This window comes from Microcaecilia unicolor, chromosome 1 (assembly GCF_901765095.1).
Source record: "Microcaecilia unicolor chromosome 1, aMicUni1.1, whole genome shotgun sequence".
Lineage (NCBI taxonomy): Eukaryota > Metazoa > Chordata > Amphibia > Gymnophiona > Siphonopidae > Microcaecilia > Microcaecilia unicolor.
In genome coordinates, this window is record NC_044031.1 from 4,610,193 (window position 1) to 4,754,371 (window position 144,179).

Consider the following 144,179-nt stretch of genomic DNA (forward strand, 5'->3'; position numbering starts at 1 on the left):
TGGTGGAGATGAAAACAGTACCTGAATCCAAAATAGCATGGGACAAGTACATAGGATCTCTTAGGGAAGGATAGGGAGGGTAGATGGTATGAATGGACAGACTGGATGGGCCATATGGTCTTTATCTGCCTACGTTTTTTAAATCTATATAATCCTCTTCCTCCTGGAAAAGCCAAATAAGCTGGACAGAACCTAGGTGACAGCAGAATCCCTCATCTCACTCACACGTAACAGTTGCCCTACTGGGTCAGATCAAATATCATATTGTAAAGAGTATGTAGGCAGCCCTGGGGAACAGAAAGAAAAGAGGAGAGAAAGAGACTACAAGTTTCAGCATGTCCCAAAGGAACCCTGGGGTAAGCAAGAATACCCCAGGTACAGGCAGGCATTCCCCAGGGAAGAACCCGAAATAGGAAACTACAACTCCCAGCATGCCCCAAGGGAACCTGGGGATAAGAGAAACTATGTGCATTCCCGGGAGTCACCAGATGAGGGCCGCAGGGGAAGGAGTAAGGCTGAGTCTCCAACCTGGTGGAAGAGGTGGTGGAACAGGTGGGTGGAGAAAGAAGAGAGAGCAAAGAACTTTAATGAAGGAAAGGGTGAGCAGCTGGAGGAGGGGCGGGGCGAAGAAAATATGGATTGGGCCCCTGAGGAGAGAGAGGGAGAGAGAGAGCCTTGCCCTATGGAGCTGACGGAACCGGAGAACGCCCAGGAATAGGGTTACCATACGTCCGGATTTCCCCGGACATGTCCTCTTTTTGAGGGCATGTCCGGGGCGTCCGGCGGATTTTGCCCGCGCCCACGTTTGTCCGGATTTCTGGACAAACGTGGGCGCGGGTGCGGGCAGGCGCGTGCGTGCGGTGGGCGCGCGATCGGCGCCGTGGGTCGTGACCTGGTCTCCCATCCCCTCCCCTTCCTTACCATGTTCCCTGGTGGTCTAGTGACGTCTTCGGGGCAGGAAAGAGCCCCCCCCCGTCACATAGTCCCCTCCCCCCCTCACTTACTATCTAGCCCTGGTGGTCTAGTAGCGTCTTCTCTTCGGGGCAGGAAACAGCCCCCTCTTTCCTGCCCGGAGCGCTGCCTCCCCTGTCTATCATCCTTCTCGGTCTGGCTGGGGATTCAAAATGGCCGCCGAGATTTGAACTCTCGCGAGGCCGCTTCAACTCTCGGTGGCCATTTTGAATCCCCAGCCATACCGAGGAGGATGCAGGGGGCTCTTTCCTGCCCCGAAGAGAAGACGCTACTAGACCACCAGGGCTAGATAGTAAGTGAGGGGGGGGGGGGGGGACTATGTGACGGGGGGGGGCGTGGCGGAACCCGACCTGAAGGGGGCGTGGCATGAGGCGTGGCGGGGCGGGGTAGGGGGCGTGACATGTGTCCTCTTTTTCAGAGGACACAAAATGGTAACCCTACCCAGGAAGAGCCGATGGATTTTTCAGCTCTGGCTCAGAGGAGGCCCGAAAAGGAGCGGGGCCAAGCCAGGTCGAGCGGGAGGAGGTCAGGTAAGAGTGTGACTGACCAAGAGGGTGGGACCCTAGGCTTTGAGCCCGCGCAGAGCCATATTGTGTTGTAAAGCTTGAATGGAAAGTGAACTGTGTTTTGAAAGCCTGGCTAACCTGAATTGTGTTTTGAAAGCCTGGCTAACTTGAACTGTGTTTTGAAAGCCTGGCTGTGTTTTGAAAGCCTGGCTAACCTGAACTGTGTTTTGAAAGCCTGGCTAACCTGAACTGTGTTTTGAAAGCCGGGCTGGGGTTTGAAAGCCTGGCTAAACTGAACTGTAGGTTGTAAGCCTAGCCAAACTGAACCGGGTGTTTTTTTTTTCTTTTTTGGCTGCTACTCTCCAGGAGAGGGAGAGGGAGGAAGCAGCTGCTGAAGCCTGGCCTGTGTACCCAGCCGGCTTGAGTAAAGTGAACGGTAACAGGGATTTGTTTTGTGTTTTGGTATCTGTACTTGAGAGAAGGAGGGACGCCTTCCTATTCAATAAAGAGCTTTATTTTCAGTTGGAGGTGAGCACGGCTGGAGAGTGTTCTGTTGTTTGAGGAGCTGCAACCTCGGAGAAAAGGGGAGCAACTTCACAATTGGTGTCAGAAGTGGGATCCCGTGGCGGACCTGTCGCTCGAGGAGGCCAAGACCAGCAAAGCCGAAAAGCCCGACGGAGGGGCCAACGCTGAGAAAGGCGCAGACCCGTCTAGGGTTCCGGTAAGCGGGGCCTAGATTGGGGGGGGGAATAAAAGGGATCTTAGTAAAAGGGAAACAGAAGTCGGGAAGTCGCACTTGGAGTTTGTCCTCTGTTTTTTTCCCCCAGGAGTCGCGGAGCCGGACCCAGGATGGACCCCAAGGAGATCTTCGCGTGGATGACGATGCAGTTCCAGAAACAGCAGGAACTGACCTCGAAGATGGTGGAGGACTCCTTGACTGCTGCACGAGAGCAGCAACAACCGGTGCTGAATATGCTCCAGGACTTTTTTCAGAGGGGGATCAATGCTCCAAGGGACGTGGGAGTCGGAGTAACCGGACAGGGGCCAGGAGGAAGCGGTGTGGTAGGACCTTTATCCTTGAACTCACTTACTTGGGGAAAGTTGTCTGAGCAGGATAATGTGGATGATTTCCTGACTGCATTCGAGAGGGTGGCGGTGGCCGCAGGATGGCCCCAAGAGCAGTGGGCCATGCGGTTAGTGCCTTCATTATCTTGGGAGGCTCTTGCAGCCTTTAGAGACTTGGCTCCTGGGAATGCTGCCAACTATGGGAGGTTAAGAGAGGCCATTAAGGACCGTTACGGACTAAGTACCCAGGCTTATAGGCGTAAGTTTCGGTCTACTAAATGGGAAAAGGGAGAAACCCCTAAAGCTGTGGCCACTAAATTGATGGACTTGGTAAAAAAATGGTTGGAACCTGATCGCCACTCCACCGGAGAGATTCTTCAAGAATTGGTAGTGGAACAATTCCTGCAGGGCCTTCCCAGGGAGATTAGGGCAGGATTGGTCCAAAGGGGTTGTAAGACAGTGGAGGCCGTGACGGCAGGGTTGGAGTGTTACTTGGAAGCCCAACATTGGGGAGGACCCGACCTAGAGGGGGGGAAGCCCCGACCTCAAGGAGGCTGGGATCCCAAAAGTGCCTTCTTTAAGACCGATCCCCAGGGAGGAAAAAACGAGTACAGCTAGGGGGGTAAAAAGCCAGCAGTGCCCGCAGGCCCTGGGAAAAAGGCTACCTCGTATGAAGGAAAATTGTGTTATAAGTGTGGGAAAACGGGGCACTTCCAGAAGGATTGCCCAGGTCGGGAGGGATGGACCTCGCAGGTGGCCCAAGGGTTTAGGCCACGGTATACTGCCAAGGTGGAGGTGGAGGGTTTACCAATTGTAGCCATGTTAGACTCCGGGGCAGACCAGTCCATGGTCTCTAGGAGGTTATGGGAACAAATAAGGAAAAAGAGAACACAATGTCAGGATACCTATGAGGGAGCAGTGGCTATTCAATGTATACATGGGGCCAGTACTCGTTATACCCTCCATAGAGTTCACTTGAAGGGGCCCACAGGTGAGATTGAGATAGCCATGGCAGTTCTGCCCAGGTTGCCACAGGAGATGATTTTAGGAAGGAACTGGCCCCCGTTTACCGAATGTATTAGTGAGAAAAGAGTGTGGGTAACTACCTGCGCTCAGGCTCGGCGGGACCCGGAGGTGGAGGAGGAGGAAATAGGAGGGATTTTTCCTTTTCAGGGGGAGGTCCTAGGGGAGCCGGGAAAAGAGAGAAAGGGGAAAGCTTTGAAGAAAAAGGAGCAGAGGGGTAGACGGGAGGCATTGGAGCAGGCGCAAAAAGAAAGTTATCTGCCAGTAGCCCCGAAAGAATTGAGGGAACAGTTTCCCCAGTTTCATAGGGAGCAGGCCAATGACCCTACTTTAGAATATGCTTGGGAAAGGGCACGACAAGGTGAAGGCAGGGAGGCTCCTGGGTTCCTGGTAGAAGGGGACATACTATATCGCAGGGTACCCAACTGGGAGAACTCTGAGTCGGGGAGACAGCTAGTAGTCCCCCAAGCTTTTCGCCCCCTGGTAGTAACGCTAGCTCATGATCACCCTTTGGGTGGGCATAAGGGCTCCCAAGCTACCCTGACTCAGATATTGGGGCGCTTTTATTGGCCCGGGGTTTATGGGGAGGTGGAGAAGTATTGCAAGTCCTGTCCCAACTGTCAGAAGGTGGCCGACCGGCTGCCACCTAGGGCTCCTTTAAAGCCCCTGCCTAGGGTGGAACAACCAGGGAGGAGAATAGCCATGGATATTATTGGTCCGGTAACAAAATCTCAGAGAGGCTTCCTCTATGTGTTAGTGATTATGGATATGGCCACTAGGTACCCATGGGCCCTACCTTTGAGAAGCCTATCAGCAAAGGGCATTGCCAGGGAACTGATAAAAATCTTTTGTGAGGTTGGCTTCCCCCAAGAAGTTTTGACAGACCGGGGGTCCAACTTTATGTCAAGTACCTTAAGGCAAGTGTGGGAGGCTTTTGGGATAAAGCATATCCGTACAGCGGCCTACCATCCTCAAACCAATGGGATGGTGGAACGTTTTAATAGAACTTTAAAGGGTATGTTAAAAAAAGCGTTAGGCGAGGATAGGACAGGGTGGGACCAACTGTTGCCCTTTGTGCTATATGCCTACAGGGAAAAGGTGCAAGACTCATTAGGGGTTTCGCCTTATGAACTAATGTTTGGCAGGAGGCCCAGGGGGATTTTAGATATATTGCAGGAACATTGGGTACCCCCGGAAGCATCTGATCAGTCAGTGGTCGAATATTTACAGGATCTGAGGGCCAGTGGACAAGTTACAGGAATATTCCCAGGATAGGCTAGAACAGAGCCAGAACCAACAAAAGGAATATTATGATAAAGGTACTCGGGAAAGGGAGTTTATAGTAGGAGATAGGGTCCTTATCCTAATCTCGGAAGACCCTCATAAGTTTGCCTCTAGGTGGAAGGGACCCTGGGTTGTAAGGAGGAGATTAGGGCCTCTCACGTATGAGGTGGCGAACGAGAAGGGCCGGGTCCAAACCTTCCATGTTAACCTGATGAAACCCTGGGTAGCAAGGGTAGGCTTCCAGACCCGGGGGGAGGAAAAGGATGGAGAGGAGTTGGGACCACAAATAAGAGATATTTTCAAGCCCGGGGAGCCAGGGGTTAATTCCCGGCTGACACTGGTACAAAAGAAGGAGATAGGAAGGCTCCTGAAAGGGTTTGATGATGTGTTGACGGCCTGCCCTAGGAATACTCACCTAGTGGAGCACGACATTATAACAGAAAGGGGTAAAGTAGTTCGGCAAAAGCCATACAGGCTTTCCCCCATGAAAAGGAGGGAGGTTATAAAACAGGTACAGGAAATGTTAGACTTCGGGGTGATTGAGGAGTCCAATAGCCCCTGGTCAAGTCCAGTGGTGTTAGTGCCAAAACCCGAGGGGGAGTGGAGATTTTGCATAGATTTCCGCCAGCTTAATAATATCTCTCAAGCAGACGCATATCCTATGCCCTATATTGAAGAGCTGGTGGATCGGCTAGCATCCGCCCAATATCTCACTACCCTGGATTTGACAAAAGGGTACTGGCAGATTCCACTTACTCCCGGGGCCCAAGCTAAGACGGCCTTTAGTACGCCCATAGGCCTGTACCAGTTTAAGAGATTACCCTTTGGCCTTAATTCCGCGGCGGCGAGCTGCCAGAGGTTGCTGGACAGGGTGCTCCGACCACATCAGACATACGCCGCTGCGTATATGGATGATGTGGTAATACATAGTGAAGACTGGAACACCCATTTAAAACAGGTAGAGGCAGTGCTGCAGGCTTTTAGGGAGGCAGGACTCACCCTGAACCCCAAAAAATGTTATTTTGCGCAGTACCGGGTGAAGTATTTGGGCTATACGGTGGGAAGGGGAGAGGTGCGCCCCTTATTAAATAAGGTTAAAAGCATCCAAGAGTTTCCCAGACCCAACACCAAGAAACAATTGCGTAGATTCCTGGGGATGGTAGGGTATTACCGCAGGTTCATCCCTCATTTTTCCTCAATGGCCACTCCTTTAACGGACATGCTGAGAGGGAAGAATCCGGACCACTTGAGGTGGGGAGGGGAGGAGGCGAGGGCATTTGAACAGATGCAGAGGGCCCTGTGCCAGGAACCTGTGTTGAAGGCAGTTGATTTTGAGAAGCCCTTTGTCCTTCAAACAGATGCTTCGGGTAGGGGGTTAGGAGCAGTACTGTCCCAGGAGCATGAAGGGGAGGAACACCCGGTGCTCTACTTAAGTCGGAAGCTCCTACCTCATGAGGAGCATTACGCTACCATAGAAAAGGAGTGTTTGGCCATACGATGGGCAGTGCAAGAATGTAGTGTCTATTTAGAAGGGAGAAAATTTAAGTTGGTAACGGACCATGCTCCCTTGAAATGGCTGAATATGATGAAGAATAATAATGGGAGACTAATGCGATGGTACCTAGCGCTGCAGCCTTTCCAATATTCAGTGGAGCATCGCCCAGGGCGTTGTTTAGGAAATGTTGATGCCCTGTCCCGAGTAGGGGAGGAGAATAAGAAAGAATGGGGTGATGGAAATTTAAGGGGGGGGGGGTATGTAAAGAGTATGTAGGCAGCCCTGGGGAACAGAAAGAAAAGAGGAGAGAAAGAGACTACAAGTTTCAGCATGTCCCAAAGGAACCCTGGGGTAAGCAAGAATACCCCAGGTACAGGCAGGCATTCCCCAGGGAAGAACCCGAAATAGGAAACTACAACTCCCAGCATGCCCCAAGGGAACCTGGGGATAAGAGAAACTATGTGCATTCCCGGGAGTCACCAGATGAGGGCCGCAGGGGAAGGAGTAAGGCTGAGTCTCCAACCTGGTGGAAGAGGTGGTGGAACAGGTGGGTGGAGAAAGAAGAGAGAGCAAAGAACTTTAATGAAGGAAAGGGTGAGCAGCTGGAGGAGGGGCGGGGCGAAGAAAATATGGATTGGGCCCCTGAGGAGAGAGAGGGAGAGAGAGAGCCTTTCCCTATGGAGCTGACGGAACCGGAGAACGCCCAGGAAGAGCCGATGGATTTTTCAGCTCTGGCTCAGAGGAGGCCCGAAAAGGAGCGGGGCCAAGCCGGGTCGAGCGGGAGGAGGTCAGGTAAGAGTGTGACTGACCAAGAGGGTGGGACCCTAGGCTTTGAGCCCGCGCAGAGCCATATTGTGTTGTAAAGCTTGAATGGAAAGTGAACTGTGTTTTGAAAGCCTGGCTAACTTGAACTGTGTTTTGAAAGCCTGGCTAACCTGAATTGTGTTTTGAAAGCCTGGCTGTGTTTTGAAAGCCTGGCTAACCTGAACTGTGTTTTGAAAGCCGGGCTGGGGTTTGAAAGCCTGGCTAAACTGAACTGTAGGTTGTAAGCCTAGCCAAACTGAACCGGGTGTTTTTTTTTTCTTTTTTGGCTGCTACTCTCCAGGAGAGGGAGAGGGAGGAAGCAGCTGCTGAAGCCTGGCCTGTGTACCCAGCCGGCTTGAGTAAAGTGAACGGTAACAGGGATTTGTTTTGTGTTTTGGTATCTGTACTTGAGAGAAGGAGGGACGCCTTCCTATTCAATAAAGAGCTTTATTTTTAGTTGGAAGTGAGCACGGCTGGAGAGTGTTCTGTTGTTTGAGGAGCTGCAACCTCAGAGAAAAGGGGAGCAACTTCACAATATTTCAGGCTGCCCATACTACAGCAGGACATGTTAATCCACTCCTACCCTAGCTGAGATAACACTTAACTATTTCTCTGGCCTCATGTGCAACTTTCTTTAAATCGATCACCTTACTTTCTAACTCTTCCTACTTTCTTACCCTTCTGTATGTTACATCTTTGCTTCACCCTTCGCTATCTCTTATAATGTTCTATTACGTATTGTGTTGACTTTGTAAATAGTATACTATACCATACTTTATATTGTTTTTGAATATTTTTACTGCTGTAATTCTCTGTTTGATCTATTCTTACTGTACACCGCCTTGAGAGAATTCCTTTAAAAAGGCAGTAAATTAATCCTAATAAATAAAATAAATAAATAAATATTTCGAATAGTACCTAATTAGGTCACAAGCAGAATCCCAAAAAGTACAGTATATCCTTGGATAAATGGATATTTGGAATGGTAGAAGAAAGAGCCCCCCCATAGAACCTCTCTCCCAAACATATCCCCCCTCAACGGCATCTGGGCCCCCTTCTGATAATCTCCCAACACCCTGGGAGGTTTAAATCTTTTATTTACCTCAGTCACAGCAGCCGCACCAGTGGAAGCCCTGCCTGTCTCTAGCCTTCCCTTCATTCCCTGTCAATGTCCCGCCTTCTTCTGATGTCATTTCCTCTTTCCGCGAGGGCGGGACACTAACAGGAAACGAAGAGAAGGCTAGGGTGGCAGGAACAAAAAGAGGGATGTTGGGGGGAGAAGACGGCGGGCAGGTGGACATGGGAGCGGGAGGGCAGGGGAGAGAGGAGAATCACTGGACATGGAGGGGAGGGGAGAGAGAGGAGAAATCGCTGGACATGGAGGGGAGGGGAGGGGAGGGCAGAGAAGTGTTAATATGGGACATGCTGGACATGGACCACAGAACAGGCTTTCATATAAAGTCTGAATAGTTGTGCTGAGTTAGGCCTCAATAAAAGGTCAAAAGAAACGTCACTGAGCTGCCAGATAACCAAGTGTGACAAATATTCCCTTAAGTGCTTGCAAAGCAAGCAGAGAGAGGAGCTTCATGCAGTTTGCCTAGCAACGGAAATATGATTTATAGCTTTGCTTATAGTAAGGGGAATTTGTATTGTACGCAATTTGGTAACTAAACAGGTGGTAAGAGAAAAACTATAGCTATAGTTACTGGAAAAGAGTGTTTGCAAGTTTGAATAACCTAGGAATTGTCACGTAATATTAGGCAAGATTACTGCAAATATCAAATTTAGTACGTTTCCAGTAAATAAGTGCTGATAATTACTGATGATAAGGAAAATCACTAATTGCACAGGAAATCAGATGAGAAAGCATGTGATTAGTATATATACATAAGTACATAAGCATCGCCAATGCTGGGACAGACCAAGGGTCAAAAGAACAAGCAATTTGTCGCGTCCATCCTAGAAATACTGTATTATTCCCTCGTCCATTCAATAACATTCTATGGCTTTTTCCTCCAGGAAGCCGTCCAACCTTTTTTTGAAGCCCGCTAAGTTAACCGCCTTAACCACTTTTTCTGGCAGCGAATTCCAGAGTTTAACTACCCGTTGAATGAAGACAACTTTCCTCCGATTCATTTTAAATTTACCACACTGCAGCTTCTTCGCATTCCCCCTTGTCCTAGTATTTTTGGAACGTGTAAACAGACGCTCCACATCAACCCATTCCATTCCACTCATTATCTTATAGACCTCTATCATATCTCCCCTCAGCCGCCTTTTCTCCAAGCTGAATAGCCCCAGCCTCTTCAGCCTATCCTGATAGGGAAGTCATCCCATCTCCTGTATCATCTTTGTTGCCCTTCTCTGCACCTTTTCTAATTCCACTATACCTTTTTTGAGGTGCGGCGACCAGAATTGCACACAATACTTGAGGTGCGGTCGCACCATGGAGCGATACAATGGCAGAATAATATCCTCGTTTTTGTTTTCCATTCCTTTCCTAATAATGCCCAACATTCTATTTGCTTTCCTAGCTGCAGCAGCACATTGAGCAGAAGTTTTCAACATAGCATCAACGATGACACCTAGATCCCTTTCTCGGTCCATGACTCCCAACACTGAACCATGCATGACGTAGTTATAGTTCGGGTTCCTCTTTCCCACATGCTTCACTTTGCACTTGTCCACATTAAACGTCATCTGCCATTTAGGCGCCCAGTCTCCCAGTCTCGTAAGGTCCTTTTGTAGTTTTTCACAATCTTCCCGTGATTTGACTACTTTGAATAACTTTGTGTCATCAGCAAATTTTATTACCTCACTAGTTACCCCCATCTCTAGGTCATTTATGAATATGTTAAAAAGCAGAGGTCCCAGCACAGATCCCTGAGGGACCCCACTAACTACCCTTCTCCATTGCGAATATTGACCTTTTAACCCTACTCTCTGTTTCCTATCTTTCAACCAGTTTTTAATCCACAGTAAGACACTACCTCCGATCCCATGTCCCTCTAATTTCCTCTGTAGTCTTTCATGAGGGACTTTATCAAACGCCTTCTGAAAATCTAGATGCACAATATCAACCGACTCACCTTTGTCCACATGTTTGTTTACCCCTTCAAAGAAATGCAGCAGATTGGTAAGGCAAGACTTCCGTTCACTAAATCTATGTTGACTTTGTCCCATTAGTCCATGCTTTTGAATGTGCTCTGAATTTTGTTCTTGATTATAGTCTCTACCATTTTGCCCGACATCGACGTCAGACTCACCGGTCTATAATTTCCCAGGTCTCCTCTGGAACCTTTTAAAAATATCGGCGTTATATTGGCCACCCTCCAATCTTCGGGTACCATGCTCGATTTTAAGGATAAATTACAAAGTAGCTCTGCCAGCTCATTTTTTAGTTCTATCAGTATCCTAGGGTGAATACCATCCGGTCCAGGAGATTTGCTACTCTTCAGTTTGCAGAGTTGCTCCATTACGTCTTCTAGATTTACAGTTATTTCAATAAGTTTTTCCGACTCTTCAGCTTCGAATACCCTGTCCGGCACCGGTATCCCACCCAAATCTTCCTTGGTGAAGACCGAAGCAAAGAACTCATTTAGTTTTTCTGCTATTTCTTTGTCTTCCTTGATCGCCCCTTTTACACCCCGGTCATCCAGCGGGCCAACCGATTCTTTTGCTGGTTTCCTGCTTTTAATGTATCTAAAAAAAATTTTACTATCAGTTTTTGCCTCTATCACTATCTTTCTTTCAAAATCCCTCTTTGCCTTTCTTATCAGCGTTTTGCATCTGACTTGACATTCCTTATGCCACTTCTTACTACTACTACTACTTAGCATTTCTATAGCACTGCCAGGGTTACGCAGCGCTGTACAAGTTTCACAAGGGGAAGGACAGTCCCTGCTCTGGAGAGCTTACAATCTAAAGGTTACAAACTATGTAGTCAGTGCAGGTAGCTTACAATCAAAAGGTTATAACTAAATAGCTTACAATCTAGGGGTTACAAACTATGTAGTTAGTGTAGGTAACATGAATGGGGAAGGTGGTTAGGCGCCAAAGGCAAGGGAGAAGAGATGGGCTTTGAGTAAGGACTTGAAGATGGGCAGGGAGGGCACATAGCATATGGGCTCGGGAAGTCTGTTCCAGGCATGAGGTGATGCAAGGCAGAAGGGGCGGAGTCTGGAGTTAGCGGTGGTAGAGAAGGGTACAGATAGGAGTGATTTGTCCTGAGAGCGGAGGTTACGAGTGGGAACATACGGGGAGAGGAGGGCAGAGAGGTAGTGGGGGGCTGCAGATTGAGTGCACTTGAAGGTCAATAGGAGAAGCTTGAACTGTATACGGTAGCGGATTGGGAGCCAGTGAAGCGACTTGAGGAGAGGGGTGATGTGAGAGTATCGGTTCACGCGGTAGATAAGACGTGCGGCGGAATTTTGGACAGATTGAAGGGGGGATAGGTGGCTGAGCGGGAGGCCAGCGAGAAGAAGGTTGCAGTAGTCAAGGCGAGAGGTAACGAGCGAGTGGACGAGGGTTCGGGTGGTCTGTTCAGAGAGGAAAGGGCGGATTTTGCTAATATTATAGAGGAAGAAGCGACAGGTCTTAGCTGTCTGCTGGATATGGGCAGAAAAGGAAAGGGAGGAGTCGAAGATGACTCCGAGATTGCGGGCTGAAGAGACAGGGAGGATGAGGGCGTTGTCCACAGAGACGGAAAGTGGGGGAAGAGGAGATGAGGGTTTGGGTGGAAAAACAAGGAGCTCAGTCTTTGCCATGTTCAGTTTCAGATGCTGGTTGGACATCCAGGCAGCGATGTCTGAGAGGCAGGCCGAAACTTTGGCCTGGGTTTCGACAGTGATGTCGGGAGTGGAGAGATAAAGCTGGGTGTCATCAGCATAGAGGTGGTACTGGAAACCATGTGATGAGATCAGCGAGCCCAGGGAAGAGGTGTAGATCGAGAAAAGAAGTGGTCCAAGGACAGATCCTTGAGGAACCCCAACAGAGAGCGGGATGGGGGTGGAAGAAGTGCCATTAGAAAATACTCTGAAGGTGCGTTGGGAAAGGTACGACGAGAACCAGGAGAGGACGGAGCCCTGGAACCCGAATGAGGACAGTGTGGCAAGAAGTAAATTGTGATTGACGGTGTCAAAGGCGGCCGATAGGTCGAGGAGGATGAGGATGGAATAGTGACCCTTGGATTTGGCAAGGAACAGGTCATTGCAGACTTTGGAGAGTGCTGTTTCTGTTGAGTGTAGTGGGCGAAACCCTGATTGAAGCGGATCGAGGACGGCCTGAGAGGAGAGGAAATCAAGGCAGCGGCTGTGGACAGCGCGTTCAAGTATTTTGGAGAGGAAGGGTAGAAGAGAGATGGGGCGGTAGATGGAGGGACAGGTGGGGTCAAGTGAAGGTTTTTTGAGAAGTGGTGTGACTACAGCGTGCTTGAAGGTGTCAGGGACAGTAGCAGTGGAGAGAGAGAGGTTGAGGATGTGACAGATAGAGGGGTTAACTGTAGGAGAGATGTTGGTAAGCAGATTGGTGGGAATGGGATCAGAGGAACAGGTGGTGCACTTAGAGGAAGAAAGAAGGCGAGCAGTTTCCTCTTCGGTGATCTCAGGGAAGGAGGAGAAGGAGGCGTTAGGTTGGTTGAGGGAGTGGGTTAAGAAGTTACAGGGAGGAGAAGGCTTGGAAGTGAATTCAAGGTTTATCTTTTGCACTTTATCATGGAAGTAATCAGCTAGTGTTTGAGGAGAGAGTGAAGGGGGGGAGGGGCGGAGGGCACTTTAAGTAGGGAGTTGAGGGTGGCAAAGAGGCGACGAGGGTTGGAGCCAAGAGAATTGGTTAATTGAGAGTAATATTCCTGTTTGGCAAGGAATAGGGAGGACTGGAAGGAGGAAAGCATGAATTTGTAATGGGTGAAATCTGACAGGGTGCGAGATTTCCTCCAGAGTCGTTCCGCGGAACGGGTGCAGGAGCGAAGGTAACGGATGCAAGGGGTTAACCAGGGCTGAGGATTAATGCGTTTAGTGGGGTGAGAGACAGATGGTGCTAGGGTATTTAGAGCTGTGGAGAGAATTTCATTGTAGGTAGAGACAGCCTTGTCGACGGATTCAGAAGATAAGATGGAAGGGAAGAGATTGGAGATGTGAGATGATAGGGTGGCGGGGTCGACGGCTTGGAGATTCCTGAAGGCAGTGGTTATAGTTGGGCGAGGTTGAGGGGGGGGGGGGGTGGTGAAGTGTGAGGGTGATTAGGTGATGATCTGAGATTGGAAGGACTGAGGTGCCGAAGTTGGAAAGTGAGCAGGAAGAGAAGAGAACGAGGTCGAGACAATGGCCATTACGGTGAGTAGGGGTGGTAGAGCATAGTTGGAGGTTAAAGGAGGATGTCAGAGTGAGGAATTTAGAAGTGTAGGAGTTGGATGGGTCATCAACGTGAATATTAAAATCACCAAGAATGAGGGATGGAGATGAGGGATCAAGAAAGACGGTGAGCCAAGTGTCGAAGTCAGTAAGGAAGGAAGAGAGGGGCTTATCAGGGGGGCGGTAGATGACTGCAACTCTGAGTGGTGTCGGGTAGAATAGCCGGATGGCATGAGTTTCGAAGGATGAGAAGCAGTGAGACTGTGGCAGGAGGAGGGGTTGGAAACTACAAGAGGGTGAGAGAAGAAACCCAACGCCTCCACCGCGTGCATCTGGGCGGGGAGTGTGGGAGAAAAGATATCCTCCATGGCATAGGGCTGCGATTGAGGCAGTGTCGCTAGGGGTTATCCAAGTTTCAGTTAAAGCGAGCAGTTGAAGGGAACGGGAGATGAATAAATCGTGGGTGAAGGAGAGTTTGTTGCATACTGAGTGGGCATTCCATAGGGCACACGAGAAGGGGAGGGAAGCAGGGGGGAGAGTGGGGATAGGGATGAGATTGGAGGCATTCTGGGATCGGTGGCGGGGATATGGAGAGGAAAGGTGAGGGGGACCTGGATTGGGGTTGATGTCACCTGCGGAAAGTAGGAGAAGGAGTAAGAGAGTGCGGAGGAGGGTGGGGGAGGAGGGTCGACGAAGAAGACGAAGACGGGATGTGTTAAGTAGGAATGGGGATGGGTTAATGGTGGGGAGGAAGTGTAGAAGGTTGAGAGCTAGGAATGATGAGGGGGGCATGAGAGCTGGGGAGGTGGTGGGGGTGGGGGGAGGTAGGGTAGGGGAGTGATCAGTAGGACGGGAGGGGACGAGGGTGGGGAATGAGTTCTTGAGGTAGACAGTGGAGGGGGAGGGGGGAAGATGTTAGGAAGGGACAGGGCGATGAAGAGAATGTGTATAGGGGCCATATATGGGGCTAAGGTGGATGCGGATAAATGTGAAGAGGCTAACGTGATGGGAGTAGAGGAGGAAGGCGGGAAGGCTAGGACTGGGGCAGTAGGCAACAGCTAGGGTATAGGGAGTGAGAGTGTCTAGAGGAATTCAGTCAGCGGTTGAGATAGAGTAGAGGAATGCAGTCAATAGTTAAAATAGGTAATCAATATGCATCAGAAGTCGAGGTAACAGCTTGAGGTTTTAAACATTAGCATTAAAGCAGATCAATCAGTGATTAAAATGGGTAACAGTGAGATGCAGCTGAGATGCAGCTAAGCCTAAATGCTAGCAATAATGCAGATTGTCAAGTGAGTAGGATTTTGGTAGCGACTTGAGTCAGTGAAACAGATGACTGGGGCAGGCAGGGATAAGCTGGATCCGACAGGCAGGGACAGGCCGGAGCAGGTAGCTGGAACAGGCTGGAGTAGGTAGCAGGAACGAGCTGGAACAGGCTGGAACAAACCGGAGCAGGTAGCAGGAGTAAGCTGGAACAGCAGGTAGAGGCTGGATCAGGTGGACAGGAATAAGTTGGATCAGGCGGGCTGGTACTGCTGAAGTAGAGGACTGGAGCAATAGGGGGAAGCTGAGCAGGCGGGATGCAATAAGCTGGATCAGGCGGGCTGGAGGAAGCTGGAATAGATGTCAGGCACAACAGGGAGAGCCTTGAATCAAATAGATTGAAAATTCTGCAGGAAACTAAAGACCTCTTGGAATCATTGTGGATCGAAATTCCATGTGTAAAGAGGAAAAGGACGGTGATAGGGGTGTACTTCTTATTTTCCTCATTCGGTTCCTTCTTCCAATTCCTGAAGGATTCCTTTTTAGCTCCAATAGCCTCCTTTACCTCACTTTTTAACCACGCCGGCTGTCGTTTGGTTTTCCGTCCTCCCTTCTGATACGTGGAATATGTTTAGCCTGGGCCTCCAGGACGGTGTTTTTGAACAGAATCCATACCTGTTGTAGGATTCGTACCCTCTCAGTCGCTCATCTAAGTTTTTTTTTTACCGTTCTTCTCATTTTTATCATAGCTTCCTTTTTTTAAAGTTAAACGCTAACATATTTGACTTCCTATGCTTACCTTTTTGAAAGCAAATTTCAAAGGCGATCATGTTGTCATCACTGTTGTCAAGCGGCCCCCGAACCGCTACCTCCCGTACCAGATCATGTGCTCCACAAATTACTAAGTCTAGAATTTTTTCTTCTCTCGTTGGCTCCTGTACCAGCTGCTCCATAAAGCTGTCCTTTATTTCATCGAGGAAGTTTACCTCCCTAGCGTGCCCTGATGTTACATTAACCCAGTCAATATGGGGGTAATTAAAATCACTCAAAATCTTGAGAATCCATAGTCACCCTTGAACACTTAACCAACTATAGAATCTTAAAGACAGAGGTAATTAAAATCACCCATTATTATTGCGTTGCCTAATTTCCTTTAACATGAGTGCGTTCGTCTGCTCATCCTGGTCGGGCGGACGGTAGTACACCCCTATCACCGTCCTTTTCCCCTTTACACATGGAATTTCGATCCACAATGATTCCACGAGGTCTTTAGTTTCCTGCAGAATTTTCAATCTATTTGATTCAAGCCTCTCGTTAACATACAATTCTACTCCTCCCCCGTTACGGTCCACCCTATCACTACGATATACTTTGTACCCCGGTATGACAGTGTCCCACTGCTTATCCTCCTTCCGCCAGGTCTCAGAGATGCCTATTATGTCTAATTCTTCATTCAGTGCAATATATTCCAATTCTCCCATCTTATGTCTTAGGCTCCTAACATTTGCATATAGACACTTCAAGCTAGACTTGTTATTCATTATCACATCATGTTGATTACTTGAAAGTACTATTTTACTAACTTTTGTCTGGTTTTTATTATTTTTATTTAAGGATATTGAATCTACTACAGTATCTTTTGCAACCTCACTATCAAGAAACCCTGTCTTCCCTGTTTGGGCGATATCTTTGCAAGATACCTTATTCCGAACCATACGGCCTTCCCCCCGTTCCTAGTTTAAAAGCTGCTCTATCTCTTCTTTAAATGATGGTGCCAGCAGCCCGGTCTCATCCCGGTTAAGGTGGAGGCCATCCTTTCAGAATAGGTTCCTCCTTCCCCAGAATGTTGCCCAGTTCCTGACAAAACTAAAACCCTCCTCCCTGCACCGTCTCATCCACGCATTGAGACTCCGGAGCTCTGCCTGTCTCTTGGGCCCTGCGCGTGGAACGGGTAGTATTTCAGAAAATGCCACCCTAGAGGATCTGGATTTGAGCTTTCTTCCTAAGAGCCTAAATTTGGCTTCCAGAACCTCTCTCCCACATTTTCCTACGTCATTGGTACCCACATGTACCAAGACAGCCGGCTCCTCCCCAGCACTATCTAAAACCCCACTTCTTCCTCTATAACATTAGTAAAATTCGCTCTTTCCTCTCTGAGCACACCACCCGAACTCTCATCCACTCTCTCATTACCTCTCACCTTGACTACTGCAACCTACTCCTCACTGGCCTCCCACTTAGCCATCTATCCCCCCTTCAGTCCATTCAGAACTCGGCTGCTCGTCTTATCTTCCGCCTGGACCGATACACTCACATCACCCCTCTCCTCAAGTCACTTCCGATCAGGTACCGCATTCAATTCAAGCTTCACCTACTAACCTACAAATGCACTCGATCTGCAGCCCCTCCTTACCTCTCTACCCTCATCTCCCCTTACGTTTCTACCCGTAACCTCCGCTCTCAAGACAAATCCCTCCTTTCGGTACCCTTCTCCACCACCACCAACTCCATGCTCCGCCCTTTCTGCCTCGCCTCACCACATGCTTGGAATAAACTCCCTGAGCCCATACGCCAGGCCCCCTCCCTGCCCATCTTGAAATCCTAGCTCAAAGCCTACCTCTTCAATGTCGCCTTCGGCACCTAACCACTATACATCTATTCAGGAAATCTAGACTGCCCCAACTTGACATTTCGTCCTTTAGATTGTAAGCTCCTTTGAGCAGGGGCTGTCCTTTTTGTTAAACTGTACAGTGCTGCGTAACCCTAGTAGCGCTCTAGAAATGTTAAGTAGTAGTAGTAGACTGCACTGTGACATTCATGCAGTAATCCCTCCTAGGAAGGACTACAGCTCCCAGAGTGCAGTGATACACAGTAATCCTTGCTAAGGACTATAGTTCCCAGAGTGCACTGTGACATTGTCATACAGTAATCCCTCCTAGGAATGACTACAGCTCTCAGAGTAGTAATGCATCCTAGAAAGGACTACAACTTCCAGAATGCACTTTGACACTCTCACACAGTAATCCTTCCTAGGAAGGACTACAGCTCCCAGATTGCAGTCTGATACATAGTGATCCTTGCTAAGGACTACAGATCCCAGAGTGCACTGTGACACTCCCACAGAGTAATTCCTGCTAGGAAAGACTACAGCTCCCAGCGTGCACTGACACAACCTCACAGTAATCCCTCCAAGGAAGGACTACAGCTCCCAGAATGCACTATGACACTCCCGCTCAATGAGGACTACAGCTCCCAGTGCACTGTGATACACAGTAATACTTGCTAAGGACTACAGCTCCCAGAGTGCACTGTGGCACTCCCACTCAATGAGGGCTACAGCTCCCAGTGCACTGTGATACACAGTAATACTTGCTAAGGACTACAGCTCCCAGAGTGCACTGTGGCACTCCCACTCAATGAGGGCTACAGCTCCCAGTGCACTGTGATACACAGTAATACTTGCTAAGGATTACAGCTTCCAGAGTGCACTGTGACACTCCCACACAGTAATCCCTCCTAGGAAGGACTACTGCTCCCAGAGTGCACTGTGACACTCCCACACAGTAATCCCAACTAGGAAGGACTACAGCTCCCAGAGTGCACTGTGATATACAGTAATCCTTGCTAAGGACTACAGGTCCCAGAGTGCACTGTGATACAACCTCACAGTAATCCCTCCAAGGACTACAGCTACCAGAGTGCACTGTGATCTGTCACAGAGTAATCGCTTCTAGGATGGACTACAGCTCCCAGAGTGCACTGTGATCTGTCACAGAGTAATCGCTTCTAGGATGGACTACAGCTTCCAGATTGCACTGTGACACTCCCACACAGTAATCCCAACTAGGAAGGACTACAGCTCCCAGAGTGCACTGTGACATTCATGCAGTAATCCCTCCAAGGAAGGACTACAGCTTCCAGATTGCACTGTGACACTCCCAAACAGTAATCCCTTCTAGGAAGGACTACAACTCACAGAATGTACTCTTGACACTCTCACACAGTAATCCCTCCTAGGAAGGACTACAGCTCCCAGAGTGCATAGTGACACTCCCAAACAGTAATCCCTCCTAGACAGGACTACAACTCCCAGGATGCACTCTGACACTCCCACACAGTAATCCCAACTAGGAAGGACTACAGCTCCCAGAGTGCACTGTGGCACTCCCACACAGTAATTCCTCCAAGGAAGGACTACAGCTCCCAGAGTGCAATGTGACACTCCTACACAGTAATCCCAACTAGGAAGGACTACAGCTCCCAGAGTGCACTGTGACATTCATGCAGTAATCCCTCCAAGGAAGGACTACAGCTCCCAGAGTGCACAGTGACACTCCCAAACAGTAATCCCTTCTAGGAAGGACTACAGATACCAGAGTGCTCTGTGACATTCATGTAGTAATCTCTCCTAGACAGGACTACAACTCCCAGAATGCACTCTGACACTCTCACACAGTAATCCTTCCTAGGAAGGAATATAGCTCCCAAAGTGCAGTGTGACACTCCCACACAGTAATTCCTCCAAGGACTTCAGCTCCCAGAGTGCACTGTGGCACTCCCACTCAATGAGGACTACAGCTCCCAGTGCACTGTGATACACAGTAATACTTGCTAAGGACTACAGCTTCCAGAGTGCACTGTGACACTCCCACACAGTAATCCCAACTAGGAAGGACTACAGCTCCCAGAGTGCACTGTGACATTCATGCAGTAATCTCTCCTAGAAAGGACTACAACTCCCAGAATGCACTCTGACACTCTCACACAGTAATCCTTCCTAGGAAGGAATATAGCTCCCAAAGTGCAGTGTGACACACTCACTCTGTCCTACTCAAACTGACGTTTTCTTCTTTTTTTAAATTATGGGGACACTGGGCCACTCAGAGGTGAAAATGTGCAGCTCAGTTCAATGGCCTCTTCTATTTCTATGCCAGGATCTTACTGGCTGCCTCTGTAAATGAATCATGAAATAACACAACATTAGCCCAGCCCCAGTCTCATATTGCAAACCCTGCACAGGTCTGGAGGGAGGTCTCAGTCTCAGTCTCAGTCTCTCTTCCTTTGCTTCATGCACAGACTTCCTGTTTCAGAAGCAAGTGGTAAAGAAGCTCATCACTGGCATCCAGAGAAACCAGGAGACATTCACAGAGGAGCCTGGACTGGAGCTGGACAAGGGCAGGAGGATGGAGCAGGTAGGAGACTGGCAGGAGGTGGGCAGCAGGGGATGCAGTGCCAGGCAATGCCACACACACACAAGAAGAAATGAGCCTGGCACTGCTCAATCCATTCCCTGCTGTAGCCCCTCAGACTCTTCTTCCTGATTCTCCTCCCCTCACATACACAGCAGCTGCTCCTTCTGCTTTACCAGAGTCTCACTTTCAACTTCCTGACATCTCTTTACATTTTCCTTCCTCTCTCCCTCTTAGAAGTGTTGGATTATTTGTAGTAAATAATTAGCAGATTTTAGTACACACAGCTTCAGCTTTAGAAATGTTAATTTCTTTCTTCATCTCTCTCTCATTCACCCCTGAATAATTCACTGCTGAGTCACTTTAAAGTTGAAGTAACAAAACATCTGTTTACTCACAGTTTGTAGTTAGATTATAATCAGACAGGCTTATATATACATATTATTATACATTTGTATTATCAGCTCCTTCCATGTGCTTAGATGGTAATGGATGCTCACACCACCATAGATCCTCTCAGGTTAGGAGAGATCATGAGCTCCATGTGCTCCATGTGCTGCATGTGCTGTGTCTATCCCCCACAGGAAGTTGCATAGCTGTGTGACCTCTCTAAGTAATTCACATCAGAGGTCACAGAGTAATCACAGAGAAATAATAGGTGACAGGCAATGCATGTAAAATACAATTACATTCCAACAAACCCCTTCTCATGCATAACTGTCATGCAATTATTTATTCATACAAAGTCCAAGCTTTATACGCAGATTCACAAAATGTTCTCTGGGTAACGGTTTGGTCATGATGTCAGCTGTCATCTCACTGGTGTGACAATAGTGTAGACTGATTGAACTTTATTAATGCACTGGACCTTTTGTGCCTTACATATAATGAGCCTAGACTAAGACCAAAACCTGTGCAGTTTAGACTTTTACTAGTAGTATGTATTTGTTAACCAGCAGCTAGATAACAAATTGTAGTAGTCAGCAATTTAGGGCAGCTGGCTCTGCCAGCGCAGTCTCGTGATCCCTGCATAGAGGCTGTATTGTGTAAATGGGCTGGAACACTGAAATAAGTTACTGTTTTGCTGCAGTTTATACTAGAAGTTAGATTTTGCAGAAACCAGCTGGAACTTGTGCTGCTTATCAGTATATTGCCTTATATGGTATATGCAATGCCAAATAACTGTGGATAGACTAGAGACCAGTGTTGGAAATAGAGGGTTGTGTGCAAAGCCAAAGATAAGTTTCGTTTCCTGGGTTCTGTGTAAGATCCTCTGTCTGTAACTGCGCATGACTACTGATAAGAGTGTATAAGAACGAGTGTCAGGTGACGCTCAGGGAGCAGTATCCTGAGATTACTCAGTACTGTTCAATTGCTAGCAATAAAAGCTGTCCTGCCTTTGGAACCAAATTTGTCTTTTGTTTTCTGATTTTCGGACCCGTTTCATGATGACCCCTTCTTTCGCCAACTCTCGCACGTTGTGGTATTTCGTTGCGATGTGCTTGGTACGTGACTGAACCTTGTCATTCTGTGACAGTCGGATGCAGCTCTGATTATCTTCCATTATCTGGATTGGTCTCTGTTCAGCTATTCCAAAATCCAGCAAAAGTTTTTCAATCCACATCAGTTCTCTGCACGCTTCCGATACGGCCACGTATTCAGCTTCTGTAGAAGACAGACTCACAATACTTTGTTTATGACTGGCCCATGAAATTTGTACATTTCCATACATAAACACATATCCACTTGTGGATTTATAGTCAGAATGATCCCCTGCCCAATCTGAATCACAGTAACATATTAGTTTTGGATTACTATTGGCTGAAATCTTTAATTTACAATCAATGGTACCCTTTAAATACCTTACCATCCTTTTAACTGCAGTCCAATCTGATTTGGTAGGTGAGCTGACCCTTCTGCTCAAAGTTCCTACTGCTTTTGCTATATCAGCCCTGTATGTGGTAGCTAGATATAAAAGCTTACCTATGGCTGATCTATATTGGATGTTATCTGGTAAAGGTTCTCTTACTGTTTCATCCTTCAGAAAATCAGTGATCATGGGAATGCTTACAACTTGGGCATCTTGCATACCTAAACTTTCAATAAGCTCATTTATTTTCTGCTTCTGGCTTAGAAGATAAGAACCATCATTTTGTTTCTCAATTTCTATACCAAGATAGTATGACACATTACCAAGTTCTTTTATCTCAACATTCTGGTTTAAACACTTTACAATGTCCTTGTACTCTTGCTCACTTTTGCTTGCAATGAGCAGATCATCAACAAAAGCTAAAATGTATGCATATTGTCCATTTGTGCACCTAGTGTACAAACATTTATCTGCTTCACCTTGCTTAAATCCTAAATTTGTCAATATTTCATGCAATTTTTCATTCCAACATTTTGCACTTTGCTTTAATCCATAAAGACCTTTGTTTAATTTACACACTAGCTGTCTTTGTTTTGTATTTATGAAACCTGTTGGTTGTTCCATGTACAAGTCTTCAGTTATATCTCCGTGAAGAAATGCTGTTTTCACATCAATGTGTTTGACTTGCATGCCTTTTGAGACTGCAATGCTCAGAAGTGTTCTGATTGTCGTGTGTTTCACTACAGGTGCAAACACTTCATCAAAATCTTCTCCATATTTTTGAAGATATCCCTTTGCGACTAATCTGGCTTTATACCTTTCCACTTTTCCTTGTGCATTCCTTTTTAACTTGAATACCCATTTGCATCCTATAGCTTTCTTGCCAGGAGGTAATTTTGTAAGAATCCAAGTATTATTTTTATCCAATGCATCAATTTCTTCTTGTGCAGCTTTATGCCATTCAGCAGCTTCTTCTGCTGGCATTTTCTCAATCTCATCCCATGTTAAGGGCTCTTGAGCTTCTGCTGACTTTGTTAAGTAAGACAGTCTTGGGGGTGGAACACCTTTGTTTTCCCTGGATGAGCGTCTGACTACAGGTTGGTCTGACCTTTCCGCATCCTCTAAATCTGAGAGTTCTTCTCCAATTGATTCCCCTTCTCCAACTGTACTGTCTTCTTCAATGATCCTTTCTGTGTCTGCTTCCTCTGCCTGTTCCTCGTTAGATACAGATGAGTTGCTTTCAGACATATGCCTTGGTATGGCATTTATATACACTGGCATGTCTATTATGGTTCTAGTTTCATATTCTGGATGATAAGGCTCATCTGGGATAATCCAGCCTTTATCAACCCTTTTGTTTTCATCAAAATATGTAACATGTCTTATGCCAACAATGCCAGTTTTCAGATTCAAAATTCTATATCCTTTGTGTCCTGGAGCATAGCCAACTAAAATGCCCCTTTCTGTTGTGGAATCCAGCTTATGCCTTCTTTGCTTTGGTATATGAGCATATGCTGTACTTCCAAATGTTCTTATGTGTGACAGGTTTGGCTTCCTACCATGCCATGTCTCATGTGGTGTGCGCTCAGCGCCTTTAGTTGGCATTCTGTTTTGTAGGTACACTGCTGTGAGAATGGCTTCCCCCCATAGTCTTTTAGGGAGATTGCTATCTGACAGCATACATCTGGTCATTTCCACAAGTGACCTAAATTTTCTCTCTGCAACAGAATTTTGTTCTGGTGTATAAGCTACTGTTGTGATATGTTGAATGCCTTCTTGTTCTAGAAATGTGCGCATGCTTTGCGAAGTGAACTCACCACCATTGTCGGTCTGAAGAACCTTTGGTTTTCTTTCAAATTTATTGCTCACCATGGCTACGTATTTCTTCAGCATGTCTGTGACTTGACTTTTTTTTTTCAGCAAATAGGCCACACAATATCTAGAAAAATCATCCAAGAATATTAGCACAAATCTGTTATTTCCCAATGATGGGATATTAAACGGTCCACATAAGTCACTGTGTATTAAGTCCAGTACTTTATTACTCCTATTTCCTGTGTATGCAGGAAATGAGGGTCTCACACCTTTTTGAGTAACACAGTCTATGCATTTCTCCATTTTACCAGTATCTGCACTTATCTGAATGCCGGTGGCCAGTTGCTTACTGTAAAGATCCTGGATCACCTTAAAATCACGATGTCCCAGGCGGCGGTGCCAGATTTCCAGACTACATTTACCATCATTCTTCCTTACTTGCGCCATATGTGAGGCTTCACCTGAAATGCTCAGTTTATAAACATCATTATGCATAAAAGCTTCAGCATACACTTCATCATTTTTAGAGATTGTGCACTTACTGTTTTCAAAATGAATCACAAATCCCTTCTTATCTAATGTAGATACACTAAGCATATTGCAAACTGCTTGGGGAATATACAAGACATCACTTACAGGAATTTCTTTAACTTCATTAGACACTTTGCATTTTAAGAATCCAATACCTTTTGCTTGGATCTTAGCAGTCCCTGCGTTTGCAGTTTTAAGAATACCTTCCTCTGGACACATTTCCTGAAAGAAATCCTTAGAATTGGTTAAATGGCATGTGCTCCCCGAATCCAAAATCCAAGTACTTTCATTTGAATTATTATTTACCATAGTCAAAGATTTTTCTGCCATTAGAAAGCCCTTGTGTTTATCTTTGTCCTTCATACATTTCCTGGTTTGAAAATTCTTTAGTTCCATTGGCTTAGGTGAGCTAGAGGGAGTGTTTTGTGTTTCCTTACACCATTTAGATACATGTCCCTCCTTTCCACATGAGTAGCAAATCAGCTTGCCCTTGGGTGGAGTTTTCCCATAGCTCCGCCTTCCTCTGTTCTTTGCCAAGAAATTTGTTTCATTTCTCTCTGACTTGCTTTGAGAACACATCTCCTCAGAATCATTTATTATGCATTCCTGCCTTAGTTTTGATGTTGCCTGTTCAAAAGATTGCCCTTCAATGGCCTCATTTACAGACCTAAAAACATCAAACTGCTTTGATAGTGAGGTAAAAAGAAATGCTCTTTTCAATGCATCACACATGGGAATTCCAGAAAGTTCTAACTTTTGAAATGAAGACATAAGATGCATAATGTGATCATTACATTTACTTTTATCCCTTAATTTGGTTTCATTCAACTCTGCCAACCAAATTGGTTGCTGCTTTGCATATGTAGTTGCATACATAGTTCTCAGTTTATATAAAATGTCCTTTGGTGTATCTTTTCCCTCCACTAATATGGCTTGTTTCTCTGAGAGAGCTTCCAAAAGCATGCACTTCACATAATAGTTTGCATTGTCCCATTCAGCCATATTTTCAGCTGTTCTGTCTTGGTCTAAGCATATATTTAATCTTTTTGCTCGAAGGAGACATATGAATCTTAGTTCCCACTGCCGATAATTAAACTCAGTTAATCTAGGCACCTTGAGAGAATAGAACAATGGTGAATTTCTTCCCTCAGCCATTTTCTTAGCCTTCTGTCTGCTGTGTGGGGGGAGAGAGAGACAGACTGAATCTTTCCTTTAAAACTTAAGAGAAAAATGTGGCCTTTTTTTCTGCCTGGTAATATTTCTCTTCTTTTTTCAATTCCTGGCCCTGGGCCCATAACCCTTTTGTTGGATTATTTGTAGTAAATAATTAGCAGATTTTAGTACACACAGCTTCAGCTTTAGAAATGTTAATTTCTTTCTTCATCTCTCTCTCATTCACCCCTGAATAATTCACTGCTGAGTCACTTTAAAGTTGAAGTAACAAAACATCTGTTTACTCACAGTTTGTAGTTAGATTATAATCAGACAGGCTTATATATACATATTATTATACATTTGTATTATCAGCTCCTTCCATGTGCTTAGATGGTAATGGATGCTCACACCACCATAGATCCTCTCAGGTTAGGAGAGATCATGAGCTCCATGTGCTCCATGTGCTGCATGTGCTGTGTCTATCCCCCACAGGAAGTTGCATAGCTGTGTGACCTCTCTAAGTAATTCACATCAGAGGTCACAGAGTAATCACAGAGAAATAATAGGTGACAGGCAATGCATGTAAAATACAATTACATTCCAACAAGAAGAACATAAGTACTGCCATACCGGGACAGACAGAAGGTACGTCAAGCCCAGCATCCTGTTTTCAACAGTGGCCAATTCAGGTCACAAGTACCAGACAAGATCCCAAGACTAAAACAGATTTTATGGTGCTTATCCTAGAAATAAGCAGTGGAGTTTCCCCAAGTCCATCTTAATAATGGCTTATAGACTTTTCTTTTAAGACACTAGCCAAACCTTTTTTAAACCCCGCTATGCTAACTGCTTTTACCACATTGTCTTGCAACGAATTCCAGAGTTTAATTACACATTGAGTGAAGAAAAATGTTCTCTGATTTGTTTAAAATTTACTACTTAGAACCTTCATTGCGTGCCCCCTAGTCCTAGTATTTTTGGAAGGAGTAAACAAGTGATTCACGTCTACCCGTTCCACTCCACTTACTTTCTTTTAATTAATAAGTTCTATTTCTCCCTGTAAAATATCTTTTCAATTCAGTGTTTACATCTTTGTCTGACTTTTCAAGTGATATTTTCTGCAGTTTAAGAGGTCATCTGGTTTCAATTATCCACATTCCTAGCTAGTTCTGTGTATGAAGCTAAAGGTGAAAGAGGTCAGGAAAAGTCAACTCTTTTCCTTGATTGATTATAGCTAAGTGTAGGACTGGCCCCTTAATGAATGCCCCGGGGGGGGGGGGGGGGGGGGTTAGAGCCCGGCTAGCTCAGTCGGTAGAGCATGAGCTAACTGGGAATCTGATTATGTGAATAATAAAACAGAGGATTGAGCTATTGGTAAATTACTATGCAATGTTGTGCCTGTTACAATTACTGATGTCCATAAGTGTGAATTAGAATCAGGGATTGGTAAAATAATAGAATCTGAGAATTTAATAATAATAAAATGCAGGAGATAGGTGCCGCATTGTCTAGTTTGAGAGGCCCCAGGTCGTAGGTCAGTTTAGGAAATATTTGAAACCTGTGTAACTGATATTGTAAGTAATGTGTAGAGATAATTAGTTCAAGACAGGGTAATCAATCTATTCCTTACCATCTGGTGAGAAGGTGGGGGCTAGAGGGGTTTAGAACAATGTATAAATGAGAACAGAAGCAGCTTACGGGAGAGATACGAGAGCCAAGACACAGAGAGACAAGAGAAGGAGAGCCAAGACACAGAGAGACAAGAGAAGGAGAGCCAAGACACAGAGAGCTAAGACACAGAGAGCCAAGACACAGAGAGACAAGAGAAGGAGAGCCAAGACACAGAGAGCCAAGACACAGAGAGCCAAGACACAGAGAGACAAGAGAAGGAGAGCCAAGACACAGAGAGACAAGAGAAGGAGAGCCAAGACACAGAGAGCTAAGACACAGAGAGCCAAGACACAGAGAGACAAGAGAAGGAGAGCCAAGACACAGAGAGCCAAGACACAGAGAGACAAGAGAAGGAGAGCCAAGACACAGAGAGACAAGAGAAGGAGAGCCAAGACACAGAGAGCTAAGACACAGAGAGCCAAGACACAGAGAGACAAGAGAAGGAGAGCCAAGACACAGAGAGACAAGAGAAGGAGAGCCAAGACACAGAGAGCTAAGACACAGAGAGACAAGAGAAGGAGAGCCAAGACACAGAGAGACAAGAGAAGGAGAGCCAAGACACAGAGAGCTAAGACACAGAGAGCCAAGACACAGAGAGACAAGACACAGAGAGCCAAGACACAGAGAGCCAAGACACAGAGAGACAAGAGAAGGAGAGCCAAGACACAGAGAGACAAGAGAAGGAGAGCCAAGACACAGAGAGCTAAGACACAGAGAGACAAGAGAAGAAGAGCCAAGACACAGAGAGACAAGAGAAAGAGAGACAAGACACAGAGAGCCAAGAGAAGGAGAGAGCTAGCGCTGATGTCCTACTTTGGTTGCTGGCAAATAAAGAAGATTTCTCTCTCATTCTGGTGTGTGGTGTTTGACTCCTGAAGTACCACAGATTCTGCTAACAATACTGGTAATTCCTGCATCATAAGTATATTTATTTATGTTATTTATTTGTTGCATTTGTATCCCACATTTTCCCACCTCTTTGCAGGCTCAATGTGGCTTACAATACATCATGAATAGTGGAGGTAGGACGGTATGGACATTTGGTTTTACAGAAAGATTTTGGGTTACGTGCTAATGATAAAGCATAGTAGCGATATAACAAGATAAACATTATAAAACAGTTCTAGATGCATGTGGGGAATTTCACATGTCTTGATCTCTTGTTGAAGAGATGGGTCTTCAATAGTTTGCGGAAGCTGGCTAGTTCATAGATCGTTTTTAGGTTGTGCGGCAGCGCGTTCCAGAATTGTGTGCTCATACAGGAAAAGGTTGATGCGTGCATTAGTTTGTATTTTAAGCCTTTGCAGTTGGGGAAATGAAGATTAAGGAATGTGCGAGATGTTTTTTTGGCATTTCTGGGTGGTAAGTCTATCAGGTTTGACATGTAGACTGGAGCATCGCCATGGATGATTTTGTGAACTAGGGTGCATACCTTGAACGCGATGCGTTCTTTGAGTGGAAGCCAGTGTAGCTTCTCTCGTAAGGGTTTTGCACTTTCATATTTTGGTTTTCCGAAGATGAGTCTGGCTGCTGTATTCTGGGCTGTTTGAAGTTTCCTCAGTATTTGTTCTTTGCAACCTGCGTATAGTGAGTTGCAGTAATCCAGATGGCTTAATACGAGGGATTGCACTAGGCAGCGAAAGACGGATCTTGGGAAGAATGGTCTTATTCTTTTCAGTTTCCACATGCAGTAGAACATCTTTTTGGTTGTATTGTTTGCATGAGTTTCGAGTGTTAAGTGGCAGTCGATAGTGACTCCAATGATTTTTAGCGTTTCTGAGATTGGAAGGTTTAATTTTGGTGTGTTTATGGCGGTGAATTCGTTCGTGTTGTATTGGGAGGTGAGTATCAGGCATTGAGTTTTTTCTGCATTTAATTTCAGACGAAATGCATCTGCCCATGTGTTCATGATGTGTAGACTTTGATTGATTTTGTTATAAATTTCTTTGATGTCCTGTTTGAAAGGGATGTATATTGTTACATCATCGGCGTATATATATGGGTTGAGGTTATGGTTTGATAGGAGTTTTGCCAAAGGGATCATCATTAGGTTGAAAATGGTTGGTGAGAGGGGTGATCCTTGTGGTACTCCACATTCAGGTGTCCATGCATTAGATGTGGTTGAATTTGATGTAACTTGATACGAACGCTGTGTTAGGAACCCCTTGAACCAGTTCAGGACATTTCCTCCAATGTCAAAATATTCAAGTATGTGTAGTAGGATTCCATGGTCGACCATATCGAAGGCACTTGACATGTCAAATTGTAGGAGGAGTATATTGTTTCCGGTTGCTATTGTTTGTTTAAATTTAGTCATAAGGGTGACTAAGACCGTTTCTGTGCTATGATTTGATCGGAATCCTGATTGGGCATCATGTAGTATTGAGTGTTTGTTTAGGTAGTTTGTGAGTTGTTTTGTTACCATTCCTTCAGTTATTTTGGTTATTAGTGGTATGGATGCTACTGGTCTGTAATTGGTTATTTCGCTCGTGCTTTTCTTTGTGTCTTTAGGAATTGGGGTGAGTAAGATTTTTCCTTTTTCTTTTGGGAAAAGTCCGTTTTGTAGCATGAAGTTTACGTGGCTCGTTAGGTCTATTATGAATTGTTGAGGAGCAGATTTCATGAGGTTATTTGGGCAAATGTCTAGTTTGCAGTGGGATTTGGCAAATCTTTTAAGTGTTTCAGAGATGAGGTCTTCTGATAGTAGTTCGAATTCGGTCCAGGTTCTGTCTGCTGGGTATGTTCCTTCTTCTGGATCTAGACAATCTAGAAGTGTGGCGTATTCAATAGGGCTGGCGGGTATTTTAAGTCGTAGTTGTATAATTTTCTCCTTGAAGTATTTCGCAAGGTTGTCAACATCTGGTATGTCTTTGCCGTTGTTTGTAACTGGTGTGTCTAACAGTTTGTTCACAAGGTTGAAGAGTTTATGTGTGTCTTTGTAGTTTGGTCCTATTATTGTTTTGTAATGTAGTCTTTAGTCTGTTTTATGGTATATTTGTATTTTCTCCGAAGCAATTTCCAGGCGTTTAGTGTTTGTTCGTCTCTCTTTTTGTTCCATACGCGTTCTAGTTTTCTGACTTGTGTTTTAAGTTTTTTCAGCTCTTTGGTGAACCATGGATTTGATTTTTTCCTGTGCGATGTTCTGGTTTGGATTGGGGCGATTTTGTCTAGTGTTGTTGTGCACACATCGTCCCATTCTTGGAGGAATTGGATGGTGTCAGCATTTGTTGACCATTCGTTCTGGTAGATCTGTTGCCAGAATGTTGTGGGGTCTATTTTTCTTCTCGTTGTGTATGTTGTTCGTTCATGTTTATTGATTGTGTTTATGTGTGTTTTTCGCCAGCAAAGAGAGACATTTGCTTTATAGTGGTCTGACCATAATGTAGGTGTCCATCTTGTGTCGGTGAGTATGATTGTTGAGTCCGGTTCGAATTTGCTTGTTATGATATCTAGTGTGTGTCCTTTTTCGTGTGTTGGTTGCATGTTGGGTGCTTGCAGATCCCAGAGATGAAGTCCATAAGTTGCGTTTGGGAGTCTTGCCATTTTCCTGGTGGTCTGTAGAATAGGATTGTGTTCAGGTGTCCTATTAGGTTTGGGTGATTAATCCTTGTCGATGCAATTTCAAGTTGTGGTGAGGTGGATTCACCCGTAATTGTGATGGTGAATTCGGGTTTGTAAATTATGGCTATTTCGCCTCCTCTGTTTCCATTTCTTGTCCAGTGGATGATTTTGTATTCTGGTGGGCATTTTTCTAGGATGGCGGGGTCTTTGGGGCTATGGAACCAGGTTTTTGTGATAAATAGAAGGTCTAGGTTATCTGTAGTGATCCAGTCTTGTATGTCTACTGAGTTGCTTACTGCTGATCTTGCATTGATGTATCCTAGTTGGATTGAGTGGTATGGTTCTGTGGGGGGGGGGGTTCGATGTGTTTATGACACTCCCACTCAATGAGGACTACAGCTCCCAGTGCACTGTGATACACAGTAATACTTGCTAAGGACTACAGCTTCCAGAGTGCACTGTGATACAACCTCACAGTAATCCCTCCAAGGACTACAGCTCCCAGAGTGCACTGTGATACAACCTCACAGTAATCCCTCCAAGGACTACAGCTCCCAGAGTGCAGTGTGACATTCTCACACAGTAACCCTTCCTAGGAAGGACTACAGCTCCCAGAGTGCACAGTGGCATTCCCACACAGTAATTCCTCCAAGGAAGGACTACAGCTCCCAGAGTGCACTGTGGCAGTCCCACTCAATGAGGACTACAGCTCTCAGTGCACTGTGATACACAGTAATACTTGCTAAGGACTACAGCTTCCAGAGTGCACTGTGACACTCCCACACAGTAATCCCAACTAGGAAGGACTACAGCTCCCAGAGTGCCCTGTGACATTCATGTAGTAATCTCTCCTAGAAAGGACTATAACTCCCAGAATGCACTCCTTCCTAGGAAGCACTACAGCTCCCAGATGCACTTACACTCTTCACAGTAATCCCTCCTGGACTACAGCTCCCAGAGTGCAGTGTGACATTCTCACACAGTAACCCCTCCTAGGAAGGACTACAGCTCCCAGAGTGCACAGTGGCATTCCCACACAGTAATGCCTCCAAGGAAGGACTACAGCTCCCAGAGTGCACTGTGTTACACAGTAATCCTTGCTAAGGACTACAGCTTCCAGAGTGCACTGTGACACTCCCACACAGTAATCCCAACTAGGAAGGACTACAGCTCCCAGAGTGCACTGTAACACTCCTCCACAGTATTCCCTCCTAGGAAGCACTACAGCTCCCAGAGTGCACTTTGACCCTCTCACACAGTAATCCCTCCTAGGAAAGACTGCAGCTCCCAGCGTGCACTGTGATCTGTCACACAGGAATCCCTTCTAGGATGGACTACAACTCACAGAATGCACTCTGACACTCTCACACAGTAATCCTTCCTAGGAAGGAATATAGCTCCCAAAGTGCAATGTGACACTCCCACACAGTAATTCCTCCAAGGACTTCAGCTCCCAGAGTGCACTGTGGCACTCCCACTCAATGAGGACTACAGCTCCCAGTGCACTGTGATACACAGTAATACTTGCTAAGGACTACAGCTTCCAGAGTGCACTGTGACACTCCCACACAGAAATCCCAACTAGGAAGGACTACAGCTCCCAGAGTGCACTGTGACATTCATGCAGTAATCCCTCCAAGGAAGGACTACAGCTTCCAGATTGCACTGTGACACTCCCACACAGAAATCCCAACTAGGAAGGACTACAGCTCCCAGAGTGCACTGTGACATTCATGCAGTAATCCCTCCAAGGAAGGACTACAGCTTCCAGATTGCACTGTGACACTCCCAAACAGTAATCCCTTCTAGGAAGGACTACAGATACCAGAGTGCTCTGTGACATTCATGTAGTAATCTCTCCTAGACAGGACTACAACTCCCAGGATGCACTCCGACACTCTCACACAGTAATCCCTTCTAGGAAGGACTACAGATACCAGAGTGCACTGTGACACTCATGTAGTAATCTCTCCTAGAAAGGACTACAACTCCCAGAATGCACTCTGACACTCTCACACAGTAATCCTTCCTAGGAAGGAATATAGCTCCCAAAGTGCAGTGTGACACTCCCACACAGTAATTCCTCCAAGGACTTCAGCTCCCAGAGTGCACTGTGGCACTCCCACTCAATGAGGACTACAGCTCCCAGTGCACTGTGATACACAGTAATACTTGCTAAGGACTACAGCTTCCAGATTGCACTGTGACACTCCCAAACAGTTATCCCTTCTAGGAAGGACTACAGATAGCAGAGTGCTCTGTGACATTCATGTAGTAATCTCTCCTAGACAGGACTACAACTCCCAGAATGCACTCTGACACTCTCACACAGTAATCCTTCCAAGGAAGGAATATAGCTCCCAAAGTGCAGTGTGACACACTCACTCTGTCCTACTCAAACTGACGTTTTCTTCTTCTTTTTTTTTTAATTATGGGGACACTGAGCCACTCAGGGGTGAAAATGTGCAGCTCAGTTCAATGGCCTCTTCTATTTCTATGCCAGGATCTTACTGGCTGCCTCTGTAAATGAATTATGAAATAACACAACATTAGCCCAGCCCCAGTCTCATATTGCAAACCCTGCACAGGGCTGGAGGGAGGTCTCTCAGTCTCAGTCTTTCTTCCTTTGTTCAACCCACAGACTTCCTGCTGCAGAAGCAAGTGGTAAAGAAGCTGATCACTGGCATCCAGAGAAACCCATCCCTGCAGCCCAGGAGACATTCACACAGGAGCCTGGACTGGAGCTGGAGAAGGGCAGGAGGATGGAGCAGGTAGGAGACTGGCAATGCCACACACACACAAGAAGAAATGAGCCTGGCACTGCTCAATCCATTCCCTGCTGTAGCCCCTCAGGCTCTTCTTCCTCATTCTCCTCCCCTCACACTGGCAGGAGGTGGGCAGCAGGGGATGCAGTGCCACGCTCTTCTTCCTGATTCTCCTCACCTCACACAACAGCTGCTCCTTCTGCTTTACCAGACTCTCACTTTCAACTTCCTGACATCTCTTTACATTTTCCTTCCTCTCTCCCTCTTAGAAGAACATAAGTACTGCCATACCGGGACAGACAGAAGGTACGTCAAGCCCAGCATCCTGTTTTCAACAGTGGCCAATTCAGGTCACAAGTACCAGACAAGATCCCAAGACTAAAACAGATTTTATGGTGCTTATCCTAGAAATAAGCAGTGGATTTTCCCCAAGTCCATCTTAATAATGGCTTATAGACTTTTCTTTTAAGACACTAGCCAAACCTTTTTTAAACCCCGCTATGCTAACTGCTTTTACCACATTGTCTTGCAACAAATTCCAGAGTTTAATTACACATTGAGTGAAGAAAAATGTTCTCTGATTTGTTTAAAATTTACTACTTAGTACCTTCATTGCGTGCCCCCTAGTCCTAGTATTTTTGGAAAGAGTAAACAAGTGATTCACGTCTACCCGGTCCACTCCACTTACAGGGAGATGCACAAAGGTCCCCGGAATGTACCGCCTGGTATTTCCACCTCTGTAAAAATTACCAAGCTGGAAATACAGAGCGATACATAAAGCAAATCGCATGTAAATGAGCTGCTTGTAAAAAACAGCAAGCAGCCTGGTAGGAGGGAATCCAATCGGTCAGCTGAGCATGTACAGAACAGCCTATTGCTAAGCTACGGTTTTCATACACACATACAAGCTGCGTGTATGAAAGCCATGTGTACATGGACAGCAGTGGTCCTTCTGGGCAGGATGTCACAGGAGCCCGCAGGAGAAAGAGGGAGGAGGGCGGCTGACGGCTCCAGTTTTTCAAAATACTGTTGAAAAGGCTGATTTTATGGGGAGCTTAAATCAGGGGAGGCGCTGACAGACTTCAGGAAGGGCTGCAGTTGATCCCGACATATCAACACAAGAGTGCTTACTGCTGCTCCAGATCTCCTGGTAAATGTTGCTCGTTAAAGGTAGACAGCCCTAGCGGTGCATCACTCGTAAACAGCTGTTCATCTGATGGAATGCACATCTAAATACTAATCAGCTTGTTTGGCATTCATTTGCATGTGATTTCCTTTGGCTGCTCGCAGAACTCTTTTGTGCATCACATGTTGAATCAAAAACACACAGTTCAGGCTCAATGTGGCTTACAGGGTGTTAATTTGGTATGATCATTACATAGTATTAGATACAGTCGGTAATAAATTGGAAGTACAAGAGGAATTGATTAGAAGGTAATGGGTAAGGTCGTGTCGAAGGGTTTTAGAGCGTTTGGGTGATGTACGGAGTAGTATGATTCATCAAGGATTGTTTTTGTAGGCTATGTTGACGAGAAATGTCTTCAAAGATTTGTAGTTTGATTCATCTGCCCTCATTATTTTATAGACCTCTATCATATCTCCCGTCAGCCACCTTTTCTCCAAGCTGAAGAGCCCTAGCCGCTTTAGCCTTTCCCATCCCCTTTATCATTTTCATAGCCCTTCTCTGCACCTTTTCTAATCCCACTATATCTTTTTTGAGATGCGGCAACCAGAATTGAACACAGTATTTGAGGTGCGGTTGCACCATGGACCAATATGAAGGCATAATAACGTCCTCACTTTTGTTTTCCATTCCTTTCCTAATAATACCTAACATTCTATTTGCTTTCTTAGCCGCAGCAGCACACTGAGCAGAAGATTTCAACGTATCATCAACGACGACACCTAGATCCCTTTCTTGGTCCGTGACTCCTAGCGTGGAACCTTGCATGACGTAGCTATAATTCGGGTTCTTTTTTCCCACATGCATCACCTTGCACTTGCTGACATTAAACGTCATCTGCCATTTAGACGCCCAGTCTCCCAGTCTCGTAAGGTCCTCTTGTAATTTTTCACAATCCTCCCGCAATTTAACAACTTTGAATAACTTTGTGTCATCAGCAAATTTAATTACCTCACTAGTTACTCCCATCTCTAGGTCATCTATAAATATGTTAAAAAGCAGCGGTCCCAGCACAGACCCCTGGGGAACCCCACTAACTACCCTTCTCCATTGAGAATACTGACCATTTAACCCTAATCTCTGTTTTCTATCTTTTTTTTTTTTTTTTTTTTTGATATTTTACTTTAAATCTGTTTATTGACGTATTATGTGAGATATACATTCATAGTGTTTCAACAAGTAACATTACTAGTACAACAGACAACTATCGATCCTTCTTCAAACGTCAAATCATTTTCATCTTTTATCCCCGAACAACCTACCCCTACCCTCTCTTCTATATTTAATCCTTTCCCCCCCCCCTCCTCTCCAACCATGTCACTGTAACCAAAATATTTACTTTTTTTGTATTGTTAAATGAGCAGTAAAATAAATGGTGAATTCAACTTATACTCATATTGTGGGGTATTTATTGATATTGTATCTAAATTCCTTCCCTCCCCCCTCTTACTTATGGGTAGACCCATTCTTGTACCTTTGGAAATACAGTGTATTACAACAGCCAATATACCTATATACCCAATTACTACATATGTATTGTTTGGCAACATTCCCAAAAAGTATGAATAGTAAACCAAACACTTTAGGCATTATTTGGTACTACCCTGCTACATTAAGCTCCAACTCCACCCCACCCTGTATTATGATTCAGCAAAGCAACATTTTATTGGCCACCGAGCAGGAGAAGCACATCCATCCCTTTATTACCCCTATTACTATCCTACCCCCACCCCTCTCCCCTTACTATCTACCTCCTCTTCCTTCCCACCCCTACCCTCCCAAACTAAGGAGACCTCCAAAAGTTAACATACAATCTGTTCCCACCTCCCAGAATCAAAGGGAATTGAGCACCATACTTCTACCTCTTGTATGTAGTGACTGAATGTATGGGCCCCAAATGCCCAAAAATGATTTCCTCCTCCTAGAAGAGCCCCTTACACCCCGGCGCTCAAAAAGCATCAGCTCATGGAATCTGTTTCTCCAGTGCCAGAAATCCGGGAGAGAACTACCCACCCACTGACTGAGAAGCAGTCGCTTACCAACCAAGCAGGCTTTACGAACCAAATGCTTCCCAGACGTACCCTGCAAGGCAAAGATCTCATACTTGTCCAGCAGTATTCCTACCGGTGAACATACAATTTTTGAACCTAGCAACAAAGACAAATAACGCAAGACCGCCTTCCAAAAATGCTGTACCTGGTAACACTCCCACAAACAATGGATTAAAGATCCTGGTAGCCTCCCACACTTCTCACACAAAGGATTTTCTACTCCTCCCATCTTAAAAAGCTGAGTTTTTGTAAGGTATGCTCTGTGAAGAATTCGGTACTGGCATTCACGGAGACCCGCATTGCCTGTCATTTCCGGTATCCGAGATGTCATTTTATCAAAGTCTAAGGACAGTCCTGGTCTTGCTAAATCTCGAGCCCAGCGCATTCTTATCAACTCTCTATCCTTCATAAGCGGCAGTTTCCCCAACAGCTGGTACAACCTTGAGACCGAAAGCCGAGCAGTTCCCCCTCCTTCCAAAAACTGTCTCACCTTGTGGCAATGCCTGGATCTTAAAGCCTCCGGATCTAAGGACCTCACATAATGTGTTACCTGACTATAGGCAAATATATTGTTCATAGCATAACCGATACCCAAAGCTCCCAAGCTTAACAACGTCCCCTGCTCATTCAAAAGATGTTCCAAACGGCTAATGCCTAACTGCCCCCAAGTTCGAAATGTCCTATTATCTATCCCAGGCATGAAACATAAATTCCCACCAATTGGCAACATGTCCGACGTTTCTGTCTGCAAACCCCAAATGCCCATCAGATCTTTCCAAAGGGTTCGCAAAGATGCCAGCAACAAGCTATTCCTCAAATGCTCTGGAACGAAAGCTCTAGGTGCCTGTAATAGAAAGTAGAAATGACAAGGGGCAAAGAACTGTCCTTCTATTTCTTTAGGCGTGTAATCTTCTCGGTCAAAAAACCAATCCCCAAAATACCTCAGTAAACATGCCCTATTATAACGTCTCAAATCTGGTAACCCTAGCCCCCCCTCTTTCCAATGACCCATCAACAAGGGTAATGGCAACTTAGCCTTTTCCTTCCCCAGCAATACCGTCTAAACAAACGATATAGTAATTTAAGGTCTCGTTGACGTATGAGGACGGGGAGTAATCTCAAACAATACAGCCATCTGGGGAACTCTACCATCCGAAACAACTGAATGCGGCCATATAATGTGAGGGGCAGGGTCACCCAGCTATTCAAGCGCACCTCCGTTGCACCTATCAGTCTGTTGACATTTAGGCGATATATATCTAATGAATTCATGGACAACCAAATTCCCAAATAGCAAAAAGATTCCTGCGCCCACTTAAGAGGAAAGGTCCGTCCCCATTCCCTTTTCTGCTCCTCTTGAGAGGCCAATGCCAAAGATTTTGTGTAATTAAGCTTAAATCCTGCATAGTCACCAAATTCTTGAAAAAGTTCTAACAGAGCCGGGAGTGACTTTAGGGGCTGTGTCAGGTGTACCAGCAGGTCATCCGCAAAGGCAGACAATAAAAATTGCGAAAGTCCTATCGGTACCCCTTTTATCTCTGGATGGGTTTGTATTGCTCTAACCAGGGGATCTAGGGACAGGACAAATAATAAGGGAGAAAGCGGACAACCTTGCCGTGTACCTCGAAAGATATTAAATGAACGGGAGCGCACCCCATTTACCCAGACATAAGCTGAAGGCTCCAAATATAGCACCCTAATGGCATCTAAAAAGGACCCCTGAATACCATATTGCTTCAACGTCTCAAACAAGAAGGGCCACCTCACCATGTCAAAAGCTTTCTCTGCATCAAAGCTGATTAACAGAGAAGCCAAACGTTGATATTTCACTGTCTCCAGGGAGGCCAATATGGCACGGATATTCCGAACCGCTGTTCTCCCTTTCACGAATCCTACTTGAGCCTCCTCTACCAGATCTGGAAGCACCCTGGCCAACCTATTTGCCAATATTTTAGCGTACAACTTGACATCTGCATTGAGAAGAGAAATTGGCCTATACGATCCAGGGTCTGTTACGTTCTTACCGGCCTTCGGGATAACTACAATCTGGGCTTCTTTCATCGTGTCCGGAATAATTCTCTCCTCCACCATAAAATTGAACAGTGCCAGAAGCGGGTCTTTAATGTTTTCATAAAATTGCTTGTAAAATTCCATTCGATAGCCATCTGGACCCGGCGTTTTATGAGATGCACTTTGTTGCAATGCTAGCATAAGATCGCCTTCCACAATTGGGCCATTCAGCCCTTGCACCTGCCGGGGAGACAGTTTAGGTAACTCTACAGAATCTAAAAACATTTCTGCGCTCAGCCCCTCATCTTCCGGCTTAGCATAAAGAGCCTCATAAAACTGGCCAAAACAGTCCGCTATTTCCTGATCTGTTCTCAGCATCTGCCCGTTTAAGGCCTTCAACTGTAGAACTCTAGAAACTCCACTCCTGCCTCGCACCATATTTGCCAACAACTTCCCGGCCTTATTACCATATTGAAATAATTTATATTTATAATAAAATTGGGTTTTTACTGCCCTCTGGTGTAGTAGTTCATTCAGTTCTTTTTGTGCGCCCAAGAGTAGTGTCCTATTCTCATCAGTAGCATGTCGGCCATATTGCCTCCTATAGTTGCGAATCTGCAAGTCTAGACGCAAAATCGCCTTGTCCCGAATCTTCCTAGCTCGAGCACAGTAGGAAATAATGTCCCCCCGCAATACAGCTTTTTGTGCTTCCCAAAATAAGGGCGGCTGCTGCCTATGTCTATCATTGTGAAATGCATAATCCGCCATCCTCTCCTGTAAGAATGCCTGAAATTTCTGATCCCCCACCAATTCTAAGGGATATCTCCAGAGACGCATACCACCCCCCTTTATGAGCCCCACCCATCTCAGCCAGATCAAAGCATGGTCCGAGACTGCATAAGGACCAATCTCTGCCTGTGCTATCTGTGAAAAAAGAGAGCTCAAGACAAATAAATAATCAATTCGAGACTGTGACGCATGAGCTCTGGAGAGATGGGTGAAATCTTTGTCTGACGGATGTAAGACACGCCACGCATCCACTAAGTCTAGTGCTTCACAAAGCAAAGTCAAGGCCCGGGCACCCCCTCCCGAACTCCCAGCACCAGAACCAGATCTATCAAGCAGGGGATCAACCACGAGGTTGAAATCGCCTCCCACTATAAAGTTTCCCCCTTTAAACTTAGTTAACTGAGTAATTAACCCCTGAAAAAATTTTTTGTCAAACACATTTGGGGCATACACATTACAGAGCACCAGATTTTGACCTTCAACTTCCATTGAGGCCACAATATATCGCCCCTCCGAACTCTTTATTGTAGATATAGTCTTGATTTGTAAACCTTTCCTGAAGAGAATTAACACCCCAGCCTTCCTCCCCACTGCTGGGGCCTCTAACAATGAACCTACCCAGTCTGTCTTAAACTTTATATGTTCCTTTGATGATAGATGCGTCTCCTGCAGCAGGGCAATATCTACTTTCTGCCGCTTCAGCGCCTGGATCACTTTCGTCCTCTTTATGGGGGATGAAACTCCCCCCACGTTCCAAGAGACAATTTTAAGTGACCCCAGTGTACCAAAAGTCAAATATTAACACATAAAAAGTTATATTTGTGAACAAAACGAGAGAATCCCCCCCAGCCCATGGGGCTTCCCTCTTCAATCCCCCATAACTCCGGCCCGGCAAATACACTCTTGTCATAGGCCTCCTACCCTTCCCTATCCCCCTTCCCCCCTTCCCCTCCCTAGAACCGCTCCACAGTTTTACCGTGGTCTAGGATCACGCGAGCTCCCCCCCTCCCGCCCCCTTCCATTCCCTCCCCAAGTATTACCCTTTTATCATGAACCATCTTTACATCTTAGCTCCGCCTTCCTTGTACTTCTATCACACCTAATTAATCCATATTTATATTACAAAATCCCCAGAGACCATTATCATAATAATCTACTTCCTCCCCCAATAAACTCAATAATTAAACATTTACCACATTTCAGCCCTTGGTCCCAATCAAACAAACAATCAACAATTTAAACAGTGGTAACAGGTATAATTAGACCATTTCAGCAACTTCCGGTTCCTGGGTCAGCTACCGCTCTCTGAGCTATCAATTTTCAGACTTCGTCCACGTCCTCCTGATCTGTAAGCTCCACTATTGTCTCCAAGAAGCACCAGTTGCAATGTATCTGCAAAGTCTCTACCCGTGCTCCTTCACGCTGGTTCTTCAGCTACCAGGTCCCTCTTCACAAACTGCATGGCCTCTGCTGCCGAGGTGAATATGAACTGTTTCCCCTTGTGCCAGATCTTTAAACGGGCCGGGTAGAGCAAAGCAAATTGAATTTTTTTGGCAAATAGCTGTTGACACACCTCACGAAATGCTCTCCGTTGCGTGGAAACACCCGCCGAGAAGTCCTGGAAACAGCGCACAGTGTGATTATCATATTGTACAACTCCTGCCCTCCGAAAGGCTCTAAATATCTCCTGCTTATGAGCAAAATTGAGGACCTTGAAAATAACAATTCGGGGGCGTGGATCTTTCGGGTTTCCAGGTCCCAGCCGATGAGCACGTTCCACTCTTAAGGGCCCCGCTAGCGATTGTAATTGCAGAGTTTTTGGTAGCCAGGTCTCCAAGAAATCTTTCAACTCTAAATCTTTAATCGTTTCAGGCAGGCCTACCATTCGGATGTTACTCCTGCGAGCTCTGTTCTCCAGGTCTTCCAGCTTACTCTCCAGCTTGTCCACCTTGCTTTTCAAGTCAGTTTGCATTTTCTCCTGTTGTTGTACCTGGTCCTCTACATCGGAGAGCCGCTGTTTGTAGTGGGAAAACTCTGATTGGATGGTCTCCAGCTTATTATCGATACCTCCTAATTGTTCTGTTATCTTTTGGAGTTTTGTATCTACCGACGATCCCAGCATGGCAGAGACTTCCGCTGCCACCTCCGCCGCCCACGCAGAGCTGACTGACTTCGGGCCGTCTTCTTCTCTGTCCGCCATCTTTGCCTCTGCTGTGCGGGTTCGCGTGCCGTCTTTCTTCACCGGTTTCGCGGTCATCGCGCTCCACTACGACTCCGCTACACTTCTCAGCGAAGCCCCGGTCTTTTAGATCGCCGGCGGTGTATTTTACCGCTGTGTAGAGCGGCGAGGGTAAAGGTTTTAATTGTAAAAACGGCGCGGGAGAGGCAGGAGCTCAGCGCAACGACACCCGCTCTCTAGCCGCGCATCACGTGACCCCTGTTTTCTATCTTTTAACCAGTTTTTAATCCACAATAGGACACAGCAAAAACACACTTCCCTGTGCTTGTCTGTTTCTCTTTTAAACAAATTCTATGGTTCTCTTTTTTTTTTTTAGTGAGGAGGCAGAAACAAACATGGAAGAAAAGGAACAGCAGAGGCCGTGTTGGGGGTGTGATCTGGGCATTCCAAAAACTTGGACCTTTTTCTGCCATAATGGAACAAAGCAAAAACGTCTGGGACTAAAAGTTAGACGTTTTTGTCTAGACCCGTTTCAGTCATACAGAAGAGTAACCATACTGGTCAGTCCAGTGGTCCATCTAGCCCAGTATCCTGCTTCCAACAGTGGCCAATCCAGGTCACAAGTACCTGGCAGAATCCCAAATCATGGCAAGGCGAGGGGCAGCTGGAGGACAGGTCATGCTTCCACTCGGAGGACAAAGAGAGAGAGGGAGGGAGGCACGGGGGCGTGGAACTCGAAGGGGAGGGGATCCTGGAACTCGAAGGGGGGTCCTCAAACGGGGGTGGGGGAGAGGGAGTCCTGGAACTCGGAGGGGGGAGGGGGTCCTGGAATTCGAAGGGAAGGGGGGAGGGGGTCCTGGAACTCGAAGAGGAGGGATGCCTGGAACTCGGAGGACAGGGAGGGAGGTAGGTAGGGGGCATGGAACTCGGAGGGGAGGGGATCCTGGAACTGAAATGGGTGGGTCCTGGAACTCGAAGGGGAGGGGGATCCTGGAACTCGAAGGGGGGTCCTCAAATGGGGGTGGGGGAGAGGGGGTCCTGGAACTCGGAGGGGGGAGGGGGTCCTGGAATTCGAAGGGGAGGGGTGCCTGGAACTCGGAGGACAGGGAGGGAGGGAGGCAGGTAAGGGGGCATGAAACTCAGAGGGAGGGAGGGAGGCATGGAACTTGGAGGGGAGGGGGCCTGGAACTTGGAGGAGAGAGAGAGGGAGGGAGGGGGCCCTGGAATCTTGCTAGCGCCCGTTTTATTTCTGTTCGAAACGGGCCTGTTTTACTAGTGGTTTATAACTTTGCTTATCTAAGGGGAAATTTCTGTTAATCTGTGTTAACCACGGAAGCAGGTGGGTGGAGAAACAGAAATACGCTTACTGGGAAGATGATTTTGCAAACCAGAATGACTTTGCTGATGTTAAGTAAAAATGGTATAATTTGATGAACCTGTAACCCCAATGAAATATGCTATGTGACATGATGATTTTGCATTTCCAATGATAAGTATATTTATTTATTTTATTTATTTGTTGCATTTGTATCCCACATTTTCCCACCTCTTTGCAGGCTCAATGTGGCTTACAATACATCATGAATAGTGGAGGTAGGACGGTATGGACATTTGGTTTTACAGAAAGATTTTGGGTTACGTGCTAATGATAAAGCATAGTAGCGATATAACATTATAAAACAGTTCTAGATGCATGTGGGGAATTTCACATGTCTTGATCTCTTGTTGAAGAGATGGGTCTTCAATAGTTTGCGGAAGCTGGCTAGTTCATAGATCGTTTTTAGGTTGTGCGGCAGCGCGTTCCAGAATTGTGTGCTCATACAGGAAAAGGTTGATGCGTGCATTAGTTTGTATTTTAAGCCTTTGCAGTTGGGGAAATGAAGATTAAGGAATGTGCGAGATGATTTTTTGGCATTTCTGGGTGGTAAGTCTATCAGGTTTGACATGTAGACTGGAGCATCGCCATGGATGATTTTGTGAACTAGGGTGCATACCTTGAACGCGATGCGTTCTTTGAGTGGGAGCTAGTGTAGCTTCTCTCGTAGGGGTTTAGCACTTTCATATTTTGGTTTTTCCGAATATGAGTCTAGCTGCAGTGTTCTGGGCAGTCTGGAGTTTTTTGAGTATTTGCTCTTTGCAGCCGGTGTAAAGTGCATTGCAGTAGTCTAGATGACTGAGTACCAATGATTGTACCAGATTACGGAAGACTGTCCTTGGGAAGAATGGTCTTACCCTTTTTAATTTCCACATTGATTGGAACATCTTTTTGGTTGTGTTTTTCGCGTGATTTTCAAGTGTTAGGTGTCGATCAATGGTAACTCCAAGAATTTTCAGGGTTTCTGAAATTGGTAGGTTCAGTTTTGGTGTGTTGATGGTGGTAAATTTGTTCGTGTTATGTTGAGAGGTGAGTATTAGGCACTGGGTTTTTTTCAGCGTTAAGTTTCAGCTGAAATGCATCTGCCCATGAGTGCATGATATGTAGACTTTGGTTGATGTCATTGGAAATTTCTTTTAAGTCTTGCTTAAATGGGATGTAGATCGTTATGTCATCAGCGTATATGTATGGGTTGAGGTTTTGGTTTGATAGTAGTTTGGCCAAGGGTATCATCATTAGGTTGAATAAGGTCGGTGAAAGGGGGGATCCCTGTGGAACTCCGCATTCAGGTGTCCGTGTGGCTGATGTACTCGAATTTGATGTCACTTGATATGAGCGTGTGGTTAGGAACCCCTTGAACCAATTGAGAACGTTGCCTCCAATACCAAAGTATTCGAGGATATGCAGTAGAATTCCATGATCGACCATGTCAAAGGCGCTAGACATGTCGAATTGTAAAAGTAGTATGTTCTTGCCGGTTGCTATCATTTGTTTGAATTTCGTCATGAGCGTGACTAGTACTGTTTCAGTACTGTGGTTAGAACGAAAACCTGACTGGGAGTCGTGTAGTATTGAGAACTTGTATAGATAGTTTGTGAGTTGTTTGGTCACCATCCCTTCTGTTATTTTGGTTATTAAGGGAATGGATGCTACTGGTCTATAGTTGGTTAGTTCGCTAGCATTTTTCTTTGCATCTTTGGGTATGGGGGTGAGTAGAATGTTTCCTTTCTCCTTTGGGAAGATTCCATTTTGTAGCATAAAGTTCACGTGGTTCTTTAGGTCTGTTATGAATTGTTGAGGTGCCATTGTCATAAGGTTGTTTGGGCATATGTCCAGTTTACAATGAGATTTGGCGAATCTTTTAAGCGTTTGTGTGATGAGATCCTCCGATAGTATCTCAAAGTCAGTCCAAGTTCTATCTACTGGGTATGCTCCAGGGTCTGGGTCTAGACAGTCTAAGAGTATAGCGTATTCGATGGGGTTGACAGGTATTTTGGCTCGCAATTGTATGATTTTCTCCTTGAAGTATTTTGCGAGGTTGTCGGCTCCTGGTATGTCTTTACTATTATTGGTGACTGGTGTGGTGTCTAATAGTTTATTCACTAGTTGGAAGAGTTTATGTGTGTCCTTGGTCCAATTTCAGTTTTGTAATATAGTCTTTTGGTTTGTCTTATGGTGTATTTATATTTTCTTCGAAGTTGTTTCCAAGCATTCAATGTGGAGTCGACTTTCTTTTTGTTCCACGCACGTTCTAATCTTCTAACTTGTGTTTTGAGTTTTTTCAGTTCTTCGTTGAACCATGGTATTGAATTCTTTCTGTGTGAGGTTCTAGTTTGAAGTGCACAGAGTTTCCAGGTGCTTTTTGGCTAGGATCAGGCGACCCTCAGGGGGAGGAATGCTGGCTTCGGCCTAACCCCTGGTAAGCCTTTCCTCAGCTGAGAGGTACCCACCTCTACCACCGGCTGCCTTTCAGGTGCTGTGGAGGACTTGCAGCTCATCTGCATATCCTTACAGCCTTCTCCGGGGTGACACCCAGGCCCACCCCGATCCACTCAGGGCCTCCGCTCTAGGTGCCGCGCGCCTAACGGCGCGTGGGGCATTTTTCTCTTTGTATCTAATCTTTTTCCAGTTGCTAAAGTACCTTAATTGTTTATGGCCCCTATTCACAATCTCTTCCTAGCTCTGTCCCTTCCTAATTTTTTCCCTCACCCCCTACCTCTCCCCGCTACAGGAACTCACTTCCCATCCATTGACTTCATCACCTCACCTTCTCTCCTACCCTCTTCCTCCCTCTTGGCTTTTAATCTCCGTCTCTTTCTTCCCTCCATTTTGCCTTCCCCATTCCACCTAAATACCTCTCGCCTTCGTGGCCACACCACTCCTGCTCTCCTCCGCTCTCTTTTACTCCTTCTCTTACTCTCAGCCGGTGACATCAATCCCAATCCTGGCCCTCCTCACCAACTATTATCCCAACTCTACAGATCTCACCGCGACCTCTCTAACCTCATCTCTATTCCTCTACTCCCCTCCTCTTCTCTGTCCTTCTCTTGCGCCCTATGGAATGCCCGCTCTATCTGTAACAAACTCCCCTATATCCAGGACCTCTTTATCTCGCGTCACCTCCATCTGCTCGCCATAACAGAAACCTGGCTCTGCCCTGATGACTCTGCTTCAGTCGCAGCCCTGTGCCATGGTGGTTATATATTTTCACATACTCCTCGCCCTGCTGGCCGTGGGGGCGGTGTTGGACTACTTCTCTCTCCCTCCTCTAGATTTCAACCCCTTCTTCCACCTCAATCTCACTGTTTTTCCTCCTTTGAAGTCCACTCTATCCGCCTTTTCTCTCCTCTGCCTCTTCGAATAGCGGTCATTTATCGTCCCCCTGATAAGTCCCTTTCATCCTTTCTCAGTGACTTTGACGCCTGGCTTGCCTTCTTCCATGATCCTTCCTCCCCCTCTCTCATCCTTGGTGACTTTAATATTCCTGCTAATGATCCTTCCAACTCTTATATTTCCAAGTTACTCGCTTTAATGTCGTCCTTTAATCTCCAACTATGCTCCACCTCCCCCACTCATCAAAATGGTCACTGTCTTGATCTCATCTTCTCCTCCAACTGTTCACCTTCTAGTTTCCTTGCCTCTGATCATCCCTCCTCTGATCACCATCTTATAACTTTCACACTTAAATCTCCTCCCTCCCAGTCCCGTCCTATCCTATCTAATTTATCTAGGAATCTTCACGATATTGACCCTTCATCTCTATCCTCGCATGTTTCAAACCTCTCTACTGTGGCACCATCCACGTCTGTCAACGAGGCTGTTTCTTCTTACAACAATACTCTATCCTCTGCCTTAGACACTCTTGCACCTTTGATGACCCGCCCTGTAAGGCGTACAAAACCCCAACCTTGGCTGACTTCTAATATCCGCTACCTACGTTCCTGTACCCGCTCCGCCGAACGCCTCTGGCGGAAATCTCGGGCCCTTGCTGATTTCTTACACTTTAAGTTCATGCTGACCTCCTTCCAATCTGCTCTTTTACGTGCCAAACAGGATTATTATATCCAACTGACCAACTCTCTTGGCTCTAATCCTCGACTTCTCTTCACCACATTGAACTCTCTCCTCAAGGTGCCCCCTCCCCCCAACTCCCCCTTCATTATCTCCTCAGACCCTTGCTGAATTCTTTCACAACAAGGTTCAAAGATAAACCTTGCTTTCTCTACCTCACCAGCTCTCCCTCCACTAGTCCGTTCCTCTCTCTCTCCTTCCCCTCATTCCCTTTCCTCCTTTCCTGAAGTTACTATTGAGGAAACTACACTTCTCCTTTCTTCCTCAAAATGTACCACCTGTTCCTCTGATCCCATTCCCACCCACCTTCTTAATGCCATCTCTCCTACTCTTATTCCTTTTATCTGTCACATTCTCAACCTCTCACTTTCCACTGCGACTGTCCCTGCTGCCTTTAAACATGCTGTGGTCACACCTCTCCTTAAGAAGCCTTCACTTGACCCTACTTGTCCCTCTAATTACCGACCCATCTCCCTCCTTCCTTTTCTCTCCAAATTACTTGAGCGTGCTGTTCACCGCCACTGCCTTGATTTTCTCTCCTCACATGCTATTCTTGACCCATTACAATCTGGTTTTCGCCCTCTCCACTCAACCGAAACTGCGCTTACTAAAGTCTCCAATGACCTATTACTGGCTAAATCCAGAGGTCAATATTCCATCCTCATTCTTCTTGATCTTTCCGCTGCTTTTGACACTGTCGATCACAGCATACTTCTCGATACCCTGTCCTCACTTGGATTCCAGGGCTCTGTCCTTTCCTGGTTCTCTTCCTACCTCTCCCTCCGCACCTTTAGTGTTCACTCTGGTGGATCCTCTTCTACTTCTATCCCTCTGCCTGTCGGCGTACCTCAGGGTTCTGTTCTTGGTCCCCTCCTCTTTTCTATCTACACTTCTTCCCTTGGTTCATTAATCTCATCCCATGGCTTTTTCTACCATCTCTATGCTGATGACTCCCAAATCTACCTTTCTACCCCTGATATCTCACCTTGCATCCAAACCAAAGTTTCAGCGTGCTTGTCTGACATTGCTGCCTGGATGTCTCAACGCCACCTGAAATTAAATATGACCAAAACCGAGCTTCTCATTTTCCCCCCCAAACCCACCTCCCCGCTCCCCCCGTTTTCTATTTCTGTTGATGGTTCTCTCATTCTCCCTGTCTCCTCAGCTCGAAACCTTGGGGTCATCTTTGACTCTTCTCTCTCCTTCTCTGCTCATATCCAGCAGACCGCCAAGACCTGTCGTTTCTTTCTTTACAACATCCGTAAAATCCGCCCCTTTCTTTCCGAGCACTCTACCAAAACCCTCATCCACACCCTTGTCACCTCTCGTTTAGACTACTGCAATCTGCTTCTTGCTGGCCTCCCACTTAGTCACCTCTCCCCTCTCCAGTCGGTTCAAAACTCTGCTGCCCGTCTCATCTTCCGCCAGGGTCGCTTTACTCATACTACCTCTCTCCTCAAGACCCTTCACTGGCTCCCTATCCGTTTTCGCATCCTGTTCAAACTTCTTCTACTAACATATAAATGTATTCACTCTGCTGCTCCCCAGTATCTCTCCACACTCGTCCTTCCCTACACCCCTTCCCGTGCACTCCGCTCCATGGATAAATCCTTCTTATCTGTTCCCTTCTCCACTACTGCCAACTCCAGACTTTGCGCCTTCTGTCTCGCTGCACCCTATGCCTGGAATAAACTTCCAGAGCCCCTACGTCTTGCCCCATCCTTGGCCACCTTTAAATCTAGACTGAAAGCCCACCTCTTTAACATTGCCTTTGACTCGTAACCACTTGTAACCACTCGCCTCCACCTACCCTCCTCTCTTCCTTCCCGTTCACATTAATTGATTTGATTTGCTTATTTTTTATTTTTTGTCTATTAGATTGTAAGCTCTTTGAGCAGGGACTGTCTTTCTTCTATGTTTGTGCAGCGCTGCGTATGCCTTGTAGCGCTATAGAAATGCTAAATAGTAGTAGTAGTAGTAGTAGTAGAATTGGGGCAATATTGTCTAATATTGATTTACATCTGTTGTCCCATTCAGAGAGGAATTGGATTGTGTCTGCCTTTATTATCCATCCATTGTGGTAAATCTGTTGCCAGAATATAACCGGGTCTATTTTTCCTCTCGTGGTGTAGGTTTTCTGGCTTTGTTTGTTAAGTGAGTCTTTTTTTCTCTATTGGAGGGAGATGTATGCTTTGTGATGGTCTGACCAAGGTGTAGGTGTCCATTTTGTATCTGTTAATATAAGGTTTGAGTCATGATCGAATTTGTATGTAATCATGTCTAATGTGTGTCCTTTATTGTGGGTTGGTTGCGTGTTTGGTCTGTGAAGATTCCACAGTTGTAGGAACTCCTTGCATTCTTGGGTGCTTGTTGTGGTAAGATCTTCTAGGTGCAGGTTAATATCTCCTATTATGATGAGGTTTGAGGTAGAGACACAAGTGTTCGAGATAAAGTCCATGAAGTGTGATTGGAGTCATGGACCAAAGTAGCCAGAGAACTAATGTCAGTGGTCACGTTTGTGTCCCGGTTAGTCTCTCATATGAGAATTGATCGTATTACTCAGCCTATCTGATTATATCCTTTATCCTTCCTTGGTAAGTGAAATAAATCATTATTCTCATATATCCGTAGCCTTCTGAATCTTTTTGTCTCCTCACCTAGTGGGTGATAAGTACATTATTGTCTGGAGTGGTGGACACTCTAGCCCATGGGTAATTAGTAGTTTATTACTTGGGGAGGGCAAAAAGATAAAACAGGGTCCATACCAGAGAGAGAGAGAAAGAGAGAGAGAATCAGGGTGGGTGAAAATCCTTCTAGTTCTGTTTCTCTCAGTTGCAATTCTCGGTGACAGAAAAGTACAAGGAATACAGTAAGAGAAAATGTGTTTAAACGTCTTCCTGTCTTTCTACATATTTAACTTTTGTACCATAAATTACTTTCTTGTGATTCTCTCTAATTTGATGCTCAGAATAAAGTCATTAAATATTTCAAAGTCAGTTTTTCTTTCTAACACCATCACCTCTTGGGTTAACATAGCCTTAAGCCATAGAGTATATATGCTGTGACATTTATTACAATTCCCGTAACCAGAACTGAACACAAGACTCAAGGTGAGGTCGCATTATAGTATTTTCGGTCTTATGCACCATCCCTTTCCTAATAATTCCTAGCATCCTATTAGCTTTTTTGGCCACCGCCGCACACTGAGCAGGAGATTTCAGCATATTGTCTACAGTTCCACCTAGATCTTTTCTTTCTTGGGTGCTGACTCCTACGGTGGACGTTAGCATCAGGTAACTATGATTTGGGTTGTTCTTCCTAATGTGCATCATATTGCATTTGTCCACATTAAATTTCATCTGTCATTGGATGTCCAGTCTTCCAGTTTCCTAAGGTCTTCCTGCAATATTTCACAGTTCGGACGTGTTTTAACAACCTTGCATACTTTTGTGTCATCTGCAAATTTAATCACCTCACTCGTAGTTCCAATTTCCATTTATAAATATATTAAATAGCACCAGTCCCAGTACAGATCCCTGTGGCACTCCACTTTTCACCCTCCTCCATTGAGAGAAATGACCATTTAACCCTACCCTCTGTTTTCTGTCCAATTCCTAATCCACACCAGAACCTTGCCTCCTATCTCATGGCTCTTCTCAAGAGTCTCTCATCAGGAACTTTATCAAAAGCTTTCTGAAAATCCAGATATACTACAATCAACCGGCTCACCTTTATCCACATGTTTATTCATGCCTTCAATGAAATGAAGCAAATTGATGCAAGATCTCCCTTGGCTGAACCCATGCTGACTCTGTTCCATTAAACCATGTTTGTCTACATGTTCAGTAATTTTATTCTTTATATTAAATTCCACTATTTTCCCCGGCACTGAATTCAGGCTTACTGGTCTGTAATTTTCCCGGATCGCTCAGAAACCATTTTAAAAAATCGGCATTCCACTGACCGCTCTCCAATCTTCAGATACTATGGACAATTTTAATGATAGGTTACAGATCACTAACAGCAGACCAGAAATTTCACGTTTGAGTTCTTTCAGTATCTAAGATTTCAGTTCACCAAGATTTCTTTCAGTTCCTCCACATTGTCACCCTTGAAAACCATTTCTGGTACATCTTCTCCCATAAAGACCAAAGCAAAGAATTCATTCAATATCTCCTCTATGGCTTGGCCTCCCTGAGTGCCCCTTTTGCTCCTTAATGATGTAACAGTCCCACAGATTCCCTCACAGCCTAAATGCTTGACCCTGCATTTTTTTTAGCATTAAATGTAAGCTGCCAAATTCCTAATTGGTCCTCTAGGTCAGTCAGCAGAGCCAACAGGACTTCCCTAAGTTCGTACAGAACCCTCGGATGGATTTCATCTGGCCACGTTGCTTTGTCTAACTTTAGTCAGCTCCTCACAAGCACAGTCCTCTGAAAATCATTTAGGGTCTACCACATCTCCATTCGTACTTGTGTTTCTCTTCTAGGTCCTGCTCTTGGCCCTTCAGCTGTGAACACAGAACAAAAATATTTCTCATTCCACATTATCAGCTTCTACATATTTCACCCCTTCACTTTCGAGTCTCACAATGCCGCTTTGGCATTTCCTTCTATCACTAACATATATAAAAAGTCTTGTCCTCCCATTTTAACGTTTTGGCTATTTTTTTCTTCCATTTGCATCTTTCCTTTCCTGACTACTTTACCGACTTCTCGTAGCTTTTCTAGATATTGTAGCCTTTCTTCCTCTTCCTGTAATCTCTTGTAGTACATTGGCTATCCTTCAATATTCCGGTAACATGCTTGATTTTAAGTAAGATATTACCAAAAACAGCTCTGCAAGTTCATTTTGTGGTTCCATCATACTTGGGGATATATACCATCTGGTCCAGGTTTACTGAGATTTATGTTGTTCTGTTTTAGAAAGGTTTGGACAAATTCCTGGAGGTAAAGTCCATGAACCATTTTTAAGGTTGACCTGTGAAAAGTCACTTCTTATCTCTGGGTTAAGTAACATGGAATCTTTCTACTTTTTGGGATCCTGCCAGGTAAGTTGGAAACAGGATACTGGGCTAGACAGATCTTGAAGGATAATTTTTATGTTTTTATGTAATCTTGTGCTGGTATCATTTTTCAAACAGGAACAAGTCCTGGAGGAGAAGGATCCTGGACTCCCCTCTATATGTTAGGAGAATAAATCCAACTGGAATCTAATTCATTCTGAGCACCTCCCTGAGTGCTTCTGGTTTGTGTTTCAGATGCGGGTGACGTTTGAGGACATCACTGTCTCTTTCTCCCAGGAGGAGTGGGAGTATTTAGATGAAGGGCAGAAGGAGCTTCACATGGACGTGATGAAGGAGAATTATGAGACTCTGATGTCTCTAGGTAAGGATTTCCTGTTATTCCCCCTGTTAAAATCCCTTCTCAAGCACATTAAGGAGTGACTGGCAGTAGGTGAGTCTCAGTGCAGGAAGCCGGCATGACTGATAATGAGTTATGAAGGAGAATTATGAGATCCTGATGTCTCTAGGTAAGGATTTCCTGTTATTCCCCCTGTTAAAATCCCTTCTCAATCACATTAAGGAGTGACTAGCAGTAGGTGAGTCTCAGTGCAGGAAGCCCATGTGACTGATAAAGGGCGATGAAGGAGAATTATGAGATCCTGATGTCTCTAGGTAAGGATTGTATTATCTTCATTTTTAGAAGACAGAGGGGCTGATTTCTTATGGTTCCAAAGTGAGGACACTTCCTGAAAATGAAATCACACAACAGTCTGTATACACATTTAGGTCTAATTAGTTTAGAGGCAGACTGGCAGGCAGCAAAACGTCTGTCCTAACTTTATTTGGTAAGGTTAATCAGGCAGTGGTCTTAAGATTGGCCGGTGCCTGTTTAACTTCTGGGTGATCGCTGATGGCTGGATATTGAATGCCTGGAGCCACACATGCCACGACATTGCATATCTGGTGTCAGTTCAGCCCAGCCCATGACTGTACTTACTTAGTAACATAGTAGATGACGGCAGAGAAAGACCTGTACGGTCCATCCAGTCTGCCCAACAAGATAAACTCATATGTGCTACTTTATGTGTATCTGACCTTGATTTGTATCTGCCATTTTCAGGGCACAGACCGTAGAAGTCTGCTGTCTGCCCAGCACTAGCCCTGCCTCCCACCACCGGCTCTGCCACTCAATCTTGGCTAAGCTTCTAAGGATCCATTCCTTCTGAGCAGGATTCCTTTATGTTTATCTCACTCATTTTTTAATTCCGTTACCGTTTTCATCTCCACGATCTCCCGCGGCAGGGCATTCCAAGTATCCACCACTCTCTCTGTGAAAAAATACTTCCTGACATTTTTCTTGAGTCTGCCCCCCTTCAGTCTCATTTCATCATGTCCTCTAGTTCTTCTGCCGTCCCATCTCCGGAAAAGGTTCCTTTGCGGATTAATACCTTTCAAATATTTGAACGTCTGTATCATATCACCCCTGTTCCTCCTTTCCTCCAGAGTATATATGTTCAGGTCAGCAAGTCTCTCTTCATACGTCTTGTAACACAAATCCCATACCATCCTCGTAGCTTTTCTTTGCACCGCTTCAATTCTTTTTACATCCTTAGCGAGATACGGCCTCCAAAACTGAACACAATACTCCAGATGGAGCCTCACCAATGACTTGTACAGGGGCATCAACACCTCCTTTCTTCTGCTGGTCACACCTCTCTCTATACAGCCCCTGTAAAATCCTCCGGGGATTTTCACCCATTGCCTTGTCACACTGTTTCATCGCCTTCAGATCCTCAGATACTATCACCCCAAGATCCCTCTCCCTGTCTGTACATATCAGACTCTCACCACCTAACACCACAAAGTGAAATCCACCACAAAGAAAATGTTCCAGTCAATGTGGAAACTTAAACGCGTAAAACAATCCTTCCCGAGGGAAACTTTTCGCAACCTGGTGTTACAAGAAATGATTTATTTTGGGGAAAGAGCTCTAGAGCAACTCGCTACTGTTTATAATTTAAGAGCAGATGCTGTATTTATAAGTTTTAGGATATTAATTTCTCCACCAATCACCAAAGGTGATAATTGCAATAAATTAAATAAATTAAGTATATCTAAAAGATACCATATACTCAGAACACAAAGAGACCGTATTTTTAGCTTCAAAAAGGTTGATTTAATATACAATTGCACACGAGAGGTAGGTTTTAAAAGATCTTTACAGGTAATCTGTGCTTAAAATAGAACAAAGTAGCAGGTCTAGATCAAAAGTTATGTTACTTACAAGTCCTTGTTACAAGCATGCTGTGGTCCAGCTGATTGATGAGCACATGTTTCAGGAGCAAGGCATCAGCGGACCCCAAAGAGAGCAGCAGGTTCCAAGAGGAGGCAGGTCCCAAGAGAGCGAGCTGGGCTGTTTCCAGGCCTTTTATAATGTTAGCAGAGAAGCATGGTGTGTGCATGTCCTGGATATTTTGCAAGGCATTATGGTTAATGTAGTCTGTTCACATGACCACATTATAAGTCCTTCCTTTCTGCACATGTCTGAAAGCTGATGGGAGGGGCAGGTATACCTTTGACAAGCAAATGTCCTGTTTATGGTTTCCCCTCTGAAGTCTTTGTCTTCAATGGGCTCTCCAGACTTTCGGTCTCTTGGGTCTTTGGTTTTCAGAGATGTCCTGATGAGCGTCCAGGTACCCACCTTTTGTTCAGTCTTTTTAGGTGGGAGGGCAGAGAGAGTTATATATCTCTCTTTTGTCTTTGTTAAGTGTTTGTAATTAACTATCCCTGCTATCAGAAGTTCCCAGAAAAAGGGATGGAGAGAGAGAGGCTTGAAATGAAACTATTCTCTCTGCTGCAGTGTCAAATATATATATATATTTAAAAGCTGCACAAATATATTGGTGTATATATATGTATCTGATCCAACACCACATCATGCTACACATTTAATTCTGATGATTGGCTTATACCATAACACCTGGTACAATCAATGGTAATAACCCACCTAGACTACTGCAATGGAATCTATGCAGGATGCAAAGAACAAATCTTAAAGAAACCTCAGACCGCTCAAAACATAGTAGCTAGACTTATATTTGGAAAAACAAGATTTGAAAGTGCAAAACCCCTCTGTGAAAAATTACACTGGCTCCCAATCAAAGAACGCATTGCCTTCAAAATCTGCACCCTGGTTCACAAAATTATCTATGGCGAAGCCCCTGGATACATGACAGACTCATTTTGCATTTTTTAGCATTGAATTTTAATTGCCAAACATTAGACCATTCTTCTAGCTTCTGCAGATCCTTTTTCATGTTTTCCACTCCCTCCGGGGTGTCCACTCTGTTATAAATCTTGGTATCTGCAAAAAGGCAAACTTTACCTTCTAACCCTTTGGCAATGTCACTCACAAATATATTGAACAGAATCGGCCCCAGCACCGATCCCTGAGGCATTCCACTACTCACCTTCCCCTCCTCCGAGCGAATTTCATTAACCACCACCCTCTGGCGTCTGTCCGTCAACCAGTTCCTAATCCAGTTCATCATGTTGGGTCCTATCTTCAGCCTGTCAAATTTATTCAAGAGCCTCCTGTGGGGAACCGTGCCAAACGCTTTCCTGAAATCTAAGTAGCACATCCTTGATTCAATTCTCTGGTCACCCAGTCAAAGAATTCAATGAGATTCGTTTGTTTGGCACGATTTACTATTGGTAAAACCGAAGTGAGGCTTACCGGCCTGTAGTTTCCAGCTTCATCCCTATCACCACTTTTGTGAAGAGGGACCACCTCCGCCGTTCTCCAATCCCTCGGAACCTCTCCCGTTTCCAAGGATTTATTAAACAAATCTTTAAGAGGACCCGCCAGAACCTCTCTGAGCTCCCTCAATATCCTAGGGTGGATCCCATCCGGTCCCATGGCTTTATCCACCTTTAGCTTTTCAAGTTGTTGATACACACTCTCTTCCGTGAACGGTGCTCTATCCACTCCATTCTCATATGTACTTTTGCCAGTCCAGGATTTTCTTCTGTGAAAACAGAACAAAAGTATCTATTTAGCAAATTTGCTTTTTCTTCATCATTATCTACATAGCGGTTCGCAGTATCTTTCAGTCTCACAATTCCCTTTTTAGTCATTCTCCTTTCACTTATATACCTGAAGAAATTTTTGTCACCCCTCCTTACATTTCTAGCCATTTGTTCTTCCGCATGCACTTTCGCCAGACGTATCTCTCTCTTGGCTTCTTTCGAAAGCGCAAGTGGAAGAACAAATGACTAGAAATGTAAGGAGGGGCCACTGTGGGCTGTATATAATGAACCCACAGAGCGGAATGGGGGCTGAATGCTGAAGATCTGGCCATGGACCCTTGGGTGCTGGGTTCAAGGTTCCCACAGGAGATTGTTCTACTCCACCCCATCCACACGCAAGTCCTCCTGTTCCCTATCACCTGCCTCTAGGCTGAGCGAGAGTCCTCCACCTAGAGTCCTACCAGTGGGGGCGCTGTTTCACTATCATATTTTCAATAGTGTGGGACAGGCAAGCTCTGCAGAAGTCCAGGGAACCTGCCTGTCCCTAGTAATTGAAAACACAATATTGAAGCACCGCCCCCTACTGGCATCTTAGAGGGAACACTGGTGATAAGAATGCGCATTAAATGCTAATATTGACAGATACGTGTGGAAATGACTTATTTCCAACTACATGCTAAAAGGTACCTGCCAATACTCGATGGCATGTACAGTTTACAATTTATTAACATTTGCTTTGAAACTTAGCTTAAATAGATCACAAAGGTTTACAAAAAAGTCAAGTAAATGAAAAGAACTCCATAAAAATGATAGAAAATCCACAACTAAACAGAACAACTCACCTATCCAGCCAGAACACACTTCCTTAATCACAGAAAACATTCAGGGAACTCCCCCCCCCCCCCCCCAGTCCCTGAGGCCTGAATGACAAACGCCCAGTGCCGGTACTCAAATGCTAAGCCACTCTTCAGGGGTGGGGTGATCACTGATGGGCCCACCCCACAGCAGCCAGACCCCCTGCAACCAGTCACAGAATCTATGATAAGACAGAATTGGTGTGTAGAGCCTGAGCTCTTTCATTAAAACTTGGGGACCATGGGTCAATTTTAGCAGACAATGGAAAAGGTGCCGGTACTCAGTACCCCCAATTACCCCCTGCAAACGTCTGAGTGAAAAAATAATGAGTCAAGATTTAAAGTGATTTAACTGGCCAGAAATCTATGTTTGGGGCTAACTTATCATTTTTAGCATCACTTAATTGGCCAGTCATTGAATTTCTGGGTTTAACGAGCGCTGCCAGCTGCATTTCAGGCCTTATGTTTTTAGTAAAACTTTACATTTTTTTATAGACCCCTCTGCTCTAATAAAATCAAGGAGAAGATTCCACAGAATAGACGCTAACTAAAAAAAAAATGTACTGTTACGAATAGGTCTACCAACAAGTAGGTGAGATATGGAGCGTGACCAAAGTGATGGCTCGTACCTGACTCAACGGTCGACCAGGGACATTAGACAGAGTTTGAACCCATGAACATACAAAGGCATAACATGATCATACTTACTGAAAGAACTCGAACAAGAAATTGCTGATCTGTTGTTGGCGATCTGTAACCTGTCGTTAAAGTCGTCCGTAGTACCTGAAGATTGGAGGGTGGCCAATGTGACGCCAATTTTTAAAAAGGGTTCCAGGGGTGATAGAGAAATTACAGACGGGGAAGTCTGACTTCAGTGCCAGGCAAAATAGTGGAAACTATTATAAAGAATAAAATTACAGAACACATAGACAAATGTGGTTTAATGGGACAGAGTCAGCATGGGCTCAGCCAAGGGAAGTCTTGACTCACCAATTTGCTTCATTTCTTTGAAGACGTGAATAAACATGTGGATAAAGGTGATCCAGTTGATGCAGTGTATCTAGATTTTCAGAAAGCTTTTGATAAAGTTCCTCATGAGAGACTGCTGAGAAAATTAAGAAGTCATGGGATAGGAGGCAAGGTTCTGGTGTGGATTAAGAATTGGCTATTGGACAGGAAAACAGAGGGTAGGGTTAAATGGCCATTTTTCTCAATGGAGGAGGGTGAATAGTAAAGTGCCACAGGGATCTGTACTGAGACCGGTGCTATTTAACATATTTATAAATGATGTGGAAGTCGGAACAACAAGGTGATTAACCCCTTCTTTCATCAAGCTGCGCTAGCGGTCCCTGCTGAGACAATGAGGCCCCAAATTTGCAGATGACACAAAGCTATTCAAAGTTGTTATAATACATACGGATTGTGAAAAGTTGTAGGAAGACCTTAGGAAATTGGAAGACTGGGCATCCAAATGGCAGATAAAATTTAACGTAGACAAATGCAAAGTGATGCACTATGGGAAGAATAATCCAAATCATAGTTATTGAATGCTAGGGTCCACTTTAGGAGTCAGAGCTCAAGAAAAAAGATCTAGGTGTCATTGTAGATAATACGCTGAAATATTTTGCCCAGTGTACAGCAGCGGTCAATAAAGCAAACAGGATGCTAGGCTTCCGGGTCTCTCAGCTGAGTGAAAGACGGCCAGAACGGAAGTTTTTAGTATTGCGGGGTTGAATGATGAAGCCTGCAGCATCGGAGCTTGCAGCAGGCCGTGGAGGGAGTGAGCGGCGCTGAGAAACCTGGAAGCCTCTCAGCGGAGTGAAAGACGGCCAAAAAGGAACTTTTTATTATTGCAGGGGGGGGGGGGGGGGGGTAGGCCACCCATAATGGATGTCCATGACGAGCACTTGGCCGTTTTTTCCCCCCGCAATTTTTTTTAGGTCACATTTTATGAAGTTTTCAATCCCGCGCAGCCCCAACTTGAGGTACAGACCTCTCACTACATTTTTCAACGTTAAGGCAATCGGAAAATGTTAGTGCATCTCATTACAATAGGGTTTCTACACGATTTGCTCATCTGCATTCCGTTTTCGTTAGCTGCTGCCGTCATCGGAAAAGGGCCTTTAGTGCATGCCAGGGTAATGTACTTGCTCGTTAATGGCTCGTTAAGCTTAGTGCATCTGGCCCTCGAGTGGGGATGTGATTGAGGTCTATAAAATCCTGAGGCCCTCATGATCAAAAGCCCCACGCTGTTCCAAACAGCGCTCTAAAATAGCGCTGGAACAGTGCGGGGCTTTACCGCACCGATGATCAGAGATAATGCATGTAAATTTAAGCAGCGCAATTATCTCTGATCATCGGGTACAAGTGCGGGTGAATTGTGCCTGAGCATGCGCTCAGCACAATCCTCCCACACTTGTTTGACAGGTCTGGACTGTCAAAAGCCCAAACCTGTCAAACACCCTGCCCCGTTAACTAACACCCTGCCCCGAGGCCCGAGCAATGGGGGCTGGAGGTCCGGTGGACCTCCGGTCCCCCTGACGATTCCACCCCCCAGGTCCAGGGAGGGCTGGAGATCCGGTGGATCTCCAGCACCCCCAAACCCCCCGAAATTGGTCCCTGGTGGTCTAGTGGCCGCCGGCAAAACCCCCTACCACCCAGTGAGCGACAGGGGGAGCTGGAGGTCTGGTGGACCTCCAGCCCACCACAACTCCCCCCCCCCCCCCCAGCGTTGTCCGAGCGATCCCTGGTGGTCCAGCGTAAGGACAACCCCCTCCCGGCCCCCCTACCTTAGTTGGAGGAGGGACGCAGCCTGCCTCCCTCCTCTTGGTTGACGACACAGCAAAATGGCAGCGCCCAGGCCCACCCAGGGCATCCTGGGATGCGCTGGGCGGGGCTACAGACCATGTAAGGGAATCATGGGGCGGTAGCAAATGCCGGCGCTAATATGGCGCTAACAGCCTCTAACGCCGGCGTTTGCTTTTGATTTTTTACTCATTCCAAAAGTACAAAGACTAGGGGTCACTCAAGGAAGTTACATGGAAATACATTTAAAACAAATAGGAGGAAATATTTTTTCACTCAATGAATAGTTAACCTCTGGAACTCATTGCCAGAGGATGTGGTAACAGCGGTTACATATCTGGGTTTAAAAAAAGGTTTGGACAAGTTCCTGAGTCTATAGTCTGTTATTGAGATGGACATGGGGGAAGCTACTGCTTGCCCTGGGATTGGTAGCATGGAATTTTGCTGGTAATTGGGTTTTTGCTAGGTACTTATGAGCTGGATTGGCCACAGCTGGAAGCAGGATACTGGGCTAGAGAGACCATTGGTCTGACCCAGTATGGGTATTCTTATGTTCTTATCCAAAAGACATATTTATGTATTTATTTGTTACATTTGTATCCCACATTTTCCCACCTATTTGCAGGCTCAATGTGGCTTACATTGTGCCGTAGAGGCGTTCGCCTTCTCCAGTAGAGAAACAAATACACTGAGTTGGTGTGGTCGGATAAGGTTCATGTGTTATAGACACATTGGGAATTATAGAGAGGAAGAGTTATGTGGAGTCTGTTACAAGCTTTGGTTTCATTGTGTTGCGGAGTTTAGGCACTTAAGTTGGGTTGATGGGGTATGCCTTTTTGAACAGGTTGGTTTTTAGAGATTTCCGGAAGTTTAGGTGGTCGTGCGTTGATTTCACGTCTTTTGGTAGTGCATTCCACAGTTGTGTGCTTATGTAGGAGAAATTGGATCCATAAGTTGATTTGTATTTGAGACCTTTGCAGCTTGGGTGGTGGAGATTTAGGTAAGTTCATGTTGATTCGATTGCGTTTCTTGTTGGTAGGTCTATGAGGTCTAAGCTTTGTTTTCATTGTGTTGCGGAGTTTAGGCACTTAAGTTGGGTTGATGGGGTAAGCCTTTTTGAACAGGTTGGTTTTTATTGATTTCCGGAAGTTTAGGTGGTCGTGCGTTGTTTTCACGGCTTTTGGTAGTACGTTTCACAGTTGTGTGCTTATGTAGGAGAAATTGGATCCACAAGTTGATTTGTATTTGTATGGCAACATTCTCCAAGGTCTGCAGCTGTGCAAATAAACCAATGTCATACCCGCTTAAACAACATTGACATAGTCCAATTGAGATACTAAAAGGATATGTATCAATGTATGAAGGATCCCCTCTTTAATAAAGGTATCGCAATGTACCCAAGAAGAAAACAAAAAAAAAAACTCTTTGCAACACCTTAGCCACCTGATCCTCCCAATGAGATTGGAGTTAATGTGAGCTGGGCACAATGTCCAGACACCCAACATGCCATAGTCTTAGTGACATTAAAAACCAACTGATGACTCTGTAGCTAAGCTGTGACTGCATTCAAACATGTTTGCACTTGGGTAAGGTCCAGAGATGGGGGTTTGGTTTTAGCTACCAATACAATGTCATCAGCATATAAATAACTGCTTATCCCGTAGCCCTGAACAATCACTGCTAACAGAGGATGTGGGATGTGTGTCAAAAGAAGAATTTTAAATTTGTTACGGTAGCTGAGTGACATGTTCATCCACTGCTACTCTAGCTGAGATAATATTTAACCATCTCTCTGACCTCATGTGCAACTTTCTTAAAATTAGTCGCCTTATTTTCCAACTCCTCTTACTCTCTTACCTATCTATAGGTTCCATCTTTTCTATACCCTTCACTGTCTGTTCAAATGTTCTATTACGTATTGGGTTGACATAGTAAGTAGCATACTGTGCCATACTTTGTATTGATATTTGACTATTTTTACTGCAGTTTGATCTATTCTTACTGTAATCAGCCTTGAGTGAATTCCTTCAAGAAGGCGGTAAATACAGTGGGGGAAATAAGTATTTGATCCCTTGCTGATTTTGTAAGTTTGCCCACTGACAAAGACATGAGCAGCCCATAATTGAAGGGTAGGTTATTGGTAACAGTGAGAGATAGCACATCACAAATTAAATCCGGAAAATCACATTGTGGAAAGTATATGAATTTATTTGCATTCTGCAGAGGGAAATAAGTATTTAATCCCTCTGGCAAACAAGACCTAATACTTGGTGGCAAAACCCTTGTTGGCAAGCACAGCGGTCAGACGTCTTCTGTAGTTGATGATGAGGTTTGCACACATGTCAGGAGGAATTTTGGTCCACTCCTCTTTGCAGATCATCTCTAAATCATTAAGAGTTCTGGGCTGTCGCTTGGCAACTCGCAGCTTCAGCTCCCTCCATAAGTTTTCAATGGGATTAAGGTCTGGTGACTGGCTAGGCCACTCCATGACCCTAATGTGCTTCTTCCTGAGCCACTCCTTTGTTGCCTTGGCTGTATGTTTTGGGTCATTGTCGGGCTGGAAGACCCAGCCACGACCCATTTTTAAGGCCCTGGCGGAGGGAAGGAGGTTGTCACTCAGAATTGTACGGTACATGGCCCCATCCATTCTCCCATTGATGCGGTGAAGTAGTCCTGTGCCCTTAGCAGAGAAACACCCCCAAAACATAACATTTCCACCTCCATGCTTGACAGTGGGGACGGTGTTCTTTGGGTCATAGGCAGCATTTCTCTTCCTCCAAACACGGCGAGTTGAGTTCATGCCAAAGAGCTCAATTTTTGTCTCATCTGACCACAGCACCTTCTCCCAATCACTCTCGGCATCATCCAGGTTATCACTGGCAAACTTTAGACGGGCCGTCACATGTGCCTTCCGGAGCAGGGGGACCTTGCGGGCACTGCAGGATTGCAATCCGTTATGTCGTAATGTGTTACCAATGGTTTTCGTGGTGACAGTGGTCCCAGCTGCCTTGAGATCATTGACAAGTTCCCCCCTTGTAGTTGTAGGCTGATTTCTAACCTTCCTCATGATCAAGGATACCCCACGAGGTGAGATTTTGCGTGGAGCCCCAGATCTTTGTCGATTGACAGTCATTTTGTACTTCTTCCATTTTCTTACTATGGCACCAACAGTTGTCTCCTTCTCGCCCAGCGTCTTACTGATGGTTTTGTAGCCCATTCCAGCCTTGTGCAGGTGTATGATCTTGTCCCTGACATCCTTAGACAGCTCCTTGCTCTTGGCCATTTTGTAGAGGTTAGAGTCTGACTGATTCACTGAGTCTGTGGACAGGTGTCTTTCATACAGGTGACCATTGCCGACAGCTGTCTGTCATGCAGGTAACGAGTTGATTTGGAGCATCTACCTGGTCTGTAGGGGCCAGATCTCTTACTTGTTGGTGGGGGATCAAATACTTATTTCCCTCTGCAGAATGCAAATAAATTCATATACTTTCCACAATGTGATTTTCCGGATTTAATTTGTGATGTGCTATCTCTCACTGTTACCAATAACCTACCCTTCAATTATGGGCTGCTCATGTCTTTGTCAGTGGGCAAACTTACAAAATCAGCAAGGGATCAAATACTTATTTCCCCCACTGATTCTTACTGTAATCAGCCTTGAGTGAATTCCTTCAAGAAGGCGGTAAATAAATCCAAATAAATAAACAGAAATAAAATTATGCTGTTATGAGAGAAGAAATATGAACTCCCGTAAGCAACTTAATACTGGTATTTTGAATTAATTGTAACTGGGAGAGTCACATTAATCACAGCTGATCCGAAATGTGCGGCTGCATCAGTGTCTGATCATCTCAGAGCAGTGATTATAGGATCAGAAATGCAGAAATATTTTTACAGTCAGGAATATATGATTAATGCCTTTCTCAACCTCCACTAGGTGACGAGATCACACAAGAAAAGGAGACAGAGGAGAAGCGAGAAGAACGTGAGAAATCTTTTACACACGAGGAACACTTATCACAACACCTGAAAACACACACAAAAGAGAGACACTTTCCATGTACTGAGTGTGACAAATGTTTCAATCGTAAGGATCACCTAATACGACACCTGAAAACACACACACAAGAGAGACGCTGTCCATATACTGAGTGTGACAAATGTTTCCATCGTAAGGATCACCTAACACAACATCTGAAAACACACACAGAAGAGAGACGATTTCCATGTACTGAGTGTGACAAATGTTTCAATCGTAAGGATCACCTAATACGACACTTGAAAATACACACACAAGAGAGACGCTTTCCATGTACTGAGTGTGACAGATCTTTCAATCGTAAGGATCACCTAACACAACACCTGAAAACACACACACAAGAGAGACGCTGTCCATGTACTGAGTGTGACAAATGTTTCAATCGTAAGGATCTCCTAACTGAACACCTGAAAACACACACACAAGAGAGACGCTTTCCATGTACTGAGTGTGACAAATGTTTCAATCGTAAGGATCTCCTAACTCAACACCTGAAAACACACACACAAGAGAGACGCTGTCCATGTACTGAGTGTGAGAAACCATTTCAATGCACTGAATGTGAGAAATGTTTTCATTTCAAAGGACAGCTAGAGAATCATTATAGAAGCCACACGGGAGAAAGACCATTTAAATGTGCTGAATGTGGGAAACGTTACAGTTGGAAAAGTAGCCTAAGATTCCATCAGAATATCCACACAGGTGATAGAACATTTCCGTGCAGTGAATGTGGAAAATGTTTTAGTTCAAAGTGTGCACTAACAGGGCACCAGATAATTCACCTGAAAGAAAAACCCTTTCCATGTAGCGAATGCAAGAAAAGCTTCAGATGCAAGGGTTACCTAAAATTACATCAAAGAATCCACACCGGAGAGAGAATCTTTTCGTGTTCAGAATGTGGGAAAGATTTCACACGTTTGAAATCCCTACGGACACATCAGAGAAGCCACAAAAGACTATTTCCCTGCACAGAATGCAAGAAGAGCTTCACACGCCGGTTTTGCCTGATAAATCACCTGCGAACTCACACTGGGGAAAAACCTTTTCTGTGTACCAAATGTGGGAAAAGGTTTAGTCTAAAGAGCAGTTTAAAAAACCATCAATTGTTTCACACTGGATTGGTTGCCTAGACCTGTTAGATGGACTGAACACCCCACCTACCCCCCTTTGGACAGAGCCCACTGCTCCTTGCTGTAGACGTTTGCAGCAGAGCAACAGAAGGAGGAAGGTCCCATAGTCCTCCTAGCTCCTCAAAAGGACTGTCTCTTTTGAGTCCTAGGCGGTGCACCTCGTTGAGTAGAACTGGCTCTCCATGCATCTAGCTGCTGAGCAGGACTTGTCTTCAAGGAGGCTCTGAAGCCCGGACTTTCCCAGGTCCTTGACCGGCTTTTCACGCTCCTTCCCAAACAACAAACCCTGAAAGGGGATCTTGCAGTGCTGAGACTTGCAGGTTGCATCTACTGACCAGTTCTACAGCCACTAGGAGGGAACAGAAGAAAGGCTGTAGGGTATTGTGCAACATGACAGAATGAAACAAGGAAATGAAGACTGCTTTGGTCACCACTAGGAAGGCCACTCCAAGGCATTTAGCACGTCTACTAGGAAGGTCGCTCCTGACTCCAGCCGTGCAGTTTCCAGAAGGTCGCTCTTTGCTACATAACCACCACAAATTGCCAGCTGAACACCTTGCACTGCCTTCTTATCAATGGAATCAGGGCCGTGCCAATGCGGTAAGCCAGGTAAGCAATGCAGGGGGGCGCCTGCCTTTGAGGGGCGCTGCTGCGCTACGGTCCCTGCCTTCCACTCACTAGCTGAAGTTGCGATCGCCCCTGCCCTCCTTTTCATGGCAAACCGGAAGTGAAAGCAACAGCAGTATTCACTGAGGCAGGCAGGCTCTTCAAGTTATTTTAAAGAATGCAACCAAATTGCTATATATGCTGTGGTTTGGGGCTAATTCCTCACTCAGGGTGAGCTTCAGAGCTTGAACCGCATTCAAATTAAAGACAACCTGAAATTTTAAAAGTGTTAAAAATAAGTTTTTAAAGTATTTGTATTAAATCTAATTGCAGAATTCAGGTGCTGGGAGTCTGTACTTGGTTGTCATATGCTCAGATTTGTTTAAATCGTATGCAAATTAGTCCGTTTTTGGGAGGTTCTCATTTGCATATTTATGAATAAAAAATGATGGAAGTGTTTACAGCCTTAATGTTAGGGCATGGCTCTGATCAAAAGTGTGAAGTTTGGTCCAAAAACGAAGGGTTTATCTAGTGTTTTTCACTAAAAATTCCGATTACAGTGTCTGTATGTTAATCTGCATTCAAATAGAGCTCTCTGATTGGATGATCAGCTTTTGTTAGAAACCTGCCGGGAAGGGAACAGAGTGAGACAGCAACTGACTGTCGGTTTGGCCAAGAGAGACATGCAGCTGTGAGTTCCTGTGTGTGTTGACTGAAATTATAAAAGACTGCCAGATTATGTGGTAAATGAGAAAATATGAATGAAAAGAGGTTGGTGGAGATTGAAGTTTGAGATTTCTCTAGTGAAAAAGGATCTGAATATTTCAGGATTACTTGAAGTTTATGAAGAATAGAAAAGGGTGAATTTCAGTTTAAGAGTGTTTAAATCCTATAAACTATATAAAGGCTAGGTAGATTTAAGTGACTGTAAGCAAGGAAACCTTAATATTTAATCTGAAATAAATATTTGATCTGAGATAGTTGATCAGAGACAAATGTTTGATCTGAATTATATCCTTTGGTGCAAAGGAGATTAGAAAAAGAATCTTTGGAAACTAAGAGGACTTTGCTCACATTTTGAATTAGCATTCCTATTTTGAGTTGGAAATCTTTGAAGTGTTATGAAAATACATTTTGCTTTAATGAAATTGCTAAACTTTAGAGTCAGAGATTTATGAATGAGGGATACATACAGTGCTATTTTTTTCCTGAGGTCCAGCTTACTTGCCTGCTCCCTTCTGTTCCTGCTCTGCTAGACGGAGGGGGTGGGGGCGCCAACTGATAGTCTGCAGGGGGGCACCAGAGACCCTAGGCACGGCCCTGAATGGAATCCTTCAGAGCCAAACCTCACCCACTGGAATAGTGGCCTTCTACATCACCATCATCACCAAAAATGAAACCACAACAATGAAAGACCATTTCCCTGCACAGAATGCAAGAAGAGCATCACACGCCGGGATTGCCTAATAAAACACCAGCGAAATCACACTGGGGAAAAGCCTTTTCCGTGTACTGAATGTGGGGAAACATTTAGTCATAAGGATCTCTTGGTATTACATCAAGCGACTCATAAACAGGCATTAAAATCAAGAGAGAGACCATATCCATGTACTGAATGTGACAAATGTTTTACTACAATGTCACAGCTAAAATCCCACCAGAGGACTCATATAAGAGAGAAACCAAGGACCAATTAATGCTGAATAAAGCCATTATGGCCAGTGGTAAGAAAAGCAGAAATTTCAGTATAGAATGCATTGACTGTAGGGTATTGTGCAACATGACAGGATGAAACAAGGAAATGAAGATTGCTATGGTCAGCAGTCTCAGACTAGCTGAAATCAGAGGTGAGGAGAAAATGAACAATGGGAACCAGATGCAGCTGGGAGGATGTAAGATAAGAAATTATAAGGAAAAATCTAAAGGGGGGGAGGAGTTAGGGCTCTGTGCATGTGAAAAAAACAGACGAGTAGGAAAAAGAGACTTAACTATGTAAAACAAAACTTAACATAGGCTGATGCTAAAATGGATATAAAGTGCTTTACCGATGGTATTACACCCCCCCCCCCCCTAGATTAGCAAAAATGTATAACCAGCGATCCGGCTGATGTTGGAGGGGATGTACAGAGGTGGGGGGCATGATCCATATCTGGTGGTATTGTCCCAAGATAGAGACCTACTGTACCAGATAATTGGCACACGATATCCAGCAACAGGGGAATCTTGCCTCCTGCACTTCAGACCCGCGGGGGTTTAACCTGCTATACACCTTTTAGTTTCGCTTCTGTTTGTAGCGGGAAAACTTACGTTGGCATCTGCCTGGAAAAGCTCCTCCCCACCTCCAACGATAAAATCATTCACAAGATGGACCATCTATACCAGATGTCTAAATTGACTGCTATCTGAGCTGGACAAATCATACAATTCCATAAGCAGTGGGAGAAATATACCACGTGGAGATCCCGCTCAGGAATAGATCTTAAAGCTCCACAACTGATTTGTTAGCGGGCTCATAAGCTTTCTGAAGAAGGGGGACAGGCCACCTTCCGGACTAAGGGCTCTGTTTGGGTGGGAGGGGGATGGGATTGAATAGCGTTACTATTGTCTAGCCTATGTTCTGATTGTTTAGCTTTGATTGTATATTATTTTCAAAAAAAGTTTCAATAAAAAAAAGAAAAAAACAGGCTGATGCTAAGCGAAACTGTATAAAAGTTTGTATGAACTATGTCCGTAGTCAGGCTTAAGGTCTTGCAGCTGTCTGCTTTCAACTTCTTCTCACAGGAAAACTAATCATTACCTTTAGTTGGGCTAGAGAGGCACCTTGTTCTATTTTTAATCTCCCAGTAATATGATTTTAATAAAAGCATTTGAAATTCTAAAAAAAAAACTGGAGTGACGTTCGTTATGAGTTTTCCTGTGAAATTGTTGAGAGTTTATCCGGGGAGAAGCACCCCGAAGGTTTAGCCCTTGCAGCCTTCCGAATAAGATCCCTCCCGAGGAATTAAGGGAGGGGGGATTAACGCACCTTCACTCAGGAATTCCCTACCTATTTTCACCTCGTTTTAATTAATGTCTTCTGATATGCTATTTTATGGAATTGTATTTTCATTGGAATGGCTGGTAGGAAAAAGGAGGTTATGATGCCCCTGGATAAGACTCTGGTGAGACCTCATTTAGAATATTGTGTACAAGTCTGGAGACCTTCAGAAAGATCTAAACAGGATGGAGTCAGTCCAGAGGGCAGCTACTAAAATGGTCAGTGGTTTTTGTCATAAAATGCATGGGGACAGACTTAAAGATCACAATATTTATTTATTTATTTGTTACATTTTCCCACCTATTTGCAGGCTCAATGTGGTTTACATTGTACCGTAGAGGCGTTCACCGTCTCCAGTAGAGAAACAAATACAAGGAGTTGATGTATACTTTGGAAGAAAGGTGGGAGAGGGGAGATATGATAGAGATACTTAAATATCTACATGGCATAAATGCACAGGAGGTGAGTCTCTTTCAATTGAAAGGTAGCTCTGGAACGAGGGGCCACAGGTTAAAGGTGAAAGGGGGTAGACTCAGAAGTAAACTTCCTCATGGAAAGGGTGGTGAATTCGTGGAACGACCTCCTGGTTGAAGTGGTGGAGATGAAAACAGTACCTGAATCCAAAATAGCATGGGACAAGTACATAGGATCTCTTAGGGAATGATAGGGAGAGTAGATGTCATGAATGGACAGACTGAATAGGCCATATGGTCTTTATCTGCCTACATTTTTAAAATCTATATAATCCTCTTCCTCCTGGAAAAGCCAAATAAGCTGGACAGAACCTAGGTGACAGCAGAATCCCTCATCTCACTCACACATGTAGAAGAACTTAACAGTTGCCCTACTGGACAGATATCATATTTCGAACAGTAGCTAATTAGGTCACAAGCAGAATCCCAAAAAGTACAGTACATCCTTGGATAAATGGATATTTGGAATGGTATAAGAAACCCCCCCCCCATAGAACCTCTCTCCAAAACATATCCCCCTTCCCAAAAATATCCCCCTCAACAGCATCTGGCCCCCTCCTGATGATCTCCCAAAGCCCTCCCCCCCATAGAATCCCCCTTCCAAAGATATCTCCCTCAACAGCATCTGGCCCCCTCCTGATGATCTCCCAAAGCCCTCCCCCCCATAGAATCCCCCTTCCAAAGATATCCCCCTCAACAGCATCTTGCCCCCTCCTGATGATCTCCCAATGCCCTCCTGTTTTTCTGGCTTATTTATACTACCCTCCCCAAATTGGGATGTACCAGCCACCCACAATCCGGGGGATAAAATAAAGCCAAGGCCATGTATGAGAAAATCAATTTTATTTTATTACTTACCAAAACAGATACAGAGGATAATTTCTCATGGGAGAACAGGCAGTACTGTTACACAAAAGTGTTAGCTGCTTCTGTCTTTCTCCAAAGTAAAGCTTTGACATTACCTCTTATATACTTGTCTTTAGCAATAGTTCAAAGAGTCCAGGGTTCTGGATTCTCTGCCTGGGGGCACCGAGGCATAGCCCCTAGTACTCTTGGCCCTTTTGAGAGCGGAGTCCCGCGGGAGGTGGTGGAGATGAAAACGGTAAAGGAAATCAAACATGCGTGGGATATGCATAAAGGAATCCTGTGCAGAAGGAATGGATCCTCAGAAGCTTAGCTGAAATTGGGTGGCAGGGCAGGTGGGGGGAAGAGGGGTTGGTGGTTGGGAGGCTAGGATAGGGGAGGGCAGACATTCGGTCTGTACCAGAGCCGGAGATGGGAGGCGGGACTGGTGGTTGGGAGGCGGGAAATACTGCTGGGCAGACTTATACGGTCTGTGCCCTGAAAAAGACAGGTACAAATTCAAGGTAAGGTACAAATTCAAGGTAAGGTATACACATGTGAGTTTATCTTGGGCAGACTGGATGGACCATGCAGGTCTTTTTCTGCCGTCATCTACTATGTTACTATGTATCACCATGGAATTGTGAGGTAGCTGAGACTTCATCAATCCAGGTTCCCCGTGGATCCGATATTGGGATTCAGTTCTTTTCGGGATCACAGGGTTAGACAGAGGGAACGACCAGTTTCGCATCAGGACTTCCTTCAGTACATTATGCAAAGGAGCCATTGCAGCCTCTCTAGGTGGAGAAGGATAATCCAGGACCTCGAGCATCTCAGCCCTGGGCTCATCCTCAACCTCCATAGGGAACGGAATAGCCGCAGCCACTTCCTGGACAAATGAGGTAAAGGAAAGACTCTCCGGTGGAGACATCGACCTTTCTCCTTTCTGGTGGAGGGGAAGGTTCAGAAGGAATCCCAAAAGACTCGTCAGAAGAAAAGTACCTGGGATCCTCCTCTTCCTTCCACGAGCGCTCATCTTCAGTATCAGACAAGACATCTCTCGGAGCAGTCCGAAACTGAGCCTGTCTTGACGCTGAGGAACAATGTCCTCGACGGCGGTGCCGAGAAGTCGACGCTCGCCTGGACTCCAGGTGAAGCTTCCTCCACCGACGTTGAAGGGGAGTCGACCTCACCACAGGCAAAGGGCCAGAGACCACTGTAGCCGATGGTACAGAAGGCGCAAGCACCCCTGACACCGAAGCAGCCTGGCGCAGTAACCCTTCCAGAAACTATGGAAGCAGGGCCCTGATGCGCTCATCGAGAGCCGCCGTCGGACAAGGCTGCTGGGTCGGTAAAGGAGCCGGTGGCAGAATCTGCTGAGGCTCAGGAGCAGGTACCGGGCTGCTAGACCGATGCATCGGCACCACCTGAATAGAGGGGGAGCGATCCTCTCGGCGCTGACGCTTCTCGGGTGCCGAATCCCTCAACGCCCCGGAGCTCCTGGCACCGTGTTTTGAAGGAGAACGATGACGGTGCTTCTTCGCCTTCACTCGATACCCGTCATCAAGACTCCTCGGTACTGATGAGGAAGACGTGGAATCCTCACGTCTCCTCGGGGCCGGGTCCGACATCAAAACAGGAGACCTCGAGACGGGTGGAGACTCACTCGATGCCTCACTGCTCCCAGCACGAGTTGGTCGTTCCGCAGCCATTACTTTCGCTCCCGACATCGATGCATCCCTCGATGACGATGCCGCCACTGCTGACCTCAGTACCGATGTCGACGTCGAAGGACTGGACTCAGCCCCAAAAAGCTTCTCTTGTTGGGCCTCTCGAGACGCTTGGGTCCGTTTCTTCATGCGAAGACACAGAGTACAAGCGGCTGGGCTGTGGTCGGGCCCAAGGCACTGGATACAACAAGCGTGGGTATCGGTACCCGAGATAGTCCGGTTGCACCAAGTACAATGTTTGAAGCCGCTGGGTGTCTTCGATGACATGGAAGAAAGACGCGAGCGTGCCTGTTAAAAGAAAAAAGGGCACAGAAAGAAGGGAGCAACTCGACCGCGCGGTCTAAGCCAGCCACAATGAAAAAGAAAGGAAACTTAAAAAGGGGCAAAAAATAAAGAACCCCCCCCCCCATAGAACCTATCTCCCAAACATATCCCCCCTCAATGGCATCTGGGCCCCCTTCTGATAATCTTCTAACCCCCTCCCCTCCCAAAGATATTCCCCTCAACAGCATCTGGCCCCCTCTTGATGATCTCCCAGCGCCCTCCCCCACATAGAATCCCCCTTCCAAAGATATCCCCCTCAACAGCTTCTGGCCCCCTCCTGATGATCTCCCAATGCTCTCCCCCCTGAAGATATCCCCCTGAACAGCATCCGGTCTCTTAGCAGCAATACTTCTCCTCCCAACGTCGATGCCTCCCTTCAGGTACCGAAGTTGACATCAAAGGACTAGACCGAGCTCCAAAAAGATTTCCTTGCTGGGCTTCTCTAGACACTTGAGTCCGTTTCTTCATACGAAGACACAGACTACAAGCGGCTGGGCTATGGTCAGGCTGAAGGCACTGGATACACCACGAGTGAGTATCGGTACCTGAGATGGTACAGTTGCACCGAGTACAATGTTTGAAGCCGCTGGGTGTCTTCGATGACATGGAAGGGAAAACGCTTCAGCGAAATCAAACGACGTGATTGTGTCAAAAAAGGAAAGGGCACAAAAGGGGAGAAACCCGACCGCGCGGCCTAAAAGCCAGCTGCGTCGAAAAAGAAATAAAACTTAAAAATTGGAGAAAAGAAATACTAAACAAAATATAAAGGAACTCTTTTTTTTTAACAAAATGAGTAGAAAACACGAAAACCTTGCGTGTTTTTTACTCATTTTGTCTCGTTGCAGAAAAAAATAAACTGAAGAGACGCGCTCACGCGATGGGCGGGAAAGCAGTCTGCGCATGCACGGTATGCGCTGTACACACGCCAGAAGACTGGCAAAACTTTTTTGTATTTTGCTTTCAAAATGCCCGGGCCGACGCGGACTTCGCCCCACATGTGAGAACAAGCAGCCTGCTTGTCCTCGGAGAATGCACTGGACATATTCACTCAGTAATACCCTCTAGGAAGGACTACAGCTCCCAGAGTGCATTGTGACACTCCCACTCAATAATCCCTCCAAGGAAGGACTACAGCTCCCAGATTGCACCGAGATCTATCACACAGTAATCACTTCTAGGAAGGACTACAGCTCCCAGAGTGCACTGTGATCTGTCACACAGTAATCCCTTCTAGGATGGACTACAGCTCCCACAGTGCACTGGGACACTCCAGCACAGTAATCCCTCCTAGGAAGAAATACACCTTCCAGAGTGCACTGTGAAGTCTCACATAGTAATCCCTCCAAGGAAGGTCTACAGCTCCCAGAATGCACTTTGACACACAGTAATCCTTGATAAGAAGGACTACAGCTCCAAGAGTGCAATCTGACTCTACCACGCAGTAATACCTCCTAGGAAGGACTACAGCTCCCAGAGTGCAATGTGATCTGTCAGACAGTAATCCCTCCTAGGAACGACTACAGCTCCCAGAGTGCAATGTGATCTGTCAGACAGTAATCCCTCCTAGGAATGACTACAGCTCCCAGAGTGCACTGTGACATTCATTCAGTAATACCTCCTAGGAAGGATTACAGCTCCCAGAGTGCAATCTGACTCTACCACGCAGTAATCCCTCCTAGGAAGGACTACAGCTCCCAGATTGCACTGTGACATTCACATTCAGTAATCCATCCTAGGAACAACTACAGTTCCCAGAGTGCACTGTGACTCTACCACACAGTAATCCCTCCTAGGAATGACTACAGCTCCAAGAGTGCACTGTGACATTCATTCATTAATCTCTCCTAGGAAGGACTAGAGTTCCCAGAGTGCTCTGTGACACTCCCACACAGTAATCCCTCCTAGGAAGGACTACAGCTCCCAGAGTGCACTGTGACTTTCACATTCAGTAATCCCTCTTAGGAAGAACTACATCTCCCAGAGTGCTCTGTGACACTCCCACACAGTAATCCCTCCTAGGAAGGACTACAGCTTCCAGAGTGCACTGTGACACTCCCACAAAGTAATCCCTCCTAGGAAAGACTACAGCTCCCAGACTGCACTGTGATCTGTCACACAGTAATCTCTCCTAGGAAGGACTACAGCTCCCAGAGTGCTCTGTGAAACTCCCACACAGTAATCCCTCCTAGGAAGGACTACAGCTCCCAGAGTGCACTGTGACATTCACATTCAGTAATCCCTCTTAGGAAGAACTACAGCTCCCAGAGTGCACTGTGACTCTACCACACAGAAATCCCTCCTAGGAAGGACTACAGCTTCCAGAGTGCACTGTGACACTCCCACAAAGTAATCCCTCCTAGGAAAGACTACAGCTCCCAGACTGCACTGTGATCTGTCACACAGTAATCCCTTCTTGGAAGGACTACAGCTCCCAGAATGCAGTGTGACACACCCACTCTGTCCTACAGAGGTGAAAATGTGCAGCACAGTGCACTAGCCTCTTCTGACTCCTCCTTGATCCTGGAAATGAATCATTAAATAACACAACATCAGCCCAGCCCCAGTCTCATATTGCAAACCCTTCTCAGGGCTGGGGGAGGTCTCTCAGGCTCAGTCTCTCTTCCTTTGCTTCATGCACAGACTTCCTGTTTCAGAAGCAAGTGCTAAAGAAGCTGATCACTGGCTTCCAGAGAAACCCATCCCTGCAGCCCAGGAGACATTCACAGAGGAGCCTGGACTGGAGCTGGAGAAGGGCAGGAGGATGGAGCAGGTAGGAGACTGGCAGGAGGTGGGCAGCAGGGGATGCAGTGCCAGGCAATGCCACACACACACAAGAAGAAATGAGCCTGGCACTGCTCAATCCATTCCCTGGTTTAGCACCTCAGGCTCTTCTTCCTGATTCTCCTCCCCTCACACAGCAGCTGTTCCTCCTGCTTTACCAGACAACTTCCTGACATCTCTTTACATTCTCCTTCCTCTCTCCCTCTTAGAAGAACATAAGCACTGCCATACTGGGACAGACAGAAGGTACGTCAAAGCCCAGCATCCTGTTTTCAACAGTGGCCAATTCAGGTCACAAGTACCAGACAAGATCCCAAGACTAAAACAGATTTTATGGTGCTTATCCTAGAAATAAGCAGTGGATTTCCCCCAGCTCCATCTTAATAATGGCTTATAGACTTTTTTTAAGACACTAGCCCAGTGGCGTAGGAAGGGGGGCAGTGGGGCGGTCCGCCCTGGGTGTCAGGCACCCTCACCAGGGCCGGTCCGACACGGTAAGCAAGGTAAGCATGGCAGGGGGGCGCCAACCTCTGGAGGGCGCCGCTGCGCCATGCTTACCGCCACTTATCTGCCCGCCCTGGCGCCCTCTTCTCCCCCCAGCAACAAGGATCCTTTTATTTTAAATTTACCACCTCCGAGTCCGACCGCAGCATGGGCGTCACTGAAAGCGCTCCCCTCCTGAGTCTCGAGATTTAAAGCCCCCAGGAGAGGAGAAATTGCTGGAAATGGAGGGGAGGGGAGAGCGCAGAATTGCTGGATATGGATGGAGGAGAGAAGGGCAGAGAAGGGACATGAATGGACATGGATGGGAGGACAGGGCCCAGGGAAAGGAGAAATTGCTGGAAATGGAGGGGAGGGGAGAGAGGAGAATATCTGGGTATGGATGGAGGAGGGAAGGGTAGAGAAGGGACATGGATGGACATGGATGGGAGGACAGGGCCCAGGGAGAGGAGAAATTGCTGGAAATGGAGGGGAGGGGAGAATTGCTGGATATGGATGGAGGAGGGAAGGGTAGAGAGGGACAAGGATGGACATGGATGGGAGGACAGGGTGTAGGGAGAGAGGAGAAATTGCTGGACATGAAGGGGAGGGGAGAGAGGAGAATTGTTGGACATGGATGGAGGGGAGGGAAGGGAAGACAGAGGAAGGAGATGTGCATGGATGGAGGGGAAGGGAGAGAGAAGAAATGCTGGGCATGGATGGAGGGGAGGGAAAAGAGAGGAAGGAAATGAGATGAGGGAAAAGGAAGAGAGGAGAAAAACTGCACATGGATGGAGAAAATAGGCAGAAGCTGGATCCACTAGACAGTCAAGTCTGCGGAGGACCCAGCTTTTACTTATGGATATAGAGGAAGAAATGAAGAAGAAAGGAGGAACGTAAAGAAATAAATGGAAAGGAAGCCCTGGAAACGGAGTTAAGAGGACAGATAGCAGCAGAATCAGATACTGGGCCAGCATGATCAGAAAAACAAAGTCACTAGACAACAAAGGTAGAAAAAAATCATTTTATTTTCATTTTAGTGTTTGGAATATGTCCACTGAGAATTTACATCTGATACATCTGCTGTCTTATTTTGCAATGTGTTTCTTTCTGTTTTTCTGGTATTGTGCTGCATGCCGGGTCTAACTTCTTAGGATTTCAGGTTAATTTTTGAAGAATTTGAAGAGGGGCTATCTCTGTTCTACATGTGTGACTGCAAGGCCAAGTGTCTGAATAGGGATCTGTTTGGTTGATTCTGAGATTTTGATAACACATTGTTTTTCAGAGTTGGCAAGACTGTCTGTTCTCCTAATTCCTGGTCTGTGTGCTAAGTTATTTTTCTTCTATACTGGTGTAATATTTTCAATGATGCCATGGCTGGTAAAAAGGGGTGTGTCTACTGTAGGGGCTGAGCCATAGTGATCCCGCCCCTGGATGGGTAGAGGCGCCAACTAATAGGCTGCAGGAGGGCGCCAGAAACCCTAGGACCGGCCCTGACCTTCGCTACGGCACTGCACTAGCCAAACCTTTTTTAAATCCCGCTCAGCGTGTAGTTGGACTCTGGAACTTGTTGCCGGAAAATGTAGTGACAGCAGCTGGCCTTACGGAGTTGAAAGGGGGGTTGGCCAGATTCCTGAGGGAAAAGTCCATTGAACATTATTTAAAAAAAAAAAATATATATATATATATATCTACTATAATAGTGATGACGTCGAGGGCGGGTAATCAGAAGGCAGGACTGAGGGAACGAGCAGCCTAGAGACGGCCAGGGCGAGACGGCCAGGGCTTTCAATAACGCCGCCGCTTCAACGGACCTAATCAGGGGACAGAGGAGAATCGCAGGGTGGCTGGAGGGGGGGCAGGGGAGAGAGGACAATCGCTGGGTGGCTGGAGGGGGAGGCAGGGGAGAGAGGACAATCGCTGGGTGGCTGGAGGGGGGGCAGGGGAGACAGGAGAATAGCCTGGTGGCTGGAGGGGGGGCAGGGGAGACGAGAATTGCTGGGTCGCTGGAGGGGGGCAGGGGACAGAGGACAATTGCTGGGTGGCTGGAGGGGGGTAGGGGACAGAGGACAATCGCTGGGTGGCTGAAGGGGGGCAGGGGAGAGAGGAGAATCGCTGGATGGCTCAAGGGGGGGCAGGGGATAGAGGACAATCGCTGGCTGGCTGGAGGGGGGCAGGGGAGACAGGAGAATAGCTGGGTGGCTGGAGGGGGGGGCAGGGGACACGAGAATCGCTGGGTGGCTGGAGGGGGGGTCAGGGGAGACAGGAGAATCGCTGGGTGGCTGGAGGGGGGCAGGAGAGAGAGGACAATCAAACACACTTTCTCTTTCACAGACACACTCGCACCCAGTCTCACTCTCTCTCTCTCTCACACACACACACACTCGCAGGGTGCTGCCAACCACGCAGAGGGGGGGAGAGGCAGGGGGTCCTGAGACCAGAGGGGAGAGGCAGGGGGTCCTGAGACCAGAGGGGAGGGGAGGGGGTCCTGAGAGGGGGGAGGGGATCCTGAGACCAGAGGAGAGGGGATCCTGACACCAGGGGGGAGGGGGAGGGGGTCCTCATACCAGAGGGGGAGGGGGTCCTGAGACCACAGAGGGAGGGGGGAGGTATCTCTGTCACACACACACTCTCTCTCTCTCACACACACTCTTTCACAGTCAGTGTCTTTCTCTCACTCTCACACAGTCTCTCACACTATCCAGTTTATTTTCGAAAGTGATGGGCGCCCATATTTCAACCCAAATCGGGAGATGGGCCCATCTCACAAAAGCGCCCAAATCGGTATAATCGAAAGCCCATTTTGGGCGCCTGCAACTGCACTCTGTCACGGAAACGGCCAAAGTTGATTGGGGCGTGTCAGAGGCATGGTGAAGGTGGGACTGGGGCATGTTTATCGGCCGAGTAGAGATGGGCGCCTTTGGCCGATAATCGAAAAAAATGGGTGTTTTTAGCGAGAATTTAGGTCACTTTTTTTTTACCCTTTTTTTTCACGAACAAGTCCCCAAAAAGTGCCCTACGAATCCTGGTCCCTCCCAAAATGCCTTTCATTTGTTCGTTTTTGAGCTGGGCGCCTTCGGTTTCCATTATCGCCGAAAACCGATAGCGCCCAGCTCAAAAACGCCCAAATCCTAGGCATTTGCCCCGCACAACCCGTATTATCGAAAAAAAGATGGGCGCCCATCTTTTTTTGAAAATACGGTTTGTCCCACCCCTTCGCATGGGCACCCACTTGTGATTATGCCCCTCCACGTCTCACACTGTATCACATTCAGTCTCTATGTGTCACACAGTCACTCTCACACACTCTCGGTCTCACACACTTGGTCTCATACACTCTCATTCTCACAGAGAGTCTGTGTATTGCACACGTACTCTCTCACACACTCTCTGTCTCAGACACACTCTCTCACACACAGTGTATCTGTGTGAAACACACTCTCACACTCACTGTCTTTTTTTTTTAATGGGTTTTGCCGGGTTCTTGAAGCCTGGATTGGCCGCTGTCGGAGACAGGATACTGGGCTTGCTGGACCCTTGGTCTTTTCCCAGTATGGCAGTGTGTTATGATTCTACCTACCGGTTTGGCAGGGGAAAGGGGTGGAATTCATTCCTGATTGGCTGCCAGGGTTTGTGCTGCTTTGACGTTACTCATGTGGTGACTCGAAAGCCGGGCAGTCCTCTGTCAGAACGTGCTCAGTGCTCTGACTTTGATCTGAGGTGTGTGTGTGTGTCTGTGTGTGTGTGTTCCAGCTGGGCTTTTCTTTGCTGTGTGCTTGTTAGTCAGTGGCTTCGGTCTCAGAACCTCCTCTCCTGTTTGTTTTCTCTAGGATTTCTCTTCCCCGTGTCCCAGCCGGCTGGCTCAGTGAGTTAACCCTTTATGTACTGTGTGTATTGTGTCCCTGCCTCTGACAGTGTGTTTGTTCTGTAGGCTGTGCTCCCCTCATCGGGAGCTTTCTCTCTGATTGTTTGTTGTGTTTAGGAGCTCTGGCTCTCCCTGGTGTGCCTGCTGGCTCTGTCAGCTTAACCCTTTGTGTTCTGTGCCTCTGCCTCTGTCTTCTGTGGTTTGAGGCAAAGGCTTTCTGTCCTCAGTTGGGTCTCGTACCTCTGGCCCCTGGCTGGGGCCTATCTTACCCTTTCCTTTGACTTGCTGTCTTAGTTCCCCTGTCCTGCGCTAGGCCCGGGGAGGGCGTGGCTTCACTCTGGTTCTGTTGTTTCCCCTTCTGCCCTATCGCTGATGTTTAGAGCATATCTGGGGGTCCCGGGGGGGGGGGCCCTCTGGGTTCCTTCACTCCTCCCTGTGTGTGATTGGGTTCCAGTTCGGCCGTGAGGCCCGCACGCATGGCTCTGTGCGCTTGGGTTCCAGATCGGCCGCGAGGCCCGCCGGTATGCCTATTTCCCTGTCTTCCTGAGGTCCGCAAGGGAGGGTAGCTTAAGGGTATTGTGTAGCTGGGGTGCGTGGTGGTGGGTTGGTCTCCTTTTGGCCTGGGTCGGCGCTCTGCTGGCCTCGGCCAGGGCAGTGGTGTAGCCACAGGTGGGCCTGAGTGGGCCGGGGCCCACCCAATTAGGGCTCAGGCCCACCCAACAGCAGCACACGTATTAGCGGTAGCAGGTGGGGATCCCAAGCTCCGCCACCAGAAGACTTCCCCCTGATGGTAATGAAAACACTATTCTCCAGGATACCAGCACCTGCGCATATTCAGTTTTCAGCACGTGCCTGCTGCAGACAGCTAAGGTGGAAAGAAGCGTTTTCCCACCAGCTGAGATTTTCTTTTGGTGGTGGGTGAAGGAGAGAACTCTGGGTGCCCACCCACTTCTTGCCTAGGCCCACCCAAAATCTGTTGTCTGGCTACGCCCCTGGGCCAGGGTCCAAGGGCTCACAACCAACCCAATGGATTACACAGTGCTTATGTGCTTATATGCTGCTTTTACCACATTGTCTTGCAACGAATGCCAGAGTATAGTTACACATCGAGTGAAGAAAATTTTTCTCTGATTTTTTAAAAATTTACTACTTAGAACCTTCATTGCGTGCCCCCTAGTCCTAGTATTTTTGGAAAGAGTAAACAAGTGATTCACGTCTACCCGTTCCACTCCACTCCCCAGAATGTACCGCCTGGTATTTCCACCTCTGTAAAAATTACCAAGCTGGAAATACCGAGCGATACATAAAGCAAATCGCATGTAAATGAGCTGCTTGTAAAAAACAGCAAGCAGCCCGGTAGGAGGGAAGCCAATCGGTCAGTTGAGCATGTACAGAACAGCCTATTGCTAAGCTACGTTTTCATACACACATACAAGCTGCGTGTATGAAAGCCATGTGTACATGGACAGCAGTGGTCCTTCTGGGCAGGATGTCACAGGAGCCTGCAGGAGAAAGAGGGAGGAAGGTGGCCGACAGCTCCAGTTTTTTTAAATACTGTTGAAAGAGTTGAACTCTTTTGTGCATCACATGTTGAATACCATCAAAAAAACACAGTGCTGGCTTAGTAATTTTTGTACATCTGCCTCTCATTATTTTATAGACCTCTATCATATCTCTCCTCAGCCACCTTTTCTCCAAGCTGAAGAGCCCCAGCCTCTTCAGCTTTTCCTCATGGGGAAGTTGTCCCATCCCCTGAATCATCTTTGTCGCCTTTCTCTGCACCTTTTCTAATTCCACTATATCTTTTTTGAGATGTGGCGACCAGAACTGAACACAATATTCAAGGTGCGGTCGCACCATGGACCGATACAAAGGCATTATAACGTCCTCATTTTTGTTTTCCATTCCTTTCCTAATAATACCTAACATTCTATTTGCTTTCTTAGCTGCAGCAGCACACTGAGCAGAAGGTTTCAACGTATCTTCAACGACGACACCTAGATCAAACAGTCCAAAACACGGCAGCAAGACTGATTTTCAAGAAATTGAAATACTGTCAAGTACTAAGCATGATGTAAACAGGAACAACAAACGTGAGCAAGTGCAAAGTGATGCATGTGGAAAAGAGGAACCTGAATTATAGCTACGTCATGCAAGGTTCCACGTTAGGAGTCACCGACCAAGAAAGGGATCTAGGTGTCGTCGTTGATGATACGTTGAAACCTTCTGCTCAGTGTGTTGCTGCAGCCCTGCTTTTTTTTTAGCATTAAATTGTAGAATTTTTTTTATTTTTGTTACATTTGTACCCCACGCTTTCCCACTCATGGCAGGCTCAATGCGGCTTACATGGGGCAATGGAGGGTTAAGTGACTTGTCCAGAGTCACAAGGAGCTGCCTGTGTCTGAGGTGGGAATCGAACTCAGTTCCTCAATTCCCCAGGACCAAAGTCCACCACCCTAACCACTAGGCCACTTCTCCACTGTTGCTACTATTTGAGATTCTACATGGAATGTTGCTATTCCACTAGCAACATTCCATGTAGAGGTCGGCCCTTGCAGATCACCAATGTGGCCGCGCAGGCTTCTGCTTCTGTGAGTCTGACGTCCTGCACGTACGTGCAGGACGTCAGACTCACAGAAACAGAAGCCTGAGCAGCCTTCTACATGGAATGTTGCTAGTGGAATAGCAACATTCCATGTAGAATCTCCAATAGTAGCAACAGAATCTCCAATAGTAGCAACATTCCATGTAGAATCTCAAATAGTAGCAACAGAACCTCAAATAGTAGCAACATTCCATCTGGAATCTCAAAGAGTAGCAACATTCCATGTAGAATCTCAAATAGTAGCAACAGAACCTCAAATAGTAGCAACATTCCATGTAGAATCTCCAATGGTATCTATTTTATTTTTGTTACATTTGTACCCTGCGCTTTCCCACTCATGGCAGGCTCAATGCGGCTTACATGGGGCAATGGAGGGTTAAGTGACTTGCCCAGAGTCACAAGGAGCTGCCTGTGCCTGAAGTGGGAATCCAACTCAGTTCCTCAAGACCAAAGTCCACCACCCTAACCACTAGGCCACTCCTCCACAGCATATGGGCACAGCCATGAGCCTTAAGACCGGGGCCTAAAAGAATAAACAGATAACTAGCCTGTGTAACTTAGAAACTTATGAGATGCTGAAGACACCCTTTGTTCTGGGAAAAGAGAAGTACCAAAAGGGTGCAGGCATTTCAGAGAAAAGAGAAGTCATAAAAACCTCAAAAACAAGATAACGTGGTTTAATAACCTAAAGGGGAATAACATAAGGGAAATAGATCCTGGGAAAAAGAGAACTGTATGGACCTCTGTGGAAAGTACCTAGTAAAAGTGGAAAATAACTTGCAGAAGTAAATGAATTGTTAGCTTGTCAATTTTAGTATATAATAAGCAGCTTGATCAGAGTATTAAGGCTTAGTCTAAACAACATGGTGCAGTGAAAGTATGAAGGCAGAAGCACGTAGCTGCTTTGCAGATGGTATTTGGTGAGCTTCTTGTATTGAGTCAGAGCTTTGCTTGGAGAGGAAAACGGTAACGGAATTCAAACATGTGTGGGATAAACATAAAGGAATCCTGCTCAGAAGGAAGGGATCCCCAGAACTTAGCCGGTGGTGGGAGGCAGGGCTGGCGGTTGGGAGGTGGGGATAGTGCTGGGCAGACTTATATGGTCTGTGCCCTGAAAAAGACAAATCAAGATAAGGTATACACAAAAAATGACACATGTGAGTTTATCTTGTTGGGCAGACTGGGTGGACCGTGCAGGTCTTTTTCTGCCGTCATCTACTATGTTCCCATTACTTTGGAGAAACGAGGGCGGCCAACACTTTTGTGTAGTAGTTCCGTTCTCCCAATGAGAAAATCATTGATTGTATTTGTATTGGGTAAGTAGTAAAAATTGCTTTTCTCAAACGCGGCCTTCCTAGTCTTTTATCACCTCCAATTATGGGTGGCTGGTACATAGGAATTTGGGGTGGTGATAAAAGGAATAGAATAATTAAAAACAAAATCTAAGCTGCCAAATTCCAAATTGGTCCTCTAGGTCAGTCAGCAGAGTCGACGGAACTTCCCTAAGTTCGTACAGAACCCTCGGATGGATGCCATCTGGCCACGTTGATTTGTCTAACTTTAGTCAGCTCCTCACAAGCACAGTCCTCTGAAAATCATTTAGGGTCTACCACATCTCCATTCGTACTTGTGTTACTCTTCTAGGTCCTGCTCCTGGCCCTTCAGCTGTGAACACAGAACAAAAATATTTCTCATTCCACATTATCAGCTTCTACATATTTCACCCCTTCACCTTTGAGTCTCACAATGCCGCTTTGGCACTTCCTTCTATCACTAACATATCTAAAAAGTCTTGTCCCCCCATTTTAACGTTTTGGCTATTTTTTTCTTCCATTTGCATCTTTCCTTTCCTGACTACTTTACCGACTTCTTGTAGCTTTTCTAGATATTGTAGCCTGTCTTCCTCTTCCTGTAATCTCTTGTAGTACATTGGCTATCCATTAATATTCCGGTAACATGTTTGATTTTAAGTAAGATATTACCAATAATAGCTCTGCAAGTTCATTTTGTGGTTCCATCATACTCGGGGATATATACCATCTTGTCCAGGTTTACTGAGATTTATGTTGTTCTGTTTTAGAAAGGTTTGGACAAATTCCTGGAGGTAAAGTCCATGAATCATTTTTAAGGTCGAGCTGTGGAAAGTCACTGCTTATCTCTGGGTTAAGTAACATGGAATCTTTCTACATTTTGGGAACCTGCCAGGTACATTTGACCAGGATTAACCATTGTTGGAAGCAGGATACTGGGCTAGCCGGATCTTGAAGGATAATTTTTATGTTTTTATGTAATCTTCTGCTGGTATCATTTTTCTGACAGGAACAAGTCTGGCAGTTCCTGGAAGAGCGGGATCCTGGTCGCCCCTGTTCTATGATAAGATGTTAGGAGAATAAATCCAGCTGAAATCTAATGCATTCTGAGCACCCTCATGTTTCCCTGTGTTGCTGGTTTGTGTTTCAGATGCGGGTGACGTTTGAGGACATCACTGTCTCTTTCTCCCAGGAGGAGTGGGAGTATTTAGATGACGGGCAGAAGGAGCTTCACAGGGAGGTGATGAAGGAGAATTATGAGATCCTGATGTCTCTAGGTAAGGAATGTATTATCTGCATTTTTAGAAGACAGAGGGGTTGATTTCTTATGGTTTCTATTTTTCCAAGTTCCAAAGATCTGGATACACATTTAGGTCTAATATCCGACCGGTTAGTTTAGAAGCAGGCAGGCAGTAAAAGGTCTGCCCTAACTTTAAGGGTCTTTTACTAAGGCACGCTCATGTTTTTGGCACATGTTAAAATTGTGGGCATTCCTATGGGCGTCTCTTAACGGTTAGTGCGCCCACAATTTTTGCGCACGCTAAAAATGTGAGTGCGCCTTAGTAAAAGACGCCCTTTATTTTCTAAGGTTAACTGGGTGCTGGTCTTAATATTGGCTGGTGCCCGTTTAACTTCTGGGTGATTGCTGATGGTCAGATATTTCATGCCCGGAGCCACGCATACCCTGGCATTGCATATCCGGTGTCAGTTCAGTCCGTGCCTGTGAGCTTCTCAGCCACTGCAGGCTGTATATCAGGCAAAGTATTTATTAATTAATAGTATATGATGAACTCACAGAGCGGAATTGGGCCTAAATGCTGAAGATCTGGCCATGGACCCTTGGGTGCTGGGTTCAAGGTTCCTGCAGGAGATTGTTTTACTTCATCCCATCCACACATGAGTCCTCCTGTTCCCTATCACCTGCCTGTAGGCTGAGCGGGAGTCCTCCACCTAGAGTCCTACCAGTGGGGGCGCTGTTTCACTATCATATTTTCAATAGTGAGGGACAGACAAGCTCCGCAGAAGTCCAGGGCATAAATAGGACCGCATAAAATTCAGTCCTATCTTTATGGGGTAACCCATAGCTGAATATCACACGTAACTGGCTTATGCATTAGCTGGATCCAGAAACCCAGAAATTCAATGCCAAAGCCTGGACGTGGCCAGTCATTGAATTTCCGGGTTTAATGAGCGCTGCCTTACGCTTTTAGTAAAACTTTACATTTTTTTTGAAGACCCCCTCTACGTTAATAAAATCAGGGAGAAGATTCCACAGAGTAGGCGTTAACCAAAATAAAAGAGAAAAAATCCACTGGTGCGAGTAGGTCTACCAACAAGTAATTGAGAGATGGGGCATGACCAGGTGAAGCCTCGCCGCTGACCCAACGGTCGACCAGGGACATAAGGTAGAGTTTGAACAACAAGATATTTAAGAGTCTGCTCACAGTAAGCCTACATGTCCCATTAAAAAAACAGGCAACCCATGAATATACAAAGGTGTAACCGGATCACACATACCAGGCCCTACCCAAAAGACTTATGGGCGACATTCTGCAAGGTCTGCAGCTGATGCAGATAAACCGATGACATAACCACATAAACAATGTTGCCATAGTCCAGTTGAGATACTAAAGTACATAAGTATTGCCACACTGGGACAGAGCAAAGGTTCATGAAGCCCAGCATCCTGTTTCCAACATTTTATGCTGCTTATCCCAGAAATAAGCAGTGGATTTTCCCCAAGTCTATTTTAATAATGGTCTATGGACTTTTCCTTTAGGAAGCCATCCAAACCTTTTTTTAAAACCCCGCTAAGCTAAACCGCCTTTGCCACATTCTCTAAAAGGATATATATCGATGTATGAAAGGTCCCAACTTTAAAAAGGTATCGCCATGTACCCAATCGGTAAAGAACAAATAAAGAACCTCTTTGCAATACCTTAGACACCTGATCCTCAAAGGAAAGACGATAATCTATCAAAGTCGCCATGTACATGTCCCCAATGAGATTGGAGTTAATATGAGCTGGGCACAATGTCCAGACATCCAACATGCCATAGTCTTAGTGACATTAAAATCCAACCGATGACTCTGGAGTTAAGCTGCGACTGCATTCAAACATGTTTGCACTTGGGTAAGGTCCAGAGAAGGTGGCGAGATTTTAGCTACCAATTCCATGTCATCAACATATAAATAACTGCTTTTCCCATAGGCCTGAACAGTCGCTGCTAACGGAGACAAGTGACCGTTTAAAGAATTAGGAGATGTGTGTCAAAAGAAGAATTTTAAATTTGCTACAATAGCTGACTGGCAGCTAATGTTATGCTGTTATGAGAGAAGAAATATGAACTCTCGTAAGCAACTTAATAGTGGTATTTTGAATTAATTGTAACTGGGAGAGTGTCACATTAATCACAGCTGATCCGAGATGTGCGGCTGCATCAGTGTCTGATAATCTCAGAGCAGTGATTATAGGATCAGAAATGCAGAAATATTTTTACAGTCAGGAATATATGATTAATGCCTTTCTCAACCTCCACTAGGTGACGAGATCACACAAGAAAAGGAGAGAGAGGAGAAGCGAGAAGAACGTGAGAAATCTTTTACACACGAGGAACACTTATCACAACACCTGAAAACACACACAAAAGAGAGACGATTTCTATGTACTGAGTGTGACAAATGTTTCAATCGTAAGGATCACCTAACACAACACCTGAAAACACACACACGAGAGAGACGCTTTCCATGTACTGAGTGTGACAAATGTTTCCATCGTAAGGATCACTTAACACAACACTTGAAAACACACACACAAGAGAGACGCTTTCCATGTGCTGAGTGTGACAAATGTTTCAATCGTAAGGATCACCTAACACAACACCTGAAAACACACACAAAAGAGAGACACTTTCCATGTACTGAGTGTGAAAGATCTTTCAATTGTAAGGGTCACCTAATACAACATCTGAAAACACACACAAAAGAGAGACGATTTCCATGTACTGAGTGTGACAAATGTTTCAATCGTAAGGAACGCCTAATACGACACCTGAAAACACACACACAAGAGAGACGCTGTCCATATACTGAGTGTGACAAATGTTTCCATCGTAAGGATCACCTAACACAACACTTGAAAACACACACACAAGAGAGACGCTTTCCATGTGCTGAGTGTGACAAATGTTTCAATCGTAAGGATCACCTAACACGACACTTGAAAAGACACACACAAGAGATGCCGTCTAGATCTTTTCAGTGTGCTGAATGTGGAGAAAAGTTTGATGTTAAGGAATCTCTAACAATACACAAGAAAAGACACAGGGGTGAGAAACCGTTTCAATGCACTGAATGTGGGAAATGTTTTCTTTTGAAAGGACAACTAGAGAATCATCACAGAAGCCACACGGGAGAAAAACCCTTTAAATGTGCTGAATGTGGGAAACGTTTCAGTTGGAAAGGTAGTCTAAAATTGCATCAGAATATCCACACAGGTGAGAGAACATTTCAGTGTGCTGAATGTGGAAAATGTTTAAGTTCAAAGGGTACACTAAGACAGCACCAGATAATTCACCTGAAAGAAAAACACTTCCCATGTAGTGAATGCAATAAAAGCTTCACACGAAGGAGTAGTCTAATATCGCACCAGAGGATCCACACGGGAGAGAGAATCTTTTCGTGCTCCGAATGTGGAAAAACCTTCATATATAAGGATTCTCTAATAACACATCAGAGAAGTCACCAAAAAAAGAAACCCTTTCCATGTAGCGAATGCAAGAAAAGCTTCATACGCAGGAGTTGTCTAATAATACATCAAAGAACCCACACCGGTGAGAGAATCTTTTCGTGCTCAGAATGTGGGAAAGATTTCACACATGCGAAATCCCTACGGACACATCAGAGAAGCCACAAAAACGAAAGACTATTTCCCTGCACAGAATGCAAGAAGAGCTTCACACGCCGGGATTGCCTGATAAAACACCAGCGAACTCACACTGGGGAAAAACCTTTTCCATGTACTGAATGTGGGGAAACGTTTAGTCGCAAGGATCTCTTGGTATTACATCAAGCAAATCACAAACAGGCACTAAAATGAAGGGAGAGACCGTATCCATGTACTGAATGTGACAAATGTTTTACTTCAATGTTACAGCTAAAATCCCACCAGAGGACCCATATAAGAGAGAAACCAAGAACCAATTAATGCAGAATAAAGCCATTATGGTCAGTGGTAAGATCAGCAGAAAATCTCAGTATAGCATGCATTGACTATAAGGAAGCCTTTGGTAGCATTCCTTGAAATTTACAAGATAAGCTTTGGATAAGGGTGTTGCACGGGAACAGAAATTTCACCCATCACCACAATTAATCTCCATCCCCACCCGTACTCACAGGAGTCAATGCTATTATTGACTTGCCCACAGCCCTCTGGTTCCTTCCATCCTCAACAGCCTCCTGTGGGGTTTTGGGTGGTATTCAGTATTCATCCAATGAATGTTCCAAGCCTCGGCGTGGTGGTGCTCCAGCTCCTTCCCTCTGTATGTTCCAAGCTCATTCTCGAGTTGGCATAGATTTTGGCTACGCTCCCACGGGAGTCCCACGGCAACTTCTTCCATCCCCGCGGGAATCCCATGGAACTTTAATTGTTGATTGTATTAGTAAAACACAGTGGTGGGCTTCTCAGAATCTTTTGAAACTCAATGCTACAAAAACTAAATTGTTATATTCAGGAGACTGAGTAAGATTTGAAAGGTTTTTTTTTTTTTTTAGAGTTTTAGGACTTATCCTAAACTTACGAAGGAAACACAAGTAAAAGGATTGAGCAGAAGGACATTTTGTAAACTAAGGCAACTTAGGGCTGTTAGAAAATATTTTTATCCTGATCAATTTAGAAAGTTGGTTCAGGTGACAATTCTGCCAAAACTGGACTACTGTAATTCATTATATTCGGGTGCTTCTCAAGTGTCCTGGTTACGTCTACAGCTTCTGCAAAATTGTGCTTTTAGGCTGATCTTTTGTTGTAAAAAAAATTTGACCATGTGTCTCCATGTTTGGAGGAATTACATTGGTTGCCTGTAAAGGCTGGAGTAGAATTTAAAATTTCATGTCTTATATATAATGTTGTCTCTGGGTATTGCCCACTGGATCACATAGCTTTAATTAATTTTCCAAATATTCGATCATTGACTCAACCAAATTGTCTTTTGGATTTGGGATTTCCTTCTGCCAATGCAAATTGTTTTCAACAATAACATGACAATATGTTTAGCTACTCTGCTGCAAAACTATGGAATAATATTCCAATATATATTAGGTTCATGGGTTCTTATCACCTTTTTAGACATTCTCTTAAGACTCATCTCTTTCTGAAATATTTGTAAATCTGTTTATTAGTTCTGAGCTTAGTGTTTCTGTAACCCGCTTTGATTTCAATTTTGGATTTATCGGGATACAAGAGCTGGAAATAGAGAGTTGCACGGGGACAGAAATGCGACCCATCCCCGCCCATCCCTGCCGGAATCAAACCCGTCCCCACCCGACCCCGTGAGTAATCTCCTCCATCCCCGTGAATGATCTCCTTCATCCCCGCCCGTCCCCATAAAACAGCCAGTTCCCACCATGAGAGAAATAAACTGCCTATACATTGTAAGCCCGCAGGGGTGCTTTCAGGTGTGCAGCAGCTCTCTAGTGGCTCCTCCTTGGCCTTATCAGCCCTTTGCTTCAAGAACAACCTTGAAGCTGAACTTCTCTGTGACTCGGGCCTCTATGTTTGGGCCTCCTCTTTCCCTCAGGGTGACCTCTTCATTAACCTCCAGTCCTGGACCGGCCTCCCCGCTGTATCTCCTGGTAACCGATCCCCTTACCAGTTCTTCTGGTGGGGCCCCCTGGTCACCCTCCTCTGGAAGATAGCACGGATTCCTCTGCTTTCAGAAATATGCAAATTAGCTGAGTAAATGTAAATTCCATTTATTGGAGCTATGCTTCAGTCTTGTGGGAACCTTTCTTTCCAACTATTATTCGTTTACTACAAATTCACTCCCTGAGCCCATTTACTGTGGGACACCTGGGTCTCAGGGTATAACAGCCACCACCCCTGGATAGGACCTTCTTTACTCTCATTAACCTTACGGTCCTATCCTCCACCCCACGGCTGTTAGTTCATCTTAAACACTTCACAGTTCCAACATCAATACTTTGGGGTCTTCCCTTACCCCAGGACTTTCAGCCTGCTTCAGCTTCTCACACACACAGTTCCACCCTCCTCAGTACTTGGGACACACAGTCCAGGCTTCAGGTCTCCAGGTTCCCATCTCTTCTCCTTCGGGCAAAACTCCCTCCTCTACTGAGAGGAAGCTATTTATGAGGTGTCCAATAAACCTCCCCACCTCTTGAGACCTCGCCCCTCTGGTTCCAGAAAGATCTGGGTCTAGCAGTCTCTTCTCACTCCCCCAGCTATCTCCCTGGAGCTCCCTCTACTGGTCCATGTGAGTCAGTACTCAGCTAGATCCCTGGAGCTCCCTCTAGTGACCAGAATGGGCATTTTCCCGGTTTTCAGTGGGAGAGCGCCCTCTGGCGGCCCCTTCTCTTCTGGTCTGGCTCTGGTCACAGTACCACAGCTGCTGAACTTCTGCTGCCTTCCAGTTCTCTCTCCTTCAGTGCCAGTTGCTCCGTCCTGCCCCCTCCCTGTCTCCTCTGTGACACTGCTGATTTGCTTCTGCTACCTCTGAGAGAAGTCCTCCTCCTCCTCCTGCAGTGCTCCTCCTGCTTGCTGCTGTCCTCCTCTCTGTCCTCCTACAGCACTGATGACGAGTCTCTGATTCTAAGCATGGTCAGAGTCTGCCTTTATTCACTGGTAGCGGACCTGGCTGGAGCCTGCTGTTCTCAGCAGTATGACATCATTAACGAAGTCCAGCTGGCTGGCAAAAAAGACGAGAAATTTCATTCTCCTGCTCTCTGACTCCGAGTGGCGCCTAATTGGAGGAGAGCTTGGTGTCTCCGCCCACTAAAAGAAGAAGGGGCGAACCAGCAGCAGACCTTCTTTTTGAACCTTCATGTAACCATGCTTTGTTTGAAATTTGAATCTTCTGCTGCCCCTTTCCGTGACCCGCTGCGGCTTTTTCATACCGGATTTTGGGCGGCTTTTTTTTTTTTGGCCGGCCTTTTTTTTTTGCCGGCCATGGCCTCGATCCCCACGGGAATCCCACATGTAGCATTCCGTCCCCGCGGCACTCCCGCTGACTGGGGGGGAACCCGCAGGATTCCCGCGGAGTCCGCGGGATCCCCACAAACCCCGTTCCCGTGCAGACCTCTAGCTGGAAATGAAATGAAATACCGGCAGGATTCCTGCAGTCCCTTTTCCTCTCTACTCTGGATGAAAGTGTGGCAAACCATACTTCACCTTCGATATGCAGATGGATAGTTTGTCATTTTAACATATGCCAGGCATATTTCAGGGACATTCCCTGTCACCACTTCTGTTTTGTTTGACACTAAATCTGTTGAGTATTTGTATTAATTCTTTAAGCTATGAGTTTGGGCTTTGCTCCTAAACATGCCAGTGATCCAGACGTGATCCAGACATGATGTCACACTTACTGTATGTAGATGACCTGAAGCTCTACAGTCCCAGTGACCAACAATTAGTAGAACTCAAACTTTTTTTTTATTTTATTTTTGTTACATTTGTACCCTGCGCTTTCCCACTCATTGCAGGCTCAATACGGCTTACATGGGGCAATGGAGGGTTAAGTAACTTGCCCAGAGTCACAAGGAGCTGCCTGTGCCTGAAGTGGGAATCGAACTCAGTTCCCCAGGACCAGCGTCCACCACCCTAACCACTAGGCCACTCCTCCACAGTTGCTACTATTTGAGATTCTACATGGAATGTTGCTATTCCACTAGAAGTTGGCCCTTGCAGATCACCAATGTGGCCGCGCAGGACGTCAGACTCACAGAAACAGAAGCCTGCGCAGCCTTCTACATGGAATGTTGCTAGTGGAATAGCAACATTCCATGTAGAATCTCCAATAGTAGCAACATTCCATGTAGAAGTCGGCCCTTGCAGATCACCAATGTGGCCGCGCAGGCTTCTGCTTCTGTGAGTCTGACGTCCTGCACGTACTTGCAGGACGTCAGACTCACAAAAACAGAAGCCTCCGCAGCCTTCTACATGGAATGTTGCTAGTGGAATAGCAACATTCCATGTAGAATCTCCAATAGTAGCAACATTCCATGTAGAATCTCAAATAGTAGCAACAGAACCTCAAATAGTAGCAACATTCCATGTAGAATCTCCAATAGTATCTATTTTATTTTTGTTACATTTGTACCCTGCGCTTTCCCACTCATGGCAAGCTCAATGCGGCTTACATGGGCCAATGGAGGGTTAAGTGACTTGCCCAGAGTCACAAGGAGCTGCCTGTGCCTGAAGTGGGAATCGAACTCAGTTCCCAAGGACTAAAGTCCACCACCCTAACCACTAGGCCACTCCTCCACTGTTGCTACTATTTGAGATTCTACATGGAATGTTGCTATTCCACTAGCAACATTCCATGTAGAAGTCGGCCCTTGCAGATCACCAATGTTGCCGCACAGGCTTCTGCTTCTGTGAGTCTGACGTCCTGCACGTGCAGGACATCAGACTCACAGAAACAGAAGCCTGCGCAGCCTTCTACATGGAATGTTGCTAGTGGAATAGCAACATTCCGTGTAGAATCTCCAATAGTAGCAACAGAATCTCAATAGTAGCAACATTCTATGTAGAATCTCCAATAGTAGAAACAGAACCTCAAATAGTAGCAACATTCCATGTAGAATCTCCAGTAGTAGCAACATTCCATGTAGAATCTCCAGTAGTATCTATTTTATTTTTGTTACATTTGTACCCTGCGCTTTCCCACTCATGGCAGGCTCAATGCGACTTACATGGGGCAATGGAGGGTTAAGTGACTTGCCCAGAGTCACAAGGAGCTGCCTGTGCCTGAAGTGAGAATCAAATAGTGATGTTTGCTCCGAATCTTCCCTCGGGTCTTTGCCTTCTGTCCCTAAGTGAGGCCAAGGAAAGAAGTCATTCATAGACAAATAATGCAGTATCTACAGTAAAAGCTTTTGGGAAGTAGCTCAGGGTATCCACTCAATCAGTGGAATTCACCCAAGTGCTTCAAAGGGTTTGTTCAGCCTTTGCTCTTTTATTAGGGTTATTCTGGTATCTGTTATTTTCAAATTGCAATTCAGCTTTGTTCTGTTAGGACCAGGAAACAGACATTGATTACAAATACAGTTTCCAACTGCTAACAATTTTGGATCAAAATAAACTTGGTTCCGTATTTATACTTTGAACTGTGGTATAGTAATGGAAGATGTAAAGGATTGCTTTTCAACCCTGCTTTGACCGATAATACACTCTGAAATCTTCCGTCTTTGACTGAAAGTAACTTTCCTTGTAAATACAAAAAAACCAAATTGTAATGTGGAAGATAAGGCACGTCTCTGACCAATTCAGTTTGTGCAGGAGGGAAACAGGATATGCTCGGAGTTCAGGAGATAAGCCACCTGGCCAGTGGTTTGTTTACTTGAGCCGGAAGCATGTGACTGCATCCTCATGTACATTCCTGTAATTTTCCTTGGCTCTGAAAAATGAGCTTTAGCTTAATAAAAAGGGGAGCTTGTAACAGCGAAAATCAGAGGCTCATCTATGGGTGGACGCACTGCATAGAAAGACCGTTCCTGATCATAAGGAGACTTCGGGCTTTCGCTGAATTAACGGGCCTCCCAGCTGATGAGACAAGGGCCTGGATGTTGTGATTCCTGACCAGTGATGTTGTATGTGTATATATATATATATATTACTTTCGTATAGCTTTCTTTCAGTTATATAACCTGACTAGTGTGTATATTTCTTAATCATTATGTAGCTGGAACAATAATGACTTATACACTCTCTGTATTAATAAAAAGTTTCATTTACCCAATACGAATCCAAAAGAATCTGTAGCAATTTATTCTTTGAGCAGTCTGTAGTGATTAACGAAGCAGGCTGCACATATGCCTCTTGCAACACCCAGAAGCAGATAACATTTTACATTTTTAATTTACTACATTCTAGCTTCATCGCATGCCCCCTAGTCCTAGTATTTTTGGAGAGCCTCATAAAAATGTATTATACGTACAGAACTACTATTGCAGACCTCCAGGCCTATTTAACAGCATCAACATGTCCAAATGCACTCTCTCCTGAAGATATCCCCTTCATCCGGCCCTTTCCTGATGATCTCCCTCACCGCATCCCCCCCCCCCCCCCAAGTAGATCCCATTGATCTTACCTTAATGATGTCCAGTGAGCTAGGATAGGAGAAGTGGTCCCCCCCCCCCCCCCCTTGTTCCTGCCCGTCCAGCTTCAACCTAGGGACTGTGACTTCTAGTAGCAGATTCCAGAGGTGGGGTTTCACTTTCTTGCTGCAGTCCTAATGTTCAATGCTGCCAGCTAAAATTGGTTGGCTACATCTGGTTAAGCTGGATGGACTGTCCTAAAGATATCCACTAAATATCCACTTAAAGGTTTAGCTTAGATTTATCTGCTGGCCACCTCACTGAATATATAAATCTACTCATAAGAAAATGTATGACTTTATGTGGAATCCTCTCCGTACCCTATTCTGCAACAGTGGCACTCCAAAGAAAGGATGCAACTCCCACGATAACCACCAAGCCCAACACACACAGTAATCCCTCCTAGGAAGGACTACAACTCTCAGAGTGCACTTGACACTTCCGCACAGGAATCCCTCCTAGGAAGGACTACAGATCGCAGAGTGCACTGTGATACTCCCACACAGTAATACTTCCAAGGAAGGACTACAGCTCCCATAGTGCACTGTGACACTTCCACACAGGAATCCCTCCTAGGAAGGACTACAGCTCCCAGAGTGCACTGTGACACTCCCACACAGTAATCCCTCCAAGGAAGGACTACAGATCCCAGAGTGCACTAGACACTTCCACACAGGAATCCCTCCTAGGAAGAACTACAGCTCCCAGAGTGCACTGTGACACTCCCACACAGTAATCCCTCCTAGGAAGGACTACAGCTCCCAGAGTGCACTGACACTCCCACAGAGTAATACATCTTAGGAAGAACTACAGCTCCCAGAGTACATTGTGACAGAGTAATCTGTGCTAAGGACTACAACTCCCAGAGTGCAGTATGACACTCCCACACAGAAATGATAAGTAGTAGTAGTAGTAATCCCTCCTAGGAAGGACTACAGCTCCCAGAGTGCACTGTCACACTCCCACACAGTAATACCTCCAAGGAAGGACTACAGCTCCCAGACTGCACTCTGACACTTCCACACAGGAATCCCTCCTAGGAAGGACTACAGATCCCAGAGTGCACTGTGACACTCCCACACAGGAATCCCTCCTAGGAAGGACTACAGCTCCCAGAGTGCACTTTCACACTCCCACACAGTAAAACCTCCAAGGAAGGACTACAGATCACAGAGTGCACTAAACACTTCCACACAGGAATCCGTCCTAGGAAGAACTACAGCTCCCAGAGTGCACTTGAGACTTCCACACAAGAATCCCTCCTAAGAAGGACTACAGATCCCAGAGTGCACTTTGATCCTCCCACACAGTAAAACCTGCAAGGAAGGACTACAGATCCCAGAGTGCGCTGTAACACACCCACACAGTAATCCCTCCTAGGAAGAACTACAGCTCCCAGAGTGCACTGTAACAAACCCACACAGTAATCCCTCCTAGTAAGAACTACAACTCCCAGAGTGCACTTCAACACTTCCACACAGGAATCCTTCCTAGGAAGGACTACAGATCCCAGAGTGCACTTTGATCCTCCCACACAGTAAAACCTCCAAGGAAGGACTACAGATCCCTGAGTGCACTAGACACTTCCACACAGGAATCTCTTCTAGGAAGGTCTACAGATCCCAGAATGCACTGTGACACTCCCACACAGTAATCCCTCCTAGGAAGAACTACAGCTCCCAGAGTGCACTTGACACTTCCACACAGGAATCCCTCCTAGGAAGGACTACAGTTCCCAGAGTGCACTGTGACACTCCCACACAGTAATACCTCCAAGGAAGGACTACAGATCCCAGAGTGCACTGTAACACACCCACACAGGAATCCCTCCTAGAAAGAACTACAGCTCCCAGAGTGCACTTGACACTTCCACACAGGAATCCCTCCTAGGAAGAACTACAGATCCCAGAGTGCACTGTAAAACACCCACACAGTAATCCCTCCTAGGAAGAACTACCGTTCCCAGAGTGCACTGTGACACTCCCACACAGCAATCCCTCCTAGGAAGGACTACAGTTCCCAGAGTGCACTGTGACACTCCCACAAAGTAAAACCTCCAAGGAAGGACTACAGATCCCAGAGTGCACTGTGACACTCCCACACAGTAATACCTCCAAGGAAGGACTACAGATCCCAGAGTGCACTGTAACACACCCACACAGTAATCCCTCCTAGGAAGAACTACAGCTCCCAGAGTGCACTTGACACTTCCACACAGGAATCCCTCCTAGGAAGAACTACAGCTCCCAGAGTGCACTGTGACACTCCCTCACAGTAATCTCTTCTAGGAAGGACTACAGATCCCAGAGTGCACTTTGATCCTCCCACACAGTAAAACCTCCAAGGAAGGACTACAGATCCCAGAGTGCACTGTAACACACCCACACAGTAATCCCTCCTAGGAAGAACTACAGCTCCCAGAGTGCACTTGACACTTCCACACAGGAATCCCTCCTAGGAAGAACTAGAGCTCCCAGAGTGCACTGTAACACACCCACACAGTAATCCCTCCTAGGAAGAACTACAGCTCTCAGAGTGCACTTGACACTTCCACACAGGAATCCCTCCTAGGAAGAACTAGAGCTCCCAGAGTGCACTGTAACACACCCACACAGTAATCCCTCCTAGGAAGAACTACAGCTCCCAGAGTGCACTTGACACTTCCACACAGGAATCCCTCCTAGGAAGGACTACAGATCCCAGAGTGCACTTTGATCCTCCCACACAGTAAAACCTCCAAGGACTACAGATCCCAGAGTGCACTGTAACACACCCACACAGTAATCCCTCCTAGGAAGGACTACAGTTCCCAGAGTGCACTGTGACACTCCCACAAAGTAAAACCTCCAAGGAAGGACTACAGATCCCAGAGTGCACTGTGACACTCCCACACAGTAATCCCTCCTAGGAAGAACTACAGCTCCCAGAGTGCACTTGACACTTCCACACAGGAATCCCTCCTAGGAAGAACTACAGCTCCCAGAGTGCACTGTGACACTCCCTCACAGTAATCTCTTCTAGGAAGGACTACAGATCCCAGAGTGCACTTTGATCCTCCCACACAGTAAAACCTCCAAGGAAGGACTACAGATCCCAGAGTGCACTGTAACACACCCACACAGTAATCCCTCCTAGGAAGAACTACAGCTCCCAGAGTGCACTTGACACTTCCACACAGGAATCCCTCCTAGGAAGAACTAGAGCTCCCAGAGTGCACTGTAACACACCCACACAGTAATCCCTCCTAGGAAGAACTACAGCTCCCAGAGTGCACTTGACACTTCCACACAGGAATCCCTCCTAGGAAGGACTACAGATCCCAGAGTGCACTTTGATCCTCCCACACAGTAAAACCTCCAAGGACTACAGATCCCAGAGTGCACTGTAACACACCCACACAGTAATCCCTCCTAGGAAGAACTACAGCTCCCAGAGTGCACTTGACACTTCCACACAGGAATCCCTCCTAGGAAGAACTAGAGCTCCCAGAGTGCACTGTAACACACCCACACAGTAATCCCTCCTAGGAAGAACTACAGCTCCCAGAGTGCACTTGACACTTCCACACAGGAATCCCTCCTAGGAAGAACTACAGCTTCCAGAGTGCACTGTAACACCCACACAGTAATCCCTCCTAGGTAGGACTACAGCTCCCAGAGTGCACTGTGACATTCTTACACATTAATCTCTCCTAGGAAAGACTACAGCTCCCAGAGTGCACTCTGATACTCCTCCAGAGTAATCCCTCCTAGGTAGGACTACAGCTCCAGAGTGCACTGTGACATTCTTACACATTAATCTCTCCTAGGAAAGACTACAGCTCCCAGAGTGCACTCTGACACTCCTCCAGAGTAATCCCTCCTAGGAAGGACTACAGCTCCCAGAGTGCATTGTGACATGTCACACAGTAATCCTTCATAGGAAGCACTACAACTCCCAGAGTGCACTGTGACATTCTTACACATTAATGTCTCCTAGGAAAGACTACAGCTCCCAGAGTGCACTCTGATACTCCTCCACAGTAATCCCTCCTAGGAAGGACTACAGATCCCAGAGTGCACTGTAACACACCCACACAGTAATCCCTCCTAGGAAGAACTACAGCTCCCAGAGTGCACTTGACACTTCCACACAGGAATCCCTCCTAGGAAGAACTAGAGCTCCCAGAGTGCACTGTAACACACCCACACAGTAATCCCTCCTAGGAAGAACTACAGCTCCCAGAGTGCACTTGACACTTCCACACAGGAATCCCTCCTAGGAAGGACTACAGATCCCAGAGTGCACTTTGATCCTCCCACACAGTAAAACCTCCAAGGACTACAGATCCCAGAGTGCACTGTAACACACCCACACAGTAATCCCTCCTAGGAAGAACTACAGCTCCCAGAGTGCACTTGACACTTCCACACAGGAATCCCTCCTAGGAAGAACTAGAGCTCCCAGAGTGCACTGTAACACACCCACACAGTAATCCCTCCTAGGAAGAACTACAGCTCCCAGAGTGCACTTGACACTTCCACACAGGAATCCCTCCTAGGAAGAACTACAGCTTCCAGAGTGCACTGTAACACCCACACAGTAATCCCTCCTAGGTAGGACTACAGCTCCCAGAGTGCACTGTGACATTCTTACACATTAATCTCTCCTAGGAAAGACTACAGCTCCCAGAGTGCACTCTGATACTCCTCCAGAGTAATCCCTCCTAGGTAGGACTACAGCTCCCAGAGTGCACTGTGACATTCTTACACATTAATCTCTCCTAGGAAAGACTACAGCTCCCAGAGTGCACTCTGACACTCCTCCAGAGTAATCCCTCCTAGGAAGGACTACAGCTCCCAGAGTGCATTGTGACATGTCACACAGTAATCCTTCATAGGAAGCACTACAACTCCCAGAGTGCACTGTGACATTCTTACACATTAATGTCTCCTAGGAAAGACTACAGCTCCCAGAGTGCACTCTGATACTCCTCCACAGTAATCCCTCCTAGGAAGGACTACAGATCCCAGAGTGCACTGTAACACACCCACACAGTAATCCCTCCTAGGAAGAACTACAGCTCCCAGAGTGCACTTGACACTTCCACACAGGAATCCCTCCTAGGAAGAACTAGAGCTCCCAGAGTGCACTGTAACACACCCACACAGTAATCCCTCCTAGGAAGAACTACAGCTCCCAGAGTGCACTTGACACTTCCACACAGGAATCCCTCCTAGGAAGGACTACAGATCCCAGAGTGCACTTTGATCCTCCCACACAGTAAAACCTCCAAGGACTACAGATCCCAGAGTGCACTGTAACACACCCACACAGTAATCCCTCCTAGGAAGAACTACAGCTCCCAGAGTGCACTTGACACTTCCACACAGGAATCCCTCCTAGGAAGAACTACAGCTCCCAGAGTGCACTGTAACACACCCACACAGTAATCCCTCCTAGGAAGAACTACAGCTCCCAGAGTGCACTTGACACTTCCACACAGGAATCCCTCCTAGGAAGAACTAGAGCTCCCAGAGTGCACTGTAACACACCCACACAGTAATCCCTCCTAGGAAGAACTACAGCTCCCAGAGTGCACTTGACACTTCCACACAGGAATCCCTCCTAGGAAGAACTACAGCTTCCAGAGTGCACTGTAACACCCACACAGTAATCCCTCCTAGGTAGGACTACAGCTCCCAGAGTGCACTGTGACATTCTTACACATTAATCTCTCCTAGGAAAGACTACAGCTCCCAGAGTGCACTCTGATACTCCTCCAGAGTAATCCCTCCTAGGTAGGACTACAGCTCCCAGAGTGCACTGTGACATTCTTACACATTAATCTCTCCTAGGAAAGACTACAGCTCCCAGAGTGCACTCTGATACTCCTCCACAGTAATCCCTCCTAGGAAGGACTACAGATCCCAGAGTGCACTGTAACACACCCACACAGTAATCCCTCCTAGGAAGGACTACAGCTCCCAGAGTGCAATGTGACACACCCACTCTGTCCTGCACAAACTGACCTTTTGTTCTTCTTTTTTTTTTTTTTTTTTTTAATTATGGGACACTGAGCCACTCAGGGGTGAAGATGTGCAGAGCAGTTCACTAGCCTTTTCTGTTTCTCTGCCAGGATCGTACTGACCCCTCCTTGATCCTGTAAATAAATCTTTAAATAACACATCATTAGCCCAACCCACCTAGTTTCATATTGCAAACCCTGCACAGGGCTGGAGGGAGGTCTCTCAGTCTCAGTCTCTCTTCCTTTGTTCAATGCACAGACTTCCTGTTTCAGAAGCAAGTGCTAAAGAAGCTGATCACTGGCTTCCAGAGAAACCAGGAGACATTCACAGAGGAGCCTGGACTGGAGCTGGACAAGGGCAGGAGGATGGAGCAGGTAGGAGACTGGCAGGAGGTGGGCAGCAGGGGATGCAGTGCCAGGCAATGCCACACACACACAAGAAGAAATGAGCCTGGCACTGCTCAATCCATTCCCTGCTGTAGCCCCTCAGGCTCTTCTTCCTCACTCTCCTCCTACTTTACCAGACTCTCACTTTCTTCTTAGCTGGGACAGGACTTGCTTATTTTGTTACTGGTATGTGCTAATAACTTTGAATGATTGCAATATGCCGGTGGGAAGAGGTTAAGTAATGGTCACCTGTCTTCCTTAAAACAAGAACTTTTTGGCTCCTCAGCTGATTGTGGTTAAACTGTGCCTTTGTCCCTGTGTGTGTATAAAGGAGGTAATTCTGTGTCGTAGACGCCTCAGATAGTTCGGGCTGAGGTAGATGCCAGAGATGCAGTTACACAAACCAATGTACTTCCCAAGATTTGATTAGAAGTCTCACACAGTATTTCAAAGCGTGTTAACCTTGTAACCTGAAGGAACCAACCTAACAGTAAACCCCCACCCAGTCTACTACACCAGGACCAAAGACACTTCCACCAGAACTCGCAATCCCATCCCTTCAGCCCAAAAGCCTGTATAAAACAGGCGTGGTTCTCTTTGGTTAAAACCAAAGCCCCCCCAGCCATCCCTGCTGTGAAAATACATAACTCTTCTGCCCAGCGCAGAGACCAGTTAAACATTCCCAGCTACAAGGCGTACGCAGCGCTGCAGAAACATAGATGAAAGACAGTCCCTGCTCAAAGAGCTTACAATCAGACAAAACATTCCCAGTTTTCAGTTACAATAAAGTCTCTGGCAGACACGTTAATGACGCTTTGAGAAAGAAGGGCAGAGACTGATATAAAGCTATAACAGGCCGATATTCATAATATTATTCAGGCCCAAAAGACTGAATAGACCCATTTCGCAGCTGGAATGCTGTCTGCATCCTAGCACTGCTGTAACGCTAGGCATAAAATAAGCTTTTTAGAAGCCCCCTCTCTCCTTCCTCTAAGACACAACAAGGGTTACACACACAGAGATTGGGGTGGGAGGCCAGGCAACTCTCTCCTTTCCTCTAGAGTCGATAAGCTGCAAAAGTAAAGTCCACATGGCGTATCCTGTCTGCTCATCCGTATTGATTACTAAGCTCGAGAATCCCGTCCTCTGCCTCAGAGGTCCTCTGTGGTTGTCCCATGCTTTCTTGATTTCAGATAGCCCAGGTGTCCACCACCTTTCCTGGGGGACCATTCCACTCATCCACCACTCTTTCTGTAAACCAAAATTACTCACCTGTAGCAGGTGTTCTCCTAGGACAGAAGACAAGCACTCTTACACATGGGTGACATCATCCGATGGAACTCCCTTAGGAACAAATGTGAAAGGCAAGAAAAGAACATAAGATTAGCCATACTGGGTCAGACCAATGGTCTATCTAGCCCAGTACCCTGTTTTCCAAATAGTGGCCAAGCCAGGTCACAAGTACCTGGCACAAACCCAAATCGTGGCAACACTCCAAAAAATGAGGATGTTATAATGCCTTTGTATCGCTCCATGGTGCGACTGCACCTCGAATATTGTGTTCAATTCTGGTCGCCGCATCTCAAAAAAGATATAGTGGAATTAGAAAAGGTGCAGAGAAGGGCGACGAAAATGATAAAGGGGATGGGACGACTTCCCTATGAGGAAAGGCTAAAGCGGCTAGGGCTCTTCAGCTTGGAGAAAAGGCGGCTGAGGGGGAGATATGATAGAGGTCTATAAAATAATGAGTGGAGTTGAATGGGTAGATGTGAAGCGTCTGTTCACGCTTTCCAAAAATACTAGGACTAGGGGGCATGCGATGAAACTACAATGTAGTAAATTTAAAACAAATCGGAGAAAATATTTCTTCACTCAACGTGAAATTAAACTCTGGAATTCATTGCCAGAGAATGTGGTAAAGGTGGTTAGCTGAGCAGAGTTTAAAAAAGTTTTGGATGTCTTCCTACAGGAAAAGTCCATAGACCGTTATTAAATGGACTTGGGGAAAATCAACTATTTCTGGGATAAGCAGTATAAAATGTTTTGTACATTTTTGGGATCTTGCCGGGTATTTGTGACCTGGATTGGCCACTGTTGGAAACAGGATAATGGGCTTGATGGACTTTGTTTCTGGTTTGTGTTTCAGATGCGGGTGACGTTTGAAGACATCGCTGTCTCTTTCTCCCAGGAGGAGTGGGAGTATTTAGATGAAGGGCAGAAGGAGCTTTGGAGGGAGGTGATGAAGGAGAATTATGAGACCCTGATGTCTCTAGGTAAGGATTGCATGATCTACATTTTTAGCAGACACAAAGGCTGATTCTTTTGGTTTCCATTTTTCCAAATTCCAAAGACACGACACTTCCAGAAAATGAGATCACACAACAATTTCTGTCCACATTTCTGTCTAATATCCTGCAGAGTGGCAGGGGCCTGAATAGTGAAAATCTGGATCATGGAGTCCCTGGGTGCTGGGTTCAAGGGTCCATAGGAGATTGTTCTACCTTACTCCATCCTCATGTGAGCAGGACCGCCATTAGGGAGGGAGGGGGCAAACAAGGCAGCTGCCTTTGGCCCCACAGGCTCCAGGGGGCCCTGTGGTCCAGGCATCTCTTCTCCTTCTCCCTTCCCGATCTTTAAAAATTTATTGTTTTGCCGCAGTTAAACACCTCTTGTGCATGTAACAGGACAGAAAAGCCCCAGTTATGCTCAGTTGTGTCCTAAATGGTATTTTATAAGGAAGCGTTAATACCAACCAAAGGAAAAACGATTATTACAATCTAATGCTAAGAAAATTCACAGTTAGTAAAAGGAGGAAAAAGCCTGAAAGATCTACTACTACTTATCATTTCTATAGCGCTAGTAGACGTATGCAGCGCTGTACACTTGAAAAAACGTCTATAGAGCTGGTGTTTTCGTCATGCATAAAGCGAAGATACTTACCTGTAGCAGGTATTCTCCGAGGACAGCAGGCTGATTATTCTCACACGTTGGTCAAGTCCGCATTGGCCCGGGAACTGGCATTTTGCCATAGCAAAACCAAGAAAGTTTTGCTAGAGTTTTTTGGTGAGCATGCATGCGCGGACTGATTTTTCGCCCACCGCGCAAGCACGTACCTCAATTAAATAAAAAAGCATAACAAATAACTCCAAAGGGGAGGTGGGAGGGATTGTGAGAACAATCAGTCTGCTGTCCTCAGAGAATACCTGCTACAGGTAAGTATCTTCGCTTTCTCCAAGGACATGCAGGCTGCTTGTTCTCACATGTGGGGTATCCCTAGCATCCAGGCTCACTCAAAACAATGAACATTGGTCAATTGGGCCTTGCAACGACGAGGACATAACATAGGTTAACCTGAAACTATATACAACTAGCTGAGAGTGCAGCCTGGAACAGAATAAAAATGGGCCTAAGAGGGTGGAGTTGGATTCTAAACCCCAAACAGATTCTGCAGCACTGACTGCCCAAACCGACTGTCGCGTCGGGTATCCTGCTGAAGGCAGTAGTGAGATGTGAATGTGTGGACTGATGACCACATTGCAGCCTTGCAAATCTCTTCAATGGAGGCTGACTTTAAGTGAGCCACTGACATAGCCATGGTTCTAACATTATGAGCTGTGACATGGCCCTCCAGAGTCAGCCCAGCTTGTGAAGGAAATGCAGTCTGCTAGCCAATTGGAAATTGTGCGTTTTCCGATTGCGACTCCCCTCCTGTTGGGATTGAAAGAAACAAACAACTGGGCAGACTGTCTGAAGGGCGTCATCCGCTCCACGTAAAATGCCAGTGCTCTCTTGCAGTCCAAATTGTGCAAACTGCTTTCTCCAGGGCGGGCATGAGGACGGGGAAAAATGTTGGCAAGACAATTGACTGGTTCAGATGGAACTCCGAAACCACCTTCGGCAGGAACTTAGGGTGCGTGCGGTTGACTACTCTGTTGTGATGAAACTTAGTATAAGGTGCACCCACTTCTAAGGCCCGAAGCTCACTGACCCTACGAGCTGAAGTAACAGCGACCAAGAAAATGACCTTCCAGGTCAAGTACTTCAGATGGCAGGAATTCAGTGGCTCAAAAGGAGGTTTCATCGGCTGGGTGAGAACGACGTTGAGATCCCATGACACTGGTGGAGGTTTGACAGGGGACTTTGACAAAAGCAAACCTCTCATGAAGCAAACAACTAAAGGCTGTCCAGAGATAGGGTTACGCTCTACACGCCGATGATAAGCACTAATTGCACTGAACTGAACCCTTACAGAGTTGGTCTTGAGACCAGGATTCTGACAAGTGTAGAAGGTATTCAAGCAGGGTCTGTGTAGGACAATAGAGAGGATCTAGGGCCTTGCTGTCACACCAGACAGTAAACCTCCTCCATTTGAAAGAGTAACACCTCTTCGTGGAATCTTTCCTGGAAGCAAGCAAGACTCGGGAGACACCCTCTGAAAGACCCAAGGAGGTGAATTCTAAACTCTCAACATCCAGGCCGTGAGAGCCAAGGACTGGAGGTTGGGATGAAGAAGCGACCCCTCGTTCTGAGTGATGAGGGTTGGAAAACACTCCGGTCTCCATGGTTCCTCGGAGGACAACTCCAGAAGAAGAGGGAACCAAATCTGACGCGGCTAGAAGGGTGCAATCATAAGTACATAAGTACATAAGTAGTGCCATACTGGGAAAGACCAAAGGTCCATCTAGCCCAGCATCCTGTCACCGACAGTGGCCAATCCAGGTCAAGGGCACCTGGCACGCTCCCTAAACGTAAAAACATTCCAGACAAGTTATACCTAAAAATGCGGAATTTTTCTAAGTCCATTTAATAGCGGTCTATGGACTTGTCCTTTAGGAATCTATCTAACCCCTTTTTAAACTCCGTCAAGCTAACCGCCCGTACCACGTTCTCCGGCAACGAATTCCAGAGTCTAATTACACGTTGGGTGAAGAAAAATTTTCTCCGATTCGTTTTAAATTTACCACACTGTAGCTTCAACTCATGCCCTCTAGTCCTAGTATTTTGGATAGCGTGAACAGTCGCTTCACATCCACCCGATCCATTCCACTCATTATTTTATACACTTCTATCATATCTCCCCTCAGCCGTCTCTTCTCCAAGCTGAAAAGCCCTAGCCTTCTCAGCCTCTCTTCATAGGAAAGTCGTCCCATCCCCACTATCATTTTCGTCGCCCTTCGCTGTACCTTTTCCAATTCTACTATATCTTTTTGAGATACGGAGACCAGTATTGAACACAATACTCCAGGTGCGGTCGCACCATGGAGCGATACAACGGCATTATAACATCCGCACACCTGGACTCCATACCCTTCCTAATAACACCCAACATTCTATTCGCTTTCCTAGCCGCAGCAGCACACTGAGCAGAAGGTTTCAGCGTATCATCGACGACGACACCCAGATCCCTTTCTTGATCCGTAACTCCTAACGTGGAACCTTGCAAGACGTAGCTATAATTCGGGTTCCTCTTACCCACATGCATCACTTTGCACTTGTCAACATTGAACTTCATCTGCCACTTGCACGCCCATTCTCCCAGTCTCGCAAGGTCCTCCTGTAATCGTTCACATTCCTCCTGCGACTTGACGACCCTGAATAATTTTGTGTCATCGGTCTTGCTTGAGTTTCAGCAAAGTCTTCCCTACTAGAGGTATGGGAGGATACCCATACAGAAGACCCGTTCCCCAGTGAAGGAGAAAGGTGTCTGATGCTAGTCTGTCATGGGCCTGAAGCCTGGAACAGAACTGAGGGACCTTGTGATTGATTTGAGTGGCAAAAAGATCCACTGAGGGAGTGCCCCACACTCGGAGATCTTTGGGGCTATGCCAATATTCATTAGCCTGCTCAACCTGTCGGCCAGACAAGTGGCTTGGAGATACGTACCCTGATGGCGTGCCCAAAGCTACATCTGAACAGCTTCCTGACACACAGGACGAGATCTGGTGCCCCCCTGCTTGTTGGTGTAATACATCGCAACCTGATTGTCTTTTTGAATCAAGATGATTTGGTTGGACAGCCGATCTCTGAAAGCCTTCAGAGCATTCCAGATCGCTCGTAGTTCCAGGAGGTTTATCTGAAGACCTGTTTCCCGGAAGGACCAGGCTCCTTGAGTGTGAAGCCCATCTACATGAGCTCTCCACCCTAGGAGGGATGCATCCATCGTCAGCACCTTTTGTGGCTGAGGAATTTGGAATGCTCGTCCAATGGTCAAATTGGACCGGATTGTCCACCACTGAAGAGAATTTTGAAAATCGGTGGACCATCCTCTAGATTCCCTGTAGCTTGATACCACTGTGAAGCTAGGGTCTATTGAGCTGATCTCATATGAAGACGTGCCATGGGTGTTACATGTGCTGTAGAGGTCATGTGCCCCAAAAGTCTCAACATCTGCTGAGCTGTGATCTGCCGAGACGCTCGAACTGTGGACACTAGGGACAGGAGGTTGTCTGCCCTTGTCTTGGGAAGATAAGCCCGAGCTGACTTATTGTCCAGTAGTGTTCCAATCAACTCCAATTTTTTGACAGGAGTGAGATGGAGTATTTTATTACGAATCCCAGTAGCTCTAGCACCTGGATAGTCATTCGCATGGACTCCAGAGCACCCTCCTCCGAGGGATCTTCACCAGCCAATTGTCAAGATAAGGGAACACTTGCACTCCCAGTCTGTGTACCAACGCTGCAACTACCACTAGATTCTTTGTAAACACTCTGGGCGCAGTTGCCAGGCCAAAGGGCAGTACACGATACTGAAAGTGCTGCATTCCCAGCCAAATTCAAAGATACTTCTTGTGAGCTGGAAGTATCAAGATGTGTGTGGTGTGTGTGTGTCCAGAGAGCATAGCCAATCATTTTCCTGAATCATGGGAAGAAGGGTGCCCAGGGAAACCATCCTGAACTTTTCTCGGACTAAGAATTTGTTCAGGGCCCTTAGGTCTAGGATGGTACGCATCCCCCCTGTTTTTCTTTTGCACAAGGAAATACCTGGAATAGAATCCGAGCCCTTCTTCCCCTGGTGGAATGGGTTCATCTGCATGGGCCTTTAGAAGGGCGGAAAGTTCCTCTGTATGTACCTGCTTGTGCTGGGAGCTGTAAGAATGAGCTCCCAGCGGGCAGTTTGTAGGTTTGGATTCCAGATTGAAGGTGTATCCTAACTGGACTATTTGAAGAACCCACCGGTCGGAGGTCATGAGAGGCCAGCTTTGGTGAAAAAACATTAACCTACCTCCAACCAGCAAGTCGTCCGGTACGGACACATTTACTGTGGCTATGCTTAACTGGAGCCAGTCAAGAGCTCGTCCCTTGCTATTGCTGGGGAGTAGCAGGGGCCTTAGGTGCATGCTGTTGATGAGAACGAGCACACTGGGGCTGAGCCTGACTAGCCTGTCGAGAAGCTGGAGTGCCTAGCATAGGAATAGGGAGCACTTTGCTTCCCCCAAAAAAACCTCCTAGTTGAGGAGGTTGTAGTAGAAGGCGCCAGACGGGAGAGAGAATCCATAGTATCATTATGCTTCTTGATCTGGTCAACAAGATCCTCTACTTTGTCACCAAAAAGGTTGTCCCCCCGGCAAGGAACATCTGCCATTCACTGCTGAACTGAATGATCCAGGTCAGAGACATGCAGCCATGAGAGTCTGCGCATCACTATACCTTGAACAGCGATTCTGGATGCCACATCAAAAGAGTCGTAAGCACCCCTGGCCAGGAATTTACAACACGCCTTCTGCTGTCTGACCACCGGGCGAAAAGGCTCGGCCTGCTCCGGAGGAGGGCAACAACCAAGCTAGACAGCTGCCTCACTGAGTTCCACAAGTGTATGCTCGTGAAGAGCTGGTAGGACTGGATACGATGAACGAGCATAGCGGCCTAATAGGTCTTCCTCCCAAAAGAATCCAAGGTCCTAGCTTCTCTGCCTGTGGGCACCGAAGCATAGTCTAGTACTCTTGGCTCTCTTGAGGGCGGAGTCCACCACCTTGGAATTGTGGGGTAACTGAGACTTCATCAACCTCATCAACCTCATCAACCCAGGTTCCACGTTAGGAGTTACGGACCAAGAAAGGGATCTGGGTGTCGTCGTCGATAACACACTGAAACCTTCTGCTCAGTGTGCTGCTGCGGCTAGGAAAGCAAATAGAATATTTTTAGGAAAGGTATGGAAAACAGGTGTGAGGATGTTATAATGCCGTTGTATCGCTCCATGGTGCGACCGCACCTTGAGTATTGTGTTCAATTCTGGTCGCCGCATCTCAAGAAAGATATAGTAGAATTGGAAAAGGTGCAGCGAAGGGCGACTAAAATGATAGCGGGGATGGGACGACTTCCCTATGAAGAAAGACTAAGGAGGCTAAGGCTATTCAGCTTGGAGAAGAGACGGCTGAGGGGAGACATGATAGAGGTATATAAAATAATGAGTGGAGTGGAACAGGTGGATGTGAAGCGTCTGTTCACGCTTTCCAAAAATACTAGGACTAGGGGGCATGCGATTAAACTACAGTGTAGTAAATTTAAAACAAATCAGAGAAACTTTTTCTTCACCCAACGTGTAATTAAACTCTGGAATTCATTGCTGGAAAATGTGGTGAAGGCGGTTAGCTTAGCAGAGTTTAAAAAGGGGTTGGACGGTTTCCTAAAGGACAAGTCCATAAACCGCTACTAAACGGACTTGGAAAAATCCACAATTCCAGGAATAACATGTATAGAATGTTTGTACGTTTGGGAAGCTTGCCAGGTGCCCTTGGCCTGGATTGGCCGCTGTCGTGGACAAGATGCTGGGCTCGATGGACCCTTGGTCTTTTCCCAGAATGGCATTACTTATGTACTTATGTACCGTGCATCCGATATTGGGATTCAGCTTTTTTCAGGATCACGGAATTAGACAGAGGGAACGACCAGTTTTGCATAAGGACTTCCTTCAGTACATTATGCAAAGGAGCCATTGCAGCCTCTCCACGCGGAGAAGAATAATCCAGGACCTCAAGCATCTCAGCCCTGGACTCATCCTCAACCTCCATAGGGAAGGGAATAGGCACAGCAATTTCCTGGACAAAGGAGGTAAAGGAAAGACTCTCAGGAGGAGACAGTCTCCTTTCAGGTGCAGGGGAAGGTTCAGAGGGAATCCCATAAGACTCATTGGAAGAAAAGTATCTGGGATCTCTCTCTGACTCCTACGAGCACTCCTCTTCAGTATCGGATGGTACCTCTCAGGGAACTCCGAGACTGAGCCTGCCTTGAGCTGAGGATTGACGTCCTCGATGGCAATGTCGAGAGGCTGATGCCCGTACGGACTGCGGCGAAGCTTCCTCTGCCGATGTCGAAGGGGAGTCGACCTGGGTGGCAGTCGACACCTTGCAGCACCGAGGATGGGGACCTCACCGCAGGTGAAGGACCAGTCGCTACTGCAGCAGACGGCACAGAAGGTGCAAGCACCCCTGACACCGAAGCAGACTGGTGCAGCAGTCCTTCCAGAAGCTCTGGAAGCAGGACCCAGATGCACTCGTTGAGAGCCGTCATCGGAAAAGGCTGTGGGGTCGGTGGATCAGCTGGTGGCAGAATCTGCTGAGGCTCAGGTGCAGGTACTGGGCTGCTAAGAGACTGGCACATCGGTACCTCCTGTGTGGAGGGGGAGTGATCCAACGCTTTTCAGGTGCCAAATCCCTCAACACCCCGGAGCTCCCGGCACCGTGTGTCGAAGGAGATCAGTGACAGTGCTTCTTCACCTTCGCTCGATGCCCGTCACCGAGTCTCCTCGGTACTGACAAGGACGATATGGAATCCTCACGTCTCCTCAGGGTTGGGTCCGACGATATTTAGCAGCACTGAAACTGCTTGGTTCAGGCCTTCATAAGTACGTTAATTTGTACAGCGCTGCGTAAGTTTAGTAGCGCTATAGAAATGTTTAATAGTAGTAGTAGTATGAGCCAAGTATAGGACAGTCAAGCCATTGTGACATCACTGATGAGGTTGGCTCTTAGGCATTGGTGGACTGAGGCATTATGACATCACAATGTCAGCTCTGGTTAAATCAGCGCAGCTCCTCAGTACCTTTCCGCTCTCATCTCTCCCTACACTCCTCCCCGTAAACTCCGTTCGCTGGGTAAATGTGTCCTGTCGTCCCCCTTCTCCCCCACTGCTAACTCCCGGCTCCGTTCCTTCTATCTCGCTGCTCCCTATGCCTGGAATAGACTCCCTGAGCCAGTACGTCAGGCTCAGTCTCTGGCTGTCTTCAAGTCTAGGCTTAAAGCCCACCTCTTTGCTACTCCTAACCATGACTCTCTTACTCAACGCCCTCACTTATCACCCCTACCACTGCAATTTCCCCACCCCTAACTGTCTGTTTGTCTGTCCAATTTAGATTGTAAGCTCTGTTGAGCAGGGACTGTCTTTTCATGTTAATTTGTACAGCACTGCGTAAGTCTAGTAGCGCTATAGAAATGTTTAATAGTAGTAGTATGAGCCAAGTATAGGACAGTCAAGCCATTGTGACATCACTGATGAGGTTGGCTCTTAGGCATTGGTGGACTGAGGCATTATGACATCACAATGTCAGCTCTGGTTAAATCAGCGCAGCTCCTCAGTACCTTTCCGCTCTCATCTCTCCCTACACTCCTCCCCGTAAACTCCGTTCGCTGGGTAAATGTGTCCTGTCGTCCCCCTTCTCCCCCACTGCTAACTCCCGGCTCCGTTCCTTCTATCTCGCTGCTCCCTATGCCTGGAATAGACTCCCTGAGCCAGTACGTCAGGCTCAGTCTCTGGCTGTCTTCAAGTCTAGGCTTAAAGCCCACCTCTTTGCTACTCCTAACCATGACTCTCTTACTCAACGCCCTCACTTATCACCCCTACCACTGCAATTTCCCCACCCCTAGCTGTCTGTTCATCTGTCCAATTTAGATTGTAAGCTCTGTTGAGCAGGGACTGTCTTTTCATGTTCATTTGTACAGCGCTGCGTAAGTCTAGTAGCGCTATAGAAATGTTTAAAGTAGTAGTAGTAGTATGAGCCAAGTATAGGACAGTCAAGCCATTGTGACATCACTGATGAGGTTGGCTCTTAGGCATTGGTGGAATGAGGCATTATGACATCACAATATAGCTCTGGTTAAATCACTGCTATATGTAATAAAAAGCCAAGTATAGGGCAGTCAAGCCATTGTGACATCGCTGATGAGGTTGGCTCTTAGGCATTGGTGGACTGAGGCATTATGACATCACAATGTCAGCTCTGGTTAAATCACCGCAGCTCCTCAGTACCTTTCCGCTCTCATCTCTCCCTACACTCCTCCCCGTGAACTCCGTTCGCTGGGTAAATGTGTCCTGTCGTCCCCCTTCTCCCCCACTGCTAACTCCCGGCTCCGTTCCTTCTATCTCGCTGCTCCCTATGCCTGGAATAGACTCCCTGAGCCAGTACGTCAGGCTCAGTCTCTGGCTGTCTTCAAGTCTAGGCTTAAAGCCCACCTCTTTGCTACTCCTAACCATGACTCTCTTACTCAACGCCCTCACTTATCACCCCTACCACTGCAATTTCCCCACCCCTAACTGTCTGTTTGTCTGTCCAATTTAGATTGTAAGCTCTGTTGAGCAGGGACTGTCTTTTCATGTTAATTTGTACAGCACTGCGTAAGTCTAGTAGCGCTATAGAAATGTTTAATAGTAGTAGTAGTAGTAGTAGTAAAGAACAGACGCGATACCTGTCGCTGAAAATTCACAGATAAGTAACTAGGAGTATCGTTGCACAAACATTTCATGAGATTCTGTAAGAATGTGTGTCCAGAAAATAATTTTAAACTGGATACAGTAGCTGACTTGCAGCCAATGTTATGCTGCTAAGAAGAGGGAAATATGACCGTAATTATAAACTCCTGAATTAATTGTAACCTGGAGAGTGTCGCATTAAGCACAAGTGATTGGTCAGGGATGTGCAGCCGTATCAGCGTGTGAAAATCTCAGAGCAGTGATGATACAACGAGAAATGCAGAAATGTGTCTATGGTCACAAATACATGACTAATGCCTTTTTAAAATATCCATTAGGTGACGAGATCAGACAGGAAACGAAACGAGAGAAGACAGAAGAACGTGAGAAAACTTTCACACACGAGGCGCACTTAACACAACACCTGAAAACACACACAAAGAAGAGGCATTTTTCATGTTCTGAGTGTTTTAATCATAAGGACAGCTTAAGAAGACATCTGAAAACACACACACAAAAGAGTCCTTTTCCATGTACTGAGTGTGACAGATGTTTCGGTCATAAGGATAACCTAACAAAACACAAAGGGAAGAGCAGTACCCCAGAAGAGAGGCCTTCTACATCTGTACAATGCACTGACCGTGAAAGAAAGTTTAGTCTTAAGGACTCCCTAATAATACAGCAGAAACTCCACGGGTGTGAGAAACCATTTCAATGTGCTGAATGTGGTAAATTTTTAAGTTCAAAGAGCGTACTAAAAAAACATCAGGTAATTCACCAAAAAGAAAAACACTTCCCGTGTAGTGAATGCAAGAAAAGCTTCACGCGCAAGAGTCATCTAACGTCACACCAAAGAATGCACAAAGGTGAGAGAAACTTTTCGTGCTCTGAATGTAGAAAAGCTTTCACACGCAAGGACTGCCTGATCACACATCAGAATATTCACAAAAAAGAAAAACCCTTTTCGTGTACTGAGTGCGATAAAGGCTTCACACGCAGGAGTTATCTCACCTTACACCAAAGAACTCACACCAGAGAAAGAATCTTTTCATGCTCTGAGTGTGGAAGGGATTACACAAGAAAGGACTCCCTAAGAATACATCAGAGAAGTCACAAAAAGGAAAGACCGTTTCCCTGCAGCGAATGCAAGAAAAGCTTCACGCGCAAGAGTAATCTAACGTTACACCAAAGAACTCACACCGGAGAAAAAATCTTTTCATGCTCTGAGTGTGGAAGGGTTTACGCAAGAAAGAACTCCTTAAGAATACATCAGAAAAGTCACAAAAATGAAAGACCATTTCCCTGCAGCGAATGCAAGAAAAGCTTTACATGGCGAGGAAGCCTAATAAGACACCGGAGAATTCACACTGGGGAGAAACCATTTCTATGTACTGAATGTGGGGAAAGGTTTAGTCGCAAATATCTCTTAGTATTCCACCAAACAAATCACAAAGAGCCATTGGAGTCAAAGGAGAAGAGATTTCAATGTACTGAGTGTGAAAAAACGTTTTTTACAATATCACAGCTAAAATCCCACCAGAGGTACCACACGGGAGAAAAACCATTCCAATGTACTGAGTGTGATAAAAGATTTTCCCAACAGTCAGGACTAAATTACCATCTCAGAACCCACACAGGAGAGAAGCCATTCAAATGTACTGAGTGTGGGAGAGCATTTATCCAAAAGGGAAGTTTAAAAAAGCATCAATTGTTTCACACTGAATAATCACAGGTTGCCTAGACCTGTTAGATGGAGTGAACACCCCACCTATACCCCTATGGACAGAGTCCACTGCTCCTCGCTGTAGACCTTTGCAGCAGAGGAGCAGAAGGAGGAAGGGCCCATAGTCCTCCTAGCCCCTCAAAAGGACTGTCTCTTTTGAGTCCTAGGCGTTGCACCTCGTTGAGTAGAACTGGCTCTCCATGCATCTAGCTGCTGAGCATGACTTGTCTTCAGGGAGGCTCTGAAGCCTGGACTCTCCCAGGTTCTTGACTGGCTTTTCACACTCCTTCTCAAACAACCAATCCTGAAAGGGGATCTTGCAGAGCTGAGGCCTGCAGGTTGCATCTCCTGACCAGTTCTATGGCCCAAGGCATTTAGCACGTTCATTAGGAAGGTCGCTCCTGACTCCAGATCGCTCTTTGCTACATAACCACCACAGATTGCCAGCTGATCACCTTGCACTGCCTTATCAATGGAATCCTTCAGAGCCAAACTGCTCCCGTTGGGTGGGAGGGGGAATGGGAGGTGAGGGGGGCTTGGGGGGATGGGACCGAATAGCGTTACTATTGTCTAGCCTATGTTCTGATTGTTTTGCTTTGATTGTATATTATTTTCAAAAACATTTTCAATAAAAACAAGAAAAAAAGGTTGATGTCTTCTCCATCACCATCATCACCAAAGTATCTACTTTAGGGAACTACTACTACTACTATTTAGCATTTCTATAGCGCTACAAGGCATACGCAGCGCTGCACAAACATAGAAGAAAGACAGTCCCTGCTCAAAGAGCTTACAATCTAATAGACAACTGGAGACATCTGTCCAGATCTTTATATGGAAGGGGGTATAAACTATCTCTGCAGTACTCTGTTAAAAAGCCCTTCCTCCAATTCTTTCTGGCAGAGGGTTCAGGAGGGAGGGAAGTGGAGTGGGGGAGGAGGCAAAGAAAATCCAAAAGGACTCACTAAGCTGGTGAAGGCTCTGTGGGACCCCTGTCAACCTAGGCAAATCTTCACCCTTCCACCCCCCCCCCCCCAAATGCCACACCTCCCAGAACAATCCTGGGGGTGGGGGGAGGGCACGCATTCCTCTCATCTCCTTTTAGGTCCAGATGGCGGTTTGGGGGGGGGGGGCAAGGCGTGATCTGCCCAATATTGAGGGGGGAGGGGAATGGTTTTGGTTTTAGCTTCGTTTCGGGACGAAACTGAGTGGTGAATTTTGGCTGGAGATTCAGTTTCCGCCAACACCAAAACCCCTGGTTTTCCATCGTCCTCTAACCTAAGAAAATGTAGGGTTAAGTGATTTCCCCAAGCCCAACGTACTGACCATTAGGGTACACCTGACATAATCTGTCATTAGCTATAATGCAGTCAATGACCAACTGATATGAATTCACTGATGAGGAATACCTTTCAACTTTTCAGTTGTATAGATACCTTCACCTTCCTCCACCGAGAGAAATGGCCTTTTAACCCCATCCTCTTTTTTTCTGTCTACTAGCCAACAGTTCCAATTCACAACAGAACATTGCCTCCTAACTCGTGAATTTTAATTTTCTCAGGAGTCTCTCGTGAAGGACAACTAGGTACAGTACATCAACCGGCTCACCTTTATCTACATAGTAGATGACGGCAGAAAAAGACCTGCTCGGTCCATCTAATCTGCCCAACAAAATTAATTCATATGTGCTACTTTTTGTGTATACCTTACCTTGATTTGTATCTGTCATTTTCAGGGCACAGACCGTATAAGTCTGCCCAGCACTATCCCTGCCTCCCAACCACCGACTCTGGCACAGACCTTATAAGTCTGCCCAGCACTATCTCCGCCTCCCACCACCCAATCCCAGCTAAGCTTCTGAGGATCCATTCCCTCGGAACAGGATTCCTTTATGTTTATCCCATGCATGTTTGAATTCCGTTACCGTTTTCCTCTCCACCACCTCCCGTGGGAGGGCATTCCAAGCATCCACCACTCTCTCCATGAAAAAATACTTCCTGACATTTTTCTTGAGTCTGCCCCCCTTCAATCTCATTTCATGTCCTCTCGTTCTACCACCTTCCTTTCTCCTGAAAAGGTTCGTTTGTGGATTAATACCTTTCAAATATTTGAACGTCTGTATCATATCACCCCTGTTTCTCCTTTCCTCCAGGGTATACATGTTCAGGTCCGCAAGTCTCTCCTCATACGTCTTGTAACGCAAATCCCTTACCATCCTCGTAGCTTTTCTTTGCACCGCTTCAATTCTTTTTACATCCTTAGCAAGATATGGCCTCCAGAACTGAACACAATACTCCAGGTTTATTCACGTCTTCAAAGAAATTAAGTAAATTGATGAGGCAAGACTTCCCTTGGCTGAACCCATGGTCACTCTGTCCCATTAAACCATGTTTGTCAATGAGACTCATTTTCAAAGCACATAGTAAATAACGGCAGTTAAAGACCTGAACGGTCCATCCAGTCTGCCCCAGTCACACTCCTCATCAAGTCATGATTAAACCAACAATGAATGTGATACAAAATACTTGATCATTGTTTCTCTTTGGTATTTCTGGCAAATACGTCGTAGAAGTCCGCCCGGCCCCGTCCTAAGGTTCCATCTACCCATAGTAACATAGTAACATAGTAGATGACGGCAGAAAAAGTCCTGCACGGTCCATCCAGTCTGCCCAACAAGATAAACTCATATTTGCTGCTTTTTGTGTATACCTGACCTTGATTTGTACCTGTCCTCTTCAGGCCACGGATCGTATAAGTCTGCCCAGCACTATCCCCGCCTCCCAACCACCGGCTCTGGCACAGACCGTATAAGTCTGCCCAGCACTATCCCTGCCTCCCAACCATCAGCCCCTCCTCCCAACCACCGGCTCTAGCACAGACCGTACAAGTCTGTCCAGCACTATCCTCACCTCCCAACCATCAGCCCCTCCTCCCAACCACCGGCTCTGGCACAGACCGTACAAGTCTGCCAAGCACTATCCTCACCTCCCAACCATCAGCCCTGCCTCCCAACCACCGGCTCTGGCACAGACCGTATAAGTCTGCCCAGCACTATCCCCACCTCCCAACCACCGGCTCTGGCACAGACCGTATAAGTCTGCCCAGCACTATCCCCGCCTCCCAACCACCGGCTCTGGCACAGACCGTATAAGTCTGCCCAGGACTATCCCTGCCTCCCAACCATCAGCCCCTCCTCCCAACCACCGGCTCTGGCACAGACCGTACAAGTCTGTCCAGCACTATCCTCACCTCCCAACCATCAGCCCCTCCTCCCAACCACCGGCTCTGGCACAGACCGTACAAGTCTGTCCAGCACTATCCCCGCCTCCCAACCACCAGTCCTGCTGCCCACCACCAGCTCTGGCACAGACCGTACAAGTCTGTCCAGCACTATCCCTGCCTCCCAACCACCAGCCCCGCCTCCCGATCTGCCGTGAAGCCCAGTTCAGCCTATATAATCTGTCTTCTCATTTGAGGGGCACAGACCATAAAACTCTGCCTGGCACTGTCCTCACGTTACAAATTACTGGTGTTTATGTGGACGAGTAAAGACTTCGTATTATGTCTGTTTTTGCACAACAAGCATCCAAAATATTCAGGATTTTTTTTTACATTGCATCGCCCACAATTTGCGTTTTTGGAACAACAGTGACAAACTTTCATGCTTTTTAATTTTCTCATATAAAACTAACTTCTTTCATAAAGTTTGTGTGCTAATCCTTAATTTCTGTTCCTTGCTGTAGTTCTTTCTTACAAAATTACATTGATTAGACATACAAAGTTACCTAGGTTACCGTGGGGCGCATTTTCGAAAAATAAAAACATCTGAAAACTGGCATAAAGCAGTATTTGGACATTTCTCTCAGAAAAATATCGAAATCGGTATTTTTGAAACCTACTTTTCAGTCATTTTTCTAAGCTGTTTGTCTACAGTGTATCCAAATCTCAAGGGGGGGCATTAAGGGTGGGATTTGGTCATTCCTGTGTGTTTTTCAGGCCGAATGGAACAAAAGAAAACCGTCCAGGACTGAAACTAAGACGTTTCGAGCTAGACCGGTTTTTAGAATGACTAAGCCACAAAAAAGTGCCCTAAACGACCAGATGACCACTACAGGGAATCAGGGATGAGCTCCCCTAACTCCCCCAGTGGTCAATGATCCCCTCCCATTCCCCTAAAATGTGTTTTTATTTGAAGTCCACTGCAGTGTCCCCTAGGGTGCCCCATTGCTCTCCTAGAATGTCTGGGGGCTCAGTCTACTAAAAAATGCTGGCCCCTTCTACATCTCAATGGCTTGATTTTCTAGGTTTTTCACTTGGACTTCTTCCCCCCCCCCCCCCCCCCCCCCCCCCCGAAAATGGTAAAAAAATGTACAAAGCACAAAACCTTGTTCGAAATGGTATTTTCAGAAAAAAATAAGTGTTTTCCTTTTTTTTGAAAAAGACTTTCTTTCCTTTTCAGATTTTGGATGTTTTGTGTAAAACATGTAAAGTCAGACTTAGGCGTCATATCGAAAATGCCCCTCTGTGTAACTTTGTAAGACCACGTGCTTTGAAAATACACCTCCATGTGTTCCTTGGATGGGTGGAAATTGCCAGACATCCACAGGCGTCCTTGAAGCGGTTTTCCACAGAACGGCAGAGAACACAGGGCATTTGAGATGAGGGCTGTACCCAAAGAAGCTAAAAAAATGACATTGGCAAAATACTTCTAAAGCAAATAGGAGGAAATATTTTTTTCAATCAAGAATAGTTAAGCTCTGGAACTTGCTGCTGGAGGATGTGGTAACAGCAGTTAGCGAATCTGAGTTAAAAAAAAAAAAGGTTCAGACAAGTTCCTGGAGGAAAAGTCTATGTTATTGAGATGGACGTGGGGGAAGCCACTGCTTTCCCCAGGATTGGTAGCATGGAATGTTGATACTATTTGGGTTTCTGCCACGTGCATGTGACCTGGATTGGCCACTGTTGGAAATGGGATAGTGGGCTAGATGGTCCATTGGTCTGGCCCAGTATGGCAGTTCTTATGTTCTGAACCATGGAGCTAGAATAGCAACTCAAAACCAGACTCGGTTTCCTAAGTCTGCGGCATGACAACCCAATATGTGCTTGTTGACATGTCAAATCCTGGGACACGCCTTCTTATCAGTCCTGAATACATAGTAACGTGGAAGGGAATAATCGAACGGCGCTGGCGAAGTATTTTGCCAGCGCAGCAAACAGCTGGCCAGACCCGTATTTTCGAAAAAGATGGCCGGCCATCTTTTGTTTCGATAATATGGTTCCAGCCAGCCAAATGCATTGGATTTGGCCGGGGTTTGAGATGGCCGGCTTCGGTTTTTAGCGATAATGGAAAGTTATGTCGGCCATCTCAAACCCCGGCCAAATTCAAGGCATTTGGCTGTGGGAGGAGCCAGCATTTTTAGTGCACTGGCCCCCCTGACATGCCAGGACACCAACCAGCCACCCTAGGGGTCACTGTGGTGGACTTCAGAAAAGCTCCCACATGCATAGCTCCCTTACTTTGGGAGCTGAGCCCCCCACCCCCAAAACCCACTACCCACAAATGTACTGCACCCACTAACCCTTCTCCAGGGACCTGCATAAAGCCTCTAGGACTTATTGCTGCTGTATAACTTTGGCACAGCAGTTCACACCTGAAGACTAATCTCTCTGAAAAAGTCCTTTCTTGAAATAACCACGTTTACTCACAGTTAACTGCAGATCAGAGGTTGTGCCCCACTGGCAAAGAGTCCCCTGGTACTAAGATTAGCAGTAGGTCAGAGCTGGCACAATGGTGTACAATGCCCTCTTTCAGCACCATTCAATGTAAGAACTACGTTCTCTAACGTGGGTAACACAGGAAAGGGAACTAAAACTGGCTTACAAAAATGGCCACTACCGCATGGACTACAACAGGAAACAAAACAGGGCCACTCTGACCCAGTAAGCAGGGGGAAAAGCAGAGCCTACCAATACCTACACCCACCACAATGCATTGCTGATGTGACTCTGCAGTGCAAATAACTAAAAAGGTGCCACACTCACCCCAGAGCCACATCACAAGCAGGCAAAGGCTGTCGGAGGACAGAACACATTCTGCTGTCATGGAGGTGGGTACGGCATTTGAGGCTGGTATACAGGCTGGCAAAAAAGTATTTGTAACCTGTTTTTTTATGCTGGGAGGGGGTTGGTGACCACTGGGGGAGTATGGGGAGGTCATCCCCGATTCCTTCCGGTGGTCATGTGGTCAGTTTGGCCACCCTTTTGAAGCTTGGACCTGAAAAAAAAGGGACCAAGTAAAAGCGGCCAAATGCTCTTCATCGACGGTTTTTTTTTTCCATTATGGGCTAAAGCTGGCCATTTCGTAACCCCGCCCATGCCTGCCTTTGCGTCGCTGCCAACAAGCCCCCTTGAACTTTTGCCAGCTCTGTGACGGGAAAGCGGCGATGGTGTCAAAATAGCGGCTTTCGATTATACCGATTTGGCCACCTTTGCGAGATCGCCAGCCATCTCCCGATTTGTGTCGGAAGATGGCCGGCAATCACTTTCGAAAATGAGTTGGATAGTAACATAGTAGATGACGGCAGAAAAAGACCTGCACGGTCCATCCAGTCTGCCCAACTGTGCTACTTTTGTGTATACCTTACCTTGATTTGTATCTGTCTTTTTAAGGGCACAGACAGTATAAGTCTGCCCAGCACTAGCCCCTCCTCCCAACCACCAGCCCCTTGATTTATATCTGCAGTTTTCAGGGCATAGACCGTATAAGTCTGCCCAGCACTAACCCCGCTTCCCAACCACCAGCCCCGCCTCTGCCATCCAATCTCCGCTAAGCTCCTGAGGATACGCAGGACACGGCTACATGCATAAAGCCTAATGGATAGGAAGATGTAGAAATGAGTGTCACAGCCAGGGGGGCTGGCTGGGAGAGCTGGCCCAAGGCCGATGAAGACCATAAGATACACACAGTCCCATATGTATTGAAAACAGACCCAGACACAGAACAAGTTGCCAAGCCGAGACTCCAGGAGGACCTAGAACTGGATCAACAGATGTACTTGGGTCACAGAAGCAGAAGCCTGCGCGGCCAGTTCAAGAAAGGGAGGGTCAAATTGCATTGCTGCCAGTGGGTGGGGGGGGGGGGGGGGGGGAGGAAGGGAGGTGTTTTCAATGTCTAGAGAAAGGCCAGATCCCTGGAGTCCTGCAGAGCTTAGCTGTCCCTCACTATTGAAAATGCGATAGTGAAACAGCACCCACCCACTGGCAGGAATGTAGACAGAGGACTCCTGCAGTTTAGAGCAGGGGTTCTCAAGGCAGTCGCCAGTCAGTCGGCTTTCCAGGATCCCCATAATCAATATGCATGAGATGAAATTTGCATACATTGGAAGTAGGGCATGCAAATCTATCTCATACATATTCAGTGTGGGTATCTTGAAAACCTGACTGGCCAGGTGTGTCCCGAGGACTGGAGTGAGAACCCCTGGCTTAGAGGGAGCAATAGAGAGAGGGTGAGTTTACTAGAGGGGAAACTAGTGGTTACCAGGACAAATGTTATGATCTGGGAAAGCTTTTTGGAGTGGCCTAGTGGTTAGGGTGGTGGACTTTGGTCCTGGGGAACTGATTCCCACTTCAGGCACAGGCAGCTCCTTGTGACTCTGGGCAAGTCACTTAACCCTCCATTGCCCCATGTAAGCCGCATTGAGCCTGCCATGAGTGGGAAAGCGCAGGGTACAAATGTAACAAAAAAAAAATTCTAAATATTGCTAATAAATTGTGAGAATAAATAAAGTTCATTGTTTGAAATGCCCATACAGATACACCGTTATTTCTTCCAAAAGAGGACGTGGAGTTGGCGGTGGTGGAGAAGGTTACTGAAAGGAGGGATTTGTCTTGACAGCGGAGGTTACGGGTACGAATGTAAGGGGAGATGAGAGTAGAGAGGTAAGGAGGGGCTGCAGTTAGGGAACAAGTTAGGAGCAAAAACCACACCAGAGCTTCACAGGAGATGTCCATCCACTCGCTGAGATACAGAGAACACTGAGGATGGCTGCATATGTCCACGTGTAGTAAACCTCTGAAGTTCTCTCTGCTGGTAGAGGGGCATAACCCGCTCGTCTCTGGATTGATCTGTGGGACGCAATGAACACATATTTGGTGGGACTGCCCGCAGGCACAGATCTTCCGGACAATGGTTTTTATTCTCCTCCAAGATATCTTGGGTATATCGATTCAAACTAACATGGGTTGTGGACTTCTGCACATTAAGCCCCGTGCATTTGCCAAGGAAATATTGTAAGCTGACTTTTAACATTATGACGGCAGCCCGCTCAACCTTGGTGGCTTTGTGGAAGCAATCCCGGATACCTACGTATGACTCTCTAATAGCTAAAGTGGACTTTGTATGTCATATGAATAAGCTGACAGCACTTCGTAGAAACAAATTATCTTACGTGCGTACTTCAGATCCTTTTGTGCAATAGCGAGCTGGATCTGTATAAAGACTCTAGCACTCTTTAGTTTCTCATGACGCTACTCTTGGGGGTGGAGGGAAGTTGAAGGGCTTTACGTCTAATGGTTGGGTGGATTGGGGTGGGGGTAAGTTGGGAGGGTATAGCTTCTGGAGTTCCTTCCTGTAGGCATGTTTTCATGCATCATACCAAAGAGTTATGGTATGAAGTTTTTCGTGTTCAGCAAGATGTACTGTACTGTATTTTGTATATTTTATTCAGCACTTGATTGTATTTGTGCTTTTTCATTTAATAAAAATACGTTGAAACCAAAACAATATAGTCACTGGTGAAGCAAAGAGTCAAGACATTTGGAAAACAATAAAAACGTGAAAATGGCTATGAATGACTCAGCAAGATATTCAGATGCAAAGATGTGTTGTTGTTAAACACAGATACACAGTTTGTTCAATCTGTTTTTAACCACCCTCCTAGTAAGAACTACAGCTCCCAGAGTGCACTGTAACATTACTACAAAATAATTCTTCCTAGGAAGGACTACAGCTTCCAGAGTGCACTGTAACACTCCCACACAGTAATCCTGCCTAGGTCTACAGCTCCCAGAGTGCACTGTGAGCCTTCTAATAAGGACTACAGCTTCCAGAGTGCACTGTGACTCTCCCAACACTAATCTCTCCAAGGAAGGACTACAGCTCCCAGAGTGCACTGTACACTACTATACAGTAATCCCTCCTAGGAAGGACTACAGCTCCCAGAGTGCACTGTAACATTACTACACAATAATTCTTCCTAGGAAGGACTACAGCTCCCAGAGTGCACTGTAACATTACTACACAATAATTCTTCCTAGGAAGGACTACAGCTTCCAGAGTGCACTGTAACACTCCCACACAGTAATCCTGCCTAGGTCTACAGCTCCCAGAGTGCACTGTGAGCCTTCTAATAAGGACTACAGCTTCCAGAGTGCACTGTGACTCTCCCAACACTAATCTCTCCTAGTAAGAACTACAGCTCCCAGAGTGCACTGTAACATTACTACAAAATAATTCTTCCTAGGAAGGACTACAGCTTCCAGAGTGCACTGTAACACTCCCACACAGTAATCCTGCCTAGGTCTACAGCTCCCAGAGTGCACTGTGAGCCTTCTAATAAGGACTACAGCTTCCAGAGTGCACTGTGACTCTCCCAACACTAATCTCTCCAAGGAAGGACTACAGCTCCCAGAGTGCACTGTACACTACTATACAGTAATCTCTCCTAGGAAGGACTACAGCTCCCAGAGTGCACTGTAACATTACTACACAATAATTCTTCCTAGGAAGGACTACAGCTCCCAGAGTGCACTGTAACATTACTACACAATAATTCTTCCTAGGAAGGACTACAGCTTCCAGAGTGCACTGTAACACTCCCACACAGTAATCCTGCCTAGGTCTACAGCTCCCAGAGTGCACTGTGAGCCTTCTAATAAGGACTACAGCTTCCAGAGTGCACTGTGACTCTCCCAACACTAATCTCTCCAAGGAAGGACTACAGCTCCCAGAGTGCACTGTACACTACTATACAGTAATCCCTCCTAGGAAGGACTACAGCTCCCAGAGTGCACTGTAACACTCCCACACAGTAATCCTTCCTAGGACTACAGCTCCCACAGTGCACTGTAACATTACTACACAATAATTCTTCCTAGGAAGGACTACAGCTTCCAGAGTGCACTGTAACACTCCCACACAGTAATGCTGCCTAGGACTACAGCTCCCAGAGTGCACTGTACACTACTACACAGTAATCCCTCCTAGGAAGGACTACAGCTCCCAGAGTGCACTTGGACATTTCACACAGTAATCTATCCTAGGAAAGACTACAGCTCCCACAGTGCACTGGGACCCCCCCCCCCCCCATAGTAAGGCATCCTAGTAAGGACTACAACTCCCAGAATGCACTGTGACAGTTCAATGCAGTAATCCCTCCTTGGCAGGACTACAACTCCCAGAGTGCAATGTGACACTTCGACACAGTGCTCCCTCCGTGGAAGGACTACAATTCCCAGAGTGCACAGTAATCCCTCCTAGGAAGGACCACGGCTCTTTGTTAAACAAACCTCTTAAACACAAACTCAAGTTGTTATTTTGTAATTTTGGGGCACTGGGTCTGCAATCTGCTGTCTGCATTGACCAGTTAGGGTTAAAAATATAGAGAGCCCAGATCACTGGCCTCTTCTATTTCCCTGCCAGGATCTCTCTTGTTCCAGGAAATGGGTCTGTAATATAACAAGACATTAGCACAACCCCTCTCATACACGACAATCTCTTCACAGGGCTGGGGGAGGTCTCTCAGTCTCTTCCTTTGTTCCAACTGCAGACTTTCCCTCCTCTGGAAAGAAGCTGATCACTGGCATCCAGAGAAACCCACCCCTCAGATCCCAGGGAAATTTCAAAGAGAAGCCGGGGGTGGAGCTGTGGAGAAGGGCAGGAGAATGAGTGTGGGGCTTTCTGCTCAGCAGGTAGGAGACTGGCAGGAGGTGGGCAGCAAGGGATGCAGTGCCAGGCAATGCCACACACACTGCTCAATCCATTCCCTGCTGTAGCCCCTCAGGCTCTTCTTCCTCATTCTCCTCCCCTCACTGGCAGGAGGTGGGCAGCAGGGGATGCAGTGCCAGGCAATGCCACACACACACAAGAAGAAATGAACCCGGCCCTGCTCAATCCATTTCTGCAGCTCTTCTTCCTGATTCTCCTCCCCTCACACAGCAGCTGCTCCTTCTGCTTTGCCAAACTCTCACTTTCTGCTTCCTGAGATCTCTTCACATTCTCCATCCTCGTTCCTTCTCCCCTTCCTTTCTCCCCTTTGTTTACTTTGCTTCTCTGGGAAATAGAGGTCCACTTTAAAATTAATCTTTTAACACAATTGTTTTACATAGAGTGAAAATACATAGAATTAGTAAGATAGATTGCTTTGGTATTTATCTACCGTCACCTACTATCTTGTGCATTTGCAAGGTGTCTGGGGTTCTAACTGAAGCGCTGTGCAGGTTATTACTCTCCAGTTTTTTGGAAGCAGATTTTGATCATTATACCTGCTGTTTAAGGATCTGCTTTTGTTTGCATATAAATCGTAAAATACAATCTATGTAGTCATTTTTCATTTCATGGACCTTTAAACCAACCAAATTGCTGAGGGTGAGGGTAGACATACCAGAGAACTTTGAGAGGAAGAGAAGAGAGAAGCATGATTTGATTCTGTTAAATACATAAGCATTGCCGTATTTGAATGGTCCATCAGGCCCGGTATCCTGTATCTAACAGTGGCCAATCTAGGTCTCAAGTGCCTGGCATGATCCCAGAAAAGTAAAACAGATTTTATGCTGCTTCTCCTAGAAACAGGACTTAGGAAATTATCCAAATCTTTTTAAACCCTGTTAAGCTAACCACTTTTACCACATTCTCTGGTATGAATTTTCTCCGGTTTGTTTTAAATTTACTACCTAGTAGCTTCGTTGGTGCCCCCTCGTTTTAGTATTTTGGAAAGAGTAAACAAGTGATTCACGTCTACCCGTTCCATTCCACTCAGTTTGTAGATCTCTATCATATCTCCCGTCAGCCACCTTTTCTCCAAGCTGAAGAGCCCTAGCCGCTTTAGCCTTTCCTCATAGAGAAGTCGTCCCATCCCCGTTATCATTTTCGTCGCCCTTCTCTGTACCTTTTCTAATTCCACTATATCTTTTTTGAGATGCAGCAACCAGAATTGAACACAATATTCGAGGTGTGGTCGCACCATGGAGCGATACAAAGGCATTATAACATCCTAATTTTTGTTTATAATACCTAACATCCTATTTTCTTTCTTAGCCGCAGCAGGACACTGAGCAGAAGGTTTCCACGTATCATCAACAACGACACCTAGATCCCTTTCTTGGTCTGTGACTCCTAACGTGGAACGACGTAGCTATAATTCGGGTTCCTCTGGCTCTTTCCCACATGCATCACTTTGCACTTGCTCATATTAAACGTCATCTGCCATTTAGACGCCCAGTCTCCCAGTCTCGTAAGGTCCTCTTGTAATTTTTCACAATCCTCCCGCGTTTTCACTGAACGGTAAGGTTTAGGTGCCGAACGCAGCATTGAAGAGGTGGGCTTTAAGCAAAGACTTGAAGACGGGCAGGAAGGGGGCTTGGCGTAAGGGCTCTGGAACAACCTTCATGAGCCCTTACGCCAAGCCCCCTTCCTGCCCGTCTTCAAGTCTTTGCTTAAAGCCCACCTCTTCAATGCTGCATTCGGCACCTAACCCTTACCGTTCAGTGAATCCAGACTGCCCCAATTTGACTGCCCCTATCGGACCGACCGTTCACTTGTCTATTAGATTGTAAGCTCTTTGAGCAGGGACTGTCTCTCTTTGTTAAATTGTACAGCGCTGCGTAACCCTAGTAGCGCTCTAGAAATGTTAAGTAGTAGTAGTAGTTTTAACCACTTTGAATAACTTTGTGTCATCAGCAAATTTAATTACCTCACTAGTTACTCCTATCTCTAGGTCATTTATAAATATGTTAAAAAGCAGCGGTCCCAGCACAGACCCCTGGGGAACCCAACTATCTATCCTTCTCCATTGAGAATACTGACCATTTAACCCTACTCTCTGTTTTCTATCTTTTAACCAGTTTTTAATCCACAATAGAACACTACCTCCTATCCCATGACTCTCCAGTTTCCTCTGGAGTCTTTCATGAGGTACTTTGTCAAACGCCTTCTGAAAATCCAGATACACAATGTCAACCGGCTCACCTTTATCCACGTTTGTTCACCCCTTCAAAGAAATGTGGTAGATTGGTGAGGCAAGATTTCCCTTTACTAAATCCATGTTGACTTTGTCTCATTAATCCATGCTTTTGAATATGTTCTGTAATTTTGTTCTTTATAATAGGCTCTACCATTTTGCCAGGCACCGAAGTCAGACTCACTGGTCTATAATTTCCCGGATCTCCCCTGGAACCTTTTTTAAAAATCGGCGTTACATTGGCCACCCTCCAATCTTCCGGTATCACGCTCGATTTTAAGGATAAATTACATATTACTAACAATAGCTCCACAAGTGTATTTTTCAGTTCTATCAGTACTCTGGGATGAATACCATCCAGTCCAGGAGATTTGATACTCTTCAGTTTGTAGAACTGCCCCATTACATCCTCCAGGTTTATAGAGAATTCATTCAGTTTCTCCAATTCGTCAGCTTCGAATATCATTTCTGGCACCGGTATCTCACCCAAATCTTCCTCGGTGAAGACCAAAGCAAAGAATTCATCTAATCTCTCCACTACGGCTTTGTCTTCCCTGATTGCCCCTTTTACTCCTTGGTCATCTAGTGGTCCAACCAATGGAGGAATGGAGGAGTAGCCTAGTGGCTAGTGCAGTGAACTTTGATCCTGGGGAACTGAGTTCAATTCCCACTGCAGCTCCTTGTGACTCTGGGCAAGTCATTTAACCCTCCATTGCCTGTCAGTAAGCAGAAAAGTGCAAATCAATTTATTATTTTCAGTCGGTTCCTTCTTCCATTTTCTGAAGGATTTTCTTTTAGCTCTAATAGCTTCCTTCACCTCACTTATTAACCAAGCCGGCTGTCGTTTGGTCTTCCGTCCTCCTTTTTAATACACGGAATATATTTGGCCTGGGCTTCCAGGATGGTGTTTTTGAACAGCATCCACGCCTGATATAAATTTTCTGACCCTTGCAGTCGCTCCTCTTAAGTTTTCTTTTCACCGTTCTTCTCATTTTATCATAGTCTCCTTTTTTAAAGTTAAACGCTAACGTATTTGATTTCCTATGTATACTTACTTCAAAGCTAATATCAAATCTGATCATATTATGATCACTGTTATCAAGTGGCCCCAGCACCATTACCTCCCGCACCAGATCATGCGCTCCACTAAGGACTAGGTCTAGAATTTTTCCTTCTCGCGTCGGTTCCTGTACCAGCTGCTCCATAAAGCTGTCCTTGATTTCATCAAGGAATTTTACCTCCCTAGCATGCCCCGATGTTACATTTACCCAGTCAATATTGAGGTAATTGAAATCACCCATTATTATTGTGTTGCCCAGTTTGTTTGCGTCCCTAATTTCCTTTAACATTTCTGCGGACGGATGAACAGAATGATGAACGGTCTGAAACGCTGAGCTTCACAGGTGTTCTGCTAAGCCTGCTGAGGAGACTGTTTTGTAGAGTGTTGGGACAATTCTCTGTTCCCTGTGGGTGAGAGCCTCTTTGGAGGTTAGATGGTTGGTACATGGCTCGAACAAAGAAGAGCGCCCACTTTCTAGGACATTGGTGGAAAGTACATTAACACTTGACTTTCTTGTTCGCTTGAGGCAGATGTCACCTACTGTTGACTAACCCAAGTTCAATTTGTGTGCATGGGCCCTTGCATGATCCATGGATGTCCAGGAGTTCTGATGTATGTTTATCCAGCAAGAGTGGGATTTCAGCATCTGGATTCAAGGGTGCGAGCTGGTTGGTTATGGGCCTCAGGTGGGGGTGATTCCAGGCAACCTCTGACGTGGGAATCTCATCCTTGTCATCTGGTATCTGGTCACATTCAACTAGTGTGGGTGACCATAACATGGTGCTGCCATCCATAGCCTCTATCACATAACCGCTTGCTGTTTGCCCCGCCAACTGTACGACCCCTGCACAAGCTTTGATGCTGAGGGTAGTTTTGGTGGATGTCAGGTCGTGGAACTCTGATCTTGTGACCTGCTGTTCTGCTCATCTATGATGATGTGCATTTAGGCTGTTTTGTCATGCCATCCTCCAGGATGCACTTTGGCCAGGCATGTCTTGGTGTAGGATCTCCCTTCGTGGTTTCCTTCACACATCTTTGTGCACTCTGGAATGACTTGGAATGTTGGTGCCCTCCTTTCCTCTGCGTCCCCACCATGATTCAACTCGTGGTTATGTTTGGTTCGGCACCATCTGGGTGTGAGGCATACACATGTTGGTCGCTGCCACGTTCTGTACACTAGATATGTACTCTGCAATCTTTGGCGAGATGGTCTAAGTTCAGCTCTTCTACACGCCCGGCTGTTTCGTTTCCCAGCCCACCTAGCATCATATTCACCTCTAGCTTAAGAGTAAGCCTCATATTCACTATGGCATCCTTGAAATCAGACTTTCATGCCCTGTAACGCTCAGGGCAGTCATTGAATTGGGTAAGCTCTGCGCCCCCCCAGATCTTTGTGACCCGGATACTTGCTGGCTCATCTCTTACTGTGGTTTCAAGTTGAGCAGTTGATGTCACTGCTCATTGGCTGGCTTGTGCCTTTCTGAAGCCTGATGAGTGTGGTTGTCCAGGCCCCTCTTGTTTAGGCCTAGGGAGTTCAGCCAATATCCTGTTTGAGAGCAACTGCTCAGGTTTCTCTTGCCCCCACCCTATGAAGGCCCAGAATCTGTGGCTGAAATGAAGCGTTTAAGTTAGCGCGTTTTTCCGGAGCAAGTGCCAGTGGTAGTGCATCCGTATGTGTACAGGAGTGTGAATCACTGTGATGGCAGCCTGCCTCTGTGGCATGTTTGGCCTTGGGCTTGCTTATTTCAGATGAATTAGACTCTGGTTTAGAGAAGCGTGCTTGCTCAGGACCTGATGACTCTTCTGAGTCAGAATGTGACTGCATACTTTTGTGAGCCAGGGCATGAGCCCTCACTCGTTCTGCTGTTCGCTGGGCAGAATCTTCTGCGATGATGTGGCTGAGGTGGCTCTCCACGCCATCCTGCCTTATACCTTCAAGAGCCTTTACTTGGGCCTCTAGGACAGGTGCTTCTTTCTATTGCTGGAGCAGCTTCCAAGCGATGTCTAGCTGAGCCCAGTTCCCAGGTAGCACCAGAGTGTGCGGTTGTGTGGAGGAGTGGCCTAGTGGTTAGGGTGGTGGACTTTGGTCCTGAGGAATTGAGTTTGATTCCCACTTCAGGCACAGGCAGCTCCTTGTGACTCTGGGCAAGTCACTTAACCCTCCATTGCCCCATGTAAGCCGCATTGAGCCTGCCATGAGTGGGAAAGCGCAGGGTACAAATGTAACAAAAATAAAATAGATACTATTGGAGATTCTACATGTAATGTTGCTAATATTGGAGATTCTATGTGGAACGTTGCTAGTATTAGAGATTCTACGTGGAATGTTGCTACTATTTGAGGTTCTGTTGCTACTATTGGAGATTCTACATGGAATGTTGCTATTCCACTAGCAACATTCCATGTAGACGGCTGCGCAGGCTTCTGTTTCTGTGAGTCTGACGTCCTGCAGGACGTCAGACTCAAAGAAGCAGAAGCCTGTGCGGCCACATTGGTGATCTGCAAGGGCCGACTTCTACATGGAATCTCAAATAGTAGCAACAGTGGAGGAGTGGCCTAGTGGTTAGGGTGGTGGACTTTGGTCCTGGGGAACTGAGGAACTGAGTTGGATTCCCACTTCAGGCACAGGCAGCTCCTTGTGACTCTGGGCAAGTCACTTAACCCTCCATTGCCCCATATAAGCCGCATTGAGCCTGCCATGAGTGGGAAAGCGTGGGATACAAATGTAACAAAAAATAAAATAAATGAAACATTTCCATTGGCACGTTTTTCTGGGGCAAGTGCATCCATATGCGTACCTGCGTGTGGATCACTATGATGGCGCCTGCCTCCATGGCAGGCTCAATGCGGCTTACATGGGGCAATGGAGGGTTAAGTGACTTGCCCAGAGTCACAAGGAGCTACCTGTGCCTGAAGTGGGAATTGAACTCAGTTCCTCAGGACCAAAGTCCACCACCCTAACCACTAGGCCACTCCTCCACTCCATAACCTCAGCACACCAGCACACACCTGAAGCCTTTTATTTTCTGAAATTTCCTTTGAATAAGTATAGGTAGTTTACTCACAGTCAGATGTTCAGAAGTATTGGCCCAAGGCAACAGAGACTCCGTAATTCTGAGAGCTGTGGTTGGAGATAGAAATCTGAAGAAAGGCAGCTTTATTGCAAGAGAAAGGAGGTGTTCATGCCCCTCTACAAGTCGTTGGTGAGGCCCCACTTGGAGTATTGTGTTCAGTTTTGGAGGCCGTATCTTGCTAAATATGTAAAAAGACTGGAAGCGGTGCAAAGAAAAGCTACGAAAATGGTATGGGATTTGCGTTACAAGACGTATGAGAAGAGACTTGCTGACATGAACATGTATAGTCTGGAGGAAAGGAGAAACAGGGGTGATATGATACAGACATTCAAATATTTGAAAGGTATTAATCCGCAAGTTAACCTTTTCCGGAGACAGGAAAGTGGTGGAACTAGAGGACATGAATTGAGGTTGGAGGGGGGCAGACTCCGGAGTAATGTCAGGAAGTATTTTTTCACGGAAAGGGTAGTAGATATGTGGAATGCCCTCCCTCGGGAGGTGATGGAGATGAAAACAGTAATGGAATTCAAACATGCGTGGGATAAACACAAAGGAATCCTGTGTAGAAGGAATGGATCTACGGAATCTTAGCGGAGATTGGGTGGCGACGCTGGTAATTGGGGAGTAAAACCAATGCTGGGCAGACTTCTACGGTCTGCGCCCTGATCGTGGCTGAATAGATATAGATGGGCTGGAGTGTAAATTTTAAGGGGCTTCAACGTTAGCTTCAGAACTTTGAATACAGGAACAGTGCTGGGCAGACTTTTACGGTCTGTGCCCTGAGAAAGGCAGGGACAAATCAAACTCGGGTATACATTTAAGGTAGCACATACCATGTAAAATGAGTTTATCTTGTTGGGCAGACTGGATGGACCGTTCCGATCTTTATCGGCCGTCATTTACTATGTTACTCTTTGGGGTTCTACGTGGAATGTTGCTACTAATTGGGATTCCAGAATCTTGTAACGCTTTAGAATTCCAGAATCTAGAGTGCTGGGCAGACTTTTACGGTCTGTGCCCTGAGAAAGGCAGGGACAAATCAAACTCGGGTATACATTTAAAGTAGCACATACCATGTAAAATGAGTTTATCTTGTTGGGCAGACTGGGTGGCTGGAATATATACAATACAATATGCCTCATCCTCTCATCTCAACACAACACGTACAAACTCACAACCTTAACCACTCCAGAACACACCCTCCCTATCTCAGACAACTTGAAAATACTCGGCGTCACACTCGGCCGCAACCTTACACTCGAGAGCCAAGTGAAGTCCACAACAAAGAAATGTTCCACTCAATGTGGAAACTTAAACGAGTAAACCTTTCCTCCCGAGGGAATCATTTTGTAACCTAATACAATCAATGGTACTAAGCCACGCAGACTATTGCAGTGGAATCTATGCGGGATGCAGAGAACAACTCACAAAGAAACTTCAGTCCGCTCAAAACACAGCAGGCAGGCTGATATTTGGCAAATCGCGATTCGAAAGTGCCAAACCCCTCCGAAAAAACTGCACTGGCTTCCAATCAAAGAACACATTACCTTCAAAATCTGCACCCTGGTCCACAAAAGTATCTACGGCCAAGCCCCAGGCTACATGACAGACCTCATAGACCTACCACTCGGAAACATAACCAGATTATTATTATTTACTAGTAAAAAAAACCCCGTTTCTGATGCAAATGAAACGGGGGCTAGCAAGGTTTTCTTCAGAGTGTGCATGTGGGAGTGTGTGTGTCCCTGCCCTCTGCCCTCTCTCCCTCCCCCCCTCCGAGTCCAGTCCTTCAGTGTTGTTTCCTGCTGTTCTGTGTTTTTGTTACAGAGAGAGTGAGAGCATCTCTCTCCCCTCCCCCCTGTGAGTCCTTCACTGTTTTGTGGGATTTCCTGCTGTGCTGTTTTCCTTCACTCATGGGGAAACCGGATATCTCTGGCACTTCACACTTCCGGCTGGAGGCTTCAGTGGTGCCTTTTATATATATAGATTATTTATTGCATTTGTACCCCACATTATCCCACCTTTTTGCAGGCTCAATGTGGCTTACAGAGTGTTGTTATGATGCAGTCATTACATGATCTTAGATACATAAGCTGAAAGTAATGAATTAGATGCAAGGTGCTAGAAAGGTGTTCTGAGAGGTGTTTTGATGCACCTGAGTGATTTAAGGAATGATTTATTAAGGATGTCTTTCGTAGGCTTTGTTGAAGAGGTGTGTCTTCAAAGATTTGCGAAAGCTGGTTAGATTGTCCATATTTTTCAGGGCCATGGTAGTGCGTTCCAGATCTGTGTGCTTTTATACGCAAAAGTAGTAGCGTATGACTGTTTGTATTTAATTCCTTTGCAGCTGGGGAAGTTTAGATTGAGGAATTTGAGGGCCGATCTTTTGGCGTTTCTAGGTGGTAGGTCCACTAGGTTTAACATATAAAGTGGGGCATTTGCGTGGATGATTTTGTGGACGGTTGTGCAGATCTTGAACTCGATTCGTTCCTTGAGTGGTAGCCAATGTAGTTTCTCTCTTAGAGGTTTCGCCCTCTCGTATTTAGTTTTTCCAAAGATGAGTCTGGCTGCGGTGTTCTGGGCTGTCTGGAGTTTTTTAATGGTCTGTTCTTTACCACCTGCGTACAAAGTGTTACAATAGTCCAGATGACTTATTACTAATGACTGTACTAGGGTATGGAAGATGTTTCTTGGGAAAAAAGGTTTTATTCTCTTGAGTTTCCACATCGAGTAGACTTTTTTCGTTGTATTCTTCACGTGGGTATCGAGTGTGAGGTATCGATCAATAGTGACTCCAAGAATTATCAGATTTTCTGAAATAGGGAGTGTGCAATATGGTGTGGTTATGGTAGGGTAGTTGATTGTGTTGTATTGGGAAGTGAGAACTAGGCATTGAGTTTTTTCTGCGTTCAGTTTTAACTGGAATGAGTTCCGCCCAAGAGTGCATGATTTGGAGGCTCTGGTTGATCTCGTTGGTTATTTTGTTAAGTTACTTTTGAACGGGATGTGGATCGTGACATCATCCGCGTAAATGTAGGGATTGAAGTTCTGGTTGGCTAGAAGTTTGGCTAGTGGAATCATCATGAGATTGAAAATAGTTGGCGAAAGGGGGGATCCCTGAGGAACTCCACATTCCGGTGTCCAAGGTGGTGATCTGTCATTATTTGTTGTTACTTGGTAGGATCTGGTGGTGAGGAATCCTTTGAACCATTTGAGAACTGGGCCTCCGATTCCAAAGTATTCTAGCAGGTGTAGTAATATTCCATGATCTACCATGTCGAAAGCACTAGACATGTCGAATTGTAGTACGAGTATATTCTTGCCGGTTGCAATTGTTTTTTTGAAAGAATTCATTGCAGACACTAGTACAGTTTCAGTACTATGATTTGATCTAATCCTGATTGAGACTCATGTAGAATTGAGTGTGTGGTTAGGTATTCCGTGAATTGTTGCGTCACTATGCCTTTCCATCAGTTTTCTTATGAGCGGGATCGAAGCAACTGAACGGTAATTGGTTAGGTCCATTGTGCTTTTCTTGGCATCTTTTGGCAGTGGAGTGAGAAGGATATTTCCTTTGTCCATGGGGAAGAGACCATTTAGGAGTTTATAATTTACTTGGTTTGTGAGGTCTTTTGTGAATTGTTTGGGGGCGGCTTTTAGTAGGCTAGTAGGGCAGATGTCAAGTTTGCATTGAGATTGGCATATTTTCCGAGCCAGTGTGTGAGTTCGTCTACTGAAATCAAATCAAAGTTGGTCCATGATTGATCGGCTGGATATTCCCCAGGTTTCGGGTCTAAGCATTCGAGGATGCTTGTGTACTCAGTTGTATTGCTTGGTATCATGCGTCGGAGCTTTATAATTTTTCCTTGAAATAGTTCGCTAGGTTGGTTGCCGATGGGGTTTCTATGCTATTTGACGTTACCTGTGTGGTGTTTAGGAGATATTTACAAGTGAGAAGAGTTTATGCGTGTCCTTGTAGTTTGGTCCTATTATAGTTCTGTAGTGCGTTCTTTGGTTTTGTCTGATTTTGTATTTGTATTTCTTTGTAACTGTTTCCATTCCGTGAGTGTGTGTTCGTCTTTTTTTTTTTTTGCTCCAAGCTCTTTCTAGCCTTCTAACCTGTGTTTTTAGTTCTTTCAGTTCTTTGTTGAACCACGGGATTGAGCTTTCCTATGTGAGGTTCTAGTTTGGAGTGGTGCTATCTTGTCTGGAACTGTTTGCATCTGTTGTCCCATTCTTGTAGAAATTGGGGTGAGTCTGTAGTTGTTGTCCATTCGTCGGTATATATTTTTGCCAGAATATTAGAGGGTCTATTTGCCTCTTGTAGTGTATGTTCTTTTTTCTTGTTTTTGTTGTGTCTCTTTTGTTTTCCAAAGGAGGGAGGTGTTTGCCTTGTAGTGGGCTGACCACAGTGTGGCTGTCCATTTATATCTTTGATTCTGAGGTTGCTTCTGATGAAAATTTAGGGTAATGATGTCTAATGTATGTCCTTTCTTGGGGTGGGTTGCATGTTAGGCCAGTGGAACTCCCAGAGTTGTAGGAATTCCTTGCATTCGTGTACGTTGTTTGTGTTAGCTTCTTCCAATGAAGGTTGATGTCTCCTGCTATAAGAATATTTTGGGAGGACAGGCAAGTGTTTGATATGAAGTCCGTGAAATGTGTCTGGGCATCTTGCCATTTAGCCGGGTGTTTAGTTGGTCCTGCAGGTTGGGGTAGTTGATTCTGATTGAGGCTATTTTGAGTTGGGGATGGATAGATTCAGCTGTTGTTGTGACTGTGTATTGGGATTTATAAATTATGGCTATGCACTCTGCCTCTTTTACCTTCCCATGTCCAATGGGTGATTTTTGTATCCTGGTGGGCAAAGCTCTAGGATTAGTGGGTCTTTAGAGTCATGAATCCAGGTTTCATTGATGAGAAGGAAGTCAAAGGTGATCTTCTTGATCCAGTCAGTTACCGTTAGTGGATCTAGTCTTAGAGATAGCCTATTTTGATTCATTGGGTATTGCTCCCTTGGGTTCCGTTTGTGTTGATTTTGATCAGTTGTCTATTTCTTGATGTTGGATTTGGTATTTTCTTTTTTTTGATAACCTTGTTGGTGTCTGTAGGTGTTAGGTTTGTTGTGTTCTTGTTGTTGTTGTTTTGTGGTGTATGGTGTGTGGTTTCGAAAGTTGTGAGGTTGTGTTATATGTATCGTGGGTTGTATGTGCTTGTATGAGTAGGATGAAACAGTAGATAATTAGGGGTATTCTGCTGGGGTACATTCAACATTAAGACACTACAGCAGATCGTCTCGAACATAACCTAAACCTCCACTACCCAAACTGCAAAGGACTTAAATCAAAGCAGTCTATGCCTCCAGCTTCTCCTACATAAGCACACAACTATGGAACCGATTGCCAAAAGCTGTGAAAACAACATCCGACCATCTAACTTCAGGAAATCACTAAAACCAACCTGTTCAAAAGGCATACCCCACCGACCCAACATAAACCACCTACACACTGCAACACAGGAAAACCAAATAATCGTAATGGACACTATAAAGCTTTCCTCTCCTCGATCCCCATTGTAATGGACACTATAGAACCTTCCTCTCCTCGATCCCCATTGTAATGGACACTATAGAACCTTCCTCTCCTCGATCCCCATTGTAATGGACACTATAGAACCTTCCTCTCCTCGATCCCCATTGTAATGGAACACTATAGAACCTTCCTCTCCTCGATCCTCATTGTAATGGACACTATAGAACCTTCCTCTCCTCGATCCCATTGTAATGGACACTATAGAACCTTCCTCTCCTCGATCCCTCATTGTAATGGACACTATAGAACCTTCCTCTCCTCGATCCCCATTGTAATGGACACTATAGAACCTTCCTCTCCTCGATCCCCATTGTAATGGACACTATAGAACCTTCCTCTCCTCGATCCTCATTGTAATGGACACTATAGAACCTTCTCTCCTCGATCCTCATTGTAATGGACACTATAGAACCTTCCTCTCCTCGATCCCCATTGTAATGGACACTATAGACCTTCCTCTCCTCGATCCTCATTGTAATGGACACTATAGAACCTTCCTCTCCTCGATCCCCATTGTAATGGACACTATGAACCTTCCTCTCCTCGATCCTCATTGTAATGGACACTATAGAACCTTCCTCTCCTCGATCCCCATTGTAATGGACACTATAGAACCTTCCTCTCCTCGATCCTCATTGTAATGGACACTATAGAACCTTCCTCTCCTCGATCCTCATTGTAATGGACACTATAGAACCTTCCTCTCCTCGATCCCCATTGTACCTGAAAACACATGTACCTATATTCGACTATATCACCTTGTATTTGTTTCTCTACCAGACTTGGCGAATGCCATACAGTACTAGGTAAGCCACGTTGAGCCTGCAAATAGGGTGGGAAAATGTGGGATACAATGTAACAATAAATAAATATTACAAATCCCAGTGTCAAGCAGTTGCTTCCCATATCTGTAAGCACTACATATACTGATCTATTAGACATTTTCCCTAGCACATGACTGACAGTGTTTAAAACCTGGCTTCGGAGCTGACATAGGAAATACAAGCTGCCGAATTAAATTCAAACATTTTAGAAAGCGGGAAAAAACAACACAAAAAGGAAAAAGAAAGAAAAAAGTGTGTAATATTAATTAAAGTCATGAGAAAAAGAAGCGTCACAATTTTGTGAAGGGACTAAAAGGTAGAGCGGGTCCAGTCGCAACCGTCGAGTTTAAAAAGATTGAGGGCGAGAAGCGGACAGACCAAGTAAGTACAAATAGGTCATGACAGTTGAAGTGATGTCACGGGTGACGTTTCTGACCCAGCGATACGAGCCCACGGACAGGCGCCGGGTCAGAAACGTCACCGTGACGTCACTTCAACTGGGTTTGCTTATCAGATCTGACAGTCCGGGAGAGAAGGACAAGATCCCTCCATCTAGGGATTGGTCAGAACGTTCCCAGAGGTGGGGTGAGGAGGGCGAATTTATTTTATTTATTGCATTTGTATACCCACATTTTCCCACCTCTTTGCAGGCTCAATGTGTCTTACAATACATCATGAATAGTGGAAGCATATGGGAAAAGATACATTTGCATTATAGAAGGATTTTGGGTAATATGATACGATAGAACATAATAGTAGTTTAACAAGTAACATGATCATGATAAAACATTTTAGTAGTTTACAAGCAAAATTGTAAGACAGTTCTGGATATTGTATTGGGTTCATATTTGTTGGTCTTTATGGTATACCTTGCTGAAGAGATGGTCTTTAGTAGTTTGCGGAAGTTAGTTAGTTCATAGAGCGTTTTTAAATTGCGCGGTAGCGCGTTCCAGAATTGGTGTGCTCAGGTAGGAAAAGGTTGACGCATGCGTTAGTTTGTATTTTAGACCTTTACAGTTGGGGAAATGAAGATTCCATATCATCAAGCTGATCAATCCATAGACTGGTGGGTTGTGTCCATCTACCAGCAGGTGGAGATAGAGAGCAAACTTTTGCCTCCCTATATGTGGTCATGTGCTGCCGGAAAACTCCTCAGTATGTTCTCTATCTCAGCAGGTGGTGGTCACACACAGCAGCAGCTCTGGCTAGGCCTCCAAGCCTAATCCTTAGGTTTTGTTGAGGCCTGGGGTTGAGGGCTCTTTGAGCAAGTGCAACCTGGTGGTGCCAGGTCCCTCCTTTCTCCCCCCTCCCGCTGGCTCTGTTAAAAAAAAAAAAAAAAAAAAAAAAAAATTTTAAAACGTCTTGAAAGGCGTTTAATTCGACGTTTCTTTAAACGTTCATTGCAGCTACTCACTGGGACACCAGTCGTTACAGCTCGGAGCGGCAAGCAGGTAATTTTACCTTTTATAGCGGGCAGGGGTTTCCCGATTCTTCTCCTCGTGGCATATGGCGTCGGAGGGCGAGGGCGCAAAGGGTCGCTCCCCGGATCGCTGGAGCGCTTCTAGAGGGGATGCGGGGGTTTTACCAACCTGATTCGCCCTTGATGGGTGACAGTTTAGTGACCGATGAATGTCCCGGTCGTTCCTCCGGCGTGCGGTTTTTTCCCGCCATAAACGACCATCCCCCGCTCCTCGCCTCCGCCATCTTGGCCGGCCACGCGGCTCGGACGGCTTCTTCGTGGGCCGCCCTTGAGGTTGGAGACATTAATGCCATGAACGCCCTTAATTTGGGCGACGGCACAAGCGGCTAAAGTTAAGCGCCGTTCTTCCCGCGCGGCTCCTTCGCGGAGTTTCGCGCCGGACGCCATTTTGGATGCGCAGCATGTCTCTCCCCCGCTATTGCGAGCGCCGGTTGAGAGTGCGTCTAGGGCTGTTGCCCAGGCTGCGGAAGTGCACAGTATGGGGGGTTTCTCCCCCGAGTTTGTTTTGCTGCTGCATCAGGCTTTCCTCATGCAAAACGCTGCCCCTGCTCCCTCTTCTGATAAGAGGTTGAGGTTTCCCAGAGGTAAACGCCCTCGGGTTGATTTCCAGGCCTTGGAGACTTTGTCTCCTCCGATGTAGATGAGGGCAGCGTGTCTGAGGTCTCCCAACGGTCCTTTGCGGATTCCTTGGAGGAGATAGATCCCCCGCTCGGATGGAGCGGATGACCCCTCTGCAGCGCGGCTTTTTAGCCCAGAGGATTTGCCCAACCTGTTTTTACAGGCCATGGACACTTTGAAGATTTCCTCTCCGGAGGACGTCTCTCCCTCAGCCCCTGTTGGCTCTGCCATTATGCTGGGGGACGAAGCGCCCGCCTAGATCCTTCCACGTGCATGATGCCATGCACACCTTAATTGCGGCTCAATGGGATGTCCCGGAAACGAGCCTTAAAGTGGCTAGGGCTATGTCCCGCCTCTATCCTTGGCTGTGAGTGAACGTGAGGGCCTATCTGTGGCCTACCGTGGATTCTTTAATCACTGCGGTGACTAAGAAAACGGCGTTGCCGGGTGGAAGGTGGCACGGCCCTAAAGGACGCCCAAGACAGAAGATTGGAGGCGGCCTTAAGGTCGTCCTTTGAGGCAGCTGCTTTAAGTTTGCAGGCCTCAGTTTTGCGGCTCCTATGTGGCCAGGGCGTGCCTGACTATGGTGCAGCGGGCTTCCCCCTCGGATCTTTCCTTGAGGGCTGATTGGCCGGCCCTGGAATCGGGCTAGCCTATTTGGCAGACTTGCTGTATGATGTCTTGAGAGCCTCAGCTAAAGGCATGGCTCAGACAGTCTCTGCGCGGGCGGTGGCTTTGGCTGAAACATTGGTGTGCTGACCACGCCTCTAAATCCCGCCTGGCTAGATTGCCTTTTTAAAGGCAAGCTGCTCTTTGGGGTCGAGCTGGACAAAAATCGTGACCGATCTCGGCACGTCTAAGGGCAAGAAATTACCAGAGGTCAGGGCATCGGGCTAGTACTCGTCCCGGTACCTCCAGAGGACGGTTGCTGGAAGCCCGTCGGTACCGCCCGGGGCAAGTCGGGTTCCTCTGCCCCCTCTTTCCTTCAAGAGGAATTTCTCCCCCAAGCAGCATTCCTTCGCAGAGACCGCCGTCCCGGGAGGTGGCTCCCTCCGGTCCTCCCCCAGGGTCTCGTACCCAATGACGGGGCATTGGTCCACGCCCCAGTGCAGATTGGAGGACGGCTGTCCTCGTTTTGGGCGAGTGGACCACTATAACTTCAGATGCGTGGGTGCTGGAAGTCATCAGAGACGGCTACAAGCTAGAGTTCTGCCAACCCTAGAGACGGGTTTGTACTCTCTCCGTGCAAGTCTCCGGTCAAGCTGTGGCAGTGCAGCAGACCTTGGACACCTGATCCGCCTGGGTGCGGTCGTTCCGGTGCCAAAAAATCAGATTGGCAAGGGACGTTACTCCATTTACTTTGTGGTTCCAAAGAAAGGAGGTTCTGTCCGGCCTATCCTCGACCTCAAAGGGGTCAATCGGGCCTGGAAAGTGAGGCACTTTCGCATGGAGACTCTCCGCTCTGTTATAGCGGCAGTGAAGGCAGGAGAGTTCTTGGCTTCCTTGGACATCAAGGAAGCGTACCTGCATATTCCCATCTGGCCTCCTCTCCAAACGCTTTTCTGCGTTTTTACAGTCTGAGACGACACTTCCAGTTCAGAGCCCTCCCTTTCGGGTTGGCTACTGCTCCGCGGACCTTTTCCAAAGTAATGGGGGTCATAGCGGCCTCCTGCTAAAGGAAGGAGTACAAGTCCATCCTTATCTGGACGACTGGTTGATCCGAGCCCCCTCTTATGCAGAGTGCGGCAAAGCTATGGACCGGGTAGTTGCTCTTGTGAGCTCCCTGGGATGGATCATCAACTGGAAGAAGAGCCAGCTGCGCCCGACTCAGTCCCTGGAGTATCTGGGAGTTCGATTCGACACCCAAGTGGGCAGAGTGTTCCTGCCAGACAATCGGATTGTCAAGCTTCAGGCTCAGGTGGACTAGTTCCTAGTAGCCTCTCCTATTCGGGCTTGGGACTACGTGCAGCTGTTGGGCTCTATGACGGCCACGATGGAAGTAGTGCCCTGGGCCAGGGCTCATATGAGACCACTACAGCTATCTCTGCTGCTGCGCTGGACTCCGATGTCGGAGGATTATGCTGTGCGCCTTCCCGTGGACCCAGCAGTGCGCAAGGCGCTGAGCTGGTGGACGCAGACAGACAAGTTGTCTGCAGGATTGCCTCTGGTGACCCGGAGGGATTGTCGTCACGACAGACGCCTCTTTGATGGGCTGGGGAGCCCACTGCTTGGGAAGGACAGCGCAGGGGCTCTAGTCTCCTGCAGAGGCAAGTGGTCTATCAACCTCCTGGAACTCAGAGCCATTCGGTTGGTGTTATTGGAGTTCATCCCGGTACTGGTGTTGTAGCCTGTACGGGTCCTGTTCGGACAATGCCACGGCTGTGGCCTATGTCAATCGCCAGGGAGGTACCAAGAGTGCCCCTCTAGCCAAGGAGGCCATGAATCTATGCCAGTGGGCTGGAAGCGAAACTGGAACAGCTGTCGGCGGCCCACATTGCCGGGAGTCATGAATGTCAAGGCGGACTTTCTCAGTCGCCATACCTTGGATCCCGGAGAGTGGCAGCTATCTCCTCAGGCGTTCTTGGACATCACAAAGCGCTGGGGCCAGCCGAGCCTAGATCTGATGGCGTCATCGGCCATATTGCCAAGTGCCGCGCTTTTTCAGCAGAGGACGGGACCCTCGAGTCCCTGGGAGTAGATGCTCTCTCCAACAGTGGCCGACACAAGAGCTCCTCTATGTGTTCCCGCCCTGGCCCATGTTGGGCAGGGTGCTAGACCGGGTGGCAAAGCATCCCGGCAGGGTAATCCTGGTGGGTCCGGATTGGCCCAGACGTCCCTGGTATGCGGACTTGATCAGGCTCTCAGTCGACGATCCCTCTGCGGCTGTCAGTGGAGCAGGGCCGGTTACATCAGGGTCCCGTGGTGATGGAGGATCCCTCTCCCTTTGGTCGTTACTGCCTGGCTATTGAGCGGCAGCGTCTGAGGAAGAAGGGCTTCTCAGACAAGGTCATCGCCACTATGCTGAGAGCGAGGAAACGCTCTACTTTCTACTGCTTACGCCAGGGTTTGGCGTATCTTTGCAGCATGGTGTGAAGCAGGCTCACTTCTCCCTTCACTGCTCCAATTTCTTCAGTGTTGGCGTTCCTGCAAGAAGGGTCTGGAGAAAGGCCTGTCCGCTCAGTTCCCTTAAAGTCCAGGTAGCGCTCTGGCTTGCTTCAGGGGCCGCCTGAAGGGTGCTTCCCTGGCTTCGCAGCCAGATGTGGTGCGCTTTCTCAAGGGAGTTAATCACCTGCGCCCTCCTCTGCACTCAGTGGTGCCTGCGTGGAATCTCAACCTGGTGCTAAGAGCATTGCAGAAGCCGCCTTTTGGAACCCTTGTCGAGGGCATCTCTGAAAGACCTGACGTTGAAAGCAGTCTTTTTGGTGGCTATCACTTCAGCCAGAAGAGTTTCCGAGCTCCAGGCGCTCTCATGTCGAGAGCCTTTTCTGCAGTTCACTGAGGCAGGAGGGACTATTCGCACAGTGCCTTCCTTCCTGCCCAAGATTGTTTCTCGCTTCCATGTGAATCAGCAGCTCTGTCTCCCTTCCTTTCGTAGGGAGGACTACCCAGAGGAGTACTCCTGCTCTTAAATATCTGGATGTGAGACGAGTCATCTTCAGATACTTGGAAGTGACCAATGATTTCCGGAAATCGGATCATCTGTTTGTCCTGTTTGCAGGTCCTCGTAAGGGTCTGCAGGCTGCTAAGCCTACAGTGGCAAGATGGGTCAAGGAAGCCATTGCAGCGGCTTATGTGGCCGCGGGGAAGGTGCCGCCTATCCAGCTGAAGGCTCACTCCACGAGAGCTCAGGCGGCCTCGATGGCAGAGGCCGGATCCGTCTCCTTGGAAGAGATATGCAAGGCGGCAACTTGGGCTTCGGCTCATACATTCTCCAAGCATTACCGTTTGACTGTGGCTGCACGGGCGGAGGCCCGGTTTGGAGCTCAGTGTTGAGGTCAGGGATTTCAATGTCCCGCCCTGGGTGAGTACTGCTTCGGTACATCCAACCAGTCTATGGATTGATCAGCTTGATGATATGGAAGGTAAAATTATGTATAATCATACCTGATAATTTTCTTTCCATTAATCATAGCTGATCAATCCATAGCCCCTCCCAGATATCTGTTCTGTTTTATTCTGGTTGCATTTCAGGTTCAAGTTTAGTCTTCAGTTATTTCAGAAAGAACTTCGTGTTCAAGTTCTTTCACTTGGATTCTTCAAGAGTTGAGACGAGTTGTG

The 144,179-nt window shown here is 46.3% G+C and overlaps 3 protein-coding genes and 2 long non-coding RNA genes across 6 annotated transcripts in view; all 5 read left to right on the plus strand.

Moving 5' to 3' along the window:
- The first annotated feature begins 19,923 nt into the window (after positions 1 to 19,923).
- On the plus strand, positions 19,924 to 52,274 carry LOC115460010. The gene is made up of 3 exons (XR_003940355.1): positions 19,924 to 19,954; positions 33,196 to 33,325; positions 52,238 to 52,274. It is a non-coding gene; the product is annotated as an uncharacterized LOC115460010 (long non-coding RNA).
- Positions 52,275 to 52,336: 62 nt separating this feature from the next.
- On the plus strand, positions 52,337 to 64,863 carry LOC115462193 (gastrula zinc finger protein XlCGF26.1-like). Of its 2 annotated transcripts, none has more exons than XM_030192209.1 (2): positions 52,337 to 52,364; positions 63,608 to 64,863. In XM_030192209.1, exons 1-2 carry the CDS (start codon positions 52,355 to 52,357, stop codon positions 64,837 to 64,839), a joined length of 1,242 nt encoding a protein of 413 aa, XP_030048069.1. In that variant the 5' UTR covers positions 52,337 to 52,354; the 3' UTR covers positions 64,840 to 64,863. The 2 variants fall into 2 exon arrangements, with proteins under 2 accessions (XP_030048069.1, XP_030048074.1); XM_030192214.1 differs by lacking the exon at positions 52,337 to 52,364 and adding an exon at positions 52,487 to 52,509.
- A 3,695-nt stretch (positions 64,864 to 68,558) lies between these two features.
- LOC115460348 (gastrula zinc finger protein XlCGF57.1-like) lies at positions 68,559 to 91,479 on the plus strand. Its single transcript, XM_030190131.1, has 6 exons — positions 68,559 to 68,606; positions 83,664 to 83,687; positions 84,086 to 84,170; positions 86,436 to 87,389; positions 88,049 to 88,126; positions 91,421 to 91,479. The coding sequence occupies exons 1-6, from the start codon at positions 68,559 to 68,561 to the stop codon at positions 91,477 to 91,479; spliced, it is 1,248 nt and encodes a 415-aa protein (XP_030045991.1).
- An 11,378-nt stretch (positions 91,480 to 102,857) lies between these two features.
- LOC115462224 (zinc finger protein OZF-like) lies at positions 102,858 to 114,723 on the plus strand. The gene is made up of 3 exons (XM_030192237.1): positions 102,858 to 102,891; positions 112,638 to 114,528; positions 114,670 to 114,723. Exons 1-2 carry the CDS (start codon positions 102,858 to 102,860, stop codon positions 114,023 to 114,025), a joined length of 1,422 nt encoding a protein of 473 aa, XP_030048097.1. The 3' UTR covers positions 114,026 to 114,528; positions 114,670 to 114,723.
- Positions 114,724 to 124,815: 10,092 nt separating this feature from the next.
- Positions 124,816 to 144,179, plus strand: part of LOC115462254 — a 36,608-nt gene continuing 17,244 nt past the window's right edge. Inside the window, exon 1 of the long non-coding RNA XR_003940795.1 lies at positions 124,816 to 124,990. This is a non-coding gene — a long non-coding RNA (uncharacterized LOC115462254). The remainder of the gene's footprint in view (positions 124,991 to 144,179) is intronic.

Excerpts from the sequence above, each read along its gene's own strand:
- LOC115460348 (XM_030190131.1), top strand. The coding sequence starts at position 68,559 with ATGGCTGGTAGGAAAAAGGAGGTTATGATGCCCCTGGATAAGACTCTG. Across the intron at positions 83,688-84,085 it reads GTTTGGACAAATTCCTGGAG|GAGGAGTGGGAGTATTTAGA; the intron begins GTAAAGTCCATG and ends TCTTTCTCCCAG. Across the intron at positions 87,390-88,048 it reads GCATCAGAATATCCACACAG|CTAAAATCCCACCAGAGGAC; the intron begins GTGAGAGAACAT and ends TCAATGTTACAG.
- LOC115462224 (XM_030192237.1), top strand. The coding sequence starts at position 102,858 with ATGAAGGAGAATTATGAGACCCTGATGTCTCTAG. Across the intron at positions 102,892-112,637 it reads TGAGACCCTGATGTCTCTAG|GTGACGAGATCAGACAGGAA; the intron begins GTAAGGATTGCA and ends AATATCCATTAG.